The sequence below is a fragment of the Tachyglossus aculeatus genome, chromosome 4 (genome assembly GCF_015852505.1).
Source record: "Tachyglossus aculeatus isolate mTacAcu1 chromosome 4, mTacAcu1.pri, whole genome shotgun sequence".
NCBI lineage: Eukaryota > Metazoa > Chordata > Mammalia > Monotremata > Tachyglossidae > Tachyglossus > Tachyglossus aculeatus.
The window spans coordinates 80,672,138-80,816,316 of NC_052069.1; the positions used below are offsets into that span (position 1 = coordinate 80,672,138).

The window sequence follows — 144,179 nt, forward strand, 5'->3', positions numbered from 1 at the left end:
CTTTTGGACCAGATGTAGAGTTGCAATCTGGGATTCAGTAATGCGTTTCGGAAAAGTCCTGGACACTGAATCGGCCCTGGGAAGCGGGAGAAACATGGACATGCTACCTGTGTGGAGGTGCTTCTACACAGACTAAATTGGGAAGACGAGAACAGATTTTTCTTCCCTCCCTGTGAGAAGGGTAATCCGCAGTATAATTTGAAGGTAGGCCGGCCGTCTTAAATATTCTGGCATCTGCCCTAACTCAGCCACTTCCACTGTGATCCATTCATTCAATCGTATTTATTGAGTGCTTACTGTGTGCAGAGCACTGTACTAAGCGCTTGGGAAGTACAAGTTGGCAACATATAGAGACGGTCCCTACCCAACAGCTGGCTCACAGTCTAGAAGGGGGAGACAGACAACAAAACAAAACATATTAACAAAATAAAATAAATAGAAAAAATATGTACAAATAAAATAGAGTAATACGTACAAACATATATACATATATACAGGTGTTGTGGGGAGGGGAAGGAGGTAAGGTGGGGGGGATGGGGAGGGGGAGGAGGGGGAGAGGAAGGAGGGGGCTCAGTCTGGGAAGGCCTCCTGGAGGTGGTGAGCTCTCAGTAGGGCTTTGAAGGGAGGAAGAGAGCTAGCTTGGTGGATGTGCGGAGGGAGGGCATTCCAGGCCAGGGGGATGACGTGGGCCAGGGGTCGACGGTGGGACAGGCGAGAACAAGGCCCAGTGAGGAGATTAGCGGCAGAGGAGCGGAGGGTGCGGGCTGGGCTGGAGAAGGAGAGAAGGGAGGTGAGGTAGGAGGGGGCGAGGTGATGGACAGCCTTGAAGCCCAGGGTGAGGAGTTTCTGCCTGATGCGCAGATTGATTGGTAGCCACTGGAGATTTTTGAGGAGAGGAGTAACATGCACAGAGTGTTTCTGGACAAAGACAATCCAGGCAGTGGCGTGAAGTATGGGTTGAAGTGGGGAGAGACACGAGTATGGGAGATCGGAGAGGAGGCTGATACAGTAGTCCAGATGGGATAGGATGAGAGCTTGAACGAGCAGGTAGCAGTTTGGATGGAGAGGAAAGGGCGGATCTTGGCGATGTTGCGGAGCTGAGACCGGCAGGTTTTGGTGACGGCTTGGAAGTGAGGGGTGAACGAGAGAGCGGAGTCGAGGATGACACCAAGGTTGCGGGCTTGTGAGACGAGAAGGATGGTAGTGCCGTCAACAGTGATGGGAAAGTCAGGGAGAGGGCAGGGTTTGGGAGGGAAGACAAGGAGTTCAGTCTTGGACATGTTGAGTTTTAGGTGGCGGGCAGACATCCAGATGGAGATGTCCTGAAGGCAGGAGGAGATGTAAGCCTGGAGGGAGGGAGGGAGGGAGAGAGAGCAGGGGCAAGTGAAGTGACTTGCCCAAGGTCACACAGCTGAGAAGTGGCAGAGCCAGGATTAGAATCCATGACCTCTGACTTCCAAGCCCATGCTCTTTCCACTCAGTCACGCTACTTCTCTATTGAGCACTTACTGTGTAGAGCACTGTACTAAGCACTGGGAAGAATACAATATACCCGAGTTGGTAGACATATTCTCTGCCTCCTGCAAGTTTATGGTCTAGAGGGGGAGACAGATGTTAACATAAATCAATAAATGATGGATCTGTACATAAGTGCTGTGGGGCTGAGGGAAGGATGAATATGAGTAAAGGGTGCAAATCCAAGTGCAACTCTATTTATTCGCATTTATTCTATTCTATTATTCTATTTATTCGCATCAAGCAAAAACTCCTCACTCTCGGCTTCAAGGCTGTCCATCCCCTCACCCCCTCCTACCTCACCTCCTTTCTCTGATTGTCCAGCCCGGCCCGCACCCTCCGCTCCTCTGCCGCTAACCTCTTCCCTGTGCCTCGTTCTCACCTGTCCCGCCGTCGACCCCCAGCCCACGTCCTCCCCCTGGCCTGGAGTGCCCTCCCTCCGCACATCCACCAAGCTACCTCTCTTCCTCCCTTCAAAGCCCTACTGAGAGCTCACCTCCTCCAGGAGGCCTTCCCAGACTGAGCCCCCTTTTTCTTCTCCTCCTCCCCATCCCCCCCGCCCTACCTCCTTCCCTTTCCCACAGCACCGGTATATATGTTTGTACAGATTCATTTTACTTGTACATATTTACTATTCTATTTATTTTGTTAATGATGTGCATCTAGCTTTATTTCTATTTATTCTGATGACCACACCTGTCTACATGTTTTGTTGTCTGTCTCCCCCTTAGATAAATGTTTTGTTGTCTGTCTGTCTCCCCCTTAGATAAATCCCCCTCCCCACAGCACTTGTATTTGTACAGATTTATTACTCTATTTATTTTACTTGTACATATTCACTATTCTATTTATTTTGTTAATGATGTGCATAGAGCTATAATTCTATTTGTTCTGACGATTTTGACACCTGTTTCGTTTTGTTGTCTGTCTCCCCCTTCTAGACTATGAGCCCGTTGTTGGGTAGGGACCGTCTTTATATGTTGCTGACTTGTACTTCCCAAGCACTTAGTACAGTTCTCTGCACACAGTAAGCACTCAATAAATACGATTGAAACTGAATGAATAAATTACAGCTCTCGGCTGTCCCAAAATCTTCAGCGTGTACTCTTACTTTCCATGTATCTATCTTTACTAATGCCTGTTTCCTCTTCCAGACTGTAAGCTCATTGTGGGCTGGGAACGTGTCTGCCAACTCTGTTGTATTGTGCTCTCCCAAGCACCTAATACAGTCCTCTGCACACAGTAAGCACTCAAATACTAATGACTGATTGATTTTAAACCACTCTCGAGCATTGAAGTTGGTTGAACTTGAAATTCAATTATACCTGCTGGATCATCTGCCTCTCATTCACTGTAAGGCTTTGTACATTACCTGAAACTGAAAAACGCTCCACATACTTCTATCTTAGAGACGACGTGGTTATGTTCAGTCAGAATCATAGCTATTGTCACTTGAACAAATTCAGTAACCCAAGTGAACAAATCTGACAGTACAACCAGGCAAAGGCAGCAGATTTAAATTCCCACCGCCCCTAAACTGTGAGCTCATTGTGGGCAGGGAATGTCACTGTTTATTGTTGTATTGTACTTTCCCAAGTTCTTAGTACAGTGCTCTGCACACGATAGGTGCTTAATAAATACGATTGAATGAATGAACTAATCTCTGTACCTAAGTTAAATAAACAGAAAGAACTATCCACTAATATCAAATAGTAAACAGTATTCAGGTCCTAGGATTCCCGTGGGAAGCAGCATGGCCTAGTGGAAAGAGCACAGGCCTGGGAGTTAGAGGTCCTGAGTTCTAATGCCAGCTCCTGCTGTTTGACATTGAGCAAGTCAATTAAATTCTCTGTGCCTCAGTTCCCTCATCTGCAAAAATGAGGATCCAATACTTGTGCTTGTATCTTGTATCTACCCCAGAACTTAGCATAGTGCTTGGCACGTAATAATTGCTTAACACAAACCATCATAATAATTATGTATGAGGGAGGCTCAAAACTAACCTCATTGTCCTCGGGTTTCTTGTCTAAGAAGTATAGGGAGAACTCAGTTTGCCTCAAATCTACAGAGTGGGAAACGGCTGTTGCTTTTCATCTCATAAAATCAGCACAAACCTGATCCAGTAGACGGACATAAATCAACCAATTGTATTTATTGAGTGCTCTGCCTGGATTACTGCATCAGCCTCCTTGCTGACCTCCTGTCTCTCCTCACTCCAATCCATACTTCACTCTGCCACCTGGATCATTTTGTTACAAAAATATTCAGGACACGTTTCCCCACTCCTCAAAAAACTCCAGTGGTTGCCCATCCACCTCCGCATCAAAAAACAACTCAACATTGGCTTTAAAGTAGTCCATCACCTTGCCCTCTCCTACGTCACATCGCTACTCTCCTATTACAACCCTGCCTGCATGCTTCGCTCCTCTAATGCTAACCTCTCTATACCTCAATCTCATCTATCTCCCTGCCAACCCATCACTGACATCCTGCCTCTGTCCTGGAATGCCCTCCCTCCTCAAATCTGACACACAATTACTCTCTCCCCCTCTTCAAAGTCTTACCGAAGGCACATCTCCTTCAAGAGGTCTTCCCTAAGCCCCCACTTTTCACTTCTCCCACTCCCTTCTGCGTCACCTTGACTTGCTCCCATTGTTTATTCCCCCTCCCAGCCCCACAACACTTACATATCCAATTTATTTAAATTAATGTCTGTCTCCCCCCACCCAACTGTAAGCTTGTTGTGGGTTGTACTCTACTCTCCCAAATGCTCTGTGCAAAGTAAGCTCTCAATAAATATGATTAAATGAGTGACTGTGTGTAGAGCACTGTACTAAATACTAGGGAGAGTACAATATAATGGAGTCGGTAGACACTGTCCATAAATTATTATTATTAATAACAATACTAAATGTTTAACAAATACCCCAATTAACAATAATAATAGTGGGTTCTGTTAAGCACTTACTATGTGCCAAGCATTTCATCATCACCAATGGTATTTATTGAGCACTTACTGTGTGTAGGGCATTGTACTAAGTGCTTGGGAAAGTACAGTACAATGGAGTTGGTAGACACGTTTCCTGCCCAACCTAAAAAATACTGAAACATAAGCAATGTAATTCTGGACTGTAGAACCTCCAGACTGTAAGCTTGTTAAGGGGAGGGAACACGTATACTCCTTCTGTTGTATTGTTCTCTCCCAAGTGCTTAGAGTAGTGCTCTGCACATAGTAAGCATTCAATAAATACCACTGATGGACTGATGGATCTTTGGTCATCCATCCCACCCAGGACTTAGGCTTCAGCAGGGGCAGGCAAGAATGCATAGAGGAACAGGGTGATGACGGCCCCCCTTGATGCCAGCCAGCCTCATGGAAAGGGACATATACTCCCAACTCTTCCTTGCTCTGGGGGCTTGATGCCCTAATCCTTTCCATCTTCATTCACTCAGGAGCTGCTTTATCTACTTAATTATTTCGGTCACCTTTCCCCTGTCCCTTTTGCACCTCAACTGTGCTCTAAAATACAGAATTGCATTCAGTATTCCACATGCAGATAGGGTTCATATAAAGGCCAAACTAAGCATTTTGCTTTCTTTTCAGTTCCCAGATGGCCTTTTGGGACTCCACCCCTCAGTGGGTCCTTGGTTTAAGAAATAGAAACCAGTGCAAAATCTTCCTTACATTATGATTGGTGACTTAGGGCTCATTGACACACAGTAGTAATTTGGACTATTTTCCCCCGGATGCACTTGTTCCCTTTCCACTTTTCCACCCCCTCATTCATCTTCACAAGCTCTCCCAGCAGTCCATCTCCATCTGCACGACCTTTCAATCAATCAATCGTATTGAGTGCTTACTGTGTGCAGAGCACTGTACTAAGCGCTTGGGGAGTACAAGTTGGCAACATATAGAGACAGTCCCTACCCAACAGCGGGCTCACAGTCTAGAAGGGGGAGACAGGGAACAAAACCAAACATATTAACAAAATAAATAGAATAGGTATGTACAAGTAAAATTGGGAGGTACAAGTTGGCAACATATAAAGACAGTCCCTACCCAACAGTGGGTTCACAGTCTAGAAGGGGGAGACAGGGAACAAAACCAAACATATTAACAAAATAAAATAAATAGAATAGATATGTACAAGTAAAATAAATAAATAAATAGGGTAATAAATATGTACAAACATATATATAGGTGCTGTGGGGAAGGGAAGGAGGTAAGACGGGGAGGATGGAGGGGGGACAAGGGGGCTCACAGATTGATTCATTCATTCAATCATATTTATTGAGCGCTTACTGTGTGCAGAGCACTGTACTAAGTGCTTGGGAAGTACAAGTTGGCAACAGAGACAGTCCCTACCCAACAGTGGGCTCACAGTCTAGAAGGGGGAGACAGAGAACAAAACAAATCTTTCATCACCTGAACTTAGTGTCTTTATATTAATGCCTGTCTTCCCACCTTGTCTACCAACTCTGTTATACTGTACTCTCCTAAGCACTTATTACAGTGCTCTGCACTCAGTAAGTGCTCAGTAAATACCAATGATTGACTGTGTCATCCGTGAGCCTGGTAGACATCACAGTGCACTTTCCAAGATAAATTTTGAAAACGAAGTATAACCCTAACCCTGTCCCTGAATGGGGAGCATCTCTATGTTTTTTTCACTCAGAAAATGGGCTGTTTAGGTCTACCCTCTGATCCTGATATTTTAACAAATTTTCTATCCATGACAGAATGTTTGTTTTCTCTCACCCCCTTTAAAAAAAAAAAAAAACAAACTTACCTTACTGGTTCAAAGGCCTTTTGAAAATCTAAGTGTGGCAACATCCAATCTTTCCCCTATATCCACTTGCTCCCTGATCCCTTCAGACAACTTCAGCAAGGTTCCAGAGGGGACACTGGCAATCTACCAGCCTTTCAGGATCGCAGCTTTTGAAAATGGAAGATTCTTTTCACTCTTACCGAAAGTTCCCCAACTTCCTCTCCAAGGAACTCCACAGTTCTGGGATGGAGGTAAACTATTATGGTATTTTTTTAAATGCTTACTATGTGCCAGGCACTGTACTAAGCGATGGGGTAGAGACAAGTTAATCAGGTTGGACTCAGTCCCTGTCCCGTATAGAGCTCAGTCTTAATCCCCATTTTTCAAATGAGGTACCTGAGGCACAGAGAAGTTGTGACTCATCCAAGGTCACAGAGCGGTCAAGTGGCAGGGCCGGGATTAGAACCCAGGTCCTTCTGACTCCCAAGGTCCATGGTCTATCCACTAGGTCACACTTTTTGGTTTACATCGAGTAGAAGATTAGGTCTAAAACCTCCCACAGGTACCACTATTTGATCCAGTCCCTCAGTCTAATATCTCACTGCACAAATACTAACAAGTCCATTGACTCTCTCAGTTACCTCTTTCTCATCCCTCCTTTGCCTTTTACAACTTGACCATTAAGTACCTGATTCCAACGCAGCTTTCTGCTTTTGATTCCTTTGAAGATGCTTTTTAGAGTTTTGGCAGCCCTCTCAAAAAGTCTTTCTGACTTCTTTTGAAACACTGAATTTCCAGTTTGTCCCTAACCTGCCAATCTTTCAGAGGGTTTTTTTTTTTGGGGGGGGGGGGGGCTTTTCTCACTCGGGTGTGCTTTCCACTTGAAAAAAAGATAACTCTTTTTCCTTGACATCCTCTTTAATTAGGCTAGTTTAGATGACCCAAGAGATCAACTTTACACTTTCCCTGGACTCTTAATATACTGCTTTTAAAAGCCTCCAGCTCATACTCAATTTCTCATTCTTATATTCTGAGGGAAATTTTCAGAGAAGGATGTTTAAGTGCGTGACTAAGGAAATATTTTTCAATAACGGTTCAATTGTATTTATTTAGTGCTTACTGGATACAGTGCACTGTACTCTGCTCTTGGGAGAGTACAATATAGCAGAGTGGGTAGACATGTCCCCTGCCCACAATGAGCTTTTAAAAATCATTCAACTGAGAAAAGCTGCTTAGTTCAGTGAACTTTTTTGTAAACTTGATCTAGTACCTAATCACTTAAGAATAGCAAAGATGGATGAACAGATATAAACACCCATCCTGTATTGAAAATACTTGCTAAAATCATCATGGTGAATTTGTATTCCAGGCCCCATTTGGAACATTACAAGCACTATGGCCTAGTGGAACAGGCATGGAAATCAGGGGCTGGGTTCTAATCCCGGCTTTGCCACCTACCTGCCGTGTGACCTTGGGCGAGTCATTTAACTCCTCTATGCCTCAGGTCCCCCATCTGCAAAATGGGGATTCAATCAATACCTGTTCTCCCACCTATTTAAGCAGTGAACCCATGGGGGACCTGATGATCTTCTATCAACCCCAGTGCTTAGCACACAGTAAGCGTTTAAATACAATTACCATTACATTTAAATCATCTGTGCTAAGTAAACGATGCAAATGGGGTCTGTATGATTTACAGCAAACCCTTCCTTTAAATGGCACAGAAGTTTAGAGAAAATTGTAATTCTTTGCAGATACACACACAATGCCCCTTTGCACAGGTAATTTTATTCTCTCCTGTGGGTGTTGACAGTGCTCATGGATTGTAGTTTGAAACATTCAGAAAACACAGACCTGAACAGTATTACATTTCTTTACATCACGATTCAATAACATTTTAACAGTTCTATCTACTAAATACAGTGAACAAAATGGTATAAACGTTTCCACTACCGTCTTGTAAACAAGGTCTTTATGAACAATAGTAACGCACAGAATCCATGTCTGTCGCCACATCAGTGAAGAATGACCTTCTCTTTAAATAAACTCTTCTGTTTATAAATAAACTTGATTCTCTTTTCAGTACACATTTACAGACCTGATCGATTAAAAGCAAGGATACATGGAATTTTCTTTAAAAAGAAAACCTGAAGAGATGGACCACTATGGGGGGAAAAAGTCACCTAAGGAAAGGAAATAAGAAGCAAGCAGAGGAATGAGAGAGAGTTAAAAGTATCATCGTACTTCAACCTCATTTCTGTTCGTATACATCAACACTATGTATGGTAGGATTGTCTGGGTTAGGGACCATTTTTATTTGAAGTCCAGCAAGTTGCAATCAATCTTGTAGTACACATATGGGTAATATTCCTGTTGACTGAGGTTTAAGCCTGGGATATCCATAGGAGCCTGTAAAAAAAAAAAAATATTTGGTTACCTTTATTTCAATCAGTGGCCAAATAGTTCCCTTGAAATATTTCCAACCTTAACTCTTGGCGGCAGGTCGACATTTGTGGTGAATAGTTCGCTGTGGGCAGGAAATGTATCTGTTATATTAAGCTATACTCTCCCAAGCGCTTAGTACAGGGCTCTGCACGCAATAAGCCCTCAATAAATACGACTGACTGACCGACTGCTACACAGGATAATGCTAGCCAAGTAACATACTGCTAGTCATTCCCAGAAACCCACAGGGAAAGTCACAGTAATAATAATAATAATAATAATAATAATAATAATAATAATAATAATAATAGCATTTGTTAAGCACTTACAATAGTGCTACGCACTATACTAGAGAAGCAGCGTGGCTCAGTGGAAAGAGCCCGGGCTTTGGAGTCAGAGGTCATGGGTTCGAATCCTGGCTCCACCAACTGTCAGCTGTGTGACTTTGGGCAAGTCACTTCACTTCTCTGGGCCTCAGTTCCCTCATCTGTAAAATGGGGATGAAGACCGTGAGCCCCCCGTGGGACAACCTGATCACCTTGTAACCCCCCCCAGCACTTAGAACAGTGCTTTGCACATAGTAAGCGCTTAATAAATGCTATCATTATTATTATTATCATACCAAGCTCTGGGGTGGATAGCAGCAAATTGGGTCGGACACATTCTCTGTCCCACACGGGGCTCACAATCTCGCTCCCCATTTTACAGATGAGGTAACCGAGGCACAGAGAAGTGAAGACTGTGAGCCCACTGTTGGGTAGGGACTGTCTCTATATGTTGCCAATTTGTACTTCCCAAGCGCTTAGTACAGTGCTCTGCACATAGTAAGCGCTCAATAAATACGATTGATGATGATGATGATGGAGAGACTTGCCCAAGGTCACACAGAAGATAAGTGGCAGAGCTGGGGTTCGAACCCCCGACCTGTGCTCTATCCACTATGACCTAATTCATTTGACCTAATTGTTCCACCTCCCCAAATGGAGACTCGAAGCTTGGAAGAACGGCTTTAGGGTCGGCCTCCTTGACAGCCATTCTGATTGCTAGGGATGGGCCGTCTTGCTACCTAACGTTTCCTCTCAATCAATCAATCAATCATATTTATTGAGCGCTTACGATGTGCAGAGCACTGTACTAAGCGTTTGGGAAGTACAACTTGGCATCACATAGAGACAGTCCCTACCCAACAGTGGGCTCACAGTCTAAAAACAGTGGGCTCACAGTCTAAAAACAGTGAGCTCCACAGTCTCGTTACCTGTTGTGGAAGTTACATAAAAACCTCGAACCACGCTGCGGCCAAAGGTTTCATTTTGTTTTGGATCTATCGACTCTGAAGTGAGCACAGCGGCACAAACGGCAGAGTGCGTTTTGGCCTCTTCTAAGCCTCAAGATTTCTGTCCCCAACCCAGTGGCTCTGTGGGAATTTCATCCCAGTTTCTGGAGTCTAGGAGGACTGGCAGCAGGGTGAGGAGGGAAGTAAAAAGCTCTTCTCAGCCCTGCTGGGCAGCTAATGCCAGCTGGGGTGTGGCGGGGGAGAAAGGACAACGCACTCGCATGGGCTGAAACAGGATGGCCTCCCAATTTGGAAATAATGGGACAAAAATAGCCGCCTACCAACTCATCATCCATCTCATTTGACTGAAAATGAGGTTGAAAACATTTGTGTCGCCTAGCAACCATTTAGCTTTAGACGTTTGGAAAGCTAGTGTTGATTTTTCCCCACCCCCAGGCAAGCTTGTGGACAGATGGTACACAGTGCTGTACTGAGCATAACGCCGACATCCTTTTAGGTGAGAAGCTTGCTCTTTTGTTGGCAGTTAGTTGGGCTGGTGGATCAGTCTTCCCTTAATGAGGCTAAATGAAAGAATGTTGCACACGGCAGGAGATAACCAAGATTTTTTTTTTTTTCCCTTGGAACTTGTTATAAGACTTTCCTGGCAATGTCAAGTAGCATAGCTTGGCATCATCTCTTTAGCGAAGAAACTCAATTCCAAATTTTCTCCTTTATAATCTGCAATGGTAGTCAACTGCTAAAAGTCTCTGGTTAATGCCAATGTGCCAGATACAATTTCTGTGACCTCAAAGGAAAAAATAATTAGGAAGACACTGATTTCTAATGCAGCCCTGGAAGAATAAACCCAGCACTAATTTTAGCTTTTTGTTCATTTATAACAACCTCCCTTCAGAGAAATACTTAATGACAACACTGCTCCTTTTCCAAGCATACATAACCTTCGGAACAGGAAAAAAAATAATGTACATCCTTCTCCAAGTTTGGCTTGTTTTATATATGTTAATTGAAGGGGTTGTACCTTGCTCTGGATTCCCCTGCCTCCCTTCCTTCTTTCCTTAGCTTTTACTGTTCCCCTGGTTTGGGACTCCCTCCCTTCCCTCATCAGACAGCTCCCAGACTTCTCTACATTCAAATTCCTTCTAAAATCCCAGACTCCAACAAGCCGTCACCAATTTCCCAGCACCCTGGACCATAGCATCTCTTCAGCCAGCTCTAGCACTTAGGAACTTAGACAACACTGCTTAATTCATTTATTTTGGCAGCTAGTGAATATTTTTTCTGTCTCGTAAATAGATTTTTAGGAAAAAAAAATTTGCCCCTGATAAGGGTGTAAGCTCCTTGCGGGCAGGGAAGGTGTCACTTTGTTATTCTGCACTTCTCAAGTGCCTAGCACAGGGCACTGCATCAAATGGGTACTCAATAAATGCTATTAATCAGTCAATCATATTTATTAAGCACTTGCTGTGTGCACAACACAGTATTAAGCATTTGGGAGAGTAAGCCCACACAGCTTACAGCCTGTTGCGACTATTACTAGCAGAAACACCCAGCCTTCATTCAGCTTAAACAGAATGAGAGGTATATCATCTTTCTCATTTTCTGTTTTCCTTTTGGGTCATCATCACCCCCCTTTTAGACTGTGAGCCCACTGTTGGGTAGGGACTGTCTCTATATGTTGCCAACTTGTACTTCCCAAGCCCTTAGTACAGTGCTCTGCACACAGAAAGCGCTCAATAAATACGATTGATTGATTGATCATCATCAGTGGAATTGATTGAGCACTTACTATGTACTAAGCGCTTGGGAGAGTACAATGCCACAACGTTCCCTGCCTACAACGAGCTTAGAGTCTAGAGGGGGAGACAGGCACTAATATACATAATTTATAATCTATAATTCAAAGCTATGTACTCCTCACCCTGGGCTTCAAGGCTGTCCATCCCCTCGCCCCCTCCTACCTCACCTCCCTTCTCTCCTTCTCCAGCCCAGCCCGCACCCTCTGCTCCTCTGCCGCTAATCTCCTCACCGTACCTCGTTCTCGCCCGTCCCGCCGTCGACTCCCAGCCCACGTCATCCCCCGGGCCTGGAATGCCCTCCCTCTGCCCATCTGCCAAGCTAGCTCTCTTCCTCCCTTCAAAGCCCTACTGAGAGCTCACCTCCTCCAGGAGGCCTTCCCACACTGAGCCCCTTCCTTCCTCTCCCCCTCGTCCCCCTCTCCATCCCCCCCATCTTACCTCCTTCCCTTCCCCACAGCAGCTGTATATATGTATATATGTTTGTACATATTTATTACTCTATTTTACTTGTACATATCTATTCTATTTTGTTAGTATGTTTGGTTTTGTTCTCTGTCTCCCCTTTTTAGACTGTGAGCCCACTGTTGGGTAGGGACTGTCTCTATATGTTGCCAATTTGTACTTCCCAAGCGCTTAGTACAGTGCTCTGCACATAGTAAGCGCTCAATAAATACGATTGATGATGATGATGATGATGCTTTAACGATATGTACATTTGTTCATTTGGTGATGGTTGCAATGTTTCTGACCCTCTGTCCATTTTCCAGAGTGCGTATATATGTGTATATGCCCCCTGCATCTGTGTCCCCACTCCACAGAAACGCCCAATAGTTGCTCATTCCTCTCTGCATCGAGCATTGGCTTTGAACTACCTTGCCCCCTCCTACCTCATCTCTCTACTCCAACCCAGTCCGCACACTTCGCTCCTCTAAGGCTAGCCTTCTCACTATACCTCAATCTCATCTATCTCGCTGCGAACCCCGCATCCATATTCCGCCCCTATCCTGGAACGCCCTCCCTTCTCATATCCGATAGGTATTACTCTCCCGCTATTCAAAGCCTTCCTGAAGGCACATCTTCTCCAAGAGGACTTCCCTCTTTTTCCTTGAACTCCCTTCTGCATCACCCTGACTTGCTCCCTTTGTTCATTTCCCCCTCCCAGCCCCACAGCACTTCTGTACTTCTCTGTAATTTATTTATATTAATGTCTGTCTCCCTCCTCTGGACTGGAAGCTCATGGTGAACAGGGAATGTGTCCGTTATATTGTCCTCTCATCATCATCCTCATCAATCGTATTTATTGAGCGCTTACTATGTGCAGAGCACCGTACTAAGCGCTTGGGAAGTACAAATTGGCAACATATAGAGACAGTCCCTACCCAACAGTGGGCTCACTCTCCCAAGCACTTAGTAAAGTGCTCGGCACACAGTAAGTGCTCAGTAAATACGACTGACTGGCTGAGCGTGGCTCAGTGGAAAGAGCAGGGGCTTTGGAGTCGGAGGCCGCGGGTTCAAATCCCGGCCCCCGCCCCTTGTCAGCTGTGTGACTTTGGGCAAGTCAGTTCACTTCTCTGGGCCTCGGTTCCCTAATCCGTAAAATGGGGATGAAGGCTGTGAGCCCCTCGTGGGACAACCTGATTACCTTGTCTCTACCCCAGCACTCAGAACAGTGCTTTGCACATAGTAAGCGCTTAACAAATACCAACATTATTATTATTATTATTACAATGGATTCTCCCCCTGTAGACTGTAAGCTCGCTGTGGGGAGGGAATGTGTCTGTTATATTGTACTCTCCCAAGTACTTAGTACAGTTCACTGCACACAATAAGCACTCAATATAATTGACTGACTGACTGTTGCACTTCTCCCGTGGCCTGAAACTTAGTTAAACCACTGCCTAAATCAATGGTATTTCCATTAATGACATTTCCTGAGCACTTACTGTGGGTAGACCACAATACTACAGGATTGGTAGACACCTTCCCTGCTCACAAGGAGCTTAGCTTGTCTTCCCTATTAGACTGTAAGCTCCTTGAAGGATAGGGATCATGTCTAGATAGAGCATGGGCTTGGGAGACAGACGGCCATGGGTTCTAATCCTGACTCTGCCACTCGTCTGCTGTTTGACCTTGGGCAAGTCGGTTCGCTTCTATGGGCCTCAGCTACCCCATCTTTAAAATGGGGATTGAGGCTGTTAGCCCTATGTGGGACAGGGCCTGTGTCCAACCCGATTTGCTTGGATCCACCCCAGTGCTTAGTGCAGTGCCTGGCACATAGCAAGCATTTCAATTCTATAATTATTATTATTATTCTAACTTCTGTACTCTCCCAGGGGTTAGAACAGCTCTCTGCTCTCAGCAGATCGACTGATTGATTGTGTGTGGGTGTGCAGATGTGTGTGTATGAGTGTGCTCATCTGCACATCAGCAGGTCTCTGCTCTTGAACATCTCATCATAGGCCTTCTATGGATTCCACTACAACCTGCTCCTAATCGTCCATCCTTCACAGGCTGGTTATCTACACCAACTGCCTCTACTTCTCCCACAATTTCTGCGACCTAGTTTCCACTGTGACCTAGCTTCCACTCTCTTCACTCCAGAGACCACACTCTCCAAGCACCATGGCCTACTGGACAGAGGATGGGTCTGGGAATCAGAAGGCCCTGAGTTCTCACCCCGACTCTCTCACTTGCCTGCTGTGTGACCTTAGGAAAGTCATTTCACTTCTCTGTGCCTCAGTTATGTCATCTGTAAAATGGGCATTAAGACTGGGAGCCCCTCGTGGGGCGTGGACTCTGTCCAACTGGATTAGCTTGTCTCTACCCCACAGCTTAGTACAGGGCTTGGCACATAGTAAGTGCTTAAAAAATGCTATTAAAAAGCATAAGGTCACCATTGACTTTCTCCTTGGGAAAGCAAGCAGACCACACTCAATCCTAATCCTCCTCCATCTCTTGACTGCCTCTGACCCATATAACCGCTTTGCACATAGTAAGCGCTTAACAAATGCCAATTATTATTATTATTATTATTATTATTGCTGAAAACACTATCAAAACTTGGATCCACTGACACACTTCTCTCCTAGTTCTCCAGCTCCTCCTACTTTATCTCTGTTGTTGGGTCTTTCACCACCCATCATGCTCTCCCTCAAGGCTCTCTTCCTGCCCTCTTTCAACTTTATACCCACTCCCTTGTGGAGCATTTCCAGAACTTCAACAACTATTTTTTGCAGATGACTATCAAATCTACCCTGATCTCTCACCTCTTCAGCAAGCAGGCATTTCCTCCTGCCTCCGGGACAATTTCGGGGTTCCAGGGAAAGTTAAGATCAATGTCCCTAATGAACACCTCATCTTCCCTCCCAGATCATCTTTCTCTTCTACCTAAATTTACCACTGCACCAGTGGACAACCCCTCCTCCATCTTTGCCTCCAAAATCTGCAACCTTGGCATTATCTTTGATTTTCAAAGCCCTACTGAGAGCTCACCTCCTCCAGGAGGCCTTCCCAGACTGAGGCCCCTCCTTCCTCTCCCCTCACTCCCCCTCCCCTTCCCCCCACCTTACCTCCTTCCCCTCCCCACAGCACCTGTATATATATATATGTATATGTTTGTACATATTTATTACTTTATTTATTTATTTATTTGTTTTACTTGCACATATTTATTCTATTTATTTTATTTTGTTAATATGTTTTGTTTTGTTGTCTGTCTACCCCTTCTAGACTGTGAGCCCACTGTTGGGTAGGGACCGTCTCTATATGTTGCCAACTACTACTTCCCAAGCGCTTAGTCCAGTGCTCTGCACACAGTAAGCGCTCAATAAATATGATCGAATGAATGAATGAATGATTCCTCCCTCTCAACTCTCATATTTAGTCAGAGGATATGGGTTCTAATCCCTGCTCTGCCACTTGTCTTCTGGGTGACTTAAGTCACTTAACCTCTCTCTGCCTCAGTTACCTCATCTGTTAAATGGGAATTAAGACTGTGAGCCCCACGTGGGACAACCTGGTGACCTTGTATCTACCCCAGTGTCTAGAACAGTGCTTGGTACATAGCAAGCGCTTAACAAATATTATTATTATTATTAAATCCTGTTGGTTTTTCCTCCACAATATTTCCTAGAGCTGCGCTTTCCTCTTCCTCCAAATAGCTACCACTTAGTTGAGGCACTTGCCACCTACAGGCTATTGTATCAGCCTTCTCCACTCCACGTGGCCCAGATTAGTTTTCTAAAATATCCTTCAGCGTGTGTAGTTCCTCTTCTCTCAAAAACCTTCAATGTCTACCCATCCTCCCCTCATCAAGCAGAAACTCCTGATCGCTGGCTTTAAGGCACTCCAACAGCTCTCTCCTTCTTCAGGCCTGCTCTCTTCTCCCCTCTAAACCTCAACTTGTCCTCTTCATTCCTCTCAGGGTAACTTAGTGAGCCTCACTTTCCTCTCCCCTGCCTCTAACTCCTTGCTCCTGCCCTTCTTCCTACTTACAATTCCCTCGCTTCAGAAATCCATCAGCCACAGTCCTCTCATCCTCAGAGGTCTCCAGGAACCCTTCCTCAATTCACACCTCCTGCCCCCAGGGCACCCCCCACAACAACACCCGCCTCGGGACTCGCCAACAACTACACAATTATGCACTCACACCCATCCGCAGGACAGAGCAGTGGGGCCTAGTAAAAAGAACACAGTCCTGGGAGTCAGAGACCTGGGTTCTAATCTTGAGCAAGTGCTTTCATTTTCTGTGCTTCCCCTTCCTCATCTGTAAAACGGAGGTGAAGTACCTGTTCTTCCTCCTCGGGCTGTGAGCCTCGTGTGGGTCAGGGAATGTGTCCAACCTGCTTAACTTGTAGCTACCTCAGCACTTAGTAAGCACTTAAAAATACCACAATTACTTTTACCTGTTCCTGGTATCTTACATACCCCTTTATTTAATCACTACACATCCACTTTTTTCTTTCTCTTCTTTCTACTGTCACTTATTTTGTGTCCATCTCCCCTCTCTGAGGGCTGGAACGGTATCTTCTAGCCTTAGTGCACTCTCCCAAGTACTTAGTACTCCCTTCCCCAGAGCACCTGTATATATGTATATATGTTTGTACATATTTATTACTCTATTTATTTTACTTGTACATATCTATTCTATTTATCTTATTTTGTTAGTACGTTTGGTTTTGTTCTCTGTCTCCCCCTTATAGACTGTGAGCCCACTGTTGGGTAGGGACTGTCACTATATGTTGCCAACTTGTACTTCCCAAGCGCTTAGTACAGTGCTCTGCACACAGTAAGCGCTCAATAAATACGATTGATGATGATGATGATACTAAATGCTCAATGCTTAACTGGAAGGGAATAAGAGGCCGGAAGCCCTCTCAGACTCAGATTCAGAACCAGGCAGGAGAACTGTAAGCAGGCTAAGTCCCCTCCCTAGGTTTATTCTTTTGCCCTTCATTTTCCCACACTGGTTTAGCCCCGGAAACAGGGTCCCTGTATTCACAATGTGGCCTTTTTAATGGGTGTTCACCAGAGAAGAGAGCGCGGAGTTAATGGTGGCTATGGATACAAAAGGAAAGGGGAGTCCTCTTTGCGGAGACAGACTCAGATAGGTGTTAAACAGCAAGCATTTTTGGCCTTTAATCCCTATGTCCTTCCACTGGCTTAGCCCAGAAACAGCAGGGGAGCATTGGGAAAGTATGGGTCCCTTGCTCCAAACTTCCTGGCTAACATGGGAACGAAGGTTGCACATGCCTGAATTTGATGGGTTTTAAGTTCATTTTTTTTCCCTTTCTCACTTTCAGCAACTACATTACTGACTCCCTTTAAATTGTCAATGCTTTCTACCTTCACTCATTCATTCAGTCATATTTTTTGAGTGCTTACACTGTACTAAGTGCTTGAGAGAGTACAACAACACAGTCCCTGCCCATAATAAGCCATGAAAGCCTCCCAACAATTGTGGACAAACTGGATCAGGGCAACAGGGCGGCAGCAAGCATGGTAAACCCTCTCATTAATAATAATAATAATAGTAGCATGTATTAAGCGCTTACTATGTGCAAAGCACTGTTCTAAGCGCTGGGGAGGTTACAAGGCGATCAGGTTGCCCTACAGGGGGCTCACAGTCTTAATCCCCATTTTACAGATGAGGCAACTGAGGCACAGAGAAGTTAAGTGACTTGCCCAAAGTCACACAGCTGGCAAGTGGCGGAGCCGGGATTTGAACGCATGACCTCTGGCTCCAAAGCCACGCTGCTTCTCTTCTCATGCGCTCTTCTCCTGGTGAAACCCAGAAACAGAGCAGGCTTCTAGGGAAGCAGGATTTCCCTACACCTCCTCATAATAATAATAATAATAACAATAATAATAATAATTGTGGTATCTGTTAGCACTTACTGTGTGCCACACATCGTACTAAGCACTGGGGTGGATACAAACCAACAGGTTGGGCACAGTCCCTGTCCCACATGGGGCTCAGAGTCTCACCCCACTTCACAGATGAGGCAACAGAGGCACAGAGAAATGAAGTGAATGAATGAAATGCTCTCCTTGAAATCAATACAGAAATTGGCAAGAGCTGCTTCAGATTCTTTTGTGCATTCACCACTCATTTCTGAAATTTTCACTTCTATAAAACTTGGAAAAATAAAACAGGTTGTTCTACTGGCTATCAAAATTGTAAAGACTGCAGGGACAGTGTGGCCTAGTGGATAGAGTATGGGCCTGGGGGTCAGAGGACCTGGGTTCTAATCCCGACTCTACTTGCCAGCTATATGACTTTGGGCAAGTCACTTAACCTCTCTGCACCTCGGTTACTTCATCTGTAAAATGGGGATAATAATAATAATGATGATATTTGTTAAGCGCTTACTATGTGCAAGGCACTGTTCTAAGCGCTGGGGAGGTTACAAGGTGATCAGGTTGTCCCATGTGCGGCTCACAATTTTAATCCCCATTTTACAGATGAGGTAACTGAGGAACAGAGAAGCTAAGCGAGTTGCCCAAAGTCACACAGCTGACAGTTGGCGGAGCCAGGATTAGAACCTATGACCTCTGACTCCAAAGCCCATGCTCTTTCCACTGGACCACGCTGCTTCTCCGCTGCTTCTTATTAGCCCCACTGTGATTAAATTGGGATTAAGACTGTGTGCCCAGTGTGGGACAGGGACTGTGTCCAAACTGATGAGTTTCATTCATTCATTTAATCATATCTATTGAGCACTTACTGTGTGCAGAGCACTGTACTAAGTGCTTGGAAAGCACAACTCGGCAGTAAAGAGAGGCAATCCCTGCCCACACTGGGCTACCTATCCAGCACTTTGAACAGTGCTTGACACCGTAAGCGTTTAACAAATACTATCATCGTCACCTAAAAGAATCCACGTGAATAACCGGATTAAGCATTATAACCCTACTGAATGCTTCTCGGTCATTCTATTGGCTTTTCTCATTAAGAGTCGGTTCTGACTGGGACCTTCGTCCTTCTTGATTCTATTTTCCCATCCTTTCCTTTCGAATTTCCTGCCTCCCATTGCACTGGGACACTAAAAGAAAATTCAGGAACTCTTAGGCCCAATGAGAAAAGATGATTAAGGAACCATCAGTTACTGTTTATGTACAGAATGGGAAACACTCACGCTCCAGGCATCCGAACACTGCCCAGCCTACATAGTTCATCGGTGACTCAGCAGGGCTCCGACTGAGAGGACGAGCTTGGACGCCAGGGTAGGGGCTGAAAAACGAAGCTGCCAGCTCACTTACGAGCGGGCCACGGTGCCCCACTTGACACGAGATCCGGGCCCGGAGAGTCACAGGCATTTAAGGAAGTACATCCGGCTCGGAACGGCTGAATGGGGGGTTATTCAGAGAGCTGGGGTTAGTGTGCTTTTATGTACAAGTCCGATTTTGCTCCTGGCTGAACAACTAATGCTAAAGGGGAGCGGCAGCATCCGAGCAGGAAGAAATGGGCTGAGAGCTGTGGATATATGAAGGATAGGAAAGTAGGCCCCCCTTCCCTAACTTCTGCACCACTCTGTCTATTTTTCAAGCACCTACTACTGGGTTATTTATGATTTAATAATAATAATCACGGTACTTGTTAAACACTTACTATGTGCCAAGCAGCGTCCTCACCGCTGGGTTAGATATAAGTTAATCAGGATGGAAACAGTCCCTGTCCCATACTGGGCTCACATTTTTAATCCCCATTTTTTACAAATGAGGTAACTGAGGCCTAGAGAAGTTGAGTGACTTGCCCAAGGTCACACAGCAGACATGTGGCAGGGCTGGAATTAGAACCCAGATCCTTCTGACTCCCGGGCTCGTGCTCTACCTACTAACCCACACTGCTTGCCTGATCACCTACAAATAAAGGCTGGGTATTGGTTTGGCAAGACTCTTTAGGCAGATATGGGAACCTGCACAATATCTGAAACACCCTGGGCATAAACAAATTAATTCACAGGAAGACAAGAGAAACCTAACATCAGATGGGGAGGAGGGCATTTCACTCTTACAACCTTTTCCTTAAACTAGCTACACTCGAACTCTGAGGTTTTCAGTCAGGGTACACGCGGGGACCCTCAAATTTGGGAGGGAAAAGGGGCATCTGGCCATTTTGTAGTAGACCCCCACATGCCCCAGTGGCAAGAGTGCGGGCTTGTGAGTCAGAAGTTGGGGGTTCTCATCCCGGCTCTGCCATTTGTCTGCTGTGTGACCGCGGGCAAGTCACTTCACTTCTCTGTGCCTCAGTTACCTCATCTGTAAAATGAGGATTGAGAACGTGAGCCCCAAGTGGGACAGGGACTGTGTCCAACCTGCTTACCTTGTGCTTAACACATAGTAAGTGCTTAACAAATGCCATTATTATTATTATTATTTTTACTACTAGCTGCTTCTCACTGTGTTACCTGAGGAAATGAGAACTCTGGGGAACCCAGGAAGAAAGAAGACTGCTCCCACTGATAACACCAGGGCCAGTTCCCCAGAGCCTGGGTGTGTCAACTGGGGGTTTCTGATACGAAATAGTTCCACAAGCAGGCCTACCAGGGAACCAGGAGCTTAAGACGTAGTTTCTCTTCTTACTGGCTCCTTTGGCTTGTTATTTTTCTGTGGTAATATGGGGCTGGGAGGGAAAAACCTGCAGGTGTAAAGGGGAAGGGCTTCAGATGGAACCCTGAGTCAGAAGTGGGGGGCAGTGCCTTAGAAAGGATGAGAGTCACTTCCGTTGGCAAAATGAGACTTTGCATGGGGGAAAAGGCTTACTGTGTCAAACACATGCTATAAATTTGACCACATTTAAGACCACAGCGTAGTGGATCAAGCATGGGCCTGGGAAGCAGAAGGTCATGGGGTTCTAATCCAAACTCTGCCATTTGTCTGCTGTGTGACCTTTGGCAAGTCACTTCACTTCTCTGGGCCTCAGTTCCCTCCTCTGTAAAATGGGGAATAAAACCGTGAGCCCTATGTGTTACTTAGTACAGTGCCTGGCAAATAGCTAGCACAAGAAATACCATAATCATTTTTATTATTATTACTGTGCCAGCCACTAGCTCTACAAACAATCCCTTCTATAGGTTTTTGGTCAAAAACCTCCATGACCAGAATGAGGCTCTTAAATCAATCAATCAATCAATCGTATTTATTGAGCGCTTACTATGTGCAGAGCACTGTACTAAGCACTTGGGAAGTACAAATTGGCATCACATAGAGACAGTCCCTACCCAACAGTGGGCTCACAGTCTAAAAGGGGGAGACAGAGAACAGAACCAAACATACCAACAAAATAAAATAAGTAAAAATAAAAAAATGGGGAATAAAACTGTGAGCCCTATGTGTTACAGGGACTGTGTTCAACCCAATTGTCTTGTATCTACCCTGGTGCTTACTACAGTGCCTGGCACATAGTAAGCGCTTAACAAATACCACAATTATTATTACCAAAGTGAGGGCATTCAATAAATGCTGCTGCTCCTACCACTATATCCCTACCTATTAAACAACTGAGGAACATTCTTAAGAGGGATTCTTTTATTTTAGTATTTGTTTTTTGGGTTTGGGGGGAGAGAGGGTGAAATCACTTTACAGGGTTTAGTGAACAAACATCTAGTAAGCATATGATAAGGAATAGTTGCAAGACTTAACTGATCTCTATTTAAATGTTCATTAGGTTTTAGGCTTAATTTCTGTAAAATACAATCTGAGGTCTTCTCAGGCTCATTGTTGGCAGGGAATGTGTCTCCCAACTCTGTTGACTGATCTCTATTTAAATGTTCATTAGGTTTTAGGCTTAATTTCTGTAAAATACAATCTGAGGTTTTCTCAGGCTCATTGTGGGGAGGGAATGTGTCTCCCAACTCTGTTGACTGATCTCTATTTAAATGTTCATTAGGTTTTAGGCTTAATTTCTGTAAAATACAATCTGAGGTCTTCTCAGGCTCACTGTGGGCAGCGAATGTGTCTCCCAACTCTGTTGTATTCTACTCTCCCCAGCACTTAGTAATAATAATAATAATAATAATAATAATAATAATAATAATAATAATAATAATAATAGCATTTGTTAAGCACTTACTACGGCCAGGCACTGTACTAAGCGCTAGGGTAGGTACAAGCAAATTGAGTTGGACACAGTCCCTGTCCCACGTGGGGCTCACAATCTCAATCCCCATTTTACAGATGAGGGAACTGAGGCCCAGAGAAGTAAAGCGACTTGTCCAAGGTCACACAGCAGACATGATCATGATCTTCTGACTCCCCTACTGGGCCCGTGCTCTATCCACTATGCCATGCTGCTTCTCTGTACAGTGCTCAGCAGACAGTAAGCACTCAATTAGTACCACTGATTGTCAATCACATAATTACATATTTGTCATGTATCTATTTATTAATGTGTTTCTCCTTCAAAACTGAAAGCTCATTGTGGGCAAGGAATGTGTCTGTTCACTGCTATATTGTACTCTCCCAAGCATTTACTACAGTGCTTTGCACATAGTAAATGCTCAATAAATATGAATGAATGACTAATCAGCTAGGACAAAAACATACCTGTCTCCATTAATATTCTTCCTTAGGCTATTTTCATTTATTACCTTCCTTTGGTTACTTCTAGTGCTCAGATTAGCATTTTGAACACCAAATTCTTGTGTGCCCTGGGCAATGGGCTGCGCCCCTGCCTACCTAGTTGCTTGTGGCACTCCCTGCTCCAGTAGGTACACAACGGGGAGGGACAAGATGGCACAGTGGCTAGAGCACGGGCCTGAGAGTCAGAAGGTCATGGGTAATAATTCTGGCTCTGCCACTTGTCCGCTGTGTGACCTTGGGCAAGTCACTTCACTTCTCTGCTCCTCAGTTCCCTCAAATGTAAAATAGGGATTGAGACTGAGCTCCCCGTGTGCGGGACAGGGACTGTGTCCCACCTGATTTGCTTGTATTCACCCCAGCACTTAGTACGGTGCCTGGCAAATAGCACAATAAATACCATAATCATTTTTATTACTATTACTGTGCCAGCCACTAGCTCTACAAACAATCCCTTCTATAGGTTTTTGGTCAAAAACCTCCATGACCAGAATGAGGCTCTTAAAGCAATGTCCACTGTACTTTTAATAGGCTAAACAAACAGTTATTTCCTTCCTTCCTTCAAGATGTCAAATGGTTGGGATTAACCTGCTGGTCCAGGCACCTGTCACATCCCGGTTAGATTACTAAATCACTCTTTTTGATGATTTCTTTGCTTCCAGTCCATACTTCACTCAGCTGCCCTAATCATTATTCTAAAACATTGCTCTGCACACATTTCTCCACACTATAAAAACCTCTAATGACTACCCGTTCTTCACAGCATCAAGACAAAACTCTTGAGCGCTGGATTTAAGGTACTCAGAGCTCTCCTCTTACTTATCCATTCTTCTCCCACTACTATGGGTCATACCCTTTGTTTTTCTCAAGTCAACCAACTCACTGTATCCCATTTTTGTTTCTTCCACCATTCATTCAGTCGTATTCATTGAGCGCTTACTGTCTGCCGAGCACTGCAGTAAGCACTTGGGAGAGTACAGAATACAAAAAAACAGACATATTCCCTATCCACAAAGAGCTTGCAGTCCAGAAGACTGACTTCTTGTTCATACCCTTCTTCTTGCCTAGATTTTCTTGGAACTTCCTCCCCCTTAACATCTGGCAGGCAGACTACTGTTCTCCCTCTCTTCAAAGCCTTTCTGAAATCTCATCTCTTCCAAGAGGTTTTCAACAATTAAATTCATCCCCCCTTCTCTATCCCCCGCTCAACTGCCACTTCCATCTGAGTACTTCGGTTGTCACACACCCCCTAACCTATATGTCTATATCTTTATTCTCTATTACTTCGCGTAACCTGTAATTATAAGTATCGCTCTCCCCCATGAGATTGCAAGCTCCTAGAGGTCAGTAATTCTGTCTGTTAATTCTACAGGACTTGCCTAAGTGCTTAGTCCTGTGGTCTGCAAGTAGATGTCCATTAAATACCACTGACTGATGCATAAATCTTTTCTGAAAGACACCATAAATTTCTGTTCTAGCAAGCCACGTAAACAAGTACTTACATCTATAATAGCTGCTGCGCTGCTGTCCAGGTGCTTGTACAAGTCATACAACACTTCTCTCAGTTTCTTCATTGTTTTCTTATTGGGTTGAAGAAGCATTGCCTGGAAATTAACTGGTAAGCCATACCTGAGAAATTAACGCGGAACACAAAGAGGGCCAGAGTTGAAGGCAATAATTAATATAAAGGATAAGAGTACTAATAATGACATTTATCAAGGGCTTATTATGGGTCAAGTACTGTTCCACGCTGAAGCAGCGTGGCTCACTGGAAAGAGCCCGGGCTTGGAAGTCAGAGGTCATGGGTTTTAATCCCAGCTCCGCCACTTGTCTGCTGTGTGACTTTGGGCAAGTAACTTAACTTCTCTGTACCTCAGTTACCTCATCTGTAAAATGAGGATTAAGGCTGTGAGCCCCATGTGGGACAACCTGATTACTTTGTATCCACCCCCCCACCACCACCACCACGCTTAGGATAGTGCTTGGCACATAGTAACTGCTTAACAAATGCCATTATTTTTTTTTCTAAGCACTGGGGTAGATATAAATTAATCAGGTAGACATGATCCATGTCCCATATGGGGCTCACACTCTTAATCTTCATTTTACAGATGAGGTAACTGAGGCCCTCAGATGTTAAGTACCTTGCCCATGGTGATGCAGCAGACAAATGGCAGAGCTAGGATTAGAATCCAGGTGCTTTGATTCCCAGGCCTGTGCTCCTTCTCTTGGACCAAGCTGCTTCCCATAACCATAACCCAAATCATGGCCTATTCCAGCCCGAATACTGCATCAGCCTCTTCGCTGATCTCCCGGTCTCCCCTGACTCCAGTGTTTACTTCACTCTACTACCTGGATCATTTTTCTTAAAAACGTTCTGCGCACATCTCCCCACTTCTCAAAAACCTCCAGAAACGAACTCCTTACCTTCAGCTTCACCATGCTCAATCGGATCTCCCCCTCCTAACTTCTTTAATCTCCTACCACTCAGCTGCACACTTGGTTTCTCTAACGGCCACCTTTTCTCTGTGCCTCCAGCTTGTCTCTCTCACCTTGCTCTTGTCCTACCTCTGGCCTGGAACTCCCTCCCACTTCACACCCAGGAGATAACTACTCTCTATCTTCAGAGCCCTTCGGAAACCACATCTTCTCCAAGAAGCCTCCCCTTTCTTTTCACCCATTCTATTCGCCCTCCTTTCTGCACCATCTATGCATTTGGGTCTGTACCCCTTAAGTATTTTGACACTTTTCCCACCCCGAACCCAAATGCTACTTCCCCTCTCTCTAATTTATTTTAATGCCTGTGAACTCTCTGAGGATAGGGAACGTTTCTACCAACTCCACTGAATTGTACTCTCCCAAGGGCTTAATTCACGTCTTCATTAAATACCTTTGGTTGATTGGAGAGACTAGGAAGTCTCGAGCTATTTACAATTTTAAATACTGAATGGCTTGTGTGTGCCTCACTAAAAGAATAGTTTACCTTGTATAAATTCTCCCTAGAAGTCTGTTAATGAATGAATACAATCGCTCGCTTGCTCCACGGCCTCTGTATCCTCCTCCCAGGTCAGGGTGAAGTCCATTACAGCATCTGAGCCGTAGGACTCGGCACCAAGGGACCCAGAACCGAAATCAAAAAAACACGACAGGAGAGAGTTTGGCTCCATACTGGAACTGATCAGGGGCCAGGCCAGTCGAAAACAGGACTGCCCGTTTGACCCCAGACTTCTGGCCACCCTCTCAGACCCTTACTGATCTGAACTTGTTTCAGTGCCTCATCTCCTGAAAAGACTCAGGGACCCTGTATACGCTTCCCCGCCTGCTCGGCGTCAGAAGAGGCATAGTGGCGCCCTGCCAATGGCGCGCATTAAAATCATAAATCACCTTGAGTGCCCTGCAGAAGAACCTAAACAACCATGTCTGAAGATGGATGATGTTGTAACTGGAAATTTTCACCAAGTCCCAAATAATTCACATTGGTATGCTGTGCCATCCTTATTGCCCAGCTAGTTCCACGTCCAGATGGTGCCAGCCTACTTTTATCACTGTGTGGACAGAACCAGAGACCCAAGTGGTCACTGATTCTTCAGTACCAATAGAGAGAGTTACAATATACAAGAAAATAGGGAGTTGCCCGACTGAGGTCATTTACCTTAAAACAGACTCAACAAAAACTCTTAAAGCTTTCACGTGAATCCATGCTATGAAAGCTTCACTGAAATTCACTTTCAGCCATCGAACTAATGGTCCCTGAAGGAAAAAGAAACATTGTCAGTCATTTGGGATTGATAAATGGCAATTAGTGACACCAAATACATTTATAGACTCTTCTTCAAAACAAATGAAATAATCACCTCAACCAGAATCCAAAGATTCACATTACTCTTTTAGTTAATTCTGAAGAAGCTCTCCTTACTAGTTGGAGGAAAGGATGAGGGCCGGGGGTGGAAGGTCCTATGTGTGAAGAAACTTCTTAAAAATGCTACTCATCGTTTCATAATTCTAACAGGTACTAAAACATGTGAGGATTCAAACTCTAAGAGAAAGAAACACATTCTAGTGTATCTGAAATTGCAAAATTAATCTAAAACTGCAGAAAAGTGTAATATTACAAGGCAATACAAATTACACTTTTGAAACAAGGATTCTTGATTCAGGACACAAATTCATGGATAACAAGAACAAGATATTTGCTCTTTGAAGGATGTTCCAATCTCCTCTATCCCATGATTAGTCAACTAATCAATTGACGGCGTATCTTGAGTGCATAATGGGTGCGGAGCATGGTACAAAGCGGTTGGGAGAGATTATCAAAGATAGAACGCATTTGCTGTCCTTTGGATAAGTGAGGTTTAAATGGTTCTCAGTAAACTATCTTCATGGATGGGAACTCATACTGCTAAAATGCACTTAATTTATGCCACTGAAACTTGTTTAATAATGAAAACTGCAATTTTAGCAATTTGTAACATTCACAAATTCACTAATCCTTCAGTCTTATTATGGAGTTGGGGTTAAAATGTTTTTTGATTCCTTCCCTCTCATACCATTCTTTACATTTCACTCCTACATATATCCTGCCTTCTTCCTCAATCTCCCTAGTTCCTCGTTTTCTTCAAATACCCTACACTTTACAAAAGTTTCCTGAAGTAGTTGATGCATGATTTCATCTCTGTTTCCCACATCAAGTACACTCGAATCTCTTCCTGTATTAAAAACAGAATGGTTCAAAGTACCCCTGTCCTCTTCTCTCATTCCCTTCTGTCACCCTGACTTTCTCCCTTTGTTCTTCCCCAACTCCAGCCCCACATTCATTCATTCAATCATGTTTACTGAGCGCTTACTGTGTGCAGAGCACTGTACTAAGCGCTTAACCACAGCACTTACATACATAACTGTCATTTATCTGTGTTACGCTCTGTACCCCCGCCGCTCTATACCGTAAGCTTGTTGTGGGAAGGAAACGTGTCCTTTTACTGTTGTATTGTACTCTCTCAAGCGCTCAATAAATACGATTCAATGAATGAATGAACTTGCCTAAATTCACACAGCGGACTGTTGGTCTAATCCACTAGGCCACATTGCTTCTTGAAATATTTCATCAGGCAGCTATGGGTCAGAGACGACTCGACAGCATAGGACAAGACAAGCAAGGAGATATTGGAGTTTAAATTGGTAAAAACCATATTTAGTTTTAGGAGTATTTTTTTTTCCTTTATATTAATGTCAGTCTCCCCATCTAGACTGAGAGGTCACTGTGGACAGAGAACATGTCTACCAACTGTTATATTCTACTCTCCCAAGCATCTAGTACAGTGCTCTGTACACAGTAAGCCCTTAATAAATACAACTGATCAACTGATTTCACTATATGGGAATTCAATTTATAACAGTTAATTTTACAGTGGAAAATGTACAGTTTACAGTACCATCATTTTTATATCCAAATCTGCTGAGGGTTTTTTTTTTTTAAAGGGAGACCTTTATTTAAACAAAGTCAAACACCACCTTCCTCCCAAATTAAAGCCCAAAAAGTGTTGTGTCTTTCTGTTAAAGTGAAGGATACCAACGACTGTACTTGTTCCCATATTTTTATAATGGTAGTAATTCCAGAAGGAAACACACATACAAACTGCTTTTTCTTGTCAGTAGAAAGCCTGTTCATCTCTTCTTTATCTGCTTTCATCTCCTCTTCATTATACTGGAAGTCACGGACAATAAACCTAAAATATGGAAAAACAGAATTTTCCATGCAGTATATGATAGATTTAGCAGATTAAGGAAAGTAAAGAATGAACCGTCTTACTTGTTTTCCCTGGCTTTGTGTCTGAAGTCATCAACTGCCTTCCTAAATAAGGTGACATTACAAAGGTAACTATCTTGATCTTCTGAAAGAACACTATAAAAGGAAAGGAAAAGACATAAATTCAGTTCAAGTCTCCAAATACTGAACACAGTTTTCCCATATTTTGAATGGAATGTAAACTCAGTTCTACGGAACTACACGGGGCAAAGGTGTTTAAAGCATGCCAACCAGGCACCAAATACATACATGGAAAAACAGAGCTCATTTTAACCTAAGGTGGACCGAAAACATCAACTCAAAGGTAGTGCCTCCATCTCGCCTGTCTCATCGCCGACCCAGGCCCACGTTCTGCCTGTGGCCTGGAATACCCTCCCTCTTCAAATCTGCCAGACATTTACCTTCTCCTCCACTTCAAAGCCTTACTGAAGGCACATCTCCTCCAAGAGGGCTTCCCAGACTAAGCCCCACTTTTCCTCATCTCCCATTCCCTTCTGCGTCACCCTGATTTGCTTCCCTTTCCTCTTCCCTGCTCTCCCAGCCCCACAGCACTTATGTATATATCTGCAATGTTACTTGCATTGCTGACACTATTTGTATTGATGTCTGTCTCCCCGTCTCTAGATTGTGAGCTCACTGTAGGCAGAGTGTCACTCTTTGTTGCACTGTACTTTCCCAAGTGCTTAGTACAGTGCTTAATAAATATGACAATGAATGAATGAACGCTAATCTTACCAATTTTATCATTCTGCCCCTGAACAGTCGGGTGGTGTGGGTAGTGTATTGGGTGTACTGACAGAAAAATACACTGTCTTTTGCAGAAGCCTTATGCAGAATTCTAATCTGGAAACAAAACTGTTATCTTTCATTATTTCTCAGTGGAGTAATATTAACGATCTATAACTATGTTTTTGAACTCTGGAACATGTCTACCAACTCTGTTGTACATTCCAAAGTGCTTAGTACAGGACTCCGCACACAGTAGGGGCTTGCGTGGACACGAGTTAATCAGGTTGGACATGCTCCCTCTCCCACATAGGGGCTCTCAATCTAAGTAGGAAGGCATAGGATTTGCTCCCTATTTTACAGATGAGGGAACAGAGGCACAGAGAAGTGAAGTGACTTGTCCAAGGGCACCCAGCAGTCAAGTGGCAAAGCCAGCATTAGAGCCAACCCAGGTCCTCTTACTCCCAGGCCTGTGCTCTTTCCCTGGGCCATGAAGCTTGGCTGTTATATGTTGCCAACTTGTACTTCCCAAGTGTTTAGCACGGTGCTCTGCACACAGTAAGCGCTCAATACATACGATTGAATGAATGAATGAATGTTAACAAGAAAGAGTACCATATATAGCCCTGCTGTTAGCCCAGTGGAAAGAGCAGAGCTCTGGGAATCAGAAGACCAGGATAATTATACTACTCTCCAAGAAGGGGAATGCCTGCTGGGGAAAAGCTTTCTGACTGCACAAACAAACCCCTAGGGTGTTTCGAGAGGTTGGACGGGCCCAGCAGGAATACTGAAAGAGTACTAACCTAATCAATTCATCAGTGGTATTTACTGAGCACTTGACGTGTGCAGAGCACTGTATTAAGTGCTTGGGAGAGTACAATATAAGAGAAGATAAAGACAATCCCTGCACATAACCAATTTACAGGTGAGGGGGTGGCAAAAGCTACACTGACTAACCAGGCAAGCATGTGCTGGGTACTGTGTTACAGTATTGGTACTACATTGCCATTGCTTAGGCCACAAATGAGTCTGGCCAAAACAGAGTATACTTGGGAATGTGCTGACCCCAAGTGCTTGTCCACTTCCTCACTGAGCTCCGTGTCTTACCAGGGACATGGCTGGTAGAGAGCGAGAAAGAGGGGAAAAGAGGGGATAGGGAGAGACAGGGGCCAGAGAGGGAGGAAAAGAGGGGAGGGAGAGGGAGGGAAAGCGAGAAGAAGAAAGAGGGAGCTAATTCACTTGTATTGTACTCTCCCCAGCGCTTAATAAAGCGCTCTGCCCAAAGTAAGTGCTCAAGTATAACATTGATGGCTAAAGGCTAAAGTTGGCTGTAGGATGCTGGAAAATTAATTGGGGAAAGCTTGTTGAAAAAGCGGGATTTGAACATGGGAAGACCTGTGGTCTTAGGAGAAGGAGGGTGCTTCAAGTCAGGAAAGCAGTGTAAGCCGGGAGATGGAGAGTCGAGCATAGAGAATCAAGAGCGAGGTATGGCTAGAAGGTTGGTTTGGGAAGAACAAAGATGGTTAGTTGGGAAATGGTGAGATTAGAGAGCAGATACAAGATACACAAAGGATAGGTGGGCAAAGGGTAGAGAGCCTTCAAGTCAACTGTAAGGCATTTTTTGCTTGACAGAAGAGAAACAGAAATCTTTCCTTATTTGAACAATAAGGGAAGAAGAGGTGGAGGTGGTTAAGAAGGAGGGATAGGGGAAGCCATGTAAGGTAGAAGAGAAATAACAAGTAAACATTTCAAATCTGAGTGGGTCTGAAGTTACCTAATGTTAGATCTGACATTTACTTTTTTTTTTTTAAAGAGTATCAAAACACAGGTAATACTTACTTGCTAGATCTTGGGACTACCATATCCGCCAATGTTTCATACTGCTTAACCCAGTCATTGTGGTTTAACCTGTAGAAAAAATAGCAGATGTTGAGGAGTAGAAAGCACATTTCTGAAAATTGAATCAAATCAGCTCTCAGAGATCCTCAAGAAGGAACCCTCCTCATGGCTTAAGGGATAGAGTCCTGGCTTGGGAGTCAGAAGGACCTGGGTTCTAATCCCGGTTCTGTCGCATGTCTGCTGTGTGACCTTGGGGAGTCACTTCACATCTCTGGGCCTGAGTTACCTCATCTGTAAACTGGGGATTAAGACTGTGAGCCCCATGTGGGACAGGGAGTGTCCAACCTGATTAGTTTGTATCTTCCCCAGCATTTAGAACACTGCTTGACAGACAGTAAGTAGTTAACAACCACCATCATCATCCTAAACAGTCTTTGTTACCAAAAATAAAAAACCTTCAATTTTGTCACAACTTCAATGACTGGAAATGGCCCTAGGAAGAGACAATTATCCTACTTCACTGTTGCAAAAGAAGCATATTATAAGAGTTTCTGAAGGAAGTGAAGCATGTCATAAATCTCATATTACTAGAACAAAACTCATATTTACACCCCAGGAATCATCTGTGCCAAGAGAAGTAGTCTCCACTAATTATGCAGTTTTGAGAAGAATGCATGTGACAGTGATAATGGGGAGACTGTTAAATTACTTCCTAGAGTTTTCATTAAGTTTTTTAATCAGTGAACAACTAGCTTCCTAGAATGGACTCAGTGAATTCCTATTTGAAAACAGAAAGATCTGACCTCCCCTATCTCCAAGAATAAGTAAATTCTGTTCTGCAGGGCACGAAGCTCATCTAAACTTTTGCCCTTTACATTTCATTTATCTTAACTTTCCCAAGCTTCAATATGGGCCAACAGAGCACAGTGACACCAAAAAGGAAATGAAAACTACTCTGGGTGCTGTCCATGAGAATGGCAGCGCTCTATTAACTGTCCTCCTAATTCAAAGATGAGACAACAGGCCTTTACCTATGGATACATCAATGGCATTTATTGAGCGCTTACTGTGTGCACATTTATTTATTTTACTTGTACATATCTATTCTATTTATTTTATTTTGTTAGTATGTTTGGTTTTGTTCTCCGTCTCCCCCTTTTAGACTGTGAGCCCACTGTTGGGTAGGGACTGTCTCTATATGTTGCCAACTTGGACTTCCCAAGCACTTAGTACAGTGCTCTGCACACAGTAAGTGTTCAGTAAATACGATTGATTGATTGATTGCACAGCACTACACTGAGTGCTTTGAATAGTATAATACAACAGAGTTGGTAGGCATTCCCTGCCCACAATGAGCTCACAGTCTAGACTCTCTGTACTCTCCCAAGCACTAGCTTGCTTAGTACACTGCTCTGCACACAGTAAGCGCTTAATAAATAAGATTGAACAGATGAATGAATGGAGGAGCCAGTGTGGGAGTGAAACTCACCCACACAGAGACTTCCCTCTGTTACGCTGTTCATCCACAACAGGATACCATTTAGAAAGCTGCCCCATCTCATGAATCTCTTGCGGCTCCTTCTCGAAGAAAACCCATCCTTGCTCGATTTTGCCTTGCACAGTGCAGTTCTGACTACCCGACGGACTCCAGTTTCCAGCAGCAATGCCCCACTGAGTTTTCCTGCATCCTTAAAACACTTCCTCTACTGCATCTTTGCTTTCGGTTGCATTTGCCCATTCGGAAGCAATTGGTTGGCCTACAGTCACCCTTTCTCAGTCAGTCAATCAGTCAACGTTATTTCCTGAGTGCTTACCGTGTGTGGAGCACTGCACTGTACTGAGGGCAATGACATCCTGGAACAAGATTAGCCTACTAGAATAGGATGGGGTTGCAGTTAAGGGGCTTGAGCGCTGTACTCAAGGAAGGCAGTATGGCCCAGTGAAGCAGGGTGGCTCAGAGAGAAGAGCCAGAGGTCAAGGGTTCAAATCCCAGCTCCGCCAACTGTCAGCTGTGTGACTTTGGGCAAGTCACTTCACTTCTCTGGGCCTCAGTTCCCTCATCTGTAAAATGGGGATTAAGACCGAGAGCCCCCCGTGAGACAACCTGATCGCCTTGTAACCTCCCCAGCACTTAGAACAGTGCTTTTCATGTAGTAAGTGCTTAATAAATACCATCGTTATTATTATTATTAGTGGCAAGAGCATGGGTTTGGGAGTCAGGGAGTGGGTTCTAATCCCAGCTCCACCGGATGTCTGCTGGGTGACCTTGGGCAAGTCACTTTACTTCTCTGTGCTACGGTTCCCTCATTTGTAAAAGGGGGCTAAGACTGAGCCCCATATGGGGCAGGGACTGTGTCCGAACTGATTACCTTGTATGTATCCCTAGCACTTAGAACAGTGCCTGTCACATAGGAAGCACTTAATAAATACCACAATTATTCTTCTTATTACTCAATCTAGTAGGCTAACTTTGTGTTCAAAGATTTCATTCTGCTCCAACCTAACTCAGGATTCTGTCTCCAGGGGTGGAAACTGGATGCTCTGAGAAACTATGGGACTGGTGCTTTATACCCATCTGCAATTTATTAATTGATTTAATACCTGCAACTTTTCCCTCTAGAAACCCATTATGAATACCTCAGACCCATTTACCCAAACCCTCTTAAACATACTGATACTTTTGGCCTCAAATCAATCATATTTATTGAGCGCTTACTATGTACAGAGCACTTAAAGCATTTAGGAGAGTGTAAGCATTGGTAAATATGTTCCCTGCCCACAACAAGATTAAAGATTAATAATAATAACAATAATAATGTTGGTATTTGTTAAGCGCTTACTATGTGACAAGCACTGTTCTAAGTGCTGGGGTAGGTTCAGGGTAATCAGATTGTCCCACATGGGGCTCACAGTCTTCATCCCCATTTTACAGATGAGGTAACTGAGGCCCAGAGAAGTTAAGTGACTTGCCCAAGGTCACACAGCTGACAAGCGGTGGAGATGGGATTAGAACCCATGACCTCTGACTCCCAAGCCCGTGCTCTTTCCATTAAGCCACGCTGCTTCTCTGTAGAAAGGGAGACAGAAATTGATATAAATAAATTAGGGATATGTACATAATGTTGTGGGGCTGAGGAAGGGGTGAATGCAGGGTGATAATACCATGTTGGTTTTCTACAATGCTTTTATTCCTACATGCTCTCACATTAATTAGTTCATTTTGGCCCTCACAACAACCCTGTGAGGTAGAGTCACTCTTAGACTGTAAGCCCACTGTTGGGTAGGGACTGTCTCTGTATGTTGTCAACTTGTACTTCCCAAGCGCTTAATACAGTGCTCTGCACACAGTAAGCGCTCAATAAATACGATTGATTGATTGATTAGAGACTGCAGGTATTATTAATTCATTCAATCGTTCATTCAGTCCTATTGAGTGTATTATTATCACCATTTTACAGATGAGGAAACTGAGGTACAGAGAAATTAAGAGAGTTGTTCATGATCACGCAGCAGATTGGCGGCACAGCTCAGTCAGTCAGTCAATGCCACTTGTTGAGCACCAACTGTGGGCAGAGCACTGTACTATGCGCTTGGGAGAGTACAACAATATAACCGACTCGTTCTCTGCCCACAGTGAGCTTTCAGTCCATCTTTCAGTCACCTGGCTCTTAGACCGGCGCTCTGCCACTTTGTTATGCTGCTTCCCCCCCAGACATATCCTGTGTACAAATGTTTAACCAACCACCAGGGAAAGAAGAGTGTGCCACTTTATCCTTTCCATCCTCCCTTCAAAGCCCTACTGAGAGCTCACCTCCTCCAGGAGGCCTTCCCACACTGAGCCCCCTTCCTTCCTCTCCCCCTCCCCCCCGCCCTACCTCCTTCCCCTCCCCACAGCACCTGTAGATATGTTTGTACAGATTTATAACTATTTATTTTACTTGTACATATTTACTATTCTATTTATTTTGTTAATCATGTGCATTTGGCTTTAATTCCATTTGTTCTGACGACTTGACACCTGTCCACGTTGTTTTGTTTTGTTGTCTGTCTCCCCCTTCTAGATTGTGAGCCCATTGTTGGGTAGGGACCGTCTCTGTTGCCAACTTGTACTTCCCACGCGCTTAGTAGTGCTCTGCACACAGTAAGCGCTCAATAAATACGATTGAATGAATGAATGTAGCTTTAATTCTATTTATTCTGATGGTTTTGACACCTGTCCATACGTTTTGTTTTGTTGTCTGTCTCCCCCTTCTAGACTGTGAGCCCGTTGTCGGGTAGGGACAGTCTCTATCTGTTGCCAACTTGTACTTCCCAAGCGCTTAGTACAGTGCTCTGCACACAGTAAGCACTCAATAAATATGATTGAATGAATGAATGTAGCTTTAATTCTATTTATTCTGACAGTTTTGACACCTGTCTACGTGTTTTGTTTTGTTGTCTGTTTCCCCCTTCTAGACTGTGAGCCTGTTGTCGGGTAGGGACCGTCTCTACATGTTGCCAACTTGTACTTCCCAAGCGCTTAGTAGTGCTCTGCACACAGTAAGCGCTCAATAAATACGATTGAATGAAGGAATGTAGCTTTAATTCTATTTATTCTGATGGTTTTGACACCTGTCCACATGTTTGGTTTTGCTGTCTGTCTCCCCCTTCTAGACTGTGAGCCCGTTGTCGGGTAGGGACCGTCTCTATATGTTGCCAACTTGTACTTCCCAAGCGCTTAGTACAGTGCTCTGCACACAGTAAGCGCTCAATAAATACGACAATGAATGAATAAATGAATGTGGAATCTGGTGGCTAGCAATTCAGTTTCAGCCTGTCCACCCCTTTATTATTTTAAAGGCTTCAAACAGGTCTCCCTTCAGCTTTCCTCTTTCTGGATTGAAACAATGGATTGGGAAGCAGCAAGGCCTAGTGGATAATGCACAGACCTGGGAGCCAGAGGACCTGGGTTCTAATCCCAGCTCCACCAATTCCCTTAATTTATCTGTGCCTCAGTTTCCTCAGCTGCAAAATGGGGATTCATACTTGTTCTCCATCCTATTTAGACTGTTAGACAGGGACTATGTCCAACCTGATAAACCTCTATCTACACCAGTGCTTACAACAATGCTTTGCACAAAGTACTTAAATACCATTGAAAAAAGGGTGAACATCTTTAGTTAATCTTCATACGTGAACTTTTCCAACCCCACCAAAAGCCCCAAAACTCTAGTTCCTCTTTTCTGTACTTTGTTCAGCTCCATTATGTCTTTCTTAAGATATAGTGGTCAATACAATATGCAGTATTCTATGATTTTTATATTGTGGCAAAGCCACACCATCTACTTTTTATGCCCTGGCTGTAAATGCCCAGATTTTGAGGTTGCACTACATTTGATCGACTGTATCATCAATTAAATTCATCACTGCCAGATATAATGTTCATGCAGTAGTCATGTGCAACAGTTCCCCCATTTTTTATTTAGTTTTCATCATATGCTCTTCCCTTAGAGTAATGTAGGGAATTTTTACATTTTTCTAAAATCTTAAAGTGAAACCCTGGATGTCAAGATGACTTACTTTGGAACTACCACCAACAATGTGATGAGGTACTCCGAATCAAGAACAAAGTCGTCTTTCTTTACAATCTCGGCTAGACTTCTAGTTAGTAAACTTCCCCTGAGAAGAGAAAAGATATTAAATTTAGAGTAATTCACTATAAGCTTTAAAAAATAGGAAAATAACTGGTTATAAATGCCATTCTGGTGATTTTTTTTACATTTACCCCGCTAACTAAAATTCATACAAATACTTTCCACTTGATCCCACGGAGTTTAATTTTATGAACTGTTTTCAGAAGCTATCAACATTGTCCTTATTACTTTTTAATATTCTTGCTTCACTTTCTTCACTTAAATTTGAAAGTAATCCCTTATTTCAGTAAAATGGGGAAAAACAGGAAGAACTTGGGGGCTTCTCATCAAACTGCTCCATTGATTTTAGTTTACTCGGATGACCTAGCCATTCTTTTAGCGTTGTATAATCTACTCACAAAATGCCATATTTTTCCCTTCTAATATATCAGGTCATCTTGATCAGTGAATCCCGTAATGATCAGCCCCTTTTTCTAACTGCTTATCAACTCGCTTTGTTCTCACTGAGTAAGCAGTTATTTTCCAATACTGAAATGCTATACAATTTAAGTACTGAAGGCTTCCCAGTTTCTTCTGCACTACTACAAAACTGACTATCTATCTAGAACGTAACAACTTATACCTTGGGCAGACAACTCTTTAGTTCATGGAGCAAACCAGCTGTGAACGGCATCAAGTAAATGAAGGCCAAGCGATAATGAACATTCATTCATTCATTCAATCGTATTTATTGAGCACTTACTGTGTGCAGAGCACTGTACTAAGCGCTTGGGAAGTACAGGTTGGCAACATATAGACACAGTCCCAACCCAACAGTGGGCTCATATCTTTCCTTCCTGCCTATAATAATAATAACGATGGTGTTTGCATACCATTTATATATACCTTTATATATTTATTTATATATAATTTATATACAATTACAGGGACTGTATAAATCCCTAACTCTAACCCTAATTAGTTTTACAAATATATTTATAAAGCAGGAGCCAGTACCTCATCCTTTTAGCTGGTCGGATGTCTGGATTTGTAAATCAACCCCAGCGCTTAGAACAGTGCCTACCACATAGAAAGCGCTTAACAAATACCATCATTATTATTACATCTCCTCGAAGAGAAGTTACAAAAATGGCCAGTGGGACTACTATAGCAAGAAAGCAAATCCTATAAATCTGATTTTACTGGGCAGGAGCACCCTGACATCAGTGTTGGGAATAATGCCTTCACTTTTTTGAATCCCAAATGGTAATAGTCTTACGCATTCTTTCTTTCCAAGTTTTGAAGGTTGCCTTTCAGATTGTTGTAGGCGGAAGCTCGGGATTTCAGGTCATTGTCAATCTGTGTTACACCCTTTAAAAATTAAGTGGAAAAACAGGAGTAAAGAGCTGATTTTTATAAAATATATTTACAATGTTGAATCAAAGAAAACCAAAATTTTCACTATTTGGAGATAGAGTGAACTTTTAAACAAATATCCATCTCAACTAAACATTGGCTTGTAATTTTGCAGTTGTTTCACTTAGCACAACATCTCAAAATTGACTAATACTATTCTGCTTTACATTACCTCTTTTGGATCCTCACAATTACACACATCAATCAATCAATCAATCGTATTTATTGAGCGCTTACTGTGTGCAGAGCACTGTACTAAGCGCTTGGGAAGTACAAGCTGGCAATATATAGAGACAGTCCCTACCCAACAGTGGGCTCACAGTACCTAGAAGGGGGAGACAGAGAACAAAACCAAACATACTAACAAAATAAAATAAATAGGATAGGTACAAGTAAAATAAATAAAGTAATAAATATGTACAAACATATATACATATATACAAGTGCTGTGGGGAAGGGAAGGAGGTAAGATGGGGGGATGGAGAGGGGGATGAGGGGGAGAGGGAGGAAGGGGACACACATGTCAATGACGGGGCGAAAGTCATTTTGGGAAAGTTCACTTGCTACGGTCTACCAACAAACCTGCTGTGCGACCTTGGTCCAGTCACTTAACTTCTCTGTGCCTCAGTTTCCCCAACTGCAAAATGGGGATTCAGTGGCTGTTCTCCCTCCTACTTTACTGTGTGCCCCACGTGGACAAGGACCGTATCCAGCTGATTAACTTGTATCTACCCCAGCACTTACAAAAATGTCTGACCTACAAGAAGTGCTTAAGTACCATAAAAACAAAAATACATGGTGTTGTCACATGGAAAGAGGGATGGACTGAGAATCAAGAGACTTGGGATTCGATTCTGGTTCACTGACATCACAACTTTGGACAAGTCATTTAGGATCTCTGTGTTTCAGTTCCACCATCTAGGTCACCTGAAAGATCTTCGGAGATGGAGATATGATCTTCCTTGGTAACAGGTCGCTAGGTTTTAGCACACTGAGAGTCTAGAAGGTCTTCCTCTCTCCTGCTTTAATCCCTCTTCTGCCAACATGGAATCAGAGACACAACTAACAGACACTCCGCTGTTTAACATGACCCACTCCAAAGCTGATTCACCGATCCCATGGCATCGTGGCCCAATGACTAATGTAAATTTAGTCATTTTAATCAGCGGGAAGACAGACCTGCACAGGGTAGCAAATATAGACTAATCTCATGACAGACGAGGCTCGATTTCAAACACAAATTTTAATTAGCAACAAAGAACACCTTTCTCACCTTTTACTTCAAGAACACTAATGTTCGGCCCCCTAAAATGTCTGACAAATCCTAGGTCTAACTAAAACAGTCAAGACCAACATTGCCACTCCAAATGACAGTCTTTTACAGTTTACAGATGGGGTTTTCCTATGCACCTACGCAAGTTTCAGTGGAATTGAAGGGCAAAAACAAAGTATTCCTTCAAGTAATTGTCAAACAGTACCCAGAGCTTTATCAGCCTAAAGTGACTACATTCTTTCCTGGAATAAAACACTCTTTCTGCCATTAACTTTTAGACTGTGAGCCCCTTTTAGACTGTGAGCCCACTCTTTTAGACTGTGAGCCCACTGTTGGGTAGGGACTGTCTCTATATGTTGCCAACTTGTACTTCCCAAGCGCTTAGTACAGTGCTCTGCACATAGTAAGCGCTCAATAAATACGATTGATGATTAACACTCTAACCTATTTTTTTACTGTGAGTTGTGAGCCACATATTTTTGTCTCCTTTTAAACGTAACTAAATTGCTGCCTTCTCTGGATCCCTCTGCACCCTCCATTATCTCTCCATCCCCGTCCTGTTCAAACTCCTCAACAAGTTATATCCACGACTGCCCCCGCTTTCTCTCCTCTAACTCCTGTCTTCAATCTATTTTCCACTCTTTTCACGCCACTGAGACTGCTCTCTCCAAGGTCATAATGATTGCCTCTTGGCCAAATCTAAGAGACCCTAGGAAGCAGTATGATGTAGTGGAGAAAGCACAAGTCTGAGAGTCGGGTCATTTGTCTGCTATGGGACCCCGGGCAAGTCACTTCACTTCTCTGTGCCTCAGTTACATCACCTGTAAAATAGGGATTAAGACTGTGAGCCCAATGTGGGATAGGGACTGTGTCCAACCTGATTTGCTTGTACTCCCCCCAGCGCTTAGTACAGTGCCTGGCACATAGCAAGCACTTAAATACCATAATTATTATTATTATTATTATTATTAGTCCTCCTTGACCCATCAGCTGCTTTTGACACGATCGACCAATGTAGTCTTCTGGAAACACTGACAGTTTTACTGACACACTCCTCTCCTGGCTTTCCTCCTATTTCTCTAGCCACTCTTTCTCAATCAATCAACGACATTTATTCATTCATTCAATCGTATTTATTGAGCGCTTACTGCGTGCAGAGCACTTTACTAAGCGCTTGGGAAGCACAAGTTGGCAACATACAGAGACGGTCCCTACCCAAATAGAGACGGTCATTTATGAGGGTCTACTGTGTGCAGAGGACTGTACTGTACTGAGTGCTTGGGAGGCAGTGTGGCCTAACAGAAAGAACATGGACCTGGGAACCAGAGGATCTGGGTTCTAATCCTCACTCCAGCACTTATCTGATGTGTGACCTTGGGCCAGTCACTTAACTTCTCTGGCCCTCAGTTTCCTCATTTGTAAAATAATTATGGTATTTATTAAGCGTTTACTATGGGCCAAGCACTGTACTAAGCACCGACGTAGATATAAGATAAGGGGAGCAATTAAATACCTATTCAGCACCAACTCTCTCCTCGACCCCTTCCAATCTGGCTTCCGTCCCCTACATTCCACGGAAACTTCCCTCTCAAAGGTCACCAATGACCTCCTGCTTGCCAAATCCAACGGCTCATACTCTCTCTTAATCCTCCTCGACCTCTCAGCTGCCTTCGACACTGTGGACCACCCCCTTCTTCTCAACACGCTATCTGACCTTGGCTTCACAGACTCAGTCCTCTCCTGGTTCTCCTCTTACGTCTCCGGCCGTTCATTCTCAGTCTCTTTTGCGGGTTCCTCCTCCCCCTTCCATCTCCTTACTGTGGGAGGTTCCTCAAGGGTCAGTTCTTGGTCCCCTTCCGTTCTCGATCTACACTCACTCCCTTGGTGACCTCATTCGCTCCCACGGCTTCAACTATCATCTCTACGCTGATGACACCCAAATCTACATCTCTGCCCCTGCTCTCTCTCCCTCCCTCCAGGCTCGCATCTCCTCCGGCCTTCAGGACATCTCCATCTGGATGTCTGCCCGCCATCTAAAACTCAACATGTCCAAGACTGAACTCCTTATCTTCCCTCCCAAACCCTGCCCTCTCCCTGACTTTCCCATCACTGTTGACGGCACTACCATCCTTCCCGTCTCACAAGCCCGCAACCTTGGTGTCATCCTCAACTCCGCTCTCTTGTTCACCCCTCACATCCAAGCCGTCACCAAAACCTGCCGGTCTCACTTCCGCAACATTGCCAAGATCCGCCCTTTCCTCTCCATCCAAACCGCTACCCTGCTCGTTCAATCTCTCATCCTATCCCGACTCGATTACTGCATCAGCCTCCCTTCCGATCTCCCATCCTCCTGTCTCTCCCCACTTCATTCCATACTTCATGCTGCTGCCCGGATCTTCTTTGTGTAGAAACGCTCTGGGCATGTTACTCCCCTCCTCAAAAATGTCCAGTGGCTACCAATCAACCTATGCATCAGGCAAAAACTCCTCACCCTGGGCTTCAAGGCTGTCCATCACCTCGCCCCCTCCTACCTCACCTCCCCTCTCTCCTTCTCCAGCCCGGCCCGCACCCTCCACTCCTCTGCCGCTAATCTCCTCACTGGGCCTTGTTCTCACCTGTCCCGCCGTTAACCCCCAGCCCACGTCCTCCCCCTGGCCTGGAATGCCCTCCCTCCGCACATCTGCCAAGCTAGCTCTCTTCCTCCCTTCAAAGCCCTACTGAGAGCTCACCTCCTCCAGGAGGCCTTCCCAGACTGAGCCCCCTCCTTCCTCTCTCCCTCCTCCCCCTCCCCATCCCCCCTCCTTACCTCCTTCCCCTCCCCACAGCACCTGTATATATCTACATATGTTTGTACGTATTTTTTACTCTATTTTATTTGTACATATTTATTCTATTTATTTTATTTTGTTAATATGTTTTGTTTTGTTCTCTGTCTCCCTCTTCTAGACTGTGAGCCCGCTGCTGGGTAGGGACCGTCTCTATATGTTGCCAACTTGTACTTCCCAAGCGCTTAGTACAGTGCTCTGCAAACAGTAAGCGCTCAATAAATACAATTGAATGAATGAATGAATGATTTCCTCTCCAACTTAGACTGTTGAGGCCCATATAGGTCAGAGCTGTATCTGATCAGAGAAGTAGCAAGGTGTAGTGGATAGAACATAGGCCTGGGAGTTGGAAGGTCATGGGTTCTAATCCCAGCTCCCCTACTTATCTGCTGTGTGATTATGGGCAAGTCATTTCACTTCTCTATGTCTCAGTGACTTCATTCATCTGTAAAATTATGTTTGAGACTGTGAGCCCCATGTGGGACAAGGACTATGCTCAACCCAATTTGCTTGTATTCACTCCAGCTCTTAGTACAGTGTCTGGCACAAAGTAAATGCTTAAATACCATTATTATTCTTATAATTAGCAAATACCTTGTCTACCCCAGTCCGTGGAACATAGTAAGTGCTTAAATACCACAATTAGTACAACAGAATACATAGATAAGATCCTCGACCTGAAGGAGTTGGCAATCTAGCAGGGGAGATGACTAGATTAGGTGGTAACAGAGCAAAGAATATATTTACACAAGTGGCATGGGGTTTGGAGGAATTTAAGTTCCTAGTTGGCATGGCATGAGAGAGAAGCTGGGGAGATGAATGGGGAAGGATTTTTGGAGAAAACAAGGTTTTGAAGATGGGGAGAACTGTGGTCTGTCCAATACTAAACGGGAGGAAGTTCTAAACTGGGAGAAGGGTGTGAGCAAGAAGTAGATAATAGGAGTGAAAAGAATCAAGCTCAGTAAGTAGGTGTAGCTTGAGAGGAATGAGGTTTGTCAGCTGGGGTGTAGTGGAAAAAGAGAGTAGATGGGAGAGAGCTACTGAGTGCCTAAGTTTCTGCTTGGTGCAGAGAAGAATAATAATAATAATGGCATTTATTAAGCACTTACTATGTGCAAAGCACTGTTCTAAGCGCCAGGGAAGTTATAAGGTGATGAGGTTGTCCCACAGGGGGGCTCACAGTCTTAATCCCCATTTTACAGATGAGGTAACTGGGGCCCAGAGAAGTTAAGTGACTTGCCCAAAGTCACACAGCTGACAATTGGCGGAGCCAGGATTTGAACCCATGACCTCTGACTCCAAAGCCCGTGCTCTTTCCACTGAGCCACGCTGTTTCTCGAATGTGAGCTCACTGTGGGCAGGTACTGTCACTCTTCATTGCGGTACTGTACTTTCCCAAGCACTTAGTACAGTGCTCTGCACACAGGGAACACTTAAAAATACAACTGAATGAATGAATGGGCAACCACTGGAGATTTTTGACAAGTGGGGAGATGTACAGTATGACAGTTTAAAAAATAATTCAGGTAGCAGAGTGAAATATGAACTGAACACAGACAGGTTTTATCTTACCTTTCCAATTATTTCAGAAATATTTTTCAGGGACTGCTTGATGGGATATTTGGCCATATCCCATTGGAATCTTGTGATATACGTGACCAAGTCAACTGAAAGGAAGGAATTCATTGTATTTATTTTTTAAAATTCAATACGACAAGTCTCATGTTGAAAAGTGCCATGAAAGTTACTGCGGTTACCAAAATATCCCTCACGACTCCACTTTAATGGCATCATTAAAATTTCATAATTGAGATAACACTCAGGTCTGCTATAAAACTTCAATATGCATTTTGGCTAGAACACAGATTGGGAATTAGGGAATAATCATCCAAAAACAGGAGCCTATTTGGATACAACATGTCTGAGTAACTCATGATAATATGAGTTTTCTTCAGCCCTGCATTTTGCATGAATGGAGCTCTTTCACTGTAGGAGAACTTAGGTGATTTTGAACACTTGAATTATGTTTAACCACTGAAAACCAGGCTCCTCCAATTTAAGGACTTCCATGAGATAAACAATAGGTCCCAGCCACATTGGTTCTACAAGCAAACTTTTGCGCTTGATCTATGTAAGTCCTCGTTATACTTCAAAAAGTAGCATCAGCTTTTGCAGTTTGAGCTCCCAATTTAAAACCTAACAAGAATTTGTGAAATACACAAAGTAACAATATATCAGTACTTTACCTCCATTGGCCAACAGGTTTTCCTGAACTTTATCTTTACTGTCCTCTAGTACATCAGCCATGTACTGAGCCACTTTCTTGACCACACTAAAAAAAAAAAATAATTTTACATTCATTAGTTCCGGGGAATGAAGACAGCCCTTATGAAGATTTAAATTCCAGAGCTGCAAACTTATATTTTCAAGTCATCATTTAACATTTGAGAACCTACAAGGACCTGCAATACCAAATATATAAACATAAAGGCTCCTGTTCTTCTCTATTCTATTAGCCCTAGGGTAAGGAGACGGGGCAATCAATTATTCAATGCTTTTGACTGAGTGCTTATTGTGAGAGCGAGGCACTGTACTAAGGGTACCCGTCAGTTATCTCCTGCAGATGGAAAGCCTTGGGTCTCTCTTACTATGCACTGCTTGTACTTGTTTTGATATCTGTCTTCCCCCTTCTCTAGACTGTAAGCCTGGGCTGGGCAGGGATTGTCTCTCTTTATTGTGAACTGTATTTCCCAAGCACTTAAGACAAGTCACTTAACTTCTCTAAGCCTCCGTTACCTCATCTGTAAAATGGGGATTAAGACTGTGAGCCCCAGGTGGGATGTGATCACCTTGTATCCTCCCCAGTGCTTCGCACATAGTAAGTGCTTAACAAATGCCATTATTATTATTATTATTACAGTGCTCTGCACACAGTAAACGCTCAATAAATACGATTGTGTGAATGAACTGAGGTCCCCCAGATATCAATAGGTACTCCTTTCTGGGCAAATCCATGAACAGAAGCAGAAGCCAATCCCCTGCAGGGAAGGTATTCCTCGACTGCCCTCAGCCACTTCTAAGATGATGAGGAAGTCAAGGTGTGAAGGAAAGGTGCCCCTACCCGCCTACACCCGCAGCCCCAGATCAGTACTAAAAGTGACCCCAGAATCACTGTGAAACTCAGGCACATAAATTAAAATAAATTGTGGTGTTTGTTAAGCACTTACTTTGTGCCAAGCACCATACTAAGCACTGGGATAGATACAAGACAATCAGGTCCCACATGGGGCTCACAGTCTAAGTACGAGAGTAACAGCGTGGCTCAGTGGAAAGAGCACGGGCTTGAGAGTCAGAGGTCATGGGTTCAAATCCCGGCTCCGCCAACTGCCAGCTGTGTGACTTTGGACAAGTCACTTAACTTCTCTGTGCCTCAGTTACCTCATCTGTAAATTGGGGATTAAGACTGTGAGCCCCCCGTGGGACATCCTGATCACCTTGTAACCTCCCCAGTGCTTAGAACAGTGCTTTGCACACAGTAGGCATTTAACAAATGCCATCATTATTATTACTATTAAAGGGCATTGAATTCCATTTTACAGTTGAGAAAACTGAGGCCCAGAGAAGTGACTTGCCCATGGTCACACGGCAGGTCAGTGGAGGAGCTGGGATCAGACCCCAGGTCCTCTGACACCAAAGCCCACACACTTTCCACTAGGCCACGCTGCTTCACATCTGCTTGTTTTCCCTGGATCAGACCTCGAAGAATCAGGAGAGGATGAGAGGGAAGGAAAAAGGACTGTCTGTGCACTCCTTGACGCTCCTAATCCTGACTCCAGGATTGGGAGTCAGACTCCGAGGGAGAGAGGGGAATGTGTCCTACTGGTGGAGTTTCTAGGAGCTGGGGGGAAAGGGGTATATTTCTAATAATAATAATAATAATAATAATAATAATAATAATAATGGCATTTATTAAGTGCTATGTGCAAAGCCTGTTCTAAGTGCTGGGGAGGTTACAAGGAGATCAGGTTGTCCCACGAGGGGCTCACAGTCTTAATCCCCATTTGACAGATGAGATAACTGAGGCACAGAGAAGTGAAGTGACTTGCCCAGAGTCACACAGCTGACAATTGGCAGAGCCGGGATTCGAACCCATGACCTCTGACTCCAAAGCCCGGGCTCTTTCCATTGAGCCACGCTGCTTCTAAGACTAACATGGTGACTCTAGGATCTCACAAGGCCTGTGGCAAAGGCTGGACCACACTAAAAGAATGTGGAAAAAAAAGATTCATTTTAACTTAGTAAATGTTCAATTTGTTACCCTTCCACAAATGCATCCAGTTTAGCCAGTTCATCTGACAGCCCAACCAAAACATCCAGCGTGCCAACCTGAAAGACAACACAGACATTTTAGCAATTAAATCTCACCCTATTCCTAAAACAAGGTTATTTATAGTCTAATCCAAAGTGCCTGGTTCCCTTTAATGCCTCCAAAGTTTACTGAAAAGTTATCAAACCTAAAACGCTCATCTAAAATCTTACAGACCAACCTTCTGAAAGTCTGATCGACTATGAACGCACCCAAATATATTCATTCAATCGTATTTATTGAGCGCTTCCATGTGCAGAGCACTGTATTAAGCGCTTGGGAAGTACAAGTTGGCAACATATAGAGAAGGTCCCTACCCAACAGCGGGCTCACAGTCTAGGAGGGGGAGACAGACAACAAAACAAAACATATTAACAAACTAAAACAAATGGAATAAATATGTACAAATAAAATAGAGTAATAAATACGTACAAATATATATACATATATATATAGGTGCTGTGGGGAGGGGAAGGAGGTAAGGGGGGGATGGGGATGGGGAGGAGGGGGAGAGGAAGGAGGGGGCTCAGTCTGGGAAGGCCTCCTGGAGGAGGTGAGCTCTCAGTAGGGCTTGTCATCAGATTGTCATCCTTCACATCTGAAAGGGCAGTACACTTACGGCTCACCACACATACGGCAGAGAAAAAACAACACATCACCCAAACCTTTCCAGAAACGACCATGTGACCGCTGCTCTCTGATTTGTGGCTAGTTTCCTTTTCAAGGCTAGAAATGGCCTCAGATTCCTCTGCCCCGTATCTCTTCCCCTTATAAATACACTTCAACTGAATGCTGTTGTTTTCCAGAAATGACATTATGCTGCAACTTATTTGTAAAGTGCTTTTGTGGGGGGGTTGTTTGTTTTTTTTGGTCTACCCTACTGGAAGATGTTTCACTTCCAATCACCATCCGGCAATGGCTTGGGAATCTGTCATCATCATCATCATCAATCGTATTTATTGAGCACTTACTATGTGCAGATCACTGTACTAAGCACTTGGGAAGTACAAATTGGCAACATATAGAGACAGTCCCTACCCAACATTGGGCTCACAGTCTAAAAGGGGGAGACAGAGAACAAAACCAGACATACTAACAAAATAAAATAAATAGAATAGATATGTACAAGTAAAATAAATAAATAAATAGAGTAATAAATATGTACAAACATATACACATATATACAGGTGCTGTGGGGAAGGGAAGGAGGTAAGATGGGGGGATGGAGAGGGGCACGAGGGGGAGAGGAAGGAAGGGGCTCAGTCTGGGAAGGCCTCCTGGAGGAGGTGAGCTCTCAGCAGGGCCTTGAAGGGAGGAAGAGAGCTAGCTTGGCGGATGGGCAGAGGGAGGGCATTCCAGGCCAGGGGGATGACGTGGGCCGGGGGTCTGTCATTTGCTTTTCACATATCCAGCCAATTTTTACTCTAGCTAGCACTGCTCTGGTCCTGGTACAGTGGCTGTGTGGTAAAGATCTCCTGGTTTGAGATGAGGATGTTGGTATTTGTCTAGCATTGTTCAAAGCACTGGGGTAGATACAAGCTCATGAGTTTGGAAACAGCCCCTGTCCCACATGGGATGCACAGTCTTAATCCCCTTTTTACAGATGAGGTAAGTGAGGCACAGAGAAGTTAAATGACTTGCCCAAGGTCACACAATAGGCAAGCAGCAGAATCGGGATTAGAACCCAGGTTCTCTGACTCTTAGGCCCGAGCTCTATCCAACAGGGCAAACTGCTTCAGATGTTACCTTGCCATAATATAGGTCAATAAGGAAGTCCCTGAAATCTTTATAGTTTTGATAACCACTAGAATAACCGGCTTTATTTTTCCAAGTTTAAGGAAAGTGAAAATGAAATTTCAGAAATTAAGAATGGTGAATGTACAAAAGTACTTTGTACAAGGCCTTTTCGTTACAACTAAAGAAAGATTGAGGGGAGGGGGACCAGTACATTTAAGTAAAAAAAAACTACCATTTTATTAAATCTCGCTGGTGTTTCAGTTTTCAACTTTTCACAGTTGAAAAGCACTCAGAGATTTTCTAATCTATCTTTCCACCTTCAGGTAAGAATAATTCTGAAAAAGGAGAAGTTATCTCATTTTTAAATCCCTAAAAGAGAAGATGCCCTACTTCTCCTGAGAAACTCACTCCAGTGATTTCAAATTCCCAAGTCTCTCCTCACATGTAACCTAAGTCTTCCATGCTGCAATTTAAGCTGGTTTCTTCTTATTTTGTCCCCAGCAAAAATTGAGATAACTATCCTCTCTTTAAAAATCCTTCATATACTTCTCTTTTCAAGCTGGATCATCCCAGTGCCTTTAAAAACTTTCCTCACGGAACTTATTGTCCAATCCATTATTCATCTTTATGAACCCTCAGAAGTTCTCCATAGCCTTTCCTGCACATGGAAGGGAGACAGCAAAGCTACTATTCTTTTTTACAATTGGGAAAAGTCAGAACAAAGCTATTAAGTGACAGGTTTACTTAGTGAATGACTTTGTACAAATACAGTCAGAACTGAAAAGAGTACATTCAAGATGCACTGGCAGCCACTGAAGGATATTTTTAAAAGTGGTTTGTTTTAATTTTCATATAAATTTGAAACTAATCTTACCAATACAAAGCTATTGGAAAAGGGGAGAGAACTTGCATTCTCAGTTAAAAAAAGGGGGATTTTGCTTAAAAAAGTAGAGTTACCTCATTTCTGGGCAGTTAAAAGGTAACAAAAACTACAGGACCGGAACTGTAGTCTTGACCTTTATTTACCGAGGCAAAGTCAAATACAGATAACTAGATTAAATATTCCAGCAAAGTGCAATGGTTACCTTCAAGTCAGGAATATTGAATTTGGCATTCGTGGAGAGATTGTTACTTTTGGTGGTTGCAGCGTGCAATTTCTCCCAGGTTTGCTGACATGTTTTCTCTCCAGGTGCTGAGATCAGCCAAAACTCGGTCATGTTTGTCACGAAATATTTTTTCCAACGGCAAAGAGAGACTGCAAGACAAAAAAAAGTTTCAAATTATTCATCTCAAAAACTGTGCTCTTATATTTGTTCCAAACTTAAATTCAAGAATGAAATTTATCACTCAAATGGCTGCTTTGGGAAAGATGGCAACTGTTTTTATAAAGTTAATTAAGTTCACTGCACTACCAAAAAATTTGATCGAACAATGCGAGCACTAAATGGAAGGTTAAAGAGAGAGCCAAATATTTGGGTAACTAAAATTTTACACTGTTATAAGCTAATCGTACCTACTGAGTTCTTACTGTGTGCAGCGCATTGTAGTAAGTGCTTGAGAGAGTGCAATATAACAGCGTAACAGACACATTCCCTGCCCACAGTGAGCTTACAGTCTAGAGGGATGAACTTATAGTCCGTTATAAGTTTTGAATGAGAAAGGTTTGGATGTACATGAAGCTAGACTACTCTAATTAGGCAACATAAAAGCATCATTATAGTACAACTAAGCTGAATAAAAGTAGTTAGCCATCCATTACCTCATAATATTTCACAAGGTAGATTCCAGAAATCTATAGCATAAAGGTAAATAGAATTGTCAACAGCCTGCATTTTCCCCAGTACACTGTAAACTCCTTGTGGTCAGGGAATGTGTCTACCAACTCTTGTATTTTCCCAAGTGCTTAGTACAGTGCTCTGCACACAGTAAGCGCTCAATAAATAAGATTGATTGATTGATTGATTGAATCTAATAAGCGCTCAATAAATACCACTGACTGACTCCCAAAGGAAAAACACTGACTCTTGGTTTTTTGTGAATCTCACATCAACAAAGAAGCCCTACCACTCTACTCTTCTCATTCATTTTGCTTCCATATCATATGCCATTTCAAAATAGCAGATCATTTGAATCTACACTCTAAACTAACAAATAAGTGATTCCCTTAAATTTCCTTCCCCTCTGTAAAGTTATCCCCGGAGTCACAGCACTTCTGTCTCCTCCTTCCAGCCTCTTCCCTTTCCCAACATTTAAAAATCAGTAAAAGAACTGAATGGGGAAGAGAAGTGGGAAAGGAAGAGCAGCAAAATAAAAGAGTATGTGGCTAAAAGTTTCGAAAGCATCACTGTTTCCCAGGTAACTGCAATCAGGCTGGAAAACTTGACAGAAAAATGGATTTGCCATCTCCTAATTCTGAGAAGCTACGTGGCCTAGTGGATAGAGCACTGGCCTTGGAGTCAGAAGGATCTGGGTTCTAATCCTGACTCCGCCACTTGTTCGCTGTGTGGCCTTGGTCAAATCATTTCACTTCTCTGTGCTTCAGTTTCCTCATCTGTAAAATGGGGATGAAGACTGTGAGCCTCATGTGGGACAGGGACTCTATCCAACTCAGTCACCTTGTATCTTCCCCAGCGCTTGAAGCAGCGCGGCTCAGTGGAAAGAGCCCAGGCTTTGGAGTCAGAGGGCATGGGTTCAAATCCTGGCTCCGCCAACTGTCAGCTGTGTGACTTTGGGCAAGTCACTTCACTTCTCTGTGCCTCAGTTACCTCATCTGTAAAATGGAGATTAAAACTGTGAGCCCCCCATGGGACAACCTGATCACCTTGTAACCTCCCCAGTGCTTTGCACACAGTAAGTGCTTAACAAATACCATCATTTATTTTTTATTTTACAGTGCCTGGCACATAGTAAGTGCTTAAATACCACAATTATTATTATTATTATTGGAGGTAAAGCAAATTCTTTCATTTGGGTTTTTTTAAACATTCATATAATAGAAAAAAATGTTTGCTTTTTCAAGGCAGGGAAGGGGTGTTATTGTTTTGGTTTTACAACCTAGAGAGACTTTTTTACCTACCAAAAAATGAGGAAACAGCCCTGAAATGCACTTGTTCTAAAACTGTGCAAGCAGCTAGAGGGAAACAAGTAGAAACAGCCACTGAGAGACTATACACATTCACACAAAGCTGTACATATGTGTGTCCAAACACACTACAAGGACCTACTGGTTACTACTATGGTTAAGTTTGGAAAGTCCATTTAAAAGCAGTCAATCAATAAAGTTTTAAAATGAGAGGTGCTGATATTAGTTTCGCTATAAAACTAAAAATACCCTTCTTTAAGCCTTTCGTAAATGCAGAGTATGTTATTCAAGTTTAGAATTTAACTTAACTATGAACACTATGGGAATGAGTGTTGTCAACATGCAGATCTGAATCAGCATATTTCTTGATTTGTGCCATTATTTATAATTATGTGATTGCTGCAATTCATTAATAATAATAATAATAATGATAATGTTCTTTTTGTAAACACTTACTATGTACCATGCACTGTACTAAGAGCCAGGTTATACAAGATAATGAGGTACCAGGAGGGAAAACAGGCATTGAATCCCCACATTACAGATGAGGAAACTAAGGCACAGAGAAGTTAAGTGACTTGTCCAAGGTCACCCAAAAGGTATTTGAGGAGCTGGTGCAGCTCCTCAAATTATTATTTATTAATGTTTTGCATTTATCCAATGAAAACAATTCAAAGGCAGATTAGCTTATAACCACAAATGGAAAGATTTTATGTAGTTCAGGCTGTTCTTTAAAACGTAAGTTTATAGCAAGGAAAGGTTACAAATAAAAATTGTTTGCCAATTCAAGAAGCAGGAAAATTGAAATTTTCGACAAGAAAATAAAATAACAGGGTTCCAACAATAAATTTAATAAAATAATTAAAACGTTTTTTAATTACCACTAGAAAGATAACTGATATGGCCCTGAAATGTCCTTCATTCTAGAGTAGTTTCATCTAAATTTAGCCAAAAAAAATGATAGCTTACAATCTTGTAAATGCAAATGGAATTTAGAAATATAACCCCAACATCAAGATGACCTGACTCCATTCTGCGCGGTTCTACTTTAACCGAAAATTCCCTGTCCAAAAACAGAGCTGTTTTTTGGGCAGTAAGTCGGGTAAGTGGTCACTCAAGATGGCATGTGGCGGGGCCAACAGTTGGTTTCCTGGCCCTGACTTGGTACATTCAAGATGGTGCCCATACCAGAGAGACCTCACCTAGATGGCTTCTGCATATATCAATCAATCAATCAATCAATCATATTTATTGAGCGCTTACTGTGTGCAGAGCACTGTACTAAGTGCTTGGGAAGTACAAGTTGGCAACATATAGAGACAGTCCCTACTCAACAGTGGGCTCACAGTCTAAAAGGGGGAGATACAGAACAAAACCAAACATACTAACAAAATAAAATAAATAGAATAGATATGTACAAGTAAAATAAATAGAGTAATAAATATGTACAAACATATATACATATATACAGGTGCTGTGGGGAAGGGAAGGAAGGAAGATGGGGGGGATGGAGAGGGGGACGAGGGAGAGAGGAAGTCCCTAGCCCTAATTCTGCACATCAATCAATCAATCAATCGTATTTATTGAGTGCTTACTGTGTGCAGAGCACTGGACTAAGCGCTTGGGAAGTACAAGTTGGCAACATATAGAGACGGTCCCTACCCAACAGTGGGCTCACAGTCTAAAAGGGGGAGACAGAGAACAAAACCAAACATACTAACAAAATAAAATAAATAGAATAGATATGTACAAGTAAAATAAATAAATAACTAGAGTAATAAATATGTACAATGGGCAGAGTTCCTCACCCTCCCACTGCCAGCTGCAGCTCCTCTATAAGAAAGAATCCAAAGGTTTGGTTAGCATGTAGTTTTTTGTTTAAGTTAGGGACCGGGCCGGCTTGTGGCAGACCCCGACAAAGGGAGGGAGCATTTATCTTTTGTGGGGAGAGGGGAAGGGAGAATAGAGCGGAGGTGTTCATCTGGCCCAGCTGCCCCCCATTCTGATGGATGGGTTGAGGAGGGTTTGGGCTAAGCTTTCTCCCATTACCTCTAAGGCAAGCCTGACACAGCGGTCCTTCCCCCATCCACAGAAAAAGCCTGGCCCATTTACGAATGAACGAAACACAGCCCACCACCGAATGACCATCATGACCAGAGCAGGGGTTCTGGGCCTTTTCCTTATCCCTGGTGGCTGCCATCTGGAAAATTTTATACTATGTATCATCATCATCATCAATCGCATTTATTGAGCGCTTACTATGTGCAGAGCACTGTACTACACGCTTGGGAAGTACAAATTGGCAACATATAGAGACAGTCCCTACCCAACAGTGGGCTCATAGTCTACTATGTATCACATTGGCGGGGGGTACGGAGGGAGAGATACTAAAGATCCCTGCCTCAGCAGCAGGCTTCATGAAGAAAACTCTGCATGTACATTGCTAATTATTCAATTTGACAAAAGGGAAAAAAAAAATTAAATTTTCTAAAGAATTTGTGCATTAATTCATTGCTTTCTTGAAAACTCATCCCGCTGTCCTGAAACCCAAGAAGCCTTCCAGGACAGGTAGTGAGAAGTGGAGAGGGTGAGAAGAGAAATAGTGAGGACAAAATAGTTGACAGACCAACTTAGAGACCTAATAAATACCTCTCTTTTTATATTATATAACTACATAACTGTTGGGTACTTTTAAGGTAAAACAATTATACTCGTTCTCTCAGCAAGGTAAACATTCCTTTGGTTTACTTAGGGGGCATGAATAAGCATAATTAATGGCACTAGCACAAATGGTTGGAAAAAAAATCACTGTTTCGGGAAAAAAGGGATGTTCATTTTTCATTTGATTAATAATTGTTTTGGCTAACTCTCATTTTTATCCCAAACAGCACATTATAAAGATGATGTTTTTCTTTTTGTTCTTTCTGGATGTATTATTGATGGTTCTTCTCCTTCTACCTCTCCTCCTTAAGCCTGCCTCTCCCTGGTCATTAAACTGTCTTCTCTCCTATCCCTGCCCTCCCCTTTTCCCCTCTATTACCCATCTCTTCCCTTCAATCCCAATTCCCTCCATTTTTGGTTATGTAATTTATGTTGCGTAATTAATAATGGTACTTGTTAAGCACTTTCATTCATTCATTCATTCAATCATATTCATTGAGTGCTTACTGTGTGCAGAGCACTGTACTAACCGCTTGAGAAGTACAAGTCAGCAACATATAGAGACGGCCCGTACCCAACAACAGGCTCACAATCTAGAAGCACTTACTATGTGCCAAGCACTGTACTAAGCACTGGGGTTGATACAAGCAAATCAGCAGTGTGGCTCAATGGAAAGAGCACGGGCTTTGGAGTAAGAGGTCAAGGGTTCAAATCCCGGCTCCGCCAGTTGTCAGCTGTGTGACTCTGGGCAAGTCCCTTAACTTCTCTGGGCCTCAGTTCCCTCATCTGTAAAATGGGGATTAAGACTGTGAGCCCCCCGTGGGACAACCTGATCACCTTGTAACCACCCCAGCGCTTAGAACAGTGCTTTGCACATAGTAAGCACTTAATAAATGCCATCATTATTATTATTATTATGATGATGTTGGACATAGTCCCTGTCCCACGTGGGGCGCACAGTCTCAATCCCCATTTTACAGATGATGGAACGGAGGCACCGAAAAGTGAAGTGACTTGCCTGAGGTCACATAAAAGGCAAGTGACAAAGCCGGAATCAGAACCCATGACCTTTGACTCCCAAGCCCATCCTCTATCCCCTATGCCATGCCTACTGCCCTCTAGACTGTACGCTCATTGTGGGTAGGGAATTTGCCTGTATATCTATATATATCTACCCATCTATATATATATATATATATATATATCTACCCATCTATATATATATATATATATATATATATATATATATATATATATATATATATATCTAGACTGTGAGCCCGTTGTTGGGTAGGGCCTGTATCTATATGTTGCCAACTTGTACTTCCCAAGCACTTAGTACAGTGCTCTGCACACAGTAAGTGCTCAATAAATATGACTGAATGAATGAATATTATACTCTCCCAAGTACTTAGTACAGTGCTTTGCAAACAATAAGCGCTCAATAAATACAACTAACTGACTGTCATCTACTTCCCGCACAAGTTCACTTCCACCTCCCCGAGGAACCTCCATCCCTACCCACATTCCACCACCCTGGCAGGACAGAGAAAGGCAGGTGCAGCCTCGTGCCACCTCCACATAACCTTGGGCAGGCCACGGTGGAAGTTGTGACTGTGGATTCCACTAGCTGCGAGGAGCCAGAAATGTTACTCCTCAAACCGCAGAACCTTACCGATCTTTGGTTTTGTTTTTATGTTGTCTTAATGTTTTCATTCCACTCTCCTAATGTATCTGTTGCCAGTTCCCTCTTCCCTTTTTTTTTTTTTTCAGATTGAGAGCCCCCTGAGGGACAGGGGCCATGTCTAATTCCCACTTGTGTATTCTTTCCCAGCACTTAGTATAGTGCTGTGCACACACTGGACACTTAATATTATTTACTATCCTTTTCCAGAATGATATGGGGTAAAAAAAAAACTGGGCCACTCCACCAAGAATCCATGTTGTGGGGGAATAAGATGACACCCAAATCACATTTCCTATGCACTTGGATTTGCACCCTTTATTCTCCCCACCCTCATCCCCACAGTTCTTATGTACATATCTGGAATTTATTTATATTAGTATCTGTATCACCCTCTAGACTGTAAGCTCGCTGTGGGCACGTCTACCAACTCAGTTACATTGTATTCTCCCAAGCAAGAATGTTCGGCACAGAGTAAGCACTCAAGCTCGCTCTGGATATGGAACTTGTCTAATTCTTCTGTACTGTATTCTCCCAGGCACTTAGTACATTGCTCTGCACATAGTAAGCGCTCAAACACAACTGACTGATAAATACAATTAACATTCAGGGGATTAAAAAAAAGTCCTCTGTAAGACGGGTCTCGGAATGCAGGAGAATCTATTCGAGGACAGTCCAAACGGAGAAGAATTTTTTTGGTGAGAAAAACAGGCAGAGAAGGAATATAACTGAAGTCTAAACAATGATGAAATGTGTGAACAAGACAAACATGAAATTAACGTTCATTTAATTATGTAATGTCCGGGCTAGAGGGTAGATTCCAACCAACAAAAGGAAGTACTTCATATAGTGGACAGTAAGCATATGGAATGCATCACTGACAGGAACTGGTGTTAGAAATCCATATGTTCTTGAAATCAATCAATCATTGGTATTTACTGATCACTTACTGTGTGAAGAGCACCATCCTGCTTGGGAGGGTAAAATACAACGGAGTTGGCTGACACATTCCAGGCCCACAGTGGGTTTACGGTGTAGAAATGAGTTTACAGTATAGAAATGAGCTTATAGTTTAGAAAAGTTACAAAACATTCGTGGAGGCTAAATCTATAAAAGATCAGCAGATAAGGATTTTACAAGGTACATACTAAGAAAGTAACTCACTTGACTGTCACTAAACTTTAGGCCAGTTATTAGGCCACTGATCTAATCCAGACGGCAGCTTTTATGCCAGTACTACTGATATTTACAGGCCTCGGCACTAGGAAAGGCAACAGCAGAGTAAGCCAGCTCTCTCTCTAAACTGGTTTGTTTCCTTTGGCTTCCAAGTGCTTCCACTGGCTTAAAAGGGAGGCTTTGAGGGAAAGGGGGATCCTCTGCTTCACGTCTTTATGGATGACATAAATATGAAGTTGTTTTGGGGGGGTAATAATAATTTCTTCTAATGCCACAATGCGCTGCATCCAGGCAGAAGGCTTTGTCGGGAGAGCGCTCCTTAAGTTTGCCAATGTGTGTGGTCTAAAATGTGAAGTGAAAACACATGTGACTGTACTTTCATTTTATTTGTCTTTTCCGCTCTTTCACTATGTAGCGCTGGCATCTCATTACTGAACTTTTCTAATCTGTTATTCTGAAGGATTTGTCTGAGCAAAATGAGTCCATACTTCCTGATTACTTACAGACACCAAACTTTGGATAGACAACCCTTCTTTCACTTACATTAGCATTACTTTATTTTTACTGGAATGAGCTGGGTAAAAGCTTGATTTTTTTTTTGTTTACTCATAATATAAATTCCGTCTCTACCCAATGGGTATTCATGAAATTTGGCATTTATAAAAATATGAAAACTAGGCCACGGAAATCATGATTTCAGACAAATCGGTTAGTGCTGTCAGTACAAATGATTTCTATGTTATTACAAAAGAGTAAGACGGGTAGCCCTCAAAGTAAAGGAATCTTCCAAAGATGAAATACAAAACTTGAGAAGCGGCATGGCCTAATGGATAAAGCATGGGGCTGGGAGTCAGAATGGGCAAATCACTTAACTTCTCTGAGCCTTAGTCACCGCACCAATAAATTGGGGGTTAAGACTAAGCCCCATGTGGGACATGGACCGTGTCCAACCTGATTAGTTTATATCTACCCTGATGCTTTGTACAGTGCCTGTCACATAAGCATTTAACAAATACCATTTTTTTTTAAAAAAAAAAAGACAAGCAAGTGTCAGCAACAGAATTTTCCAAATGAAGTCCTATTAGACTTCAGGGCAAAAGAACACGACAAACTAATGCTAGAACAAGAGAATGCTAATCTATGGGATTTTAGTCTTAAAGAGCTAAGTTAGACGAATTCCTTAGCAGCAGAAGCTTCTAAACAAAGAATTGCCAAACAATTAAGAATAAGATATGCGGACACCAGAGCAACGGTATCAATCAGTAGTACTGATTGAGCACATACCATTGCAGAGCACTGTACTGAGCACTTGGGAGAGTGAAACAAAACTGTTGGCTGACAATCCCTGCCCACAACAAGCCAGAGACAAGTTTATCGAGTGCTGTGTACAGAGCCCTGTACTAAATTCTTGGGGGCGTACAATATAACAGAGTTGGTAGAAATGTTCTGGGATCACAAGGAGCTCACGGTCTAGAGGGGGAGAGACAGACATAAATGTAAATAAATTACAGGTATGTACCTAAGTGCTGTGTGGGGTTGAGGGTGGGGTGAGTGGCAAGTGTTTAAGGGTATAGGTCAAAGTTTATAGTTTATGCTACAAGGAGTAGGGGAAAAGAGGACTTACCTGGGAAGGTCCTCTGGGAGACGTAATTTTAATAAGGCTTTTGAAGTGAGACAGCGGTGGTTTGGTTTTATGTGGAGGGGGAGTAAGTTCCAGGCCAGAGGGAGAACATGGGAAAGGGGTCGGAGGCGAGACAGATGAGATGGTTGTGAAGGTAGAACAGACAGGATTTGGTAACAGAACTGAATATGCAGGGTGAATGAGAAAGGTGAGTTGAGGATAATGCCATAGTTCTGGGCTTGTAAGATAGGGAGGATAATGGTTTTGTCTACAGTGATGGGAAACACGAGGGAGGACAGGGCTTGGGAGGTAAAATGAGGAAGTCTGTTTTGGACATGTTTTGCTTAAGATGTCGGTGAGACACCCAGGTAAAGATGTCCCAAAGGCAAGAGGAAATGTGACGCTGAGGGAAGGAGAGACTGAAGCAGTTAGTTTGGGAATTTGGCGGGGACAGAAGGTTTGAGAGAGCTAAATGTCAGGAACGGCTCACAAGGGTAATGGGTAACAAGCCAATGAGGATGGAGAGGTATTGTTGGCTGGAGGAGAGGGCAGAATTAAAGGTGAGAATGAATTTGAAATGGATGAAGTCAGCCAGGTGTTAGGATTCCCATCAACAGCGCTCCAAAGCTCATGAACAGAAGTGGAGGAGGAACACTGTGGAGATGATCCAGGGTTGTGAGGTAGCAGTACGAGATTGCTGGAGGGAAAGGGGAGGGAGGGAGTTTAGTTCAGGGGAGAGGGAAGTGGTAAGACTGTCGATTTGCGTGTCGAGAAAAAGTACAATGAAATTTATTGAGCACTGTACTAAGCGATTGCACAATTCTGTTGTACAACACAACAGAATTAGTAGACGTGTTCCCCGCTCACAAGGAACTTACAGTCTAGAGGACAAGTTTATAGTCTAGAGGACGAGTTTACGGTCTAGAGGAGACCATATGAGGCATGATGACTTTACAGAATTGGGGGTCACAAGATAAAAATAATAATTGTGGTATTTGTTAAGCACTTACTATGTGCTGGTCTCTGTGGGGGGACAGGGTAGATTTGCAGGGAGTGGGTGTGTAGGAGAGAAAGCAAGTGAGGAAGCCTTGGTGTGATAGTGGAATTTCAGAGTTGGTAAGGGTGGAGATTGTACAGAAACTAGAGAAGATGAGATCAAGCATGTACCTAGGTAGGTAGGTGGGGTGGAGCGGGAGGTCACTGGATATATGTATATATCTGTATATATGTTTGTACATATTTATTACTCTATTTATTTATTTTACTTGTACATATCTATTTATTTTATTTTGTTAGTATGTTTGGTTTTGTTCTCTGTCTCCCCCTTTTAGACTGTGAGTCCACTGCTGGGTAGGGACTTTCTCTATGTATTACAAACTTGTACTTCCCAAGTGCTTAGTACAGTGCTCTGCACACAGTAAGCGCTCAATAAATATGATTGATGATGATGATGGAGTTGGGGGTGAGAGGAAGTGGGCAGTGGAAGGGTGGTCAGGCACATCCACTTGGATACTGAAATCCCCAGTGATCGTTGAAGGGGTGAAGAAAGAGAAAAGTAATATACAACAGGGATCAAAATTGTTCAAAAAGTTGGAGGAGCCTAAGTAGATGACCATGAGTAATAAATGGAGTGGGGGTGGTAGAGGCAAATGAAAAGGGCTGGAAAGGAAACAGACGGGTGGGGGAGGTAGGATGATGCAAAAAACGGCACTGAAGTGATGAGAAAGTCATCAGCCAGAAATAATGGCATCACTTGTAGCAAATCAATCAATCAATCATATTTATTGAGCGCTTACTGTGTGCAGAGTACTGTACTAAGCGCTTGGGAAGTACAAGTTGGCAACATATAGAGACGGTCCCTACCCAACAGTGGGCTCACAGTCTAAAAGGGGGAGACAGAGAACAAAACCAAGCATACTAACAAAATAAAATAGAATAGATATGTACAAGTAAAATAAATAGAGTAGTAAATATGTACAAACATTTATACATATATACAGGTGCTGTGGGGAAGGGAAGGAGGTAAGACGGGGGGCAGGCTCGATGTCGAGTTGACAGAACAGGCCCGAGCGAGGCCATTCACGTGCCAAAAAAGGGCCTGCAGGAATGGGTGCTGGGTGCACCTTGTTGGGGAGGGGGTCTTTCCTCACTCAAAGCATGGCTGGTGGGAGGCTGGTTTTTCCCTCTAGGCTGTAAACTCCTTGAGGGCAGGGAGCATGTCGACCAACTCTGCTATGCCCTTCCCCCACCCCCAAGTGCTTAGTACAAATCCCGGCTCTCTCGTGTCAGCTGTGTGACCTTGGGCAAGTCACTTAACTTCTCTGTGCCTCTGTTCCTTCATCTGTAAAATGGGGATGAATACTGTGAGCCCCACGTGGGACAACCTGATTACCTTGTATTTACCCTAGCGCTTAGAAAATAGTAATAATAATGATGTTGGTATTTGTTAAGCGCTTACTATGTGCAAAGCACTGTTCTAAGTGCGGGGGGAATACAAGGAGATGAGGTTGTCCCATGTGGGGCTCACAGTCTTAATCAGGGAACTGAGGCACAGAGAAGTGAAGTGACTTGCCCAAGGTCACACAGCAGACATGTGGGAGAGGCGGGATTTGAACCCATGACCTGTGATTCCCAAGCCCACGCTCTTTCCACTGAGCCACGCTGGCACATAGTAAGCGCTAATATCAACATAATTATAATTATTCTCCGCACACAGTGAGTGCTCAGTAAACGACCCACTGATTAATTGTGTGAGGGGTATTTTTTGTTGTTGTTTGAATAATATTTGTTCAGTGCTTACTCTGTGCCAGGCACAGAACTGAGTGCTGGGGTTGATATAAACTAATCAGTTTGGACGTGGTCCCTGCCCCACATGGGGTTCACAGTCCTAATCCCCATTTTACAGATGAGGTAACTGAAGCACAGAGAAGTGAAATGACTTGTCCAGGGTCATCCCGCAGACAAGTGGCAGAGCCGGGATTAGAAGCCAGGTCCTTTTTCTTTTTTTAATCCATTTATTAAGCCCTTACTGTGTGCAAAGCACTGTTCTAAGCGCTGGGGAGGTTGCAAGGTGATCAGGTTGTCCCACAGGGGGTTCACAGTCTTAATCCCCATTTTACAGATGAGGGAACTGAGGCACAGAGAAGTTAAATGACTTGCCCAAAGTCACACAGCTGACGATTGGCAGGGCCGTGATTCGAACCCATGACCTCTGACTCCAAAGCCCGTGCTTCCTCCACTGAGCCACGCTGCTTCTCACGGCTTCTACCTGTGGTCTGACATACAGCAGCGTGGCTCGGTGGAAAGAGCTGTGTGACACTGGGCAAGTCATCTAACTTCTCTGGGCCTCAGTGACCTCATCTGTAAAATGGGGATTAAGACTGTGGGCCTCACGTGGGACAACCTGACTACCCTGTATCTTCCCCAGAGCTTAGAACGGTGCTCAGCACATAGTAAACTATTAACAAATACCACCATTATTTTGAAGCAGCGTGGCTTAGTGGAAAGGGCATGGGCTTGGGAGTCGGAGGACGTGGGTTCTAATCCCAGCTCTGCCACTCGTCTGCTGTGCGACCTTGGGCAAGTCACTTAATTTCTATGTGCCTCTGTAAAATGGGGATTAAGACTGTGAGCCCCACATGGGTCAACCTGATTACCTTGTAGCCACCCCAGTGATTAGAACAGTGCTTGGCACATAGTAAGCACTTAACAAATACCATAATTATTATTATTGTATAGTTGGCATGTGTCCTTCAGCACGTACTAGGAGACAACAGTAACTCTGGGGGGAATGATGACATAACGCTCCCCGCTCAAACCTAGGGTGGTCTAGGCTTGCATTTGCCTCAGAGCTCCTGTGCCGTCCAGCTCCAGTCTGCCTACTCATGAAGAAGCAGCTGCATAACTTTTAGTTGTTGTCACGGTTCCTTGTGTGCTTAGTACAGTGCTCGACACACAGTAAGCGCTCGAAAAATCCACTGATGGATTGATGGAATGATTCAACTTCCTCCTGATTTTTGGAAGAAAATGGGAGGTTTCCTTGTCCCTCCCTAAAAGTCGCTCGGAAGAACGTTCCCAGAAACGACTGACGAAATGGGAAGCATCAAGGCCTAGTGGAAAAGAGCACGGGTCTAAGGTTGTAATGCCGGCTCCACTACTTGCCTGCCGTGTGCCCTTGGGCGAGTCACGGTACTGTGTTTGAGTTTCCTCAACTGCAAAATTGGGATAATACACCTGTTCTCCCTCCTACTTCTACTGGGAGCCTACAAGGGGCCTGTATCAGGCCTGATTACCGTGTATCTACCCCAGCACGTAGACCACTGCTTCAGAGTAAGCACTTAACTACCATAAAGAGAAGCAGCGTGGCTCAGTGGAAAGAGCCCGGGCTTTGGAGTCAGAGGTCGGGGGTTCAAATCCCGGCTCCGCCAGTTGTCAGCTGTGTGACTTTGGGCAAGTCACTTCAGTGCCAGTGCTTAGAACAGTGCTTTGCATGTAGTAAGTGCTTAACAAATCCCAAAATTATTATTATTATTCTTCTCTGGGCCTCAGTTACCTCATCTGTAAAATGGGGATGCAGACTGTGAGCCCCCCACGGGACAACCTGATCACCTTGCAACCTCCCCAGTGCTTAGAACAGTGCTTTGCACATAGTAAGCACTTAGTAAATAAATGCCACCATCATCCATCAGTGTGGCTCAGTGGAAAGAGCACGGGCTTTGGAGTCAGAGGTCAGGGGTTCAAATCCTGGCTCCACCAGTTGTCAGCTGTCTGACTCTGGGCAAGTCACTTAACTTCTCTAGGAGGCCTTCCCAGACTGAGCCCCTTCCTTCCTCTCCCCCTCGCCCCCCTCTCCATCCCCCCCATCTTACCTCCTTCCCTTCCCCAAAGCACCTGTATATATGTATATATGTTTGTACATATTTGTTACTCTATTTATTTTACTTGTACATATCTATTCTATTTATTTTATTTTGTTGGTATGTTTGGTTTTGTTCTCTGTCTCCCCCTTTTAGACTGTGAGCCCACTGTTGGGTAGGGACTGTCTCTATATGTTGCCAACTTGTACTTCCCAAGCGCTTAGTACAGTGCTCTGCACTCAGTAAGCGCTCAATAAATATGATTGATGATGATAAAAAAAACAGGTAAGGGAGCACAGTGGGGACTGCTGCTGATGACTCTGAGCTATTGGGCTCTGTGATCCACATGCTGCTCCCATTCTCCCTTCCGGTAATGTCGCAGTGCTGGCCGCTAGGCTAGAGGGTTGCCGGGAGGGAGTGTGGATGATTCAGTACAAACCGGACCCACTTCTGCAAAAAAAACCCAAATACACGTCCTGCTGAGGTAGATGTGCAAGAAATTCTCTGTGGGACACTTACACTGTCACCATCAGCTGTATCGCTGAATGGCAACTCTGTTTTTCAGATCTCTTTGCTGCAAATAAAACCATTAGATCTGGGCTAGCTCTCTACATCACCATGACACTTTATTTTTCCATAAAAGACAGCAGGGAATCATTTTAGTAAGAAAGGTAATATTTTAAAGAAAGCACTAATATTAAGTGTGGCTCTCTGACATTATAAATATGAATTGGATCTTTTCTTAAAGCAAGGGTCTCCGTATTCATAAATATTTCACCACAGTATTCAAGCTACAAGAACACTTGAAGGATAAATATTTCCATGAGTGAATATTCATACTGAGCTGGCTTTACCATTTATTATAAAATGTCAGGGGCTGATTATGTGAGAAATAACTTATCCCGTTTTCTCCCTTCTCCTGCTTCTGGTCTTTAGGCTGTTTTCTTCGTTATTAAAACTTCTCCCACAGAGAAAAGAGGGTGATTCATGCTGCCTCGTTCTTGCCTCCCTCTTCACATCCAGCAGATCCCTGCTCTCCTCCCCTTCAGATCTTTCCTAAAAATCACATCTCCCCAAGAAGGCTTTTCCAGATTCACCTCTCACCTCCCAATCTGATTTTCCTCGCTACTGCCATTTGAGCATTTCTCTCCTAACCAAGTCCTTGGATAACCAGGCTGGCCTAGTGGACGGAGAACGGGCTCGGGAGTCAAAAGGATCACGGTTCTAATCCCAGCTCTGCCACTTGTCTGCTGTGTGACCCTGGGCCAGTCACTTAACTCCTCTGTGTCTGTTACCTCCACTGCAAAATGGGGATTAAGATTTGCGAGTCCTATGGGGGACAGGAACCGTGTCCAACCTGATTTGCTTGTAACAATAATAATAATAATGATCATGGCTTTTAGACTGTGAGCCGACTGTTGGGTAGGGACTGTCTCTATATGTTGCCAATTTGTACTTCCCAAGCGCTTAGTACAGTGCTCTGCACATAGTAAGCGCTCAATAAATACGATTGATGATGATGATTAAGTGCTTATTATGTGCAAAGCACTGTTCTAAGCGCTGGGGAGGTCACAAGGTGATCAGGCTGTCCCACGGGGTGTTCACAGTCTTCATCCCCATTTTACAGATGAGGTCACTGAGGCACACAGAAGTGAAGTGACTTGCCCAAAGTCACCCAGCGGACAATTGGCGGAGCGGGATTTGAACCCATGACCTCTGACTCCAAAGCCCGAGTTCTTTCCACTGACCCATGCTGCTTCTCTGTATCCATCTCTTGTATCCACCCCAGCGCTTTGAATAGTGCCTGACATACACTAAGTGCTTAATAAATGCCGAAATTATTATTTATTATTATACCCACCCTCCCATCGCTTGGTACTTATGTACATACATATCTTTAAACTCTATCGCTTTTTTATGTTATTAAGCGTTTACTATGTGACGGGAACTATATTAAGCAATGGGGAAGCACAAGCTAATCAGGTTAGACACAGTGAGTGCTTAACAAATATCACTATTATTATGCCTATTGCACTCCCCCACGCACTTAGGACAGTGCTCTGCACAGAGTAAGTGCTCAATAAATAATACTGAACACCAGCTGTTAGCTCAAATCAACTCATTTGGTGTTGAAAGTGTTGAGAGAAAAGGGGAGTTAAAACCACTAAACAGAGGGTTTTGAACTTTGACGCCCCTCTATTAATACAGAAACCTGTGTGCTTTGTAATTTGAGTACACTTGTTTATTTTAAGTATTTCCCATTAAAAACGGAAGCTGGACGATGTCTCCTGGACGGGATTTTCCTATATGCTAGCTGGCATCATTTTATATTTTTTACAGGACCACCGATGCGCAAGCAAGCTTAGGAAAGATGGGTTTCTATCAAACTGAGCTCTGCCTGAACAACAAAAATGGTGAAGGAGAGATGTAAAAACGGACTCCCCGAGGAACACGGATGCAGGAGGCATATACTGTCTCACACGCGCTGATAATCGAAAACGGCGGTTACTGCAGTCTGCAAGGTTATGCCCCCACCCCACCTGCCCGAAGAAGGATCCACGGTTGGGATGCTACTTTAGAGGCCTGTACCCCCATCCTCCCCTCTCAGGATTGCGCCTGGGGAGTTTCCAGTACTCTGCCAGTCTCGACTAAGGGAGGGAGAGTCAAGCAGAGGCCTACCCATTCCCTTCCTAGCTTGGCCAGTGGCTAGCGAGTGGAAGGCAATCTACTACAAGTCAAAATTCCCCTGCGCTGGACAACAGCAGCATGAGAGAGAGTCAAGGATGGAGACAAGTCGACTGTGCGGAAGGAGGCAATGGTCAACCACTTCTGTATTTTGACCAAGAAAACTCTATGGATCCACTACCAGAACGATTGCAGGTGGAGGTGGGGTGCTCCGGGAGAGACGTGTCCACGGCGTCGCTATGGGTCGGGGACGACTCGACAGCACGAGACAAGACGCGACCCCCATCCCGATGCGTTCGTGATGCCACTGCTGTCAGCCAGGTCCCTGGAACAGCTGCCCCAAACTGGAAATTGGGCCTGGGCACGAGTGTTTCCAGCCATGACCTGGTGCTTGGGTGCCCGAAGGCAGTGTAGTCTCCCAAGCGCTTAGTACAGTGCTCTGCCCACAGTAAGCTCTCAATAAAGATCACTGATTGACTGGCTGAGAGCCTTGGTGTCAAATATCGGCACAGAGTCTGGGGTAGCCAACTCCTGCTGAAGTAATCTAGTGATTTCAACTATAAATAGTTCGAAAATCACAAGGCCTGGCACCCTATCCTCCCTTTCCTTTTTTCACGATATTGATTTACCAGGAACTGTAGAAATACCACTTACGCGCAAACAGTCACAGTAGCCGAAAGGAAATAGAGTTGAAAATGATAACATACAAAATCCAGAGATACATCATTGCTGTTAGAGGCCGTGATCCAAAAACCTAGTCAAAACACTGCCAGAAAACTCAATTTCCCTCCCTGCCCCCTCACCAATTGATAGCATTTATTTCCTCATTGATTCAGTCGCATTTATTGAGGGCTTACTGCGTGCAGAGCACTGTACTAAGGGCTCAGGAATGTACACTATAACAATAAATAATAATAATAATAATGGCATTTATTAAGTGCTTACTATGTGCAAAGCACTGTTCTAAGCGCTGGGGAGGTTACAAGGTGATCAGGTTGCCTCACGGGGGGCTCACAGTCTTAATCTCCATTTTACAGATGAGGTAACTGAGGCCCAGAGAAGTTGAGTGACTTGCCCAAAGTCACACAGCTGACAATTGGCGGAGCCAGGATTTAAAGGATAAAAAGATACAATCCTTGCCCACAGTGGACTTACAGTCTAGAGGGGGATAGAGACTTTGTTAAGGAATTACTGGGTTCCGAACACAGTACTAAGCATCTGAGAGTACAACAGAGCTAGTGGATTTGATCTTTGTACTCAAGGAAGCAGGGTGGCCTAGCAGATACAGCCTGGGAGTCAGAGGACCTGTGTTCCAATCCCAGCTCTGCCACTTTCTGCTGTGAGACCTTGGGCAAGTCAATTCACTTCTCTGGGCCTCAGTTACCTCATCTGTCAAAGGGGATTAAGACTGCTGGACAGGGGGACCGTGTCCAAACTTGATTATCTAGCCCAGCACTTAGAACAGTGCCTGGTACTTAGAAAGTGCTTAAGAAACACCATTTAAAAAAAAAAAAAAGAGCTTACAATCTAGCAGGGGAGACGGACACTAAAATATTGTGCAAGATGGAGAAAAACTAAGTAATAAAGACATGTACAGAAATGCAGTGGGGAAAGAGGGTGAGGTAAGTCTTCAGATGTTTGGGGGCTAAGGATTCAAATGCATACCTGACGCAGTAAGCAGGAAAATGGTGTAGGGAAGAGATGGATTTGTCAGGGAAGGCTTCCTGGAGATGTGACTTAAGTAAGGTTTTTCAAAGATGTTGAGAGCGATGGTTTACAGATGTGAAAGGGAGAGTCCAAGGACAAAGGGAGGGCAGGAAGAACATACTGACAGTGAGAGAGGCAAAAGTGAGGCTCTGTAAGCAGGCTAGTGCTAGAGAAGTGGGGCAAGGATAAGTAGCAGGGAGAGAGTGGATTGAATGCTTTGAAGCCAAGGGTCTGAAATCTCTTTTGTATGCAGAAATGGATGGGCAACTATTGGAGGTTTCTGAATAGTGGGGAAGATATGTGCAGAATGATGTTTTAGAAAAATGATCTGAGCAGCAGAGTGAAATATGGACTGGAGAAGGCAGAGGGTGGGAGCATGGGGGTGAGTGAGAAAGCCGATACAGTAGTAGAAACACCACAACGGATGTCCCTTGTTTTCTCTCTTCCCCACCCTCCATCCGTCCGTTCGTCTGTCCGTCCCTCCCTCCCTAAGGGATCTTAAACGGGTCCCAGGTTGGCCTGTGATGACCCAGAAGGAATCAGATCGTTGCCCCACAAATGGTCACCTGAACCACCAGAAGGAACTAGTTTCTCCACAGCTCTCGAGTCCAGAGTCTGCTGCCCAAGGATCCAGACCTCTTAAGGAAGCAACAGTGGCATTGACTGAGTGCTTCTTGTGTGCAGAGCACTGTACTAAGCGCTTGGGAGAGTAAAATATAGAGTTGATAGACCCATTCCCTGCCCATAATGAGCTTACAGCCTAGAGGGAGAGGCTGACATTAATATCACTTATGGATAAGTACTGTGGGGCTAATCAACCATAAATGTTTAAATGAAGCTTTAGCAAACCCAGAACCAAAGGCAGAGGAACGCAATGTCTAAGGCTGAGCAAGCAGCTCACCTGTATGGTGTCCCCGATCCTACACAGGAGCAGCGTGGCCTAGTGGAAAGAGCACAGGCCCGGAAGTCAGCGGACCTGAGTTCTAATCCTGGCTCCACCACTCACCTGGTGTGTGACCTCGAGCAAGTCACTTCATTTCTCTGTGCCTCAGTTCCCTCATCTGAGAAATGGAAACTGCACACCTGGTCTCCCTCCTACTTAAAACTGTGAGCCCCATGCGGGGCCTGATGAACTTGTATCTACCCTAGTGTTTAGTATAGTACACGGCACATAGTAGGCACCTAACAAAAACCACTATTATTATGTGTACTGGAGAATGGAAACAGGGTGACCAACGAGGCAATGGATCCATTTCTGGGGGAACCCTGCTACACTTTCATAAACCTCTAGCCCCTTCATACTGATAACCCCAATTTCCACAGTCACTATTCTTAGGAAAAATGAAAGGTAGTTGCCAAGCAATTCTCAACACATCTAGAACCTTTTTTTCCTTTTAATGGTATTTGTGAAGCATTTACTATGTGTCAGATGCTGTACAAAGTGCTGGTTGCACATACAAGCTACTCAGGTTGGACACAGCCCCTGTCCCACACAGACCTCACAGTCTTAATCCCCATTTTACAGAACTGAGGCACAGAGAAGTGAAGTGACTTGCCTGAGATCACCCAGCAGTCAAGTGGTGGGGTCAGTATTAGAACCCAGGTTATTATGCCTCCCAGGACCGTGGTCTTTCAACTGGGCCAGGCTGTGTAACTTCACTTCTCTGTGCCTCGGTTACCTCATCTGTAAAATGGGGATTGAGACTGTGAGTCGCATGCGGGACGGGGACTGCGTCCAACCCGATTTGCTTTGTATCCAACCCCGTCACTTAGTACAGTACCAGGCACATAATAAGCACTTAACGAATACCATAATTAGCACTATTACCTCGTTTCCTTAACCTTTCAATTTGTTTTGGGGTCTGGTTTGGAACAGAAATCCAACCGGTTGCAGAGGCAAACATCTTTCTTTAAGCAACAAAATGAGGGTTAACTGATCTTCCTGAATTTTGAAGATATCTCAGAAGTCTTTGAGCACAGTGGCTATGAGATGCTGCTAGCCTAGTTGAAAGAAATAGGAGTCCCCTTGCAGTGCCTCTACTCCTATCTTCACCTTTTAGACTGTGAGCCCACTGTTGGGTAGGGACTGTCCCTATATGTTGCCAATTTGTACTTCCCAAGCGCTTAGTACAGTGCTCTGCACATAGTAAGCGCTCAATAAATACGATCGATGATGATGATGGAAAGGACTGAGTTCCTTGTGGGCTGAGAATCTACCAACCCTAGTCAATCCATCAAGCGCTTGGGAGAGTACAACACAGTGGAGTTGGTATATACATTCCCTGCCCACAGTGAACTTACAGTCCACAGGCAAGATGACGGCAAAAGGCCGCCAGCGAGACAGACGAGCTCGGGGTACGGTAAGTTGGTATTAGTGTGTGCTCTCCCAAGCGCTCAGCACGATGCTCTACGTGCAGTAAGCGCTTAATATAATTGATTGAGAAGATGGTTTGGAGCCCTCATAGACTGCCTTGAGATTTTTGTTATGTATTCGTTGAGCACTGCGTGCCAGGTACTGTACTAAGCACCGGGGTGGATACAAGCAAATTGGGTTGTATCAGAGGGTTTTATAAGGGAGGGCAACCACGAACAGAGAACACCAGAGGTGGCCTCAAAGCGGATGCCGCTGGAAAACCGAAAATCAGCATGGCCCTGGGGAAAAAGCCCAGGCCTGGGAATCAGAAAGACCAGGGTTTTAATCCCAGCTCTGCCGTTTGTCACATCTGTGTCCTTAGGCAAGTCACTTATCTTCTCTGTGCCTCAGTTCCCTCATCTGTAAAACAGGGATTAAATCCTCCCTCCCTCTGACTTTGAGTCCCATGCAGGTCAGGAACTGTGTCCAACCCGATTATCTTGAATCTAACCCAGCACGTAGAACAGGGCTTGATTCGCAGTAAATGCTTAATGAATACCATTAAAAAAAAAAAAAAATCCCCAGAGAGTAAATGTCTAGCCCATGTTCTTAGAGGGCCAACTCAGAAGTCTGATACACACGACCCTTTAAAATTAAGGGTTACAATTTCTAATTTTTAATTTTCAGTTTCAAGCAACTTTATTCAAAGGATATATTTTGCCAGTCCACTTAAAACAGATGCAGTTGTAACAGTTCAGAGCCTAATTTTTGGCAAAAAAAAATTAATCCCTATAGAAAGAAAAAGCTCCTCAGACAACCAGGAAAGACACAAATATTCAATATATGGGTTCCCTGCAAAAACAATGAAATGAATATTAAAGTACAGTATATATGTAGCTTCACATTCCATGATAGTTTCTTAAAGACCATGACTCGAGGAAATAGTCCAGTGTCAATGACTAAAACATGCGATCACCACCAAGGGCCAGGTGGTCTTGGCTGCACCAGAGTTGAAATTCTGCTTTATGAATTTTAAGGGTTTCATCAGCCACCACCAACTGCACTGGGGAATGTGGAAGTTCAGATGCTCAACTTCTCAAACTATGGCAGCTACGGGGATCTGCGTGCCTTCTCCAACTTCTCAAACTATGGCAGCTATGGGGATCTGCATACCTTCTCCTCTGCTTGTCAATCTTTTTAACAGGATGTGGGGTTTAATGCGACTGAAGGAGTAAACATAAGATAACGCCTGAAGAGGAGATGGAAGAACTGTGAGCTGTGAGTGAAACCCTTCCTGGAATCCGTGTATATTTTGGGGTCAAATGAAACTTTGTGTATTTCTGGTTAAAAATCAGGCCAGCCGATCCACAATGTAGGGTATCAAAGTTGGGGCATATTTGATATGCGATCTGGCTTTCTTTTCTAAAAACAAATACTGGAATGCACCTACCCGAAAGTCTTTTAGTCAAATCCCACAGTACAGTGCTCTGCACACAGTAAGCTCTCAATAAATACGACAATGAATGAATGAATGAAATCACAGCTACCTTACAGCAGACTACTGAAGGCTCCTTCCATACATGCCCACACATTCCCACTCCAAATTATTCTGTGCACTGGTTTACAGTGGTGCTGAAATCAACCAATCACATTTATTGAGCACTTATTTGTGTGCAGAGTACTATACTAAGCACTTGGGAGAGTACAATATAACAGTGTTGGTAGACAATTTCCTTGCCCACAACAAGCTTACAGTCTAAGATGGGGAGATATAAATTAATATAAATTACAGATATGAACGTAAGTGCTATGGGGCTGAGGGGGTAAATAAAAGGAGCAAATCAATCAATCAATCGTATTTATTGAGCGCTTACTGTGTGCAGAGCACTGTACTAAGCGCTTGGGAAGTACAAGCTGGCAACATATAGAGACAGTCCCTACCCAACAGTGGGCTCACCGTCTAATCAGGGCAAGGCAGAAGGGAATGGGAGAAAAGGAAATGAGGGCTTAGGGAAAAAGGCCTCTTGAAGGAGATGTGCCTTCAATAAGGCTTTGAAAGTGGAGAGAGTAATTGTAATTGTCAGAATTACAGAATTGTCAGAAATCATTTTCACTGTGTCATTTCAGCCGGGCCACTCTTGGGAGTCCTATAAATGCTCCCTTTCTAAAACTATATTAACTAGGTCCAAATACTAACTTCTTACTCTGGTCTTCACAGTTCTTTCCAGAGTTATTCCTTTCCTTCTGGTTCATGTTTGCTCGTATTTCTCTCTCGCGCTCTCTCACGAGCTCGTTGTGGGCAGGGAATGTGTCTGTTATACTATTAGACTGAAATCTTCCAAGCATTTAGTGCAGTAAGTGCTCAATAAATACAATTGATTGACTCTCTCTCTCTCTCCTCACGTTACTCATTCCCGTCAATCTTGTCTTCTTGCTGGATTCCCTTACTGCTTCCCAGTTTGAAGCTTTTACCTAGATGGTCCACCTACCTGGACGGCTTCCCACGTTCTGCCTGTCAAACCGCTGCTCCCTCTCCACTAGCTGCAGATTCCGATCCATCTTTCCTGGGAAGTTTTTCCTGATTTCAGTCCATAATTCCCTCCGACACACACTTGGAAACTGACATCAATCAATGCTTCTGATGACTGAACTGCACACAGGAAACACTCCAACACGATTGACCGAATGTATGTCTGCCCTATCTGCATTTGATTACCAGGTCTGCTGATGAAAAGAACACATCACATATATTCCCTAATACCTAGTGCAGTACTTGACTATCAATAATCAAGAAACTGATTTAAGTGCTTCACTGAACCAGGAGTCAGTAACCTTAGAAAATCCTCTAGGCTGTAAGCTCATTGTGAGCAGGAATTCTGTCCATCACCTCTGTTGTACTGTACTCTCCCGAACACTTACTACAGTGCTCTGCACACGGTAAGAACTCAAATACCACTGACTGATTGATAAAATGAAACCTATGAGCAGCTGGTGTGCAAAGAGCCAAACAGTGCATGGTCCCCCTTCCTCCAAACTGAAACATAATAATAATAATAATAATGGCATTTATTAAGCACTTACTATGTGCAAAGCACCGTTCTAAGCGCTGGGGAGGTTACAAGGTGATCAGGTTGTCCCACAGGGGGCTCACAGTCTTAATCCCCATTTTACAGATGAGGTAACTGAGGCACAGAGAAGTTTAGTGATTTGCCCAAAGTCACACAGCTGACAATTGGCGGAGCCGGGATTTGAACCCATGACGTCTGACTCCAAAGCCCGTGCTCTTTCCACATAGTTGTTAAACGCTATGTGCAAAGCACTGTTCTAAGTGCTGGGGGAATACAAAGTGATCAGGTTGTTCCACGAGGGGCTCACAATCTTAATCCCCATTTTACAGATGAGGTAACTGAGGTTCAGAGAAGTTAAGTGGCTCAGCGTGGCTGAGAAGCAGCGTGGCTCAGTGGAAAAGAGCCCGGGCTTTGGAGTCAGAGGTCATGGGTTCAAACCCCGGCTCCGCCAACTGTCAGCTGTGTGACTCTGGGCAAGTCACTTAACTTCTCTGTGCCTCAGTTACCACATCTGTAAAATGGGGATTAAGACTGTGAGCCCCACGTGGGAGAACCTGGTCACCTTGTAACCTCCTCAGCGCTTAGAACAGCGCTTTGCACATAGTAAGCGCTTAATAAATGCCATTATTATTATTAATATTATTGTTATTATCATTATTATTATTATTATTAAGTGCCTAAGTTACTTAGGCAAACTTAGGCAAAGTTAAGTTCCCTAAGGTCACACGGCAGACATGTGGCAGAGCCGGGACTCGAACCCATGACCTCTGACTCCCAAATCCGGGCTCTTTCCACTGAGCCACGCTGCTTCTTCTTCCACACATGACACCACTGGGTCAACTGCGGTGCGGCCCAGTGGATACAGCACGGGCCTGGGAGTAAGAAGGATCTGGGTTCTAAATCCTGGCTGTTCCACTTGTCTGCTGTGTGACCCTGGGCAAGTCACTTCACTTCTCTGTGCCTCTGTTACTTCATCGTATAATGGGGATTAAGCCTGTGAGCCCCATGTGGGACAGAGGCTGTATCTAGCCTGATTAGCTCTAATGTACCCCAGTGCCTGGCACATTTGCCTTGTTTTATGCTGTCGAGCCATCGCCAACCCATACCGATTCCATGGACACGTCTCCCAGAACGGCCCACCTTCATCCGCAACCATTTTAGAGTGTGAGCCCACTGTTGGGTAGGGACTGTCTCTATATGTTGCCAACTTGGACTTCCCAAGCGCTTAGTACAGTGCTCTACACACAGTAAGAGCTCAATAAATACGATTGATTGATTGATTGGTAGTGGATCCACAGAGTTTTCTCGGTCAAAATACGGAAGTGGTTTCTTCCGTCCAGCCAACTTGAGTCTCCACCCTCGACTCTCCCCCATGCTGCTGCTGCCCAGAACAGGTGAGTTTTGACTTGTAGCACATTGCCTTCCACTCCCTAGCCACTGCCCAAGCTAGGAAGGGAATGGGTATGACTCTGCTCGACTCTCCCTCCAGGAAGACTTCCCAGACTGAGCCCCTTCCTTCCTCTCCCCCTCGTCCCCCTCTCCATCCCCCCCATCTTACCTCCTTCCCTTCCCCACAGCACCTGTATATATGTTTGTACATATTACTCTATTTATTTATTTTACTTGTTCATATCTATCCTATTTATTTTATTTTGTTAGTATGCTTGGTTTTGTTCTCTGTCTCCCCCCTTTTAGACTGTGAGCCCGCTGTTGGGTAGGGACTGTCTCTATATGTTGCCAATTTGTACTTCCCAAGCGCTTAGTACAGTGCTCTGCACATAGTAAGCGCTCAATAAATACGATCGATGATGATGATGATGATAGGCGAGACTGGAACGTCTCCAAGTGTGACGCTGAGAGGGGAGCCTGGCGCACAGTACGCGCTTAAATACCATTAAAATGCACAAGTATCACTGCACCACATGGCTGCTTCCCAGCAAGAGCATACTACCAATCTCCCCATCTTCAAACCTTCCTAAAAATCACACCTCCAAGAGACCTTCCCTAACTAACCCCACATTTCCTCAACTATTCACCCTCCCTTCTCCATCACCTCTGCTCTTGGATCTGTATCGTTAAGGACTTTGATTCCCTCCCCTCCCAGCCCCACAGCACTTAGGTACATTTACATTGCCACTTCCTGAATATGTCATTTATTTTAACGTCTGCCTCTCCTACTAGATAGTAAGGCCTTGACGGCAGGGATCGTGTGCACCAACTCTTCTGTACTGTATTCTCCCAAGTGCTTAATACAGTGCTCAGCACACGGTAAGTGCTCAATGTTCTCCAATGATGGATTAATTGACTCAGCTGCTGATGTCGGCAGGGCTAGGGAGGGGTGAGGAGAAGAGGTAGGGAAAAGGGGAAGAGCGGGGGATGAGAACAAGAGGTAGGCCTCCGGAGTAGGTGTCGGCAACAGGATTTCGGTCGACCCTGGCAGGTGGGAGCTCACAGACCGGATCCCAGCCCCTCGCCTGGGAAGCCCGGATGGGGCCAGACTCACAAAAAGGGCTGCAGCCCAGAAGCCCTAAAATAAAAAAGGGTGCCCGCCACCTTCTCACCCACCCGAGAGGCAAAAGTGCCCTTTACAACTTTACCGACACGGCCCCCTGCATGGGACATTAGGAAGGTGGCATCCCAAATAGGCCGAAGGACCTGGATTCTAATCCCAGCCTGCCACCCGTCTGCTGTGTGTCCTTGGGTAAGTCACTTCACTACTCTGGGCTTCAGTTACCTCATCTGTAAAATGGGAATTAAGACTGAGCCCCATGTGGGACAGGGACTGTGTCCGATCTCATTAATCTGTATATACCCCAGAGCTTAGTGCTGTGCCTGGCACATAGTAAGCACTTAAATACTGTTAAAAAAAAGTCATTGTGGGCAAGGGATGTGCCTACCAACTCTGTTGTATTCTCCCAAGCGCTCGGTACAGTGCTCTGCACACAGTTAAGCATTCAAAAAATACCACTGATTGATCGAGGAGCACTGGGTAAAGCAGAGTTGGGGGGCAAGTGGAGTCTGTGTGGGATCACAAATTTGGAATTCATCTTAGCTCCCAGGTAATACCCCTCCCACCCTCATACCCTCCCAGCCGAGTCCAGCTCCACGTGCCAGTGTGGCTGGCTGGTAAAATAATCGTGATAACTGTAGTATTCGTTAAGCACTTACTATTTCCCTCCAAACTGTAAGCTAGTTGTGGGCAGGGAATGTGTCTACCAATTCTGTTATATTGTACTCTCCCCAGTGCTTAGTACAGTGGTCTGCACACAGTAAGTGTTCTGTAAATATAAGTGGTTGACTGCCAAGAACTTTACCAAGAATTGGAGTACATAAAAGATACTCGGGTTGGGCAGAGCCCCCATCCCACCTGGGGCTCACGGTAGAAGCCGGAGGGAGACCGGATACCAAATGCCCATCCTACAGATGAGAAAACGGAAACCCGGAGATGTTAAATGACTTGGCCACGGTCACACAGCAGGCACGTGGCACAGCTGGGATTCCAAGCCAGGTCCTTCGGCTCACGGGGCTAGAAGAGGCAGAGCCCAAGAGACCCCACGCTGCAGCTGGGGGGCCCGGGCAGACATGGGGGGCCGGGGCCACTGGACGAGCTGACGCCAGAGCCCCCCGTCCCAGCCAGGAGCCCTGGGCTTCAAGGTTGTCCATCCCCTCGCCCCCTCCTACCTCACCTCCCTTCTCTCCTTCTCCAGCCCAGCCCACACCCTCCGCTCCTCTGCCGCTAACCTCCTCACTGTGCCTCGTTCTCCCCGTCCCGCCGTCGACCCCCGGCCCACGTCATCCCCCAGGCCTGGAATGCCCTCCCTCCGCCCATCCGCCAAGCTAGCTCTCTTCCTCCCTTCAAAGCCCTACTGAGAGCTCACCTCCTCCAGGAGGCCTTCCCAGACTGAGCCCCCTCCTTCCTCTCCTGCTCCTCCCCACCCCCCCGTCTTACCTCCATCCCCTCCCCACAGCACCTGTATATATGTTTGTACGTATTTATTACTCTATTTATTTATTTTATTTGTACATATTTATTCTATTTATTTTATTTTAATTTGTTAATATGTTTTGTTTTGTTCTCTGTCTCCCCCTCCTAGACTGTGAGCCCACTGCTGGGTAGGGACCGTCTCTATATGTTGCCAACTTGTACTTCCCAAGCGCTCAGTACAGTGCTCTGCACACAGTAAGCGCTCAATAAATACAATTGAATGAATGAAGAGGCCTCCTCCCGGGTTGCGGCCGCCGACCCTCGCTCCCCCAGCTCCAGATTGGGTACAACCACATGGGGGGCCTTTGGCAGGACCCCCCGAAGCTGCTTGGCCCGGCCTCGGGTCCTGGGCATCCCGGGCGAAGAGGGAGGGGAATTTCCCACTGCCCCAACCCAGTCTCCTTCCATGGGTACCACTCAGCACTAGTGGGTGGGCAGAAACCCTGGCTTTTTGTAAACAGCTGAGGTTTGGAAGACCAATGGAGCAAAAGCCAGGGAAGAGGAAAATGGGAAGGGGTGTTGGGATACATGATGCCATTCCATCCCACTATCTATGACAGCCTCTGTACCACACAGCTCAAGGGGCCCGACAAGATGCTCCTGGGCCTGTTTCCAACTTGCACCGCTCTGCCTGGGGAATCCACAAGACCAAGTTGGAAGACCCTAGTGCTAAGTGCAGTGCTTTGCACACAGTAAGCGCTGAATAAGTGATTGAATGAATAAATGAATGGTTCTGATCCTCCTCTATCTACCTCAGCATATCAATCAATCAATCGTATTTATTGAGCGCTTACTGTGTGCAGAGCACTGGACTAAGCGCTTGGGAAGTACAAGTTGGCAACCTATAGAGACAGTCCCTACCCAACAGTGGGCTCACAGTCTAGAAGGGGAGACAGAGAACAAAACCAAACATATTAACAAAATAAAATAAATACAATAGATACATACAAGTAAAATAGAGTAATAAATATGTACAAACATATATACATATATACAGGTGCTGTGGGGAAGGGAAGGAGGTAAGATGGGGGGATGGAGAGGGGGACGAGGGGGAGAGGAAGGAAGGGCCTCAGTCTGGGAAGGCCTCCTGGAGGAGGTGAGCTCTCAGTAGTGCCTTGAAGGGAGGAAGAGAGCTAGCTTGGCGGATGGGCAGAGGGAGGGCATTCCAGGCCCGGGGGATGACGTGGGCCCCATTTTACAGATGAGGTAAACTGAGGCCCAGAGAAGTGAAGTGACTTGCCCAAAGTCACAGAGCCAATTGGTGGAGCGGGATATGGTAAATGCTTCAAAAATACCATCATTTTAAGTACGTGGCATTTCCGTATTTTATATGAGGAAGCTCTTGTGTAATTCCTTAGGACACAATGATGAGCCAATACAGTGTCTTTTACCTCCTACTCTTCCTCTCTAGCTTCTACTATCGATAGCCTCCAACATGGAAGTGATGACAGGGGATGGGGCAGCTATAGCCCCTGCTGAGATTGCCCGCCCTTTCAGGAGAGTAAAATGATAAAAACGCAACTCTGAGAGGGGAAAAAAGCCACGGGTAGTGTCCCACTTACAAAACACTCACATGTGTCCACTGCTTCAGAGCTGAGGCCACCTGGAAAGCTCTCTCTCTGCTTCATCCCACAATGTCGTGCAAACCACTAACACTAGAATCAATTCCTCCAGGCAGATTCTTGGTCTCAGGTTCTAGGCCCAGCCCTTGTTCCTGTTGGGTGATGCCATCCAAGCACTACATCTAATCCAGACTATAATCATTCCATCAGTTTAAGGGCAGGTCACCTGTCCATTAATTCTGTTGGGGTGTACTCTCCCGAGCACTTAGTACAGCACTCTGCACGGAGTAAGAGCTCGAAACCACTGATTGATTCATTACTGTCCATTTTAAAGGACCTTTCTCCCCACAGTAAACATGAAAAATCCCTTATCCCCATCCAACCTTCCAACGATACCCCCATTTGGGTTGTGTATTTCTCCTGAGATTTCCTGCACCCCACTTTACAGTCCCCAACCTCTAGACAAGCTCGTTATGGACAGGGACTGTCTGCTAATTCTGCTGCATTGTACTCTCCCAAGCACTTAGTACAGCGCTCTGCGCTCAATAAATACCACTGACGGATTCATTGACTCTGATACATCGCTTATATCATTAACTTCTTCACATCTGGAAATGCCCTTCCCACCTCAGGTTTACCAGCTCCCATTCCTCCCCTTCTACAAATCCTTCTAAAAAATGATCTGCCCCATAAAGCGTTCCCTGAATGATCCCTTTATTATCCAGTCACATCGTCTCTACATTCTCGCGTGTTTCATTAGGTATGTACACATTACGTACACACTTGCCAGTTGTGTGGCTTTGGGCAAGTCACTTAACCCCTCTGTGCCTCAGTGACCTCATCGGTAAAATGGGGATCAAGACTGTGAGTTCCATGAGTTCTGTATATATGTTTGTACATATTTTTTTTTACTCTATTTATTTATTTATTTTATTTGTACTTATCTATTCTATTCATTTTATTTTGTTAGTATGTTTGGTTTTGTTCTCTGTCTCCCCCTTTTAGACTGTGAGCCCACTGTTGGGTAGGGACTGTCTCTATATGTTGCCAATTTGTACTTCCCAAGCGCTTAGTACAGTGCTCTGCACATAGTAAGCGCTCAATAAATATGATTGATGATGATGATGATGAGGGACAACCTGATTACCTTGTATCTCCCCCAGTGTTTAGAACAGTGCTTGGCACATAGTAAGCGCTTAGTAAACACCACGAGAGAAGCAGTTTGGCTTAGTGAAAAGAACCCGGGCTTCGGAGTCGGAGGTCATGGGTTCTAATCCCGGCTCTGCCGCTTGTCAGCGGTGTGACCTTGGGCAAGTCACTTCACTTCTCTGTGCCTCAGTTACCTCATCTGTAAAATGGGGATGAAGACTGTGAGCCCCACATGGGACAACCTGATTACCTTGTATCTACCCCAGAGCTTAGAGCAGCGCTTGACACATAGTAAGAGCTTAAATACCAACATTATTATTATTATCCACTTGTGGAGGATTTTCTGTGTTCTGGTACTTCTAATGGCATAGGCACCTTCCATACGCTTATCTCCCTTTGAAATATTTGCAGGGTAATCTACAGTAAAGAGACACTTATGCTGCTCAAATCACATACTGCTAGGAATGGATTTCTTTCCATTTACGCTAGGCCCCTCATGGTGAAACTGTGAAATCAGTTCTAGATTTCAAAGTCCAAAATTTTAAATTCCAGGTTTTCTTCCCAAAAGATTTACCACAGGGATCACTGTGTCACACCAGAAAATTAACAAAAGCTAGTGTGTTCTGGAAAATCTTGAAAAATAGTGAGTCACACCAATCGCCTCTCTAGCAGCATTTCCAGCGGCTTCAGTAAGATCTTTGGCAACTGTCTCTCGATCTTATCTGCACTGTGCTAGATAAACCCAAGGAGAAATAGATCTGCAAACTCTTGCGATACAAGATAATCAGGGTTGTAGCTATCACAGTGTTTAGTACAGTGCTTGGCATGTAGCAAGTACCATTAAAAAAAAACAACCCAGGGGCTCGGGCCTCAGTACAATCCGAGACAATCTAGCCGTGATTAACAACTATTTTCCAAACTGCCTGGAAGTTTTCTGAAATCACCCAGTTTGTTATTGCCACTCTCCGGGCCAAATACAATTTAATGCAGTCCCTGAATACTTTGTCCCTCTGTTGTAGTTGCCCGGCTGGAGAGTCGTCGTCTTCAGCTTCTCTCCTAAAGTGCCGTTTACAACAACTCCACGGGACTACAATTCATTCAATCGTATACTGAGCGCTTACTGTGTGCAGAACACTGTACTAAGCGCTTGGGAAGTACAAGTTGGCAACATATAGAGACGGTCCCTACCCAACAGTGGGCTCACAGTGTGGGGGGGAAGAGATTAACAAATTCTGCTGACTGCCGCAGAAAGTAATTCAAAGTCACACGTGCACCCCCAGATGCTGACAGGCTCCGGGGCTTTGAGGAATTCCTCAAACAGAAGCAGAACCTTAGATGGAGTACAGGCTGGGAGTCAAAACCTCGGTTCTAATCGCAGTTTTGCCACTTTGTGACCTTGGGCAAGTCACTTCGCCATGGCTCAGTTCCCTCATCTATAAAACGGGGATTAAGACCGTGCACCCGACGTGGGACAGAGACCGTGTCCGACCTGATTCCTTGAATCTACCCTAGTGCTTAGAAAAGCACCTGGAACATAGTAAATGCTTAACAAATACCACAGGAAAAAAAAAAAAGAATAAAACAGGGCCTCCGACACTAAGCGTTAGATAAAGGTGAGGCAGTTTGCCCTACTGGAAAGAAGTGTCCTGTCCCAGTACTGCCTCCAACTTTAACCATTTGGAAGCTTCACTGTCCCTTGGTTTCCCCATCTGGAAAACCATTTCCACTGGCACTTTCTGGGAATCTGCTGGGTACAGACCGCTACATAAGATGCTCAGGTGCATAAGAAGGGCCAACTCCTGGATTTACGGAGTTCTGAATCCACTGGGAGGAATAAAATGGAGAAAACACCTCTACCTATTCACAGGTGGAATAATAATAATAATAATAATAATAATGGCATTTGTTAAGCGCTTACTATGTGCAAAGCCCTGTTCTAAGCGCTGGAGAGGGGAAACAAGGTAATGTGGTTGTCCCATGTGGGGCTCACAGTCTTCACCCCCATTTTACAGATGAGGTAACTGGCTCAGAGAAGTTAAGTGACTTACCCAAGGTCACACAGCAGACATGTGGCAGAGCCGGGATTCGAACCTATGACCTCTGACTCCAAAGCCGGGGCTCTTTCCACTGAGCCACGCTGCTTCTCCAAATAAGGCAAATTAGGTTTTACGTGACAATGACTCTCAGCTCTCTGTAATGATTTCCCATCCTGGCTTCATTCAATCGATCAATCGTATTTATTGAGCGCTTACTGTGTGCAGAGCACTGTACTAAGCGCTTGGGAAGTACAAGTTGGCAACACACAGAGACGGTCCCTACCCAACAGTGGGCTCCCATTCCACAAAAGAAGGCGGCAGTTTGGGCCACAGAGGGTTCAAAAAGCCCCTCCACCTGCCCTAAATTGTGAGGAAGGCATGCATGGCCTCTCACCCACCGTCCTTCCCACCTCCCTCCCTTGGAAACGGAAAAGCAAAAACCCATGGTTTATCCTTCCTCTGGCCCTCAGGAGCTCAATACAGGGGGCCACGTCACTCATTCGATCGGATTTATTGAGCGATTACTGTACAATATAACAGTAAATAGACACATTCCCTGCCCACGAGTTTATAATCTAGAGAAGCAGCGAGACTCGGTGGCAAGAGCACGGGCTTGGGAGTTCGGAAGACATGGATTCTAATCCCTACTCTTCCATTTATCAGCTGGGTGACCTTGGGCAGGTCACTTAACTTCTCTGTGCCACAGTTACCTCATCTGTAAAATGGGGATTAAGACTGTGAGCCCCACGCGGGGCTACCTGATTACCTTGTATGTACCCCAGCACTTAGTACAGTTCTCTGCACACAGTAAGCGCTCAATAAATACGACTGAATAAATGAAAAAATACCATTTTGTGGGGGGGGGGAGATGTTAATATAAATAAATAAATTACAGATTAGCACATAAGTACTGTGGGTCCCCCTGTGGTGGGGGACCCCGACCTTCCAGTGATCTTCACGCTTTGCCCCTCTGGGGTCGGATGGAGCTAAACTCAGGGGCAGAGAGGGAGGGAAGACGACAGGGGAGAGGGTGACGTTATTCAGTCAGTCATTCAATCACATTTCATTCATTCGATTGTATCTGAGCGCTTACTGTGTGCACAGTACTGTGCTAAGCACTTCAAAAATAAAATTCAGCAATAGAGACAATCCCTGTCCACACTGGGCTTACAGTCTAGAAGCTATATTTATTGAGCGCTTACAGTGTGCAAAGCACTGTACTAAGCCTTCAGAAAGTACAATTCAGCAATAGAGACAATCCATGCCCACTCTGGGCTTATGGCCTAGAAATCATTGTATTTATTGAGCACTCACTGTGTGCACGGCACTGTACTGTGTGCTTCAAAAGTCCAATGTAAGCATAGGAGAAGGGACAGGTTGACTGTGCAGAAGAAGCGTTAGGGCCAGCGGGTCTTGGGGGGCGGAGGAAGCCCGCCATCGTCCGGGCTGGGACTGGCAGGGATGGGATGATGGGGGGCAGGAGGAGGATTCATTCGTTCATTCGTATTTCTTGCGCATTTACTGTGTGCACAGCACTGTACTAAACGCTTGGGAAGTACAAGTCGGGATGGGGGGGGAAGGAGAGCGATGGGAGGAGGATGGGAGGATGGGGGGCAGGAAGGGGGACAAGGGGAGGAGGGGGATGGGGCAAGAGGGGGAGCAGGAGGGGGATGGGAGCAAGAGGGTCAGGAGGGGCAGGGGGGCAAGAGGGGCAGGAGGGGAAGGAGAGGGAGGTGGGAATACCAATGATGGTATTTGTTAAGTGCTTACTATGGGCCAAGCACTGTTCTAAGCACAGTTCTAAGCACTAGGCACTATTCTAAGTGCTGGGGTGGAGGGATAGGGGATTAGGAGGATGAGGGGGATGGGGGGACTGGGGGGTGGGGGGGCTGGGAGGATGGGGGGCTGGGGGGACTGGGAGGCTGGGGGGACTGGAAGGATGGGGGACTGGGAGGACGGGGGGACTGAGAGGACGGGGAGACAGAGGATAGGGAGACTGGGAGGATGGGGAGACTGGGAGGATGGGGAGACTGGGAGGATGGGGGACTGGGAGGATGGGGAGACTGGGGGGATGGGGAGACTGGGAGGATGGGGGACTGGGAGGATGGGGAGACTGGGAGGATGGGGAGACTGGGAGGATGGGGGACTGGGAGGATGGAGGGACTGGAAGGATGGGGGGATGGGGACTGGAAGGATGGGGGACTGGGAGGATGGGGGACTGGGAGGATGGGGGCACTGGGAGGATGGGGGCACTGGGAGGATGGGGGCACTGGGAGGATGGGGGCACTGGGAGGATGGGAGATTGGGGGACTGAGAGGATGGGGGGACTGGGAGGATGGGAGATTGGGGGACTGAGAGGATGGGGGACTGGGAGGATGGGGGACTGGAGGGATGGGGGGACTGGGGGGATGGGAGGGGACTGGGGGGGTCTGAGCCTGCCGTATCCCCGCCCCCCCTCCCTCCAGGGGCGCTGCGGCCTGTGCCCCGTCCCCTCCCGTCCCGGGGCTCCGAGCACTCACGGCGGAGGAGGAGGAGGAGCAGGAGGAGCAGGAGGAGGCGGCGGCGGGTATGAGGGGGCTGAGGGTCCGTCGTCCGGCCTCCGTGGTCCGCGTCCCGCGGTCCGGCTCCCGGGCTGGGCCGCAGCGCCCCCGGGCCCCGCTCACGTGTCCGCCCGCCCCCCGCCCGTCAGTCAGCTGACCCCCGCGCATGCGCCCCGGCCCGCCCCCCAGCTGACTCCCGCGCAGGCGCCCCGACCCGGCCCCCGCCCGCCCGCCCGCCCCTCCCTCAGCTGACCCCCGCGCACGCGCGCCGCCCGCCCCCCCTCATCCAATGGGGAAGTAGTCATTCATTCATTCCATCGGATGGATGGAGCGCCGGACTAAGCGCTGGGGGAGTAGTCATTCATTCATTCCATCGGATTGATGGAGCGCTGGGGAAGTGTTCATTCATTCATTCATTCCATCGGATTGATGGAGCGCTGACCACTGTGCGCGGAGCACTGGACTAAGCGCTGGGGAAGTAGTCATTCATTCATTCATTCATTCATTCATTCATTCATTCATTCATTCCATCGTATTTCTAGACTGTGAGCCCGCTGTCGGGTAGGGACCGTCTCTAGATGTTGCCCACCTGGACTGCCCAAGCGCTTAGTACAGTGCTCTGCACACAGTAAGCGCTCAATAAATAAGATGGAATGAAGGAATGAATGAATGGAGGGCTGACTGTGCGCGGAGCACTGGGCTAAGCGCTGGGGAAGTAGTCATTCATTCATTCAGTCATTCATTCCGTTGGATTGATGGAGCGCTGACTGTGCGCGGAGCACTGGGCTAAGCGCTGGGGGAGTAGTCATTCATTCATTCATTCCATCGGATTGGTGGAGCGCTGACTGTGCGCGGAGCACTCGACTAAGCGCTGGGGAAGTATTCATTCATTCATTCCATCGTATTTCTAGACTGTGAGCCCGCTGTTGGGTAGGGACCGTCTCTAGATGTTGCCAACTTGTCCTTCCCAAGCGCTTAGTCCAGTGCTCTGCACACAGTAAGGGCTCCATAAATAAGATGGAATGAATGAATGAATGGAGCACGGGCTGTGCACAGAGCACTGAACTAAGCGCTGGAGAAGTATTCATTCATTCAGTCATATTGATGGAGCACTGACAGTGCGCAGAGCACTGGACCGAGCGCTGGGGAAGTAGTCATTCATTCATTCCATCGTATTGATGGAGCGCTGACTGTGTGCGGAGCACTGGACTAAGCGCTGGGGAACTATTCATTCATTCATTCATTCCACCGTGAGCCCGCTGTTGGGTAGGGACCGTCTCTAGATGTTGCCAACTTGGACTTCCCAAGCGCTTAGTACAGTGCTCTGCACACAGTAAGCGCTCAATAAATGCGATGGAATGAAGGAATGAATGAATGGAGCGCTGACTGTGTGCGGAGCACTGGGCTAAGCGCTGGGGAAGTATTCATTCATTCATTCCATCGGATTGATGGAGCGCTGACTGTGCGCGGAGCACTGGACTAAGGGCTGGGGAAGTAGTCATTCATTCATTCATTCATTCATTCCATCGTATTTCTAGACTGTGAGCCCGCTGTTGGGTAGGGACCGTCTCTATATGTTGCCAACTTGTCCTTCCCAAGCGCTTAGTCCAGTGCTCTGCACACAGTAAGGGCTCCATAAATAAGATGGAATGAATGAATGAATGGAGCACGGGCTGTGCACAGAGCACTGAACTAAGCGCTGGAGAAGTATTCATTCAGTCGGATTGATGGAGCACTGACAGTGTGCAGAGCACTGGACTGAGCGCTGGGGAAGTAGTCATTCATTCATTCCATCGTATTGCTGGAGCGCTGACAGTGCGCGGAGCACTGGACTGAGCACTGGGGAACTAGTCATTCATTCATTCATTCATTCCACCGTGAGCCCGCTGTTGGGTAGGGACCGTCTCTATATGTTGCCAACTTGGACTTCCCAAGCGCTTAGTACACTGCTGTGCACAGAGTAAGCGCTCAATAAATGCGATGGAATGAAGGAATGAATGAATGGAGCGCTGACTGTGCGCGGAGCACTGGGCTAAGCGCTGGGGAAGTATTCATTCATTCATTCCATCGGATTGATGGAGCACTGGACTAAGCGCTGGAGAAGTGTTCATTCATTCATACCATCGGATTGATGGAGCGCTGGACTAAGCGCTGGGGAACTATTCATTCATTCATTCATTCCATCGGATTGATGGAGCGCTGGACTAAGCGCTGGAGAAGTGTTCATTCATTCATTCCATCGGATTGATGGAGCGCTGGACTAAGCGCTGGGGAAGTATTCATTCATTCATTCATTCCATCAGATTGATGGAGCGCTGACTGTGCGCGGAGCACTGGACTAAGCGCTGGGGAAGTATTCATTCATTCAGTCAGTCATATTGATGGAGTGCTGACTGTGCGCGGAGCACTGGACTAAGGGCTGGGGAAGTATTCATTCATTCAGTCAGTCATATTGATGGAGCGCTGACTGTGCGCGGAGCACTGGACTAAGCGCTGGGGAAGTATTCATTCATTCCATTGGATTGATGGAGCGCTGACTGTGTGCAGAGCACTGGACTAAGCGCTGGGGAAGTATTCATTCATTCATTCATTCATTCCATCGTATTTCTAGACTGTGAGCCCGCTGTTGGGTAGGGACCGTCTCTATATGTTGCCAACTTGTACTTCCCAAGCGCTTAGTCCAGTGCTCTGCACACAGTAAGCGCTCAATAAATAAGATGGACTGAATGAATGAATGGAGCACGGGCTGTGCACAGAGCACTGAACTAAGCGCTGGAGAAGTATTCATTCATTCCGTCGGATTGATGGAGCACTGACAGTGTGCGGAGCACTGGACTGAGCGCTGGGGAAGTAGTCATTCATTCATTCCATCGTATTGATGGAGCGCTGAATGTGTGCGGAGCACTGGACTGAGCGCTGGGGAAGTAGTCATTCATTCATTCCACCGTGAGCCCGCTGTTGGGTAGGGACCGTCTCTATATGTTGCCAACTTGGACTTCCCAAGCGCTTAGTACAGTACTCTGCACACAGTAAGTGCTCAATAAATGCGATGGAATGAAGGAATGAATGAATGGAGCGCTGACTGTGCGCGGAGCACTGGGCTAAGCGCTGGGGAAGTATTCATTCATTCATTCCATCGGATTGATGGAGCGCTGGACTAAGCGCTGGAGAAGTATTCATTCATTCATTCATTCCATCGGATTGATGGAATGCTGACTGTGCGCAGAGCACTGGAATAAGCGCTGGGGAAGTAGTCATTCAGTCAGTCATATTGATGGAGCGCTGACTGTGCGCGGAGCACTGGACTAAGCGCTGGGGAAGTATTCATTCAGTCAGTCATATTGATGGAGCGCTGACTGTGCGCGGAGCACTGGACTAAGCGCTGGGGAAGTATTCATTCATTCCATCGGATTGATGGAGCGCTGACTGTGTGCAGAGCACTGGACTAAGGGCTGGGGAAGTATTCATTCATTCATTCATTCATTCCATCGTATTTCTAGACTGTGAGCCCGCTGTTGGGTAGGGACCGTCTCTATATGTTGCCAACTTGTCCTTCCCAAGCGCTTAGTCCAGTGCTCTGCACACAGTAAGCGCTCAATAAATAAGATGGAATGAATGAATGAATGGAGCACGGGCTGTGCACAGAGCACTGAACTAAGCGCTGGAGAAGTATTCATTCATTCAGTCGGATTGATGGAGCGCTGGACTGAGCACTGGGGAAGTAGTCATTCATTCATTCCATCGGATTGATGGAGTGCTGACTGTTTGCGGAGCACTGGACGAAGCGCTGGGGAACTATTCATTCATTCATTCATTCATTCATTCATTCATTCATTCATTCCATCGTGAGCCCGCTGTTGGGTAGGGACCGTCTCTATATGTTGCCAACTTGTACTTCCCAAGCGCTTAGTACAGTGCTGTGCACAGAGTAAGTGCTCAATAAATGCGATGGAATGAAGGAATGAATGGATGGAGCGCTGACTGTGCACAGAGCACTGGGCTAAGCGCTGGGGAAGTATTCATTCATTCCATCGGATTGATGGAGCGCTGGACTAAGCGCTGGAGAAGTGTTCATTCATTCATTCCATCGGATTGATGGAGCGCTGGACTAAGCGCTGGAGAAGTATTCATTCATTCATTCATTCCATCGGATTGATGGAATGCTGACTGTGCGCAGAGCACTGGAATAAGCGCTGGGGAAGTAGTCATTCATTCAGTCAGTCATATTGATGGAGCACTGACTGTGCGCGGAGCACTGGACTAAGCGCTGGGGAAGTATTCATTCAGTCAGTCATATTGATGGAGCGCTGACTGTGCGCGGAGCACTGGACTAAGCGCTGGGGAAGTATTCATTCATTCCATCGGATTGATGGAGCGCTGACTGTGTGCAGAGCACTGGACTAAGGGCTGGGGAAGTATTCATTCATTCATTCATTCATTCATTCCATCGTATTTCTAGACTGTGAGCCCGCTGTTGGGTAGGGACCGTCTCTATATGTTGCCAACTTGTCCTTCCCAAGCGCTTAGTCCAGTGCTCTGCACACAGTAAGCGCTCAATAAATAAGATGGAATGAATGAATGAATGGAGCACGGGCTGTGCACAGAGCACTGAACTAAGCGCTGGAGAAGTATTCATTCATTCAGTCGGATTGATGGAGCGCTGGACTGAGCACTGGGGAAGTAGTCATTCATTCATTCCATCGGATTGATGGAGTGCTGACTGTTTGCGGAGCACTGGACGAAGCGCTGGGGAACTATTCATTCATTCATTCATTCATTCATTCATTCATTCATTCATTCCATCGTGAGCCCGCTGTTGGGTAGGGACCGTCTCTATATGTTGCCAACTTGTACTTCCCAAGCGCTTAGTACAGTGCTGTGCACAGAGTAAGTGCTCAATAAATGCGATGGAATGAAGGAATGAATGGATGGAGCGCTGACTGTGCACAGAGCACTGGGCTAAGCGCTGGGGAAGTATTCATTCATTCCATCGGATTGATGGAGCGCTGGACTAAGCGCTGGAGAAGTGTTCATTCATTCATTCCATCGGATTGATGGAGCGCTGGACTAAGCGCTGGAGAAGTATTCATTCATTCATTCATTCCATCGGATTGATGGAATGCTGACTGTGCGCAGAGCACTGGAATAAGCGCTGGGGAAGTAGTCATTCAGTCAGTCATATTGATGGAGCGCTGACTGTGCGCGGAGCACTGGACTAAGCGCTGGGGAAGTATTCATTCAGTCAGTCATATTGATGGAGCGCTGACTGTGCGCGGAGCACTGGACTAAGCGCTGGGGAAGTATTCATTCATTCCATCGGATTGATGGAGCGCTGACTGTGTGCAGAGCACTGGACTAAGCGCTGGGGAAGTATTCATTCATTCATTCATTCATTCCATCGTATTTCTAGACTGTGAGCCCGCTGTTGGGTAGGGACCATCTCTATATGTTGCCAACTTGTACTTCCCAAGCGCTTAGTCCAGTGCTCTGCACACAGTAAGCGCTCAATAAATAAGATGGAATGAATGAATGAATGGAGCACGGGCTGTGCACAGAGCACTGAACTAAGCGCTGGAGAAGTATTCATTCATTCAGTCGGATTGATGGAGCACTGACAGTGTGCAGAGCACTGGACTGAGCGCTGGGGAAGTAGTCATTCATTCATTCCATCGTATTGCTGGAGCGCTGACAGTGCGCGGAGCACTGGACTGAGCACTGGGGAAGTAGTCATTCATTCATTCCATCATATTGATGGAGCGCTGACAGTGCGCGGAGCACTGGACTGAGCGCTGGGGAAGTAGTCATTCATTCATTCCATCGTATTGATGGAGCGCTGACTGTGTGCGGAGCACTGGACGAAGCGCTGGGGAACTACTCATTCATTCATTCATTCCATCGTGAGCCCGCTGTTGGGTAGGGACCGTCTCTATATGTTGCCAACTTGGACTTCCCAAGCGCTTAGTACAGTGCTCTGCACACAGTAAGCGCTCAATAAATGCGATGGAATGAAGGAATGAATGAATGGAGCGCTGACTGTGCGCGGAGCACTGGGCTAAGCGCTGGGGAAGTATTCATTCATTCATTCCATCGGATTGATGGAGCACTGGACTAAGCGCTGGAGAAGTGTTCATTCATTCATTCCATCGGATTGATGGAGCGCTGGACTAAGCGCTGGAGAAGTATTCATTCATTCATTCATTCCATCGGATTGATGGAATGCTGACTGTGCGCAGAGCACTGGAATAAGCGCTGGGGAAGTAGTCATTCATTCAGTCAGTCATACTGATGGAGCGCTGACTGTGCGCGGAGCACTGGACTAAGCGCTGGGGAAGTATTCATTCAGTCAGTCATATTGATGGAGCGCTGACTGTGCGCGGAGCACTGGACTAAGCGCTGGGGAAGTATTCATTCATTCCATCGGATTGATGGAGCGCTGACTGTGTGCAGAGCACTGGACTAAGGGCTGGGGAAGTAGTCATTCATTCATTCATTCATTCCATCGTATTTCTAGACTGTGAGCCCGCTGTTGGGTAGGGACTGTCTCTATATGTTGCCAACTTGTACTTCCCAAGCGCTTAGTCCAGTGCTCTGCACACAGTAAGCGCTCAATAAATAAGATGGAATGAATGAATGAATGGAGCACGGGCTGTGTGCAGAGCACTGGGCTAAGCGCTGGGGAAGTATTCATTCATTCATTCTGTCGGATTGATGGAGCGCTGACTGTGCGCGGAGCACTCGACTAAGCGCTGGGGAAGTATTCATTCATTCCATCGTATTTCTACACTGTGAGCACTCGACTAAGCGCTGGGGAAGTATTCATTCATTCATTCCATCGTATTTCTACACTGTGAGCCCACTGTTGGGTAGGGCCCGTCTCTATATGTTGCCAACTTGGACTGCCCAAGCGCTTAGTACAGTGCTCTGCACACAGTAAGCGCTCAATAAATAAGATGGAATGAATGAATGAATGGAGGGCGGGCTGTGCGCAGAGCACTGAACTAAGCGCTGGGGAAGTATTCATTCATTCAGTCAGTCATATTGATGGAGCGCGGGCTGTGCGCAGAGCACTGAACTAAGCGCTGGGGAAGTATTCATTCGTTCAGTCAGTCATATTGATCATCATCATCATCAATCGTATTTATTGAGCGCTTACTATGTGCAGAGCACTGTACTAAGGCTTGGGAAGTCCAAGTTGGCAACATATAGAGACGGTCCCTACCCAACAGTGGGCTCACAGTCTAAAAGGGGGAGACAGAGAACAAAACCAAACATACTAACAAAATAAAATAAATAGAATAGATATGCACAAGTAAAATAAATAGAGTAATAAATATGTACAAACATATATGCATATATACAGGTGCTGTGGGGAAGGGAAGGAGCACTGATGGAGTGCTGCCTGTGCGCAGAGCACTGGACTAAGCGCTGGAGAAGTATTCATTCATTCATTCCATCGGATTGATGAAGCGCTGACTGTGTGCAGAGCACTGGACTAAGCGCTGGGGAAATATTCATTCATTCATCGTATTTCTAGAGCTCTGACTCTGCAGAACACTGGACTAAGCGCTGGGGAAGCATTTATTCATTCAGTCAGTCATATTGATGGAGCGCTGACTGTGTGCAGAGCACTGGACTAAGCACTGGGGAAGCATTCATTCATTCCAGCATGGCTCAGTGGAAAGAGCCCGGGCTTTGGAGTCAGGGGTCATGGGTTCGAATCCCGGCTCTGCCACTTGTCAGCTGGATGACTTTGGGCAAGTCACTTCACTTCTCTGGGCCTCAGTTCCCTCATCTGTAAAATGGGGATGAAGACTGTAAGCCCCCCGTGGGACAACCTGATCTCCTTGTAACCTCCCCAGCACTTAGAACAGTGCGTGGCACATAATAAGCACTTAATAAATGCCATTATTATTATTATTATTATTATTATTATTATTGATGGAGCGCTTACTGTGTGTGCACAGCACTGTGCTAAGCACTGAGGAAGGTCAAATTCATTCCTTCAATCGGATTCTTGGAGCGATTCCTGTGTGCAGAGCACTGGACTAAGCGCTGGGGAAGTACAATTCCTTCATTCATTCCTTCCATTGTATTATGGAGAGCTGTGTGCGGAGCACTGCACTAAGCACTGGGGAAGGACAAATTCATTCATTTATTCAGTGGTATTTATGGAGTCCTGACTGTGCGGAGCACTGGACTAAGCGCTGGGGAAGAACAAATTCATTCATTTATTCAGTGGTATTTATGGAGCACTGACTGTGTGCGGAGCACTGGACTAAGCGCTGGGGAAGGACAAATTCATTCATTTATTCAATGGTATTTATGGAGCACTGACTGTGTGTGGAGCACTGCACTAAGCGCTGGGGAAGGACAAATTCATTCATTTATTCAGTGGTATTTATGGAGCACTGACTGTGTGCAGAGCACTGCACTAAGCGCTGGGGAAGGACAAATTCATTCATTTATTCAGTGGTATTTATAGAGCACTGACTGTGCGGAGCACTGCACTAAGCGCTGGGGAAGGACAAATTCATTCATTTATTCAATGGTATTTATGGAGCGCTGACTGTGTGCGGAGCACTGGACTAAGCGCTGGGGAAGAACAAATTCATTGATTTATTCAATGGTATTTATGGAGCACTGACTGTGTGCGGAGCACTGGACTAAGCGCTGGGGAAGAACAAATTCATTGATTTATTCAGTGGTATTTATGGAGCACTGACTGTGTGCGGAGCACTGGACTAAGCGCTGGGGAAGAACAAATTCATTCATTTATTCAGTGGTATTTATGGAGCGCTTACTGTGTGCGGAGCACTGCACTAAGCGCTGGGGAAGGACAAATTCATTCATTTATTCAATGGTATTTATGGAGTGCTGACTGTGGAGCACTGCACTAAGCGCAGGGGAAGGACAAATTCATTCATTTATTCAGTGGTATTTATGGAGCGCTTACTGTGCGGAGCACTGGACTAAGCGCTGGGGAAGGGCAAGTCCCTCAGTCACTCCCTCCGTCAAGGTGGCTCAGTGGAAAGAGCCTGGGCTCGGCAGTCAGAGGTCGTGGGTTCTAATCCCGGCTCCGCCGCTTGTCTGCTGTGTGACTTTGGGCAAGTCACTTAACTTCTCTGTGCCTCAGTTCCCTCAACTGTAAAATGGGGATGAAGACTGCGAGCCCCACGTGGGACAACCTGATCACCTCGTAACTTCCCCAGCGCTTCGAACAGTGCTTGGCACATAGTAAGCACTTAACAAATACGGTCATTATTATTATTCATTCATTCATTCGTGGCTCAGTGGAAAGAGCACGGGCTTGGGAGCCAGACGTCATGGGTTCTAATCCTGGCTCCACCACATGTCTGCTGTGTTACCTGGGGCAAGTCACTTCACTTCTCTGGGCCTCAAGTTCCCTCATCTGGAAAATGGGGATGAAGACTGTGAGCTCCACGTGGGACGACCTGATCACTTTGTATCCCCCCCAGCGCTTAGAACAGTGCTTGGCACATAGTAAGCACTTAACAAATACCATCATTACTATTACTATTATTTATTGAGCATTGACACTGTGTAGACCACTGTAATAAAAAAAAAATGATATTAAGCGCTCATTATGGGCCAAGCACTATTTTAAGCCCTGGGGTAGATACAAGGTACAGAGAAGCAGCATGGCTCAGTGGAAAGAGTCCGGGCTTGGGAATCAGAGGTCATGGGTTCTAATCCCAGTTCTGCCACTTGTCTGCTATGTGACCTTGGGCAAGTCACTTAACTTCTCTGTGCCTCAGTTACCTCATCTGTAAAATGGGAATGACAACTATGAGCCCCACGTGGGACAACCTGATTACCTTGTATCTCCTCCAGCGCTTAGAACAGTCCTTGGCACAAAATAAGCACTCAACAAATACCATCATTACTATTACTATTATTTATTGAGCGTTTACACTGTGCAGACCACTGTAATAATAAAAAAAAAGGTATTTCTTAAGCGCTCATTATGGGCCAAGCACTATTTTAAGCCCTGGGGTAGATACAAGGTACAGAGAAGCGGCATGGCTCAGTGGAAAGAGTCCGGGCTTGGGAATCAGAGGTCATGAGTTCTAATCCCAGTTCTGCTACTTGTCTGCTATGTGACCTTGGGCAAGTCACTTAACTTCTCTGAGCCTCAGTTACCTCATCTGTAAAATGGGAATGACAACTATGAGCCCCACGTGGGACAACCGGATTACCTTGTATCTCCTCCAGCGCTTAGAACAGTCCTTGGCACAAAGTAAGCACTCAACAAATACCATTATTATTATTATCACTATTACAAGGTATTCAGGTTGTCCCACGAGGGGCTCACAGTCTTCATCCCCACTGTACAGATGAAGGAATTGAGGCCTGGAGAAGTGAAGTGACTTGCCCAAGGTCACACAGCTGACACATAGTGGAGCACAGCACCTGTATATATGTATATATGTTTTTACATATTTATTACTCTATTTATTTATTTTACTTGTACCTATCTACTCTATTTATTTTATGTTGTTAGTATGTTTGGTTTTGTTCTCTGTCTCCCCCTTCTAGACTGTGAACCCAGTGTTGGGTAGGGACCGTCTCTATATGTTGCCAACTTGTACTTCCCAAGCGCTTAGTACAGTGCTCTGCACACAGTAAGCGCTCAATAAATACGATTGATGATGATGATCTAGCCTTCCATGGCACTTTCGGTGAAATGTTAGACTTGAGTGGAGCACCCAAATCATTCCCTCGTCTCAGATAATAATAATGGCATTTATTAAGTGCTTACTATGTGCAAAGAACTGTTCTAAGTGCTCAGGAGGTTACAAGGTGATCAGGTTGTCCCATGGGGGGCTCACAGTCTTAATCCCCATTTGACAGATGAGGGAACTGAGGCCCAGAGAAGCGAAGTGACTTGCCCGAAGTCACACAGCCGACAATTGGCGAAGCCGGGATTTGAACCCATGACCTCTGACTCCAAAGCCCGGGCTCTTTCCACTGAGCCACGCTGCTCCCCATACCAGACCAGCTAAGATAGAACCATTCAACTCAGAGGTTACCTAAATTCACCCACACTGGATGACGTCTTGACACCTGTCCGCTTGTTTTGTTTTGTTGTCTGTCTCCCCCTTCTAGACTGTGAGCCCATTGTTGGGTAGCGACCGTCTCTATATGTTGCCAACTTATACTTCCCAAGCGTTTAGTACAGTGCTCTGCGCACAGTAAGCGCTCGATTGAATGAATGAATGAATGAAAGTCAGGTTTACCAAATTGTCGGGAACCACAAAGGCATCACCTTATGACCAAAATGGGTCTAAGTACAACTTAGTGCAGGTTTGAACTTAATACAAAGTACAACTAAATGCAACCCATCCCCTCCCCTCAAATATGCCCTGTTTCCCCCACAGGACCCTCATCTTTTAATCTCATCCAGTTTTCTCAAGTCATCCTGCCCTATTTAGTCTCCAAGCCTAAAATACCTTACTGTGTTAACCAAATTGACTCCCTCAGCACCCCGCTCTCTACTGTCTCCCCCTTTATCATCATCAATCGTATTTATTGAGTGCTTACTGTGTGCAGAGCACTGTACTAAGCACTTGGGAAGTACAAGTTGAAAACATATAGAGACAGTCCCTACCCAGCAGTGGGCTCACAGTCTAAAAGAGGGAGACAGAGAACAAAACCAAACATACTAACAAAATAAAATAAATAGAATAGATATGTACAAGTAAAATAAATAAATAAATAGAGTAACAAATATGTACAAACATATATACATATATACAGGTGCTGTGGGGAAGGGAAGGAGGTAAGATGGGGGGATGGAGAGGGGGACAAGGGGGAGAGGAAGGAAGGGGCTCAGTCTGGGAAGGCCTCCTGGAGGAGGTGAGCTCTCAGTAGGGCCTTGAGGGGAGGAAGAGAGCTAGCTTGGAGGAGGGGCAGAGGGAGGGCATAAGCTCATTGTGGGCAGGGAATGTGTCTACCAATTCTGTCATGTTGTACTCTTTCCCAAGCACTTAATACAGTGTTCTGTTCACAGTAAGTGCTCAATGAATACAACTGATTGACTGACCATCCTTTTTGCGTCTTTGATACAAAGCCAGGATTTGGAAAGCAAGGCTGCTGTTGGACCGTGGGCAAGTCACTTCACTTCTCTGTGCCTCAGTTACCTCATCTGTAAAATGGGGATTAAGAGTGTGAGCCCCATGCGGGACAGGGACTGTATCCAAACCTATTAACTGGCATCTGTGTCAGAGCTTAGAATAGTGCTTGGCACATAATAAGCGCTAAACAAGTACTATTATTATTATTATTATTATCATTATGCATGGTTTCTTAGCATGAGAGGCAGAGCGACAACTGCACAGAGGCATGTGGTCTCCCTTCTGTGGGCCTACAGACAAAAACAGCTGCAGTCAGTTGTAGAACTGCGTCAACCTCATGAAACCTGACCATTCACCCCCCAAACACTGGGATTTTCCTGCAGTGTGAAGCACCTTGTAATGATTTTGAGTCCTGGCAGGGTATTTTTAAGGGTTAAAACAAAAAAAATCTAAAATGAATCCTCCACCCTACATGCTAGCTCAGAGCATATTTCTTAGCTCCTTTGTGCTGCAAGAAGAAACTAAGGGAAGCAGCGTGGCTCAGAGGAAAGAGCCCAAGGTCATGGGTTCAAATTCCAGCTCCACCACTTGTCCGTTATGTGACTTAACTTCTCTGGGCCTCAGTTACCTCATCTATAAAATGGGGATTAAAACTGTGAGCCCCCCATGTAGGACAACCTGATCACCTTGTAACCTCCCCAGCGCTTAGAACAGTGCTTTGCACATAGTAGGCGCTTAGTAAATGCCATTATTATTATTATTATTATCATTATTATTAAACTAGTCCTCAAAAAGAGTGGTGGAGCAGGGCAGAGAAAGGCCTGACCCATCCTACGCTGATTTCCACGTACGCCTGCTTCCCGAGCTAACGTGGTCCCGGTCGTAGGATAAAGAGTGAAATGGGAAAATGCCTTTGAGTTTATTGGATTTTTAGAAGAGGTGCAGGGGAATTTACAAATATTCATGAATCAGAGTAGCAGAGATAGAACATCTTTTTCCCTTTGCTATTACAGGATTGTTTTCTCTCTACCTGTAGAATCCAATAGACAAACTTAAATAGCAAATAAATGGACTTCATGGGAATGTTTGAAATTATTCCAGGCATTCTGTTTGTTCAGTTTCACCTTATTTTTAGTTATAAACATTAAACATACTCAATCTTAATATGAGTAGTGATGTAAGAAGGAGCTCAGCCAGAGTGAAAAGAGTACAGGACTAAGGGTCAAGAGAACTTGGTTCTAATCCTGGCTCCGCCATTTGTCTGCTGTGTGACTTTGGGCAAGTTGCTTAACTCTTCTGTGCCTCGCTTTACTCATCTGTAAAAATGGGGATAAAATACCTTTTCTCCCTCCCCCTTAGACTGTGAACCTCATGAGATACAGGGATTGTGTCTGCTTATATTATATTTATTCCAGCTCTGGCTTAACACACAGTGAGCACTTAAAAGATACCATGGTTGTTATTATTATGCTTTAGCAAATAGATGATTTTTTTCTTCTAAATTACTTCTCTCAATCTCCTGCATTTATATTTTACACTTATTCCCTGAAAGTTCCTTAATTCAGAAGCAAATGTTTGATAGATTCTGACCCACTGCTCCTTGAGAGGCCCATTCCGGTATGGAAGTAAAGGGATCAAAGTTACAAATGCCCGTCAATGGAAAGAGCCCAGGCTTGGGAGACAGAGGTCATGGGTTCTAATTCCGACTCCGCCACTTGTCAGCTGTGTGACTTTGGGCAAGTCACTCAACTTCTCTCGTGCCTCAGTGACCTCATCTGTAAAATGGGGGTGAAGACTGTGAGCCCTCCGTGGGACAACCTGATCACCTTGTAAACCCCCCAGCGCTTAGAACAGTGCTTCGCACATAGTAAGCGTTTAACAAATGCCATCATCATCACCATCATTATTTTAGCACACCTCCAATGTGAAGTCTGGGGCTCTTGGGAAGGCAAGAATGCCTGTATCCCATTTCATGTACCTGGATGAGTTCGCAATCCCTCCCCTCATACGCTCTCCCGAGCTTGGAAATGAGACCCAAGCATTCTTGCCTCTCTAACTGGCAGGTTTGGACTTGAAGCAAAGGATGGGCTGTAAAACTTATCCTGCTGGGAGTCTGCCCTTTTTCTACAAAAAAATTCGGTCCATGTTTCCCTACTCCTTCAGTTGTTGCCCATCTACCTCCGCATCAAAGAGAAACTCCTCCCCATTGTCTTTAAAGCACTCAATCCCCTTGCCCCCTTCCACCTTACCTTGTTGTTCTCCTGCTATCACCCAGCCTGCCCATTTTGCTCCTCTAATGCCAATCTACCCATGGTAATAATGATAATAATAATAATGATGGCATTTGTTAAGCGCTTACTATGTGCAAAGCACCGTTCTAAGCGCTGGGGATCAGATTGTCCCGTGTGGGGCTCACAGTCTTAATCCCCATTTTACAGATGAGGTCGCTGAGGCACAGAGAAGCTAGGTGACTTGCCCATGGTCACACAGCTGACAATAGGCAGAGCCGGGATTTGAACCTATGAACTCTGACTCCAAAGCCCGGGCTCTTTCTACCGAGCCACGCTGCTTCCCTCAAGATGGGTACCCCCATCTCGATTGATTGATTGATTGGTTCTATAATTCTGCAAGTGTCAAGAGACAGCCCACTGTTGGGTAGGGACCATCTCTATATGTTGCCAACTTGTACTTCCCAAGCGCTTAGTACAGTGCTCTGCACACAGTAAGCGCTCAATAAATACGATTGATGATGATGATCTGGCGCCCATTTATGATCTTGGTATTGTCATCAGCAGAGGTCCCCTTAAGCTTTTCCGAAGCTCAGACATGGGACCCAGGGGTCCCCTCGGCCTTGGGAGTCAGAGGTCATGGGTTCTAATCCCGGCTCCGCCACTTATCAGCTGTGTGACCTTGGGCAAGTCACTTAACTTCTCTGTGTCTCAGTTACCTCATCTGTAAAATGAGGATGAAGACTGTGAGCCCCGCGTGGGACAGCCTGATCACCTCGTATCCACCCCAGCACTTAGAGCAGTGCTTTGCACATAGTAAGTGCTTAACAAGTGCCATCATTATTATTATTATTATTATTAACCTGGAATCTGTTTCTGCTGTACGCAAAAGAAAACATTTTCCCCAAACAAGAGATCTTCCCTTCTACTGGGTATGTCTAAAGGTTCCAGGGGACCGCAGAAAATGGGAACTCTTTATCCACTCTTGTCTTACTGTTAAATCGTCTCCGACCCGGAGTGACACATCGCTTCCAGAATGCCCCACTTCCATCTGCAGTCCTTCTGGGGGCATATCCATGGAATCGTCTCGGTCAAAATACGGAACGGTTTTGCATTTCCTTCTTCCGCGCAGTAAACTTGGGTCTCCGCCTTCGACTCTCTCCTATGCCGCTGCTGCCTGCACAGATGAGTTCTGACTTGCAGCAGATTGCCTTCCATTTGCTAGCCACTGCCCAAGCTAGTAATAATAATAATAATAATAATAATAATAATAATAATGGCATTTGTTAAGCGCTTACTATGTGCAGAGCACTGTTCTGAATGGATAGAAATGGAATGGATAGGTCTCTGCTCAACTCTCCCTCCCGTAGCCGAGGCTGGCAGAGTACTGGAAACTCTCCAGGTGTGATACTGAGAGGGATACTCCAACCTAGGTGCTACAATAAATGCTGAAAGTGCTTTCTGCCTTTCCTAAGGATGGGCCAGCGATAACAAGTTGCCGAACTTCCCTCTGAACCCTTACCCAGTCCAAACAAGGGACTTATTTGAAGATCTCGTTGAATGACAATTTGTATTCTATCAGCGGCATTTACTGATTGAGGAGCAGCATGGTTTACTGGAAAGATTCCAGGCCCCGGAGTCAGAGGACCTGGCTACTGGTCCCAGCTCTGCCTCTTGATCGCTGCGTGTCTTTTCTCAAATCAGTGCTCTGCACACAGTAAGCGCTCAATAAATACGATTGATGATTTCTCTGTGTCTCAGTTTCCTCATCTGCAAAATGGGAATTCAACACCTGATCGCCCTCCCGTTTTAAACTGGGAGCCCCACGTGGGACCTTTCATTCATTGTCAGTCAGTCATATTTATTGAGTGCTTACTGTGTGCAAAGCACTGTACTAAGCACTTGGGAGAGTACAATGTAACAATAGACACATTCTCTGCCCGCAACGCTTAGTCTGGAGGACCTGATGTTCTTGTATCTACCCCAGCACTTAGCATTTAGTAAGTACTTAATAAATACCACAATTATTATTATTATCATTGCTCTGCACACAGTAAGTGCTCAATAGTAAGACTGAATGAATGTTGTTGTTATTGTTATTAGTACTGTGTGCTCACTGTGTGCAGAGCAAATGCCTCACATCTGAATAATCCCATCAAAATGTTCCTGCACCAGACAATCCTGGTGTCATTTTGCTACCGGTCACATTGCTCTGATGAGGGGATACTACTCAATGGGCCCCCTTTTGCTCCAAGCAGATGAAGGTATTGGACCATCCCAACCTCAGATTACCCTCAATGTTCCCTAAAAATGATAATAATTATTATGGTATTTGTTAACTACTTACTACGTGCCAGGCACTATTATAAGCCCTGGGATAGTTACAAGATAATTGGGTTGGACACAGTCCCTGTCCCATACAGGGCTCACAATCTTAATCCCCATTTTATAGATGAGGGAACTGAGGCACAGAGAAGTTAAGTGACGTGCCCCAGACCACACAGCTGACAAGTGGCATAGCCAGGATTAGAACCCATGACCTTCTGACTCCCAGGCTCTTGCCCTATCCAATCAATCAATCAATCAATCAATCGTATTTATTGAGCACTTACTGTGAGCAGAGCACTGTACTAAGCGCTTGGGAAGTACAAGTTGGCAACACATAGAGACAGTCCCTACCCAACAGTGGGCTCACAGTCTATCCACTAGGCCATGCTGCTTCTCTACAGGCCAGCTGGCAGTCTGAACCTAAGTAAATTAAGAATCCTGACTTGCAGCATTTTGCTTGCTGGATATTGGCAGGTCATGACACCTTCCCTGCCCACATGAGCTTATAGTCTAGAGGGGAGACAAACACCGTGATATTAATGTCTGTCTCCCTCTTCTACAACCACCCGGGAGTGTGGGCTCATTGTGGGCAGGGAATGTGTCTGTTTATTGTTGTATTGTTCTCTCCCAAGTGCTTAGTAGGGTGCTGTGCACACAGAAAGCACTCAATAAATATAACTGAATGAATTCAACAATGAATTAAATCAACTCCATAGGGACAATGCAGGTGATTGCTTCCAAATCTTTTTAAGCTGGCCTTCCACCTCTTTCTCCCAGGTCTCCGACAATACCGAGAGTCTCTGATCAGAGCTGAAAAGACCCAGACCAATCAATCAATCAATCAATCAATCGTATTTATTGAGTGCTTACTGTGTGCAGAGCACTGTACTAGTAAGCGCTTGGAAAGTACTAGTTTTGTGGCCTGTTAGTTCTTTGAAATTGGGCCCCTCCCAACTCACCTGAGCTGGGCAGCAGTGGCATGGGAGAGAATCAAGGGCAGAGACTCAATTTTACTGCACAAAGGAGGCAATGGTAAAGAACTTACATATTCTAACCAAGAAAGTCTATGGATACACTACCAGAACGATTTCAGATGGAGGTGGGGCGTTCTGGGAGAGATGTGTCCATGGTGTCGCTATAATAATAACAATAATAACAATGATGGCATTTATTAAGCACTTACTATGTGCAAAGCACTGCTCTAAGCATTGGGGAGGTTACAAGGCGATCAGTTTGTCCCACAGGAGGCTCACAGACTTCATCTCCATTTTACAAGTGAAGTGGAATCAACACGGGCTTTGGAGTCAGAGTTCATGGGTTCAAATCCCGGCTCCGCCAATTGTCAGCTGTGTGACTTTGGGCAAGTCACTTAACTTCTCTGTGCCTCAGTTACCTCATCTGTAAAATGGGGGTTAAGACTGTGAGCCCCACGTGTAACCTCCCCAGCGCTTAGAACAGTGCTTTGCACATAGTAAGTGCTTAATAAATGCCATTATTATTATTATTATTATTAAGTAACTGAAGCACAGAGAAGTTAAGTGACTTGCCCAAGGTCACACAGATGACTAGGGGCTGAGCCAGGATTAGAACTCAGACTCTGTGCTCTCGGGGAAGGCCGAGGGGAGAGGTTTCCCATCACCACTGCCCCAGTCAGGCCCACCCAAACCCTCGCCAAGGAGCCAATCGGCTTCCCAACCCTCCCCTGCCCAAGGCAGGGCTGGTGCCCGCAGCCAGTGGGACTGGGTAGGACCCTCGAGCAGAGGTGCCAGCTTATCATCATCATCATCATCAATCGCATTTATTGAGCGCTTACTGTGCAGAGCACTGTACTAAGCGCTTGGGAAGTACAAGTTGGCAACATATGGAGACAGTCCCTACCCAACAGTGGGCTCACAGTCTAAAAGGGGGAGACAGAGAACAAAACCAAACATACTCACAAAATAAAATAAATAGAATAGATATGTACAAGTAAAATAAATAAATCAATAAATAGAGTAATAAATATGTACAAACATATATACAGGATGTTATCATGTTGACAGTGGTGGGTGGGCAAGGGGGTGGGGTTTGGGGCAGGTCTCAAAAACCTACCAGGCCAAAGAGCCTCCCTCTGGGGTCTTTCAGCCCCAACGGGATCCTCTCATAATAATAATGATAATAATAATGGCATTTTTTAAGTGCTTACTATGTGCAAAGTATGGTTCTAAGCGCTGGGGAGGTTACAAGGAGATCAAGTTGTCCCACAGGGGGCTCACAGTCTTAATCCCCATTTTACAGATGAGGTAACTGAGGCACAGAGAAGTGAAGTGAGTTGCCCAAAGTCACACAGCTGACAATTGGCAGACCTGGGATTCGAACCCATGACCCCTGACTCCAAAGTCCATGCTCTTTCCACTGAGCCATGCTGCTTCTCTGCTTCTCTCATGTCTTACAGAGAGTGGGGGTTAGCAACACTTAGGGAGGGGGGAGCCCAGCCCCTGCAGCTTTGAGAGCCCCGGTCCCCCTCGCCCAGGTGAAGGGGGCACCCGTGCCTCGGAGTCAAATACACTCACGGGTTGGAGACGATTCGACGGCATAAGACAAGACAAGTCCTCCCTCATCCCTGATAAAATCCTTCCCCTGTTTTGCCTTTGCACTCTAAATGAAAAGCGGCACCTAGGCATATGGCCTGATTAAGGCGTAGTGGATACAGCACAACCCTGGGAGTCAGAAGGTCGTGAGTTCTAATCCCTGTTCCACCACTTCTCTGCTGAGTGACCTTGGGCAAGTCACTTTACTTCTCTGTGCCTCAGTTACCTCATCTGGAAAAGGGGGATTGAAACTGTGAGTCCCACCTAGGACAGGGATTGTGTCCAATCCAATTTGCTTGTATCTACCCCAGCGCTTAGTACAGTGCCTGGCACATAGTAAGTGCTTAAATACCATGATGATGATTATTAACTTTTGACATTTATAAAACATAATGATAATAATTGTGGTATTTGTTAAGCACAAACTATGTGCCCAGCACTATACTTAACTCTGAGATAGATTAAAAAATAATAATAACCAGGTCAGGGTCAGGGACAGTACCTGTGCCACATAAGACTCACAGTCTAAGGGGGAAGGAGAATGGGAAATTCTGAGATTGAATGAATGAACTCTTTTGTATTGTACTCTCCTAAGCACTTAGTACAATGTTCTGCATGTAGTAAATGCTCAATAACTACCATTGATTGATTAATCGATTGATATGAATAAAGAAACTATGGGGAGGATGGATAGCTAAGTGTTTTGGGGATGGGACTAAGTGCAGGGGTGAGGCAGGTGTGCGGAGTGATATAGGGTAGGGGAATGAGAGGTCAGTTAGAGAAAAATTCCAGAAGGAGATATGATTTCAGTAGTGTTTTGAAGATGGGGGGAGAACTGATATGTCATCTACGGAGAGGAAGGTATTCTAGGCAGAAGGCAGAGTGTGAGCAATGTTGTATTTACCCCAGTGCTTAGAACAGTGCTTGGCACATAGTAAGCACTTAACAAATGCCATCCTTATTGAAGGAAGAGGATTCCAATGGTGCAGAGGAAAAGAGGACTTAATCAGGGAAGGCCTCGGAGGAAATGTGCCTTCAATAAGGCGTTGAAGGAGGCGAAAGGGTGACAGTCAGAGATGAAGGGGGCTGGGGGGATGCCTTTCAGGCCAGGGGGAGGACATGGGTGAGAGGTCGGTGGCAAGATAGATGAGATTGAGGTAAGATAGCCTGAAGTACTAAACCTCATATCTCAGTCCAGTGCTTGTCACACAGTCAGTGCTCAAGACCGTGATCCTGTTGTTGGGAAGGGACCGTCTCTATCTGTTGCCGAATTATACTTTCCAAGCGCTTAGTACAGTGCTGTGCACACAGTTAGTGCTCAATAAATATGATTGAATGAAGTACCATTGTTAGCAACATTTCTTCTTATTATTATTATCATCATTACTAGTAGTAGCTAGCTCTCTTCCTCCCTTCAAAGCCCTACTGAGAGCTCACCTCCTCCAGGAGGCCTTCCCAGACTGAGTCCCCTCCTTCCTCTCTCCCTCCTCCCACTCCACATCCCCCCCAGCTTACCTCCTTCCCCTCCCCACAGCACCTATATATATGTATATATGTTTGTACATATTTATTACTCTATTTATTTTATTTGTACATACGTATTCTATTTATTTTATTTTGTTAATATGTTTTGTTTTGTTCTCTGTCTCCCACTTCTAGACTGTGAACCCGCTGTTGGGTAGGGCCCGTCTCTATATGTTGCCAACTTGTACTTCCCAAGCGCTTAGTACAGTGCTCTGCACACAGTTAGCGCTCAATAAATATGATTGAATGAATGAATGAATGAATTATTATTATTATCGAGGGTGGATGAGGTGAGTGTGAGAGACAGCGAGAATGGTGATATCGGATCATGTTATAAAGCCGAGTATACATCCTGTTCATTCCTTTCTCAGCACACGCAGAATCCACTGTGGTAGTTTCCCCCAGTCCTCTACATATTTGCAGCTCGTGTCACTCAACATAGCCAGACACCCAGTTTACCATGGGGCACTCCGTGCTAATCAATCTATCAATGGTATTTATCGAGAGCTTAGTGTGTGCAGAGCACTCTACTAAGTGCTTGGGAAAGAACAATATAACAGAGAAGTAGCATGGCCTAGTGGATAGAACACAGGCTTGGGAGTCAGAAGGACCTGGGTTTGAATCCCGGCTCCTCCACTTGCCTGCTGTGTGACCTTGGGCAAGTCGCTTCACTTCTCTATGCCACAGTTACCTCATCTGTAAGATGGAGATTAAGACTGTCGGCCCCATGTGGGACATGGACTGTGTCCAATTTGATCATCTTATATCTATCCCAGCGCGTATGACTTTGGGCAAGTCGCTTAACTTCTCTGTGCCTCAGTTACCTCATCTGTAAAATGGGGATGGAGACTGTGAGCCCCACGTGGGACAACCTGATTACCTTGTAACCTCCCCAGTGCTTAGAACAGTGCTTTGCACATAGTAAGCGCTTAATAAATGCCATTATTATTATTATTATTAGAATGGCGCCTGGCACATAGTAAGTGCTTAAAAAATGCCAGTAAAAAACCCACCAGAATTGGTAGACACATTCACTGCCCACAAGGAGCTTACAGTCTAGAGGGTAACAATAAATATGTTGATAAATGCTAGAGATAAATGAATATCTTCTGGGTTTACATGACATGCCCTGGTAACTAATCAGAGAAGGCTCGTTGGAAAGGTGGGGTTTTAAGGACTCTTTCAATGTGGGGAGAGCTGTGATCTGCTAGATTTGATGAGGATAGGAGTTTCAAGCCACAGGAACAGCATGAGCAGTGGGGACAGAGGCAGAAAAGTCAAGAACAACGTACAGTTAGAAGGCTAGCTTAGGAGGAATGAAGGTAATAGGTAGGAAAGGTGAAATGAGTTGGTTGGCAGCCTTGATGCTGACTGTGAGGAGCTTTTTGTTTAATATGAAAGGACACCAGAGGCCAGTGGAAGCTTTTGAGGTGTGGAAAGATGTGAGACAAGCAACTCTTCAAGAATATGCTCAGCACAAAAGATCGAAGACTCTGGAGGCAGGAGGCAGATAGGCAGAAGGCTGAGCCAATAGTATAGTCATGGCGTGACCAGAGATTGTACGACGGTGGTAGCTACTGGGGTGGAGAGGAAAGGATTGAAAGCAGGAGATTTTGTATAGAAAGATCTGGCAGAATTCTTCCAGTTCCCCCTCGAGACTGGTAAGCTCACTATGGGCAAGGAATGTGTCCATTTGTTCTTGTATTATACTCTCCCAAACTCTTAGTACAGTGCTCTGCACATGATAAGCGATCAATAAATACAACTGAATGAGTGAATGAATGAATGAACACAGATTTGCCAGTAGATTGGCCTTGAAATATGGAAGAGAGCAAGGAGCCCTGGGTGTGACACTGCAATTATCGGTTTCTCGGACTGACGGATGTGGGAAAGTTAGGAGGAGTGGGTTTAGGGAGAAAATGACCAGTTTCATTTTAAACATAGTGAGCTTGAGGTGTCGGTGGGATAGCCAAAAAGAGCGCAAGGAACATGTCTACCAACTCTGTTGTACTAATCTCTCCCAAGAGCTTAGTACAGTGCTCTGTACACAGCACTCAATAAATACCATTGATTGATTGATTGATTGAGGTATCCTGGGGGCAAAAAGGAGATGGAGGAAATGCAAGATGGATGAGAGGTCAGGTCTAGATAGACTTGTAAGTTGTCTGAATAGAGGCAGCAACTGAAGCAGCGTGGCTTAGTGGAAAGAGCCTGGGCTTAGGAGTCAGAGGACATGGGTTCTAATCCTGGCTCCGCCACTCGTCTGCTATGTGACCTTGGGCAAGTCACTTAACTTCTCTGGGCCTCAGTTACCTCATCTGTAAAATGAGGATTAAGACTGTGAGCCCCACATGGGACAACCTGATTACCCTTCATCTACCCCAGCACTTAGAACAGTGCTTGGCACATAGTATGTGCTTAATAAATACCATTACCATCATTATTATTATTATTATTATTAAGCAATAGGAGCAGATGAGCTCCCCAAGAGAATGAATGTAGAATGAGAGGAGTAGAAGACCCAAAACAGAACCATGCAGGACACTCACGATTTGGAGGAACAGGAGAAAAAGGAGCCAGCAAACAAAATTGAGAAACAGCAGCCAGAGAGCATGAGGAGAACCTGGTCAGTATTGTGCTAGAAAAACCAAGGCCTGATAGTGTTTAGAGGTTAAGGGAGTGGTCTGTGGTATTAAAAAAAAAAAAAAGGCTGAAAGGTCTAGGAGGATCAGAATGAACTGTAGCCCTGAGTCATTGGTGACATTGGAGAAAGAGCAGATTTGGTTGAGTGAAGGGGTTAAAAGCTCCCTTCTAGACAGGAAGTTCATTGTGGGCAGAGAATGTGTCTGTTTATTGTCGTATTGTACTTTCTCAAGTGTTTAATACCGTGCTCTGCACACAATAAACTCTCAATAAATATGATTGAATGAAAGAATGAGTTAAAAGCTAGAGAAGCAGCATGGCTCAGTGGAAATAGCATGGGTTTGGGAGTCAGAGGTCATGGGTTCTAATCCCAGCTCCGCCACATGTCTGCTGTGTGACCTTGGGCAAGTCACTTAACTTCTCCGAGCCTGTTACCTCATTTGTAAAATGGGGATTAAGACTGTGAGCCCCACATGGGACAACCTGATCACCTTGTATCCCTCCAGCGCTTAGAACAGTGCTTCACAAATAGTAAGCGCTTAACAAATGCCATCATTATTTATTATTATTAAAATCCTGACTGCAGAGGGTTCATAAGAAAGTTGGCGGAGGAGAAATGAAGGAAGTGGGTATATATGACCCATCTGAGGCATTTAGATAGGTAGTCATTCATTCATTCATTCAATCGTGGGTACAGGAGCAGGGAGATGGGGAGATAGCTGGAGAAGCCCGTGGGATCAAGGAAGGGCTTGGTTTGTGTGGGGAGAGTAGAGAGAGTTTGAAGGCAGAGCAAAAAGAGCCTTTGGAAAGCGACAGGTTGGTGCTGAAGAAATAGCTCTGACTCCAGCAAAAGCCATTAAAATGTCATTGAAGGCTATTTTGTTTTTGATTAGTAAATCCATTTTCAGATATGTGTGGTTTTTTTGAAAAACCTTTCCCTTTGGATTGAAATTGCTCTTGCTTTGTTCTCAACACCTAGGTGAACCTTTGGGGAAAGTTATATGACATTTCATTTGGGCTTTTTTGAGCTATGGATGTGGATACAAAGTTGGTTCTTAGATGGAATTTGTAAGACCATTTTCTTGCTTTCTGGTGACTGAAAATTGACTTTTGCGGAGCATTAAATATTTAGCTTTGATGACCTTCTCAAAATTTCCAAATTGGAAACTTTCATCATTTGCATAGTGGGAGATATTTGTCAATAAATACGATTGAATGAAAATATTTCATGCTTCTACTTTTTCAAAAGTTTTACATTGTCCTTATTTGTATGCCTGACTTGTATTTTTATTTTTTATGGTATTTAAGTGTTTACTGTGTGCCAAGCACTGTACTAAATGCTGGGGTAGATACAAGATAATCTGGTTGGACAGTCCCTATCCTACACGGAACTGACAGTCTTAATCCCCATTTTACATTTGAGGTAACTGAGGCCCAGAGAAGTGAAGTAACTTGCCCAAGGTCACACAGCAGACACGTGGAGAAGCCAGGATTAGAACCTAGGTGCTTCTGACTCTCAGGTCCATTCTGGATATGGCTGGATACTAATAACAATCACATGAAATCATTAGTATTATAGGTATTATATTAATATTATATTTAATGTGAAACATGAAACTCATGAAACACATGAAACTCAACCTTCACATGTTCCGAGTTCTTCCCAGTTAGAGCAGCCAGAAAGACAGCAAAGGTCCACAGAGCACAAAGAGTGAAGTGCTTTTACAACATTTTAAACGCAGGCAGAGAAGTATCTATCATATTTCAGTATTTCTTTGTGTACCCATCTTCCCCTCCTCTCTCTCCATCAGGGGTAATAAACTGGTAATATCTTGTGAGCCGCTTGAACCTTGCCCCTCTCTGGAACAACCGTGGTATTTAACTTGTACTTTAGGAAGCTTCAGGTTGTCACAATTGTGGACTAAGAATTGAAATATTATATTCATTCTGGTTTTTTTTAAAAAAAAACACTTTGCCTAGGATCAAAAGCAGAAAATGAACCTAATCGTCTCTCCTTAAAGCAAGTATATTTCACTCAAGCAGATGGATGAACTGACTAAGCAGTTTGCATATTGATGTGTAGGCTGCACTTGAAAAAAGCTGCAAATTACTAATAAATGATTGGGAAGAGTATTGCCCCCTAAGACACTCTTTCGATTAGACAATAATAATTATGGTACTTGTTGAGTGCTTACAACGTGCCATGCACTGTACCAAGTGTTGGAGTAAATACAAGATAATCAGGTGGGACAAAGTCCCACACCCACAAGGGGCTTATGGTCCAAGTTGGGAAAGTTGTGGATTTAACCCCTGTTTTAGATGAAGAAAATGAAGCCCAGAGAAGTGAAGTGACTTGCCCAGTGTCACACAGCAGACAAGTGGTGGAGCCTGGATTAGGCCCCAGGTCCTTTGACTCCTGGGGCTGTGCTCTATCCACTTGGCGACACTGCTTCCCCTAGGAGGACTAAAACAAAAAGAAATGAAGCTGGAGAACAGTACTATCTCCATCAAATTCTTGCAGTTTCAATGTTACCGTGCAGGGCGTCCTAGGAGGCGGAGATCAAGGGACAAGATCAGAGGAAGAAGATGGCAGGAAATTGATTGACTCAGAGGGAAACATTCACTCAGAGACAGTGACAGTGAAGGAGGGAGGCAGGCACATTGCTCCCCTCTCAAACACCAACCAACAGCAGCATGGCTCAGTGGAGAGAGCATGGCTTTTGGAGTCAGAGGTCATGGGTTCAAATCCCAGCTCTGCCACTTGTCAGCTGTGTGACTTTGGGCAAGTCACTTAACATTTCTGTGCCTCAGTTACCTCATCTGTAAAATGGGGATTAAAACTGTGAGCCCCCCCCGGGGGACAACCTGATCACCTTGTAACCTCCCTGGCGCTTGGAACAGTGCTTTGTACATAGTAAGCACTTAATAAATACCATTATTATTATTATCATTATTGTGCACACACTCTCTGGCAGATGCACACTCACCGAACATACTTTCGTCCAGATGAACGTCTCCTAGCAGCAGGAGATAATAATAATAATAATAGTAATAATCAAAATTGTGGTAATAATAATAATAATCAAAATCTCCCCCTCCTCCCCCTCTCCATTCCCCCGCCTTACCTCCTTCCCTTCCCCACAGCACCTGTATATATGTATATATGTTTGTACGTATTTATTACTCCATTTATTTATTTTACTTGTACATATTCTATTTATTTTATTTTGTTAATATGTTTGTTTTGTTCTCTGTCTCCCCCTTCTAGACTGTGAGCCCACTGTTGGGTAGGGACCGTCTCTATATGTTGCCAACTTGTACTTCCCAAGTGCTTAGTACAGTGCTCTGCACACAGTAAGCGCTCAATAAATACGATTGATTGATTGATTTGTTAAGCACTTAATATGTGCCAAGCATTGTACTAAGTATTGTGGTAGATACAAGATAATCAGGTCTCTCGTGGGGCTCACAGTCTAAATAGGAGGGAGAGCAGGTTTTGAATCCCCATTTGGCAGATGAAGGAACTGAAGCACTGAGAAGTGAAGTGACTTACCCAAGGTCACACTGCAGGTACGTGGCAGAGCTTGAAGCAGAACCAGGCTTCTCGACTCCTAGGCTTGTGCTCTTTCCACTGCCCATCTGCTCCTCGTTATGGATTAGAGGGTTTTCCATGACTGTGATTTCCAGGGATGTGTTCTCCTGGGCTTCTGGCTTGGGATCCTCTCTGCCACATACCAGCTACTGTAGCACTCTTGTGCGGGTCCATTCCTTTTATCATTCATTTTATTTCTCATTTGTGTCCCGGTGGAAAGAGCAAAAGGACCTGGGTTCTAGTCTTGGCTCTGCCACTTGTCTGCTATGTGACCCTGGGCGACTCATTTAACTTCTTCATGCCTCCGTTACCTCATCTGTAAAATGGGGATAAACTATCCGTTCTCCCTCCTTCTGTGAGCCCCATGTGGGTCAGGGACAGTTTCCAATTGACTTATATATTCCATGGTTCCCAGAGTTTAATCAGTCAGTCAATCTTACTTATTGAGCGCTTACTGTGTGCAGAGCACTGTACTAAGCACTTGGGAGAGCACACTATAACAGTGTAACAGATATATTCCCGGCTGCTCATGAGGTGCTTGCAGTCTAGAGGGGGAGACGGACATTAATATAAATAAATAAGATTACAAATATGTATGAAAGTGCTGTGGGGCTGGGAGGGAGGATGAATAAAGGGAGCAAGTTAGGGTGATGCAGAAGGGAGTGAAAGAAAAGGAAAAGAGGTCTTAGTCAGGGAAAGCTTCTTGAAGAGTTGTGCCTTCAGTAAGGTTTTGAAGAGGGGGAGAGTAATTGTCTGTGGGCTATGAAGAGGGAGGGTTTTCCAGGCCGGGGGCAGGAGGTGGGTGAGAAGTCGGCAGCAAGATAGACGAGATCAAGGTACAGTGAAAAGGTTGGCATTAGAGGGGTGAAGTGTGGCAGCTGGGTTGTAGTAGGAGGGTAGCGAGGTGAGGTAGAAGGGGGGAAGGTGATTGAGTGCTTTTCTGCCCATAGTTATGAACTTAACAATACCACAGTTATTATTATCCTCTGATTCTTTCACCAATTATTTACTAGACGATTTGTCTCCAACTGTCCCCTCATTAGCCTGCAAAATCCCTGAGCAAGGACTCTGTCTTTCACATCTACTGTATAGTCCAAAGGTCTTACTCCCCAATAGTCCACTCCCAATAACTGTTGTAGCAGCTGCTGCTGCTGATGATGATAATGACTCATGCAGAGTGGAAACCCCAGGGCACACACTCCCAGGCACTGGTAGCAAAGACAGCCTCAACCTCTTCTGTTTGGAGCAAGTAGTCATGCTTCTCCAACAACGGGCTCCAGGTGGACTTCCAAGAGGGATTCCCTGACTAAGCCCTCATCTCCTCTTCTCCCACTCCCTTCTGCATCACCCTTGCCCTTGGATTTGCTCCCCTTACTCACCCCTCCCTGAGCCCCACAGCACTTAATTGTCTTGTCTTATGCCGGCGAGTCGTCTTCAAACTATAGCAATGCCATGGACATATCTCTCATCATGGACAACTAGAGAAACAGCGTGGCTCAGTGGAAAGAGCCCGGGCTTGGGAGTGAGAGGTCATGGGTTCTAATCCCACCTCCATCACTTGTCAGCTGTGTGACTTTGGGCAACTCACTTGACTTCTTTGTGCCTCGGTTACCTCATCTGTAAAATGGGGATTAAGACTGTGAGCCTCACGTGGGACAACCTGATAACTTTGTATCAACCCCAGCACTTAGAACAGTGCTCGGCACATAGTAAGCACTTAACAAATGCCATTATTATTATTACTATTATTATCTCTCCCAGAATGCACCACCTCCATCTGCAATCGTTCTGGTGGTGTATCCATAGAGTTTTCTTGGTCAAAATATGGAAGTGGTTGACCATTGCCTCCTTTCACAGTGTGGCTCAGTGGAAAGAGACCAGGCTTGGGAGTCAGAGGTCATGGGTTCTAATCCCGGCTCTGCCACTTGTCAGCTATGTGACTTTGGGCAAGTCACTTAACTTCCCTGGGCCTCAGTTACCTCATCTGTAAAATGGGGATTAAGACTGTGAGCCCCACGTGGAACAACCTGATCACCTTGTATCCTCCCCAGCACTTAGAACAGTGCTTTGCACATAGTAAGTGCTTAACAAATGCCATCATCATCATCATCATGTCGCATGGTCAACTTGAGTGTCTCCCTAGACTCTCTCCCATGCCACTACTGCCCAGCACAGGTGAGTTTTGATTTGTAGCAGATTGCCTTCCACTCACTTACCACTGCCCAAGCTAAGAAGGGAATGGGTATGCCTCTCCTTGACTCTCCCTCCCACAGTCAAGGCTGAAAGAGTACTGGAAACTCTCCAGGCATGACCCTGAGAAGTGGACTGATGGCTACAGTGGGATTAAAAATGTTATCTCTGCCCTCGGGTAATCGCTCAAGTTGCAGCTGGGTCAGTACAAGAAAAAAAGAATTCTTTCTCAGGGCCTTGCTCTAATTTTGGGTTGATAGCTTGAAGAAATGTGGCTTTCTTGAGACATAGACCTGATATTGTACAAAATACTTGACACTTCTATCTACGCATCTGCTTGCACGTCAGGAGACTGTATGTAATTCGCGTTCCCGGGCTCACTGCCTTCAAGACTTGTAAGGTTGTTTTTTAGCTATTCCAAAACAATTGGAATACATAAGTCTAGTCTAGTCAGCTTGCTCATCCCCAGTCATTATTATTTACTTTGCTCATCATTTTTCAAAAAAATCACTTTGTGGAGGCGTTCACACGGGCTCCAGACCAACTTCCTTAAGGAATTGGTTGGAACTTTTTTTTTGAAGTTTCATAACCACTCGACTAAAGAATACAATTTGCTTCCTATTTGGTGCTCAGAAACCAGGGCTATTAAAAGTCAAGAAGCAGCATGGCCTGGAAGATATTCATTCAATCATATTTATTGAGTGTTTACTGTGTGCAAAGCACCGTACTAAGTGCTTGGGAGAATAAAATATAACAGAACATATTCCTGCCCAAAATGAGCTCACGGTCTAGAGGGTAGAGGGAAAGAGACTGGGCCTGGGAGACAGAGGACCTGGGCTCTAATAACCGTAATTTATTTATTTATTTATATAAATGACTGTCTCCCCCTCTAGACTGCAAGCTCGTTGTAGGCAGAGACTGTGTCTGTATATTGTTGTACTGTACTCCCCCAAGCTCTTAGTAGGTGCTCAAGAAATATGGTAGAATGAGTGAATAAATGTCACTGGTTGATTGATTAATTAACTAGGGGGCAGATAAACGTCACTATCATGTCTTCAGTCACCAGGCCAACACTTCAGGGTTTGCAAGGAAGAAATGGGAAATAGATAATCAACTGACGGTAAGGTATTTCCCCCTTTTAGACTGTGAACCCACTGTTGGGTAGGGACTGTCTCTATATGTTGCCAATTTGTACTTCCCAAGCGCTTAGTACAGTGCTCTGCACATAGTAAGCGCTCAATAAATACAATTGATGATGATGATGATGGAGTGCTTAAGCTTTTGGTGGCTCAGAATAGAATGAGGACTCAGAATCCAGTGCTTAGGACAGTGCTTGGCACATAGTAAGCGCTTAACAAATACCATCATTATTATTATTATTATTATTTCAAGGAAATCAGTCCTTCCATATGTAGAGAGCAGTGAAACAGATACAGGCTAACGAGAAAACTGTAGGAAATCAGTTAAGGGGTAAGCAGTTCAATTCCTGGATGGTTCTCCTTCATTCACATCTATGATGCATTTAGTTTCCTTTACCGAGTTCTTATTCTGGGGCAATTAAATTTTTTCTACCCAATAATAACAATAACAATAATAATAATAATGGTATTTGTTAAGCGCTTACTATGTGCCAAGCACTGTTCTAAGCACTGGGGTACATACAAGGTAATCAGGTTGTCCCACCTGGGGCTCACAGTCTTAATCCCCATTTTACTAATGAGGGAACAGAAGAACAGAGAAGTTAAGCGACTTGGCCAAGGTCACACAGCAGACAAGTGGCAAAGCAGGGATTAGAACCTATGACCTCTGACTCCCAAGCCTGTGCTCTTTCCACTAAGCCACTGTGCTTGCAACAGATGAAAGGGCCATATTTAAATTGATCCATTTTATGAAGGGTTTTTAGGGAGAATTAGCTCCACCTTGAAGATACTTTTTTATAATTTCTCAGCTCAGGAGAATTTTTTTAACCCATATCATTTTTTCCCACTCTTCAAGAAGTGAAGACTGCATCCCTATGCAAAAGAGCAAGAAGAAAAACACATCACCTGAACTGGTTTCTCCCCAGACACAGGGTCACAGGGAAGGGAGACAGGAGATGTTGCCTCTACCACTTAGAGGATGAAGAATGCACACTGGGACTGCAACAGAGGGTGAGAAGAAAGTGGGGTCTCTACATAATAATAATGATGGCATTTGTTAAGCGCTTACTATGTGTCAAGCCCTGTTCTAAGCGCTCGGGAGGGGGAGAGGTCCAAGGTAATCAGGTTGCCCCACATGGGGCTCACAGTCTTAATTCCCATTTTACAGATTGCTTTCAGTCTAGGAAAAATTTGGAAGCTTTTGAGCATCAGGTCCGGCATGCACCTTCAGCTCGTCCTAGGATAGATGCTCTTTTACCTTTAAACTGTGTGGATATTGGACCAGTACTTCAACTATCATTCCTACATTATTGTAAGCCTTTTTCATTCATTCAATTGTATTTATTGATTGCTTACTGTGTGCAGAGCACTGGACTAAGTGCTTGGGAAGTACAAGTTGGCAACATTTACATTTTTGAGTTGAATGTCACCTTCCATTTGATCGGGATTCCCTTGAGGGCAGGGGCTTCTCCTACTACTACTTTCATTATATTTTTCCCTGGGGCCTAGAACAATTTTCCGCACAATGTAGCGTACTGTACTTAATGAACAAATGACGGCAAACTGAAAAATTTTGGTTGAAGCATTTGAATCTTTCTTTTGGGTAGTCATAAAGTGCTTCAATGTGCCAGGTACTGTGCTAAGCTCTGGAATTTTCCACTCCTCCTCCCCATCACCCCGCCCTACCTCCTTCCCCTCCCCACAGCACCCGTATATATATTTGTACAGATTTATTACTCTATTTATTACTTGTACATATTTACTATTTATTTTGTTAATGATGTGCATATAGCTTTAATTTTATTTGTTCTGACAATTTTGACACCTGTCTACACGTTTTGTTTTGTTGTCTGTCTCCCCCTTCTAGACTGTGAGCCTGTTGTTGGGTAGGGACCGTCCCTACATGTTACCGACTTGTACTTCCCAAGCACTTAGTACAGCGCTCTGCAACAGTAAGCGCTCAATAAATGCTATTGAATGAATGAATGAATGAATCAAAGATATCAGGTTGGCTACAGTCCATGTCGCACCAGGGGCTCACAGTCTGAATCTCCATTTTACAGATGATGTAACCGAAGCACAGAGAAGTGAACTGACTTGCCCAAGGTCACACAACAGGCAAGTGTTGCAGCCGGAATTAGAAGCCAGGTCCTTCTGATTCTCAGACTCTGCTCTTTCCACTAGGCCAGGGAATTTGGTACCCAATCCATGAAACCCTTAATAGTCCACACCACCCATCTCCAGCCCAAGAGATGGGTCCCAGACACTCGGTTTTGCCATCTGGGGTGGTCAGCAGAGCTTTTTCTCTGTGAAATGACTCTCTATCATTGCTCTCTTCCTTATGTCTGTGTTATATTGGGCAGACAATCCACCCACTCTCTGCCATTTTTCCAAATGTTGGATTTATTAATAATCAATCAATCAACTGCACTTACTGAGCACTTACTGCGCCCAGATCACTAAGTTCTTAGGAGAATACAACAGAGTTGGCAGACACAATCCCTGCCCACAAGGAGCTTACAGTCTAGAGGGGGAAACAGGCATTAATATAAATAAATTACAGATATGTATATAAGTGCTGTGGGGCTGGGGGGGAGGGTGAGTAAAAGGAGCAAATCTGAGTAAGAGCAACACAGAAGGGAGTGTGAAAAGAGGAAATGAGGGCTTAGTCAGGGAAGGCTTCTTGGAGGAGATGTGCTTTTAATAAGGCTTTGAAGGTGGGGAGAGTGATTGCCTGCCAGTAGCATGGCAGACTACTTATTTGTTAAGTGTTTACTGTGTCAAGCACTATACAGAGCAATCAATCAATCAATCGTATTTATTGAGCACTTACTGTGTGCAGAGCACTGTACTAAGCGCTTGGGAAGTACAAGTTGGCAACACTTGGGTAGATACAAGATAATCAGGTTCCACCTGGGGCTAGCAGTCTAAGTAGAAGGTAAATCACGTATTGAGTCCCCATTTTGCAGGTGAGGTAATCGAGGCCCAGAGAAGCTAAGTGATTTGCCCAAGTTCACACAGCAGACAAGTGGAGGAGCCTGGATTAGAACCCAGGCCCTCTGACTCCAGGGCTCAGGCTCTTTCAGTGTAAGTCGAACATAAGGATGGACAACTCAAATCATTCCACAAAAAGTTTGGGGACAGAAGCCCCTGGGTGATGACAACCTGAGGAGACAAAACCTTCTGACTGAAGCTGATAGAGTATTCATGCTTTGGAAACCTAAGGGGTGCATGTGAAATGGCAGTCCTTCTATCATCAGAGCATAGTTGCCACAAACTCCAGGAAGCAATCACAGTTCCTCTTCGGTAACAGCTTTCTGTTCCAGTTCAGCTTCTGTTGCAATTCGGCGCTAAGAATGTGATTCAGGGTTTTAGAAAGAACCCATGACCATCATGTGAAAATTGTTTGGTCCTGGAATAATCTAGTGGTTTATTAGTAACAGAAGCGGTTCGCCCGGCGGACTTAGTTTTTCCTCTGTCTTCTATGGGAAAGATGAGCAGGGGGATACCGGGACGGACCACTCATTCAAAAATCTTTCCAAGAAGATGTAAAAGAGGAGCCTCCACAAGGGAATTCTCTGTGTGAAGACTCGCCTATTGGAAGGGCAGGAACAAGTTTTCCATTTGTGAAACAAGAGACCTGCCGTGTCACTCACCAGGACCTTCCTTAAACCGTACTTTTGCTAGTGTGTTTACTGTCTGCCCGGCAAGCTTTGTGGAATTAAATGCTGGAGAGGTTTGTTAGATTTTTTTTGTTTGTTTGCTTTTAAATTATTGACTACTTGTACTCCAATGTTCGAGTACCTAATTATGACAAGACTGCTTGGGTATGAACTTTTGGGGGTTAGTTTTGGGAGTGGAGGGTTTCGGCAGGACTAGAGGTGTTAGAGCACCTCTACCAGCTTAGAGAAAGAGCCCAGGTCTGGGAGTTAGGAGAACCTGGGTCCTAATCCCAGCTCCACCATTTACCTGCTGTGTGACCCTGAGCAAGTCATTTGACTTCCTATGTGCCAAGCCCCGTTCTAAGTGCTGATAATAATAATGATAATGATGGTATTTGTTAAGCACTTACTATGTGCCAAGCCCTGTTCTAAGTGCTGATAATAATAATGATAATAATGGTATTTGTTAAGCGCTTACTATGTGCCAAGCCCTGTTCTAAGGGCCTGGGTGGATACAAGGGAATCAGTTTGTCCCACATGGGACTCATAGTTTTCATCCCCTTATTCCAGATGAGGTAACTGAGGGCACAGAGAAGTTAAGCAGCTTGCCTAAGGTGACACAGCAGACAAGTGGCAGAGCAGGGATTAGAACCCACGTCCTCCAACTCCCAAGCCCGTGCTCTTGCCACCAAGCCACTCTGGCAGTCCCTAAGGTCAGAATAGCCCCTTGGCCTAGCCACCAACTGATATTCATTCATTCATTCAATCGTATTTATTGAGCGCTTACCGTGTGCAGAGCACTGTACTAAGCGCTTGGGAAGTACAAGTTGGCAACATAGAGAGACGGTCCCTACCCAACAGTGGGCTCACAGTCTAGAAGGGGCAGGATATGGCAGGACACTCGTGAGTCACTTCTCTGCATGTTTCTCTGGGCCTCAGGTACCTCATCTGGAAAATGGCGATTAAGACTGAGAGGCTTAAGGAGGACAGGGACTGTGTCCAACCGGATTAGCTTGGATCCACCCCAGCGCTTTGAACAGTATCCGGCACATAGTAAACTCTCAAAAAATACCATTAAAAAAAATCAGCAGATTGCTGCAGCATTCCCATCACCAGTGCTGTGAACCACATCCTAATGTATACTTAATTTTGCCCGAGTGTGAGCGTGTGCTTAGGTTGTGGGTGTATCTATATCTGTGGGTATCCACTTGTGTCTTTCTACCTTTGCGTCTTTCTTTCTACCTCAATCAACCAATGGTATTTATTGGTAAAGAAGCAGCATGGCTCAGTGGAAAGAGCCCAGGCTTGAGAGTCAGAGGTCGTGGGTTCTAATCCCAACTCCGCCACATGTCTGCTGTGTGACCTTGGGCGAGTCACTTAACGTCTCTAAGCCTCAGTTACCTCATCTGTAAAATGGGGATGAAGACTGTGAGCCCCACGTGGGACAACCTGATCACCTTGTATCCCCCCCCACCAGCGGTTAGAACAGTGCTTCACACAGAGTAAGCGCTTAACAAATGGCATCATTATTATTGAGTATTTACAGTACTAAGCATTTGGGAGAGCACAATACAACAGAGTTCCCTGCCCACAATGAGCTTACAGTCCACCTCCCTATACTCTCTATCCTTCTGCCTTTTTCTCTAACTCTTTTTCTGTCTATCTCAATCAGTGGTCCTTACTGAGCACCTACTATGTGCAGAACACTGTACTAAGTGCTTATCTATCTAACTCTTTCCCCTCTTCATTGGTCTCTCCCTTTCCCTCTGCCTCTGTCTCTTTCTCTCTCTTTTTCTCTCTCTCCCTGTCTCTCTGAGTCTGTCTTCTCTTACACCATTTTCATCCCCACACATCCTGAGGCCCTACATCTTACCCCATTTGGAGCTCCCCCAAAACGATCACTTTATCATAAAGTCTATTTCTGTACTGCACCTAGATCGTTAGGGGACAGAATATTAAAATAATTTCCTCTCCAGCACCTAATGCTGTGACACCTGTCCACATGTTTTGTTTTGTTGTCTGTCTCCCCCTTCTAGACTGTGAGCCCGTTGTTGGGTAGGGACCGTCTCTATATGTTGCCAACTTGTACTTCCCAAACACTTAGTACAGTTCTCTGCACACAGTAAGTGCTCAATAAATACGATTGAATGAATGAATAATGAGGCACTCAGAGTCTCAGTAGTGGCAGGGAAAAGGAAATAATAATTTAGTGGGAATCTGCCAATATTGTGGACAATTTTAAGCCTAAGGCCAAGCCTTCGTTAGAAAATTACTCTGGTCCCAAAACACACTTTACGCTCATCTGGAAATTTCCCGCAAAAATCTCTCTATATTTTGACCTGAGTTATCCAGATAATTTGCTAGTGCATACCCGTCTATTCAGGGGCAAATATCACATGAGGCAAAGGGGATAATTGAACTTACCATCCTGATATTTCTTAAATTTTTACTGGAAATGTTGATGTCTACTTCAGAAAATTTATAAGCACACCCATGGCCATTTGGCATATATTGATTGACTTTAATGTATTTTCTGAGAATGAGTGAGCCTGGAGGGGGTAATCAAGCCATCGTAAAGGTGAAGAGGGATCTCTTCCCAGCTCTTTTTGATTTCACTCTGGCACATACCATCTGTGATAGGAGCAGAATTGGGCCTGCCGGGAACACTGGGATCAGACTTGGGATAGGGCTAGCAAGTATCGTCATCCATCAGGATTCCCTAGGACCCAATTAACTAGTCTCTCTCTGACCAACAAAGAACTGTTTCCTGCATACATATGTGCACACACACACAGATACGCATTCTGTGCGGCTTAGAAATGTACAGTGGGGAACTTGGCCTTGGACAGTGGCTGAGGGATTCTCTTGCTACTTTCTCCAAGAGCAAGGGTGGAATGGAAAATCCCACATGGGCCTAAAATGATTAGCCCAGCCCCTTCTGAACTCCAGGATGGCAAGGTGGAATTTGTTAAGCGCTCACTGTGTGCCAGGCACTATACTAAGCACTGGGATCGATACAAGCAAATCGGGTTGGACACAGTCTCTGTCCCACATGTGGCGCACAGTCTTAATCCCCATTTAACAGATGAGGTTACTGAGGCACAGAGAATTAAAATGACCTGCTCAGGTCACACAGCAGGCAAGTGGTGGAGCCTGGATTAGAACCCCAGTCCTTCTGAATCCTAGGCCCATGCTCTAACCACTGGGTCATTCTGCTTCTCAAGGTCACCCATAACAGGAAAGATGGAAGCCTAAACCCTCTTCTGACAAGTACTATTGTCCCTCTGGGAATTTTGGAATTTGATCTCCTCTCTCATTGTCATCACCAACATTTACTAAGTGCTTACTGGGAGCAGAGCATGGTACTATTAATTACTGGCATTAGAAGAGCACACACAATGGGAGGAAAACATGTGTTCCCTGCCCTCAGTGAGTTTGCAGTCTAAATGGGGAGTCAAATGGGCAGAAATTTCCAAATATACAATAGGTAAAGGAGTATGAAAATAGATCAGATTAATTGAAACACAAATGAGCAACAAAATAAATAATGAAATAAACTGTGTCTGTGAGAGTGTATAGGTGTGAGTGTGTGCCTGGGGGTGTGGGAGAGTGGTTATGAAAGATAATGTGAGAGGTTGCTCTTGTGTGTGTGTGTGTGTGTGTGTGTGTGAGAAAGAGAAAGAGAGTATGTCTGTCTCTGGTTCACTGTCTAATATAGGTTTTGTATTGGTAATTAATACATTGTATGCCGGGAATTCTCTTTTCATTTAGGCTGAATTTGTTGAAAGAACTGACACAATCCACCAATGATAATTTTGGAACTCAAGGCACACGGACTGCAAAGGATCATTTATCTCAATGATCTGTCCTTTCTGTGATAATTGAATATGGAAGGTGATGTTTGTAACCCTGAAGGGACTCTATTACTGTATCAATATTTAGCTGAGCCAGGCAGAGAAGGCAATTTAATTACTAGAGCGAAAGATCAAGAGTGAAATTCATCTCTATTTCCTCTCGTTTCTGGAACTCATTTCACTGGGCTTGTTTTCTCCCTTGCAGGCACACCAAGTCCTCCAAAGCTGCGCTCACAACTATGGTGCCCGGCCTGGTGGGGGGATTCCCAGCTCACTCTCCGTCAACATATGGCCACTGGTGGCCTTGCCTGGTGGTATAAGCTACCGTTTGTTTCTGCATAGCACCCTTCCACACAATCCAAGGCCACGAGGCACGGTTGTAGGCTTATTACAGTTTGTCTTCCACCATGCAGATTGGAGAATCGGTCATTATTAAATTAATGTTTAACGAGCTGGAGCCCACAAAATCTTTGCAGAAATCTCAAGATGTTCTCTCCTCACCACCGACCCACTTGCACTCCCTCAAACTGTCTTTTCTATGCATAAGTTCCTTTCTTTTCCACAGTAAGCCCCCCTTTTCCCTTTCTCCACTGTTGATAGCCCCACCTCATCCCAAACCCAGGCCACTCTGAGTCCCCATCCTTCTTCAGCCTCTCTGAGCCTCTCTTGCTTTTTCTCAGTCTCCCTTCCCTCTCTCTCCTTTCTCAGACTCTGAACTTTCTCAGCTCTGCTGAGGGAACTCTGGACCAGTGGTCATACATATATAGTTTTCCTTCTTCCCTCTACTCCCAGCTTTGCTACCTAAATATGCTCAGTTCACACATGATGGAGCCTCGGCATTGCGTGACATGTTTCGTAGGGAACATGGCATCATATTGGACACAGTCCATGTCCCAAATGGGGGCTCACAGTCTTAATCCTTCTTTTATAGATGAAGTAACTGAGGCATAAGTGACCTGTGCAAGGTCACACAACAGAAAGGTGGCAAAGCTGGGATTAGAACCCAGGTCGTCTAACTCACAGTCCCAGGCTCTTTCCGCTAAACCACGCTACTTCCCTGTAGTTGGTAGACACATTTCCTGCCCACAGTGACCTTACAGTTTAGAACACTACTAGACAGCGCTTAGAACAGTGCTTTGCATATAGTAAGTGCTTAACAAATATCATCATTGTTATTATTGTAAGACTACTAGACTCAACTAATATATCAGCCTCCTCCCTGTTTTCCCCATCTCCAGCCTCTACCCTCTCCAATCCACACTTCTCTCTACTGCCTGGATCATTTTTCATCCAGTGCATAGGGTGAATTATTAGCCATTCCTTTCCACATCAAGGAAAAACCTTCTGACCACTGGCCTTAAGACCTTTCATCAGCTACTCCCTCTAATGATCACCTCTCTTCTCCCAATACCCCTTTAAGCTCACTTGCTCCATTCCTTTCAAGCTAACTTTTTCCCGGGCTCAACTCTGCTGTGTCTCTGATCCCCAGCTCACACCCTTCCTTCTACTTGTAACTTCTTCCCCAGCAAATCTCCCAGACCACACCTCTCTCCACCTTCATCTCTCCTAAAATCACCCCTCCTTCCAGGAGGCTTTCCCTAGTGAATTTTTCTTCTCCCTAAGTCATGCCCCTCTAGACTGTAAGCTCATTGTGGGCAGGGAACATGTCTCCCAATGCAATTATATTGTACTCCCAAGCGTTTTGTATAGAGCTTTGCATACAGGAAGTGCTCAATGAATATCATTTATCAATTGGCATATTGCAACAAAAGAGAAGAGCATGGCCAAATGGATAAAGCACAGGCCTAGGAATCAAAGAGACCTGGGTTCTAATGCCTTTTCTGCCACTTGTCTGCTGTGTGACCTTGGGCAAGACACATCACTTCTCTGGGCTTCAGTTCCCTCATCTGTAAAATGGGGATTAGGACTGTGAGCCCCATGTGGGACGTGCACTGTGTCCAACCTGATCAACTTAGAAGTCTGCTTATAAGGGGCTTATTCACTGTGGTGTAAATAGTCCACTCCTATCCTTCCCAGTTCTATACCAGTGCCACTTGTCCCCTCCTGACAGGACCCTGGGATTCACCGTGGGCATCAGCAGGGGCATTCAGGGAATGCCTTTAGACCCCTGTAAGATGTCCTCTGAGCTGAAGGGTACGGGTTCTGTTTCACCCCACACATACAATTCATCACCAAAACCTGCCGGTCTCACCTCTGCAAAATCACCAGGATTCGCCCTTTCCTCTCCATCCAAACCGCTACCTTTCTGGTTCAGTCACTCATGCTATCACGACTGGATTATTGCATCAGCCTCCTCTCTGATCTCCCATCCTCCTGTCTCTCCCCGCTTCAGTCTAGACTTCAGTCTACTGCCTGGATTATCTTTGTACAGAAACACTCTGGGCATGTTACTCCCCTCCTCAAAATTCTCCAGTGGCTGCCTATCAACCTTCTAATCAAGCAAAATCTCCTCACTCTCAGCTTCAAGGCTGTCCATCACCTTGCCCCCTCCTACCTCACCTCCCTTCTCTCCTTCTCCAGCCCAGCCCTACACTCCGCTTCTCTGCTGCTAACCTCCTCACTGTGCCTCATTCTCGCCTGTCCCGCCGTTGACCCCTAGCCCACATCCTACCTCTGTCCTGGAATGCCCTCCCTCCACACATCCACCAAACTAGCTCTCTTCCTCCCTTCAAAGTCCTTTTAAGAGCTCACCTCCTCCAGGAGGCCTTTCCAGACTGAGCTCCCCCCTTTTTCCTCTCCTCCTTCACTCCCCATCACCCCCCCCACCCTACTCCCTTCTCCTCCTCAAATCACTTATGTATATTTGTACATATTTATTACTCTATTTTATTTGTACATGTTTATTACTCTATTTTATTAATGATGTGTATAAAGCTATAATTCTATTTATTCTGATGGAACTGACACTTGTCTACCTGTTTTGTTTTGTTGTCTGTCTCCCCCTTCTAGACTGTGAGCCCATTGTTGGGTAGGGACTGTCTCTATATGTTGCTGATTGGTACTTCCCAAGTGCTTAGCACAGTGCTCTGCACAGAGTAAGCATTCAATAAATACAACTGAATGAATGAATCCCAAACCTGGGACTGCAGGGAAAGAGGGCTTATCTCAAGACACAAGAATTCCTTTCCCCAATTAATTTTTCTTCTCTCCGCATCAAAGCCCATCTGCCATTGCCACAGTTCTGTATTCCCAACCATGTGAAGCAATTCTGTGCATACTGTGTTGGATACTCTATTATTTAAACATTTCCAGTCTCTTTTGTGTGCACCTCCTATTCCTCCCATCCTCTAACTCTGGGAGGCCCTCAATGTTCAGTTCTGGGTTGCCTTCTATTCCTCACCTACACCCACTCCCTTGGAGAACTAATTTGCTCACCAAACTTCAACTAACGTCTCTGTGTGGATGATTCCCATATTTCCATCCATCCATCCATCCATCCATCCATCCATCCATCCATCCACCTCCAGCCCTCATTTCTCTCCTTCTCTGCAGTCTTGCATTTCTTCCTGCCTTCAAGGCAAATCTACTTGGTTGTCCCGCTGACACTTTAAACATAACATTTCCAAACCAGATCTCCTTATCTCCCATGCAAACCCTGTCCTCCCCCTCACCTTTCTGTCCTTGTAAACAGCATCACTATCCTCCCTGTCTCACAAGACTCATCGATCTCATTCAACCCATATATTCAATATGTCACCAAATCCTGTCGGTTCAACCTTTACAACACTGCTAAAATCTACCCTTTCCTCTCCATCCGAACTACTACCACATCAATCCAAGTACTTATCTCATCCAGCCTTGATTACAGCTTCAGCTTCCTTGCTAAGCTCCCCGAGTCCTGTCTCTCCTTACTCTAATCCATATTTCACTCTGCTGCCCAGATCGTTTTTCTACAAAAACGTTCAGTCCATGTTTTCCCACTCCTCAAGAACCTCCGGAGGTTGCCCGTCCACCTCTGCATCAGACAGAAACTCCCTACCATTGACTTTAAAGGATTCAATCATAAATTATAAATCAAGCATTCAAGCATTCCCCCTTCTACACTGTGAGCCCGTTGTTGGGTAGGGACCATCTCTATATGTTGCCGACTTGTACTTCCCAAGTGCTTAGTACAGTGCTCTGCACACAGTAAGCACTCAATAAATACAATTGAATGAATAAATGTGATTGAATGAATGAATGAAATTCAATCACTTTGACCCCTTCTATCTTACCTCCCTGATTTCCTACTACAATCCAGCCAGCATATTTCATGCCTCAAACACCGACCTACTCACTGTACTTTGATCTCTAGTCTCGCCGCCAACGTCTCGCCCACGTCCTGCCTTGGCCTGGAATGCCTTCCCTCTCTGTAGAGACAGGCAATGAGTCTCCCCACCTTCTAAGTCTTATTGAAGACACACCTCTTCCAAGAGGCCTTTTCTGACTAAGCCCTCATTTCCTCTTTTTACACTTCCTTCTGGATCACCCCTGACCTTGGATTTGCTCCCCTTATTCACCCCTCCCTCAGCCCCACAGCACTTATGTACATATCCATAATTTATTTATTTATATCAGAGTCTGTCTCCCCCTCTAAATGGTAAACTCGTTGTGGGCAGGGAACATCACAATAATAATAATAATAACAATAATGTTGGTATTTGTTAAGCGCTTACTATGTGCCAAGCACTGTTCTAAGCACTGGGGGGGTTGTCCCACGAGGGGCTCACAGTCTTAATCCCTATTTTACAGGTGAGGGAACTGAAGCACAGAGAAGTTAAGTGACTTGCCCAAAGTCACACAGCTGACGAGTGGCGGAGGCGGGATTAGAACCCATGACCTCTGACTCCAAAGCCCAGGCTTTTGCCACTCAACCACGCTGCTTTGTCCATCAACTCTCCCAAGCACTTATACTGTACTCTCTCCAGCGCTTAGTATAGTGCTCTGCACACATTACATGCTCAATAAATACGACCGATATTCCCGCTCCCTTCCACAACAACTTTGCATTTGGATTTGTACCCTTTAAGCACTTGATATTCACCCCACCCTTCAGCCCCACAGTTCTTATGTTCGCATTCATAATTTATATTAATGTCTGCCTCCCCCTCTCGATTGTAAGCTTGGTAAGTACAGTGCTCTGCACACAGTAAGCGCTCAATAAATATGATTGAATGAAATACGATCGAATGAATGGTATGGGCAGGAAATGTGTCTACAAACTCTTTTGTATTGTACTCTCCCAAGTGCTTAGTACAGTCCTCTGTGCACAGTAAGCACTCAATAAATACCACTGACAGCGATTGATTGAATATTCATCTGCATATCTATTTTTTCATTCTCTTCTTCCCCTTATTTATAATTTATTTTGTGTCTGCCTCCTCACTTGACTGTAAGCTCCCTGGGCTTAGTCTTGTAACTCTGTCGTACTTGCCCAAATGCTTAGAGGCAAATAAGAATTTATAGAAAGATAATAGGAGAAGCAGCATGGCATAGTGGATAGAGTACAGGCCTGAGAATCAGAAGGTCATGGGTTCTAGTCCTAGCTCTGCCACTTGTCTGCTGTGTGACCTTGGGCAAGTCACTTTACTTCTCTGTGCCTCTGTTACCTCATCTGTAAAATGGGGCGTGAGCCCAATGTGGAACAGGGACTGTGTCCCACTTGATTTGCTTGTATCTACCCCGGTGTCTAGTAAAGTGCCTGGCACATAGTAAGTGCTTAATAAATACCATCACTAATTAGTTATTTATGGTATTTATTAAGCAATCAGAAATGGGGCTCCAGTAAGGGTAACCAGTACTAGCGTATGACAAGGAGAAATTTTGTGTGTGTGCATTTAGTGGGGAATGAAAGGAAATCCAGCACTTATCATCATCATCATCAATCCCATTTATTGAGTGCTTACTGTGTGCAGAGCACTGTACTAAGCGCTTGGGAAGTACAAGTTGGCAACATATAGAGAGTGTCCCTACCCAGCAGTGGGCTCACAGTCTAAAAGGGGGAGACAGAGAACAAAACCAAACATACTAACAAAATAAAATAAATAGAATAGATAGAATAGATATGTACAAGCCTCATGAGTCACTCTGGGCACACATAAAATTTCACTTGCAGGAGAGGCAGTATGGAAAACGTGTGGGTCTGGGGACAGAGGACTTGGGTTGGAGTGCTAATTCTGCTCCTCCCCTGCTGCACTACCTAAGGCAAGTCACACTTCTAAACTATGAGTTCGCTGTGGGCGGGGAATATGTCAGTTTCTTGTTGTACTCTCCCAAGAGCTTAGTACAGTGCTTTGCCCAGTAAGTGCTCAATAAATACGATCAAATGATTTACCCTCTCTAAGCTTCAGTTTTCTCATCTGTCAAATGGAGTTAATAATACTATCTCACAGGGATATTGTGAAGATAAAATGACAAGTAATGACAAGTCAGAGGATCTGGGTTCTAATTCTGTCTCTGTCACTCATCCGCTATGTGGCCTTGGGCAAGTCACTTAACTTCTCTGTGCCTCAGGTACCTAATGCGTAAAATGGGGTAAGCCCCATGTGGGACATGGACTTTGCCCAACCTGATTATCTTGGATCTACTCCAGCACTTAGTATAATACCTGGAATATAGTAAGCACTTCACAAATACCATTAAAAAAAAAGTAATGTGAAAGCAGTTTAGAAAAAATTAAAAGTGTTAAATTCAAGAAGTTATCTTTGAACCTCAAAGGACAATTCTCTCTGTTTTACTCTCTCTGCCCATATATATATATAGAAATACACATATATTCATATATGTGCATAAATATACATACATATACATTTTTGTTTTGTAAAGTGTGGCAAAGGGTACAATTTTCAAAACTGAAAAGTCAACCAATCACTGATACTTACTGAGAACTTCAAGGAGCATGTCTAACAACTCCATTCATTTATTCATTCAATCGTATTTATTGAGCACTTACTGTGTGCAAAGCACTGTACTTTGAGCTTGGGAGAGTACAATATAACAATAAATAAATACATTTCCTTCCCACAACAAGCACTGCATTGAACTTTCCCAAGTTCTAGGTACAATCCTCTGCACACAGTCAGTGCTCAATAGGTACCATTGTTTAGTTGATTCCTGTTTTGTGAAGCACAGTAATAAGCAGTTGGGAAAGTACTAAGGAGTCTTACCTGGGCCATTTGGATAATCTAATCTACCTGAATTTATCTGTCTAATTATAGGAAGTCCTCAGAAGATAGTTTCATTTGATCCTTATTCCTCTTTATCATCTCTTTGACTTGATCGAGTGGCTTTGGTAAAGGACTGCCTCCCCACCCCGCCAACCCCCGAAGAAATCTCACCATGCTCTCTGCCTTGGAGGAGCTGGATGCAACAGGGCCCTCAACTTCTTCTCCTACCTTCAGAAGAAGTCAGGTTCATTCATTCATTCATCCAATTATATTTACTGAGCGCTTACTGTATGTGGAGCATTATACTAAGCGCTTGGGAGAGTACAATGCAACAGTAAACAGACACATTCCCTTCCCACAACAAGCTTAAAGTCTAGAGGACGAGCTTATAGTCTAGAGGTTGCCAATCATTTCTTGGCTGATGCTTTACCAATCAATCAATCAATCAATCGTATTTATTGAGCGCTTACTGTGTGCAGAGCACTGTACTAAGCGCTTGGGAAGTACAAGTTGGCAACATATAGAGACAGTCTCTTCCCAACAGTGGGTTCCTTACCAGGGATAAAATAATAATAATAGTAATAATAATAGCAATGATGGTATTTGTTCAATACTTACTCTGTGCCAAGCACTGTAGTCAATCAGTCAGTTGTATTTATTGAGAGCTTACTTTGTGCAGAGCACTGTACTAAGCACTTGAGAGAGTACAATATAACAATAAACACATTCCCTGCCCTCAACAAGCTTACAGTTTAGTGGGGGAGACCGACATTAACAAAAAATAAATAAATTACAGATAAGAAACTAAGTCCTGTGAGGCTGGGAGGGGGGGAATGAATAAAGGGACCAAGAACTACCCTTCAAGAATCAAATCAAATTGAATCCCCAACCATGACTAGAAACTGAATTCCAATGCTTCACAGTGTCCTACTTTTGAGCAATCTTAAGAAGTTTTTTTGACTATAAAAAATAGTACTTGAAATTTTTCTGTCCCATCCTCTAATGTAGTCTCTATTAATTTAGACGAGTAAATAGTGCCTTTCCTTGGGCCTTTGGGCATCAAAATGGGGAACTTTATCTGATATTGCCATTTAATGCCCGGGACATGGAGATGAACCTGTAGTCAGTAGGAAAACAGGGACCTAAGTACTGGGATAATTAATCAGGTCGGTCACAGCCCCTCTCCCACATGGGGCTTACAGTCCAAGTAGGAGGGAGAACAGGAACTGAATGCCCATTTTACAGATGAGGAAACCAAGGCCCAGAGAAGGTAAGGGACTTGCCCAAAGTCGCAAGGTGGGCAGTTGGAAAAACCGGGATTAAAACCCAGGTTTTCTGAATCCCAAGCCCATGGCAGATAGGAGCAATGGAAATAAGTGTTGAGTGAGGAGCCATGGGACAGGCAAGTGTCGGGAATGCTAGTGGGGCTGGAACTTAGGGCGCTTTGCCACATGCATGGAACACTTAAATGTATTCCTCCCGAGTGAGGAGTGTTTGTGGGTGGGAGCTAGATGCTTTACCACGTGCGTGTAAGTTTGTCCTCTAAACTGTAAGTTCACTGTGGGCAGGGAATGTGTGCTTATTGTTATATTGTACTCTCCCAAGCGCTTAGTACAGTGCTCTGCACACAGTAAGTGCTAAATAAATATGATTGAATGAATAAAAGTGATAGCTGGGTCGAAAATGGCTTACTCCGCCTTACCTCTCTCCCCTCCCCACAGCACCTGTATATATGCTTGTACATATTTATTACTCTATTTACTTGTACATATTTATTCTATTTACTTTATTTTGTTAATACGTCTTGTTTTGTTGTCTGTCTCCCCCTTATAGACTGTGAGCCCGCTGTTGGGTAGGGACCATCTCTATATGTTGCCAACTTGTACTTCCCAAACGCTTAGTACAGAGCTCTGCACACAGTAAGCACTCAGTAAATGTGATTGAAAGAATGACTGAGCCCCCTCCTTCCTCTCCCCTTCTTCCCCCTCCCCATCCCCCCGCCTTACCTCCTTTCCCTCCCCAGAGCACCTGTATATATGTTTGTACGTATTTATTACTCTATTTATACATATTTATACATTTATACATTTATTCTATTTATTTTATTTTGTTAATATGTCTTGTTTTGTTTTCTGTCTCCCCCTTCTAGACTGTGATCCCACTGTTGGGTAGGGACTGTCACTATTTGTTGCCAACTTGTACTTCCCAAGCGCTTAGTACAGTGCTCTGCACACAGTAAGTGCTCAATAAATGTGATTGAATGAATGAATGAATGAAAACCTGTCAGCTAATCATTTTGCAGCTATTTATCCCGTTCAAGTTTTAATCTTATTTGCTACATACCAGCCTCACTTCTGAAGTGAGGATTGATGAGTCCATATTTGGAAGGCAGACTGGGCTCTGTGAAAGGCATTATGTAAGCTCACCCTGACATTTAGAGGCTCCATCCAGGAAAAATGGGAGGAGGTAAAAACAATAAGGACCTGTTTCCAACTTGCCTTCAAGTCAGTGAAATGTTTTCTTCGATCTGTAAACCTCCCTGCTTCTACTGAGTAACACTAGAGCGCTGCAGGCTTGTGAAACTTTTTAAACTACTCATGATTCATTATATCCCATCAAACCCCTGTGAGGTGGGATGGTAGCCGAATATGGAGATATCCCACCTTAATCCCAGCTTCCCTTGCATATCGAATTTGCAATTGCCTGGAGACAAGTCTTCCAGAGAGATTCAATAGCTAATCTGAATCAAACCCTAACTGCCTGTTGGCATGGCGGGCGGACATACAAATGTTGATGCTAATGATGATAATAATAAATAATGGTATTTGTTAAGCACTTACTATATGCCAGGCACTGTACTAAGTGCTGGGCAGATACAAGATAATCAGATCAGACACAGATAATAATAATGATGATAATCATAATAATAGTATTTGTTAATAATAATAATGGCATTTATTGAGCACTTACTATGTGCAAAGCACTGTTCTAAGCACTGGGGAGGTGACAAGGTGATCAGGTTGTCCCATGTGGAGCTCACAGTCTTGATCCCCATTTTACAGATGAGGTAACTGAGGCCCAGGGAAGTTAAGCGACTTGCCCAAAGTCACACAGCTGACAAGTGGCAGAGCTGGGATTTGAACCCATGACCTCCGACTCCAAAGCCCGGGCTCTTTCCACTGAGCCACGCTGTTAAGTACTTACTCTATGTCAAGCACTGTTCTAAGCACTAGGAAATCGGGTTGGACACAGTCTCTGTCCTACATGGGGCTCACTGTCTAAAGGGGAAGGAGAACAGATACTGAGCTCTCATTTTAGGATGAGGAAACTGAGGCCTTAAAAGAAGTTAGGTGTTTTGCCCAAGGTCACACAGCAGTCATGTGGCAGAGCCAGGATTAGAACCCAGGTCCTCTGGCTCCCAGGACCATGTTCATATTGCAGGAGAGGCAAGAAGCAGGTGGCCAAGCAGCTTCCCTATTCTCCACAATTGAAAGAAATCAACTGTGACCTTTGAGAAGGTGGTTTCTGTGGAGTGAAGGGAGTGGAAGCCCGATTGGGGGAAGTCATGGAGAGAATTGGAGGAGAGGAACTTGAAACAGCAGGTGCAGACTACTTGCTCTTCCTTCCCTGACTGTCACCTTTAACTGTTCATTTTCCAATGGCTCCTTTCCCACTGCTTTCAAAACATGCCTATGTCTCCCCTGCCCTAAAAAGTCCTCTCTTGACTCCACAGCACTCTGCAGTTTTTGCCCCATCTCCCTCCTACCATTCCTCTCCAGACTCCTTGAATGCTGTCTCCACTTCTTCTCCTCCAATTGTGTTTTTGAGTCCCACTGATCTGGCTTCTGTCCCCTTCGCTCCATGGAAAGATCCCTCTCTAGGGTCACCAATCACCAATCACCTCCTTCTTGCCACCTGTCTACATGTTTTGTTATGTTGTCTGTCTTCCCCTTCTAGACTGTGAGCCCATTATTGGGTAGGGACCATCTCTATATGTTGCCGACTTGTACTTCCCAAGCACTTAGTACAGTGCTCTGCACACAGTAAGCGCTCAATAAATATGACTGAATGAATGAATGCCAAATCTAATGGCCTCTACTCCATCCTAATCCTCCTTGACCTTTTTAGTCCCATCTAGTACCCCTTCTCTTGGAAACATTATCTAATCCTGACTTCACTGACACTGTCCTCTCCTGATTCTCCTCCTAACTCTCTTGGCCACTCATTCTCAGACTCTTTTTCGGGCTCCGGCTCTGCCTCCCACACTCTAACTGCCGACGTCCCTCAAGGCTCAGTTCTGGGTCCCCTTCTATTCTCCATCTAAACCCACTCCCTTGGAAAGTTCATTCTCTTCCATAGCTTCAGCTACCATCCTTATGTGATGATTTCCAAATTTACAATTCCAGCCCTGATCTCGCTCCTTCTCTGCAGTCTCGTATTTCCTCCTGTTTTCAGGACACATCTACTTGGATGTCTCAATGACACTTCAAGCTTAATATGTCCAAAACAGAATTCATTTTCCCACCTAAACCCTGTCCTCCTCCTTTCTCATCACTATAGACAGCATCACCATTCTCCCTGTCTCACGAGCCCATAATGTTGGCATTATCCTCAACTCATCCCTCATTCAGCCCACACATTCAGTCAGTCGTGAAACCCTAACAGTTCTACCTTCACAGCATCTCTAGAATTTGCCTTTTCCTCGCCGTCCAAACTGCTACCTTGCTGATTCAAGCACTTATCCTAACCCTCTTTGACTTCTGAATCAGCCTTCTTGCTGGCCTCCCTGTGTCCTGTCTTTCCCACTCCGGTCCATACTTCACTCTGCTGTCTGGGACATTTTTCTGAAAATTCATTCAGTCCATATCTCCTCACAACTCAAAAACCTCCAATGGCTGCCCATCCACTTCCACATCAAACAGAAACACTTTACCATCGACTTTAAGGCAGTCAATCAGCTATTTCCCATCTACCTTACCTCACTGATCGCCTACTACAAACCAATCTGCATACTTTTCTCCTCTAATACCAACTCTCTGTACCTTGATAATAATAATAATAATGGTATTTGTTAAGCACTTACTATGTGTCAGGCACTGTACTAAGCACTAGGGTGGATACAACAAATCAGGTTGGACACAGTCCCAGTTCCACAAGGGGCTCACAGTCTTAATCCCCACTTTCCAGATGAGGCAACTGAGGCCCAGAGAAGTGAAGTGACTTGCCGAAGATCACACAGCAGACAAGAGGCAGAGCTGGGATTAGAACCCAAGACCTTCTGATTCCCAGGTCCGTGTGCTACCCATTATGCCATACCGCTTCCCTAAACCTTGGTTTGCTATAGTGCTTTTACTACCAAAGCGCCCTCGCATTAATTGGTTCCTTTTAACCCTCACAACAAAGCTGTGAGATAGGGAGACAAGGCAGGCATTATTATCTCTATTTTACAGAGGAAGACACTGAGGTACAGAGAAGTTAAGTGACTCACCCACGCTCACACAACAGGCTGACAGCACAGTCGAACTCGAACCTGGGTCCTCTGGCTTCTAGTCCTGCGCTATGTCTACCCTTCCCCTATCTCACCTATCCCACCACTGACCATGTCCTCCCTTGGGCCTGGGATTCAAACCTTCAAACCCCTCTTAAAATCTCATCTACTCCAAAAGCCCTTCCCTGCCAAATCCCCCATTTCCCTTATCCATCCTCCTCTCCACATCAACTTTGTGCTTGGTCGTGTACCCCTTAAGCCTTTGGATACTCCCTTCAACCTCATAGCACTTTTGTACAGATTCTTTTCCTCTACTATTTCACCTATCTGTAATTTATTTTATTGTCTGTCTCCCCCACAGATTGCTAGTGAGCAGAGAAAGTGCCTACCAACTAGGTTATATTGCAGTCTCCCAAGCGCTTAGTGTAGTGCTGGACCCAAGTAAACACTCAATAAATACCGCTGGATGATCTTTCACAGATCCCCCTCTCCCTGTTGACATGCTAACACTGAGTGCCTAATGAGTATGTGGCATTACGAAGTTAACACACGATGACGCCAAGATCAATCAATCAATCAATCGTATTTATTGAGCTCTTACTGTGTGCAGAGCACTGTACTAAGCGCTTGGGAAGTACAAGTTGGCAACATATAGAGACAGTCCCTACCCAACAGTGGGCTCACAGTCTAAAAGGGGGAGACAGAGAACAAAACCAAACATACTAACAAAATAAAATAAATAGAATAGATATGTACAGGTAAAATAAATAAATAAATAGAGTAATAAATATGTGCAAACATATATACATATATATATACATATATATATATGATATTGTCATATATATACCAATATGCCAAGGTATTGTCACTGGGTCTAGTCTAGTCTTCGATCACCTTTATGGGCCATACAATAGAATCAGCTGGGAATGTCAATACTATTTGCAGAAAAGAATACTATTTGCCTGGTGCTTTGAGAAGCAGCGTGGCTCAGTGGAAAGAGCCCGGGCTTTGGAGTCAGAGGTCATGGGTTCAAATCTCAGCTCTGCCAATTGTCAGCTGTGTGACTTTGGGCAAGTCACTTCACTTCTCTGTGCCTCAGTTACCTCATCTGAAAAATGGGGATGAAGACTGTGAACCCCATGTGGGACAACCTGATCATCTTGTAACCTCCTCAGCACGTAGAACAGTGCCTTACACATAGTAAGTGCTTAATAAATGCCATCATTATTATTATTAAAAGGTATTATTTCCCTACATAAAAAATTTTTAGATTTTCTCACTTACAATTCCACAGTCAGGACTGGACCAATGGGCGTGAGGTAAAAATTTCTAAATCATTTTAGTCCTGAAGAGCAGAAGCAGCATGGCTCTTGAAGAAGCCTCTTCCTTCCACTAGTAGATAGGGTATGGACCTGGGTCAGAGGACCTTGGGCAAGTCACTTAACTTCTCTGGGCCTCAGTTACCTCATCTGGAAAATGGGGATTAAGACTGTGAGCCCCCCATGGGACAACCTGATCACTTTGTAACCTCCCCAGTGCTTAGAACAGTGCTTTGCACATAGTAAGTGCTTAATAAGTGCCATTATTATTATTATTATTATTCTTAATGCCGGCTCTGCCATTGGTCTGCTGTGTGACCTCGGGCAAGTCACTCGACTTCTCTTGGCCTCAGTTTCCTCGTCTGTAAAATGGGGATTCAATACTGTTCTCCCTCCAACTTAAATTGTGAGCTCCATGTGGAATGGGAACCGTGTCTGACCTGATTAACCTGCATCTATTCCAGCATTTAGGACAGAGCTTGGCACATAGTAAGTGCTTGACAAACACCATAATAATTAGTGGTTGTGGTTTGTAGAATACCTGTGGTGTGCTTTTCACCTACTGCTTCCATAAAAGTGTGTGTGAGTGTAAGAAAGAAAATGCATGGATTCAGAGCGCGGGCTCTGTGTGTGTGTGTGTTGTGTATAGAGTGTGTGTGTGGGGGGGGTGGCTTGGGCAGGAAAATGGGTGCAGGGGGCTGGGTGGGGAGCGTGGGGGGAAGTGGGGGGCACAGGGGCTGAGCCATGCCCGCTTTGGGTTGGAAAATGCCCGGGCCTGGGGGGGAAAGGGGGCATTGGGCTCTTTCCCTCCGTCCCTCCCTCCGTCCTGGGCCGGGCCTGCCCCCTATATGTTTGTAGGTATTGCTCTATTTATTTATTTATTTTATTGTGTACATATTTATTCTATTTATTTTATTTTGTTAATATGTTTTGTTTTGTTCTCTCTCTCCCCCTTCTAGCCTGTGAGCCCGCTGTTGGGTAGGGACCATCTCTAGATGTTGCCAACTTGTACTTCCCAAGCACTTAGTACAGTGCTCTGCACACAGTAAGCGCTCAATAAATACGATTGAATGAATGAATTTGTTTTATTCCTACAGAAAACAAGCTCTGGGAAAATAAAATTGAGTCCAGAGCACTCTAGTGGTACATTGGAGATTCCACGGCCAATGGCAGAACCAACCCGCGAACAGACAACCCTTCCTCCACGCATCACTCCTCTACATCTAACCTTCTCATTGTACCACGATCTCGTCTAGGTCACCACCGACCTTTCGCCCCCGTCCTGCCTCTGGCCTGGAACGTCCTCCCTCCTCAAATCTGACAGACAATTAATCTCTCCCACTTCACAGCCTTACTGAAGGCCCATCTCCTCCAAGAGGCCTTCCCTGACTAAGCCCTTCTTTCATCTTCTCCCACTCCCTTCTGCATCGCCCTGAGTTGCTCCCTTTATTCATCCCCCCCTCCCAAACCCCACAACAGTTTTGTACATATCTGTAATTTATTTATTTATATTAATCTCTCCCCCTCTAGACTGCAAATTCGTTGTGGTCAGGGAATGTGTCAGTTTATTGTTATATTGTACTCTCCCAAGCGCTTAATACAGTGCTCTGCACACAATAAGCCTCAATAAACACTATTGATTGATTGACTGACAGGCTGGTTTAGAACTCCACCCTCAAATGGGTATTGCTGAGCCACATGGCTTGCCTTTGATTAAGAAATATTCCCTAAGTCATTCAAGTGATAAACTCATTAAGAAGGACCATGAAAGGTCTAAAGAAAAGGAAAACTGCAGTTTCTAAAATAAGACCATCGCAATAACCCCTTCTAGTGGTAATGAAACCACCACTCACTGCTCTTTCACTGTAACCAACACTCAACTTCGAAACAGCTTGTAGCATACATAATGTTCTCTCTTCGATGCATTCTTAGTAGTTAGTGTCTCCTTTATCAGATTATCACATCAATTAAATGAGTTTTCAGTTAAAGAAAACTCCTAAAAGGCAGGGGACTGTGTCCGCTATACACGTTTCATATGGATCCATGCAGGGAACGATGCTTAATAAATTGCTTTTGGTGACAGTCCTGCAACATTTTCCTCCTCCCTTTTGCAATCTTCTAATGCAAACTTCTAAAGATTCTGGGAGAGGTGTGCCATAAAACCATGAATTTGGACAAAGTAAGCCAGGATTCGCAACGGAAGAGGAAACAGTGTTCTTGTGCAAGCTGATTTCAGTTTCAAGCTTTCTTACTGGTATTGTAAATTGAGAAATACTTGCTTTATGACAAAGAATAGTTGCTACATTATACTACGTTGCCTATATCTAGGCAGGCAAAAAAGTGTTTCTTGTGCAACTTTCTCTCTGAAACTCTCAGGAGTCTCCAACTCCCTCACATTATGTTCGTTATAACTAAGTTTTAGGAGGTGAGGTCACAGCCAAAGTAATGTGCTTTAAAAATCTTTCAACCAACTAGTCTATGATATTTATTACTACTACTACTAATAATAATGACATCTGTTAAGTGCTTACTACATGTAGGACACCGTACTAAACACTGAGCAAATCAGGTTGGATACAGTTCCTGTCCCACATGGGACTCACAATCTCAATCCTCATTTTACAGATGAGGTAACTGAGGCACGGAGAAGTGAAGCGACTTGCCCAAGCCCACACAGTTGGCAAGTGGCAGAAACAGGATTAGAACCCATGAACTTCTAACTCCCAGGCCCCTGCTCTATCCACTAGGCTTTGCTGCTTCTCCTCTGAGCGCTTACTGTGTGCAAAGCACTGTACTAAACGCTTGGGGGGTGTACAATATGAGTTGGTAGACAAACATCCTGCCTCAAAAGCTGGTAAGAGAAGTGCCGTGGAGGTAAGGGTCAGAAAAAAATTCAAAACCCAGGGTACAAAGGGGTTGGTGTCACTTACTGGAAACTAGTGGGAACTTCGGGGAGGAGTTTGGATTCTCTGCCAAGGGTGGTTAGAGTTCCACCCAACTCTGGGCAGGGTGGAGTTTATTTCAGAAGGAACTTGGAAAAAAAAAAATCTTCAGTTGAGTCTATTGGCTTGGAGCCAAGCTCCAATGGATTAATGGATTCTCCTCAGGTCATCCACAGCCGTGGGGGTAATCCTGGACAGGATTCCCTGCTTTCTGGGTTTATGAGGGCTCAGGAAGAGGACTGAGAGCCAACAAGGATATCGTAGTGGGCAGGGAACGTAACCAGGGTGACCTAGTGGATAAAGCTCGGGCTTGGGAGTCAGAAGGACCTGGGTTCTAAAGGCCTTCCCAGACTGAGCCCCTTCCTTCCTCTCCCCCTCGTCCCCCTCTCCATCCCCCCCAATCTTACCTCCTTCCCTTCCCCACAGCACCTGTATATATGTATATATGTTTGTACATATTCATTACTCTATTTATTTATTTATTTATTTATTTATTTATTTATTTATTTTACTTGTACATATCTATTCTATTTATTTTATTTTGTTAGTATGTTTGGTTTTGTTCTCTGTCTCGCCCTTTTAGACTGTGAGCCCACTGTTGGGTAGGGACTGTCTCTATATGTTGCCAATTTGTACTTCCCAAGCGCTTAGTACAGTGCTCTGCACATAGTAAGCGCTCAATAAATACGATTGATGATGATGATGATGATCCTGACTGCACCACTTGTCTGCTGGGTGACCTCAGGCAAGTCACTTCACTTCTCTATGCCTCAGTTCCCTCACCTGTAATCTGTAAGACCGTGAACCCTGTGTGGGGCAGGGACTGTGTTCAATCAGATTAGCTTGTATATACCCCAGCATTTAGTACAGGGCCTGGCACATAGTAAGAGCTTAACAAATGCCATTACTATTATTATGTTGTACTAATAATAATGATGGCATTTATTAAGCGCTTACTATGTGCAAAGCACTGTTCTAAGCACTGGGGAGGTTACAAGGTGATCAGGTTGTCCCACGGGAGGCTCACAGTCTTCATCCCCATTTGACAGATGAGGTAATTGAGGCCCAGAGAAGCGAAGTGATTTGCCCAAAGTCACACAGCCGACAATTGGCAGAGCCGGGATTTGAACCCATGACCTCTGACTCCAAAGCCCGGGCTCTTTCCCACTGAGCCACGCTGCTTCTCTACTCTCTACTCTAGTCTCCCCAGTGCTTAGTTCCGTGCTCTGCACATGATAAGCGCTCAATAAAGACTACCGATTGACTGATTGGAAGAATCATCATCAATCGTATTTATTGAGCGCTTACTGTGTGCAGGGCACTGTACTAAGCACTTGGGAAGTACAAGTTGGCAACACATAGAGACAGTCCCTACCCAACAGTGGGCTCACAGTCTAAAATAGAATGAATAGAATAGAATGAAGCAACGTCAATGGGGGAACAATTAAATGATCAAAAACAATAGATTCACTCATTCAACTGTATTAATTGAGCGCTTACTGCGTGCACAGCAATGTACTAAGCACCTGGGAGAGTACAATACAGTGCTCTGCACATAGTAAGTGCTCAATAAATACGATTGATTGATTGATTGATACAATACAGCAATAAACAGACACATTCCCTGCCCACAACAAAAAGATATTTTCCTCCCAGAATCACTGGAACTCGAAGAAGCTTGGCCCCTTACCTGAATTATTATAGTTGCTCTGGGGCAGAGCTCTGACAATTCAGATTTACAACCAGACCTGATCCCACAGTGCCGAGACCCGATCGGCCGCCCTGCGGCTGCAGAGACGGCCTAACGACATTCCAGAACAGCATGTTCTAGCGGAAAGTGCACGGGTTTGGGAGTCAGAAGGTTGTTGGTTCTAATCCTGCCTCCGCCACTTATCTGCTGTGTGACCTTGGGCAAGTCACTTCAATTCTCTGGGCCTCGGTTCCCTCATCTGCAAAATGGGGATTGAGACTGCGAAGCCCAAGTGGGACAGGGTCTATGTCCAACGCGATTACCTCGTATCTATCCCAGCGCTTAGAACAGTGCCTGGCACATTGTAAGTGCTTAACAAATGCCATCATCATCATTCCACTCGTCCTAACTTGCCTGATGTCACCCTCCATTAACAAGGCCAGTTTAACACTCCACAAGGTCATTGTCATCATAATAATAATAATTATGGCATTTATTAAGCGCTTACTATGTGCAAAGCACTGTTCTAAGCGCTGGGGAGGTTACAAGGTGATCAGGTTGTCCCACGGGGGGCTCACAGTCATCATCCCCATTTTACAGATGAGGTAACTGAGGCTCAGAGAAGTGAAGTGACTTGCCCAAAGTCACACAGCTGACAATTGGCGGAGCAGGGATTTGAACCCATGACCTCTGACTCCAATGCCCGTGCTCTTCTCCATTGAGCCACGCTGCTTCTTCATCATCAGTGATATTTATTGAGCGCTTACTATGTGCAGAGTACTAAGTGCTTGGGACAGTGATGATGGCATTTTTATTAAGCGCTTACTATGTGCCAAGCACTGTTCTAAGCACTGGGAGGATACAAGGTAATCAGGTTGTCCCACGTGGGGCTCAAAGTCTTAATCCCCATTTTACAGATGTGGTAACTGAGGCACAGAGAAGTTAAGTGACTTGCCCAAAGTCACACAGCTGACAACTGGCGGAGCCGGGATTTGAATAATAATAATAATAATAATAATGGTAGCATTTATTAAGCGCTTACTATGTGCAAAGCACTGTTCTAAGTGCTGGGGAAGTTAACAAGGTGATCAGGTTGTCCCACGGGGGGCTCACAGTCTTCATCCCCATTTTACAGATGTGGTAACCGAGGCACAGAGAAGTTAAGTGACTAGCCCAAAGTCACGCAGCTGACAATTGGCAGAGCCGGGATTTGAACCCATGACCTCTGACTCCAAAGCCAGTGTTCTTTCCACTGAGCCATGTTTTTTCTCATATAGTACAATACTACAGTGTTGGTAGACAAGTTCCCTGCCCATGATGAGCTTACAGCCTAGAGGGGGAGACAGATATGAGTATAAATAAATAATTTATAATATATAGATAGCTACGTAAATGCTGTGCGGTTGAGGTTGGGGTGAATAGCAAATATCCAAAGGTCACAAATACAAGTGCATTGATGACACAGAAGGGAGAGGGAGCCGGCATAAAGTAAATGCATAACAAATGCCATTATTATTATTATTGTTATTATTATTGCTGTCTTGGAAGCACAGAGCTAGAAGAAACCTCTGAATGTCAGGTCTTCTACCCCTTCTACCCCTATTCTATTTATTTTATTTTGTTAGTATGTTTAGTTTTTTTCTCTGTCTCCCCCTTTTAGACTGTGAGCCCACTGTTGGGTAGGGACTGTCTCTATGTGTTGCCAACTTGTACTTCCCAAGCACTTAGTACAGTGCTCTGCACACAGTAAGCGCTCAATAAATACAATTGATTGATTGATTGATTGATTGATTGACTTAATCAGGAAGACCTCTCGGAGGTCATAACCAACTCTGTTATATTGATTTCTCCCAATAGCTTAGCACGGAGCTTTGCACACAGTAAGCGTTCAATACATTTGATTGAATGAATGAAAGTACAGTGTTCTGCACACAGTAAGCACTCAGTAAATTTGATTCTTTTGTAGTATTTTTTTAGTGCTTACTATGTGCCAGGCACTGTACTAAGAGCTAGGGAAGATAATAATAATAATGGCATTTGTTAAGCACTTAGTCTGTGCAAAGCACTGTTCTAAGCACTGGGGGGATACAAGTTGATCAGGTTGTCTCACGTGGGGCTCACAGTCTTAATCCCCATTTTACAGATGAGGGAACTGAGGCCCAGAGAAGTTAAGTGACTTGCCCAAAGTCACAAAGCTGACAATTGGAGGAGCCGGGATTTGAACCCCTGACCTCTGACTCCAAAGCCTGTGCCCTTTCCACTGAGCCACACTGCTTTTCTAGATACAGCAATTAAGTTAGACAAAGTTCACTTCCTACATGGGGCTCTCAGTCTTAATCCCCATTTTACAGATGAGGTAACTGAGGCGCGGGGAAGTTAAGTGACTTGCCCAGGATCACATAGCAGACAAGTGGCTGCCGACCTCCCGTCCTCCCTCCCTCATCATCAATCGTATTTATTGAGCGCTTACTATGTGCAGAGCACTGTACTAAGTGCTTGGGAAGTACAAATTGGCAACATATAGAGACAGTCCCTACCCAACAGTGGGCTCACAGTCTTTCTTTCCCCTCTCCAGTCCATACTTCACTCTGCTTCCCGGATCATTTTTCTACAGAAACTTTCAGGCCATATTTCCTTGCTTCTCAAGAACCCGCAGTGATTACTCACCCACCTCCACATCAAACGAAAATTCAATTTCCCCCCTCTTACCTCACCTCGTTGCTCTTCTATTACAACCCAGCCCACACACTTTGTTCCTCTGGTGCTAACCTACTTTCTGTACTTTGATCTCGTCTATCTCGCCGTTGACCTCTCTCCCGCATCCTGCCTCTGACCTGGAATACCCACCCTCTTCATATCCGACAGACAGCTACTGTCTCCACCTTCGAAGATTTATTGAAGCAACATCTCAATCCATCAATCGTATTTATTGAGCGCTTACTGTGTGCAGAGCACTGTACTAAACGCTTGGGAAGTACAAGTTGGCAACATATAGAGACAGTCCCTACCCAACAGTGGGCTCACAGTCTAGAAGGGGGAGTCTGGAAGTCTAGAAGTCTCCTCCAAGAGGCCTTCTCTACCTAAGT

At 44.8% G+C, this 144,179-nt stretch overlaps 1 protein-coding gene and 1 non-coding gene across 2 annotated transcripts; one reads left to right on the forward strand and one right to left on the reverse strand.

Moving 5' to 3' along the window:
• Positions 1-8,050: 8,050 nt before the first annotated feature.
• On the reverse strand, positions 8,051-84,752 carry ATP6V1C1 (ATPase H+ transporting V1 subunit C1). Its single transcript, XM_038745900.1, has 13 exons — positions 84,640-84,752; positions 49,581-49,750; positions 46,711-46,778; positions 44,639-44,724; positions 43,965-44,059; positions 38,158-38,249; positions 36,826-36,924; positions 31,267-31,335; positions 28,705-28,797; positions 28,528-28,621; positions 26,551-26,648; positions 24,401-24,527; positions 8,051-8,693 (listed from the first exon to the last, which is right to left on the reverse strand). The coding sequence occupies exons 2-13, from the start codon at positions 49,710-49,712 to the stop codon at positions 8,598-8,600; spliced, it is 1,149 nt and encodes a 382-aa protein (XP_038601828.1). The 5' UTR covers positions 49,713-49,750; positions 84,640-84,752; the 3' UTR covers positions 8,051-8,597.
• Positions 66,174-66,311, forward strand: LOC119927760. Its single transcript, XR_005450733.1, has one exon. It is a non-coding gene; the product is annotated as a small nucleolar RNA SNORA7 (small nucleolar RNA).
• Positions 84,753-144,179: the final 59,427 nt, after the last annotated feature.

What these genes read in the sequence shown, in the direction of transcription:
- ATP6V1C1 (XM_038745900.1), bottom strand. Translation starts at nt 49,712, where the DNA reads ATGACCGAGTTTTGGCTGATCTCAGCACCTGGAGAGAAAACATGTCAG. An exon ending in CTGACAAGAAAAAGCAGTTT is followed by an intron (nt 26,649 to 28,527) that starts GTATGTGTGTTT and finishes TTTTTCCTTCAG; the next exon opens with GGACCATTAGTTCGATGGCT. An exon ending in GCGCAGCAGCTATTATAGAT is followed by an intron (nt 8,694 to 24,400) that starts GTAAGTACTTGT and finishes TTTTTTTTACAG; the next exon opens with GCTCCTATGGATATCCCAGG.